Source organism: Carcharhinus amblyrhynchos, chromosome 21 (assembly GCF_965287045.1).
Source record: "Carcharhinus amblyrhynchos chromosome 21, sCarAmb.v2.hapA, whole genome shotgun sequence".
In the NCBI taxonomy this organism is placed as follows: Eukaryota; Metazoa; Chordata; class Chondrichthyes; order Carcharhiniformes; family Carcharhinidae; genus Carcharhinus; species Carcharhinus amblyrhynchos.
In genome coordinates this window covers 33,646,413-33,790,591 of record NC_137344.1, presented here as the reverse complement: position 1 = coordinate 33,790,591, position 144,179 = coordinate 33,646,413, and the positions used below count along the sequence as shown (strand labels likewise).

Below are 144,179 nucleotides of genomic sequence, written 5' to 3'. Positions count from 1 at the left end.
TCAGATTCTTTAGGCTTTATGAAGGATTTCATTCAAATTGAAAAGGAAATATGCCCTTGGATTTCTGGCAGACTTGAAAATGTGTTCAATGACTCAAACCCAAAGCATTGCAAAAAATATTTTTTTAAATCCAATTTTCATCCACTCTGCCTAATAAAAATAATCGCAAGAGAAAGCAAAGTCACCATGGAAATGAACTTCTCTGCTTTGCTGTAGAATTAGACTAAATCTTTATCTAACTATAATAAAAGGAGATATCAGAATCACAAACAATCCTTTGCAAAGGACATCCCTAATGACTGACAGTTATATGAACCCTTAGCTTATAACATGAGCTTCAGAGATGGGTGGACAACAGATATTAAACTTGAGGAAAGTTTAGGTGACCAAAAACCTTTTCAAATAGGTGATTTGTAAAGAGAGGGATTTGGAACAGCTGAGAACATAGGGAGGAAATTCCATAGAATGGAATGAAGTGGCTGAAGGGCTCATTGGAGTAAAGGGTTCGGGATTTTTTCTAAAGGGTCATTCCCTTTACACTGAGGCTGTGCCTTCAGATCCTAGTCTCCCCCTACTGTTGGAAACATCTTCCCCCCGTCCACTCTATCGAGGCCTTTCATTATTCTGTAAGTTTCAATGAGCTCCCCCACTCCCATTCTTCTAAATTCCATTGAGTACAGACCCAGAATCCTCAAACGTTCCTCAAAAGTCAAGATTTTCATTCCCGGGATCTTCCTTATCTTCTGGGCAGCACGGTAGCACAGTGATTAGCACTGCTGTTTCACAGCTCCGGGGATCTGGGTTTGATTCCCGGCTTGGGTTACTGTTGTGTGGAGTTTGTACATTCTCCTCCTGTCTGCATGGGTTTCCTCCGGGTGGCCCTGGTTTCCTCCCACAGTCCAAAGATGTGCGGGTTAGGTTGATTGGCCATGCTAAAATTGCTCCTTCGTGACCTGAGATATGTAGATTAGAGGCATTAGCAGGTAAATACAGGGGAATACGGGTTAAGGCCTGGATGGGATTGTGGTCAGTGCAGGCTCAATGGGCCAAATGGCCTCTTTCTGCACTATAGTGTTTTATGATTCTCTGGACCCTCTCCAGGGCCACCACATCATTCCTTAGATACGGAGCCCAAAATTGCTCACAGTATTCCAAATATGGTCTGACCAGGCTCTTATAAAGTCCATTTTATATTTCAGTCCTTTCAAACTGAATGCTAATGTTTTCAGCAATTCTTCCTCAAGTAGCCAACCCGTAGACTCTCCCAGATAACTCCAAAATATCTTCTTGCTTCTTTTATCATGGGTTTCATTTGTTCTCAGCACTCCTTTAAACTTAACGGCTGGAGTTTTACCACCTTGCCCACCCCAGAATCGCGGCAGATGATATTCAAAGAATGGCATTCTCTGTTGGCCTCGGGCGGACGAGGCAGTAAAATTCTGGCAAATATTTCCAAAATATAAAAATATTTCACGCTTTCCTTTGGCCTCCATTTTCATGTTGAATAAAATTTAATAACCTTCCATTGTTTACTCATGAAGCCTTTCTCAGCTGCAAAAGGCTTTTTCTTCCTTTTGAAAGTTAACAGCTGAAACCAACAGATCCTTAGGTATCTCCTAAAGCAAATTTCTAAACTTACCTTCTTTACTTATAAGCTACGTGACGAGGATAGTCTCATTACAAATGCGTGCATCATTATTCATTTTCCCTCAACTCTTCCAGACAAAAGATCTCCATTAATGTTAAATGGTTTAAAATTAAAATTTAAATTAAATTAAATCATTCACATATATACACACACCACACATGGATGGTGGTAGAAGCGTTACCTTGGTGACGGGATCTCAGGAGCTTGAAGCTTAATTCAGGGGCAAGACTGGAGAACACTGGATTTAGCCCAAGGAGTAAGAGGGGATAAATATTGTTTGCTCAGATATAAACAGAATGATTTCAGAATAAAAATTCCAATCATTAATAAATTCAATGTTTAGTTGCAAACATTATCTCAGACTGCGCAACATCCCTTTTCCCAGAGAAAATGATTTCAAAACAAAACCAACAGTTAGGAAAATAATCGGGTCAAAACTTCTGTACAGAATCAGGAACGTCTAGATATACGGCAGCGGAGAGTTCAGATATGCTGCATTTCTGTAGCATGCCAAGATTGTGAAACCTGCTATTCTTCAATTGTGTGTGGCTTTATATTAAATCTTCCATATAATCTTTCCTGCTGCCAGACTTTTGAATGGGCCTACCGTAGGTTTTCCTACACCCTAGCTACGACTGTAACATTACATTCTGCACGCTCTCCTTTCCTTCTCCCCTATGTACTCTATGAATAGTATGTTTTGTCTATATAACATGTAAGAAACAGTACCTTTCACTGCATCCTGATACATGTGACAATAATAAATTGAATCAGGTACTGTGATGAGATCTAACTTACCTTTTAGTGGAGAGGGGCCAAGAACTCAAGTCTTGACAGGTCTCTGGAGTTCTGCACATGTACAGACTGGGAGTAGACGGCACATGTACAATCCAGCAGATAAAGTACTTGGCTGTGATAACCCCCATGAGGTCATGGTGAATCACTGATTGATCTCCTTGTGGTTCTTGTTGAGTATGTATGCTTCTGGTAACAGGCAATGGGTTGCCTGAGCCTTTTATAAGGCAGGCTCAGGACTGGGCCTGCTGAACTGACAGAGATAGGTGAACGGAAGAGGTTCTAAAAGAAGTCCCAGTCAGGGCACATGGACAGAGGAATGGGAAGGCTTCCAGTTAAGAACGCGAGGAGAGAAAAATGTTCCAAGCAGAAAAAGAGTTGTGACTGGCAGACATTTAGCACTGAGGGCTCAGGTGAAACCTTGGTGATTGAAGGAGGCAGCAGAAGGTTGGCAAGTCCAAGCTGTGGGCTGTTGGAGAAAATGTAACCCATTTGGGGCAGTAGTGTCTGCTCAATGTGGCTGAGAGTTGTTTCCTGAGTGCATATTCAGAAAATCCAGGGCAACGGAATCCCTGGTGACAGAATCCAAACCCCGCAAGGTGAAGCATTGATAAGACTTCCTAAATTGAAGCAACATTTGGACATAATTCCCAGGCTAGATCTTTGAAGGTGAAGACTGGAATCCTTCATGAGAGATACAGAGCTTCAGGGAGATTGGTTGCTTGCGGTGTTTATTCACGCCTGAGGGGGTTGCTGAGAAATCCGTAGATTCTATCTTACTTGCATCTGTTATTTATTCTACAGTGTAGCATGTTTGACCACAGTTTGCCTGTTAATTCACATGCAATCCATATTAACTGTGAATGTTGGTGAATAGCATAGATATTATAAATTACTTAATATTTCTGACCTTTTATAGTAAAATTTATTTTTATGTGTTCCAAACCAGTGGAATCTTGAGGCACTTGAATATAAATCTTTATCTATGTTGAACAGAACATTATTGGTCCCTAACTGGATCATACTAACTACTTGGGGGGGTGTGGTTTAGAATCGTAGCAATAATTGTGAAGAAATATGCTTTCTTTATTATGATCCTTCTTTCATTAAGAAAAGAGGTTTTCCAGTTGTGGTTCCATGAATAAACCTAGGGATTTGCACATTAAAAACTGTTATGGTGATGGCATTCTCTTCATGTTGAACCACAGCTAAGTTACCATTCCTTTCCCCCATTCAAAAAAATGCTTCACTGGTTATAACCACCCCACGCCCACATCAATGAGAGTTGGGTATGAACTGCAATCAATAACACTTGGAGTGGTTGGCACTGGATGTACAAGGGCCGTTCAGAATAATGTTCATGATTCATGCCTCAACCTCTTGGAGTTTAGGGCGTACTATATTGGGAATTGCAGACTATTACCCAACATCACAAAATAGTTGTATAAAGTTGTCATCATCCTATCTTTTAAAGTTTATTTATTAGTGTCACAAGTAGGCTTGTATAAACACTGCAATGAAGCTACTGTGAAAACCCCCTAGTCGTCACATTCAGGTATACTGAGGGAGAATTTAGCATGGCAAATGCACCTAACCAGCACATCTTTCGGATTGTAGGAGGAAGCCCATGCAGACAACAAGCAGACTCCACACAGACAGTGACCTAAGCTGGGAATTGAACCCAGGTCCCTGGCACTGTGAGGCAGCAGTGCTAACCACTGGGCCATCCTTCTTCATTCCTGATTGAGAGGAGTTAGTACTTGCAGCATTTAAATTGTCTCACATATAAAGAGATAGCGTGGAAAGCCACCAGTCAGCCTCTCTGGGCTGTGATTAAATAATATAATATATTCTGGTTCCTGTTTCAGAGATTACTTGATCTCAGTCAGGGTGGCTGAGCCTAGTCACTTCCGGCTGCTGAATAGTAATCATGTGCAGCCATCCCTGTGATCTCAGGTTAGAGACCTGCTACACTCAGCATTTTGAAAGTCAGACCCATATCTCTAGGATTTAACTCTATTAATCTTCACTTCTTCTTAAAGCCAAAGCCCAAAATAGGCAAGCTGCCATTTCAGGTGCATGGAGTTATTTCCTCAACAAACATCTTTGGATTCTGTGAAGTTTTGCACCACAAACTCCAGGTTGTACTGTCAATCTCTTTTCCTATGAGTGATCCTTTAATCTTTAATAACCCAAAATAACAATCTCACATTAAATTCAATAATTCAAATGCATGCTCGAATATTCTTAAACTTCTTCTACGTGGTGGAAGCACTTTCAATAATAACTTCCAAAAAGGAACTGGATAAAAACTTGAATAAAGAAACTTATTGGACTATGGGGATAGAACAGAGAAGGGAGATTAATTGGATAGCTCTTTCAAAGAGTCAGCACAGGAAGGATGGGCCAAAAATGTCCTTGTTTCCTGCACTATTTGATTCTAGGATTCTATTTCCAAAGGGCAACTAATTATCATGCCTCTCTATGTTACTTGTCAAAGAAAACCTTACAATGGTGATCAGCATTCATGAAAGTGACAAGTGCTCTCAGGGTGAAGTGACAGCACATTCATATGGAGATATGAACGCAAGTGGTTTACCTATTATCAAGCCAAGGAATTGATGGGTGGCACGGCAGCACAGTGGTTAGCTCTGCTGCTTCATAGCTCCAGGGACCTTGGTTCAAATCCGGGCTCAGATCACTGTCTGCATGGAGTTTGCACGTTCTCCCTGTGTCTGCATGGGTTTCCTCTAGGTGCTCCAGTTCCCTCCTACAGTTCAAAGATGTGCAGGCTAAGTTGATTGGCCATTCTAAATTGCCCCTTAGTGTCTTGGGATGCATAGGTTAGTGGTATTAGTGGATAAAACATATGGGGATAGGGCCTTGGTGGAACTGTGGTTGGTGCAGACTCGATGGGCTGAATGGCCTCTTTCTGCACGGTATGATTCTATGATGTAGATGGCATGGTGGCATAGTGGTTAGCACTGCTGCCTCACAGTGCCAGAGATTCGGATTCAATTCCCACTTGGGATCACTGTGTGCAGTTTATACGCTCTCCCCGTGTGGGCTTTCTCTGGGTACTCCAGTTTCCTCCCAAACTCTAAAGATGTGTGGGTTAAGTTGATTGGCCATGCTAAGTTGCCCCTTAGTGGGGGGAATTAGCAGGGGAAACACATGGGGTTACAGGGATAGGGCCTGGGTGGGATTGATATTGGTGCAGGCTCTATGGGCCGAATGGCCTCCTTCTGTACTGTATGATTCTATGATGTGTGCTCGGGAATCATAGTCTAGAAGAAAATAATCAAGATCTGGATGAGGGAGAAATAATGAATATAGATATAGTGTCATCCTTTTTAGAATGAGAGAAATTGACAAATATAATGGAAATTGTCAAAAATGACTAATTTAGATTTCACTGGAATACTTTCTCAACTGATGTGTGATACATTCAGATAAATCATTACAGAAGTGTCATGGTCAAAGTTGGCAAATTGTGTACAGTGGAGACAATGCCAGCGTTTCATAGGAGAAATATTAAAACTATGTTATAAATTCACAACAGATTAAGACTAAAGGCTGACTAACAATGGAACCATTATCCTTCCTGCCATCCCGTCTGTCACACAGAACACATTTTCTTAGGCAGTTAATATGGAAAGAGACTCTGAAGTCAGTTGGTCAGATGGCCTTTCTATTTTAGTTTCAACCTTAATCCAGGGCAGGATAACTATCCAGGCTGAAATCAAACTTTAAAAGATGCCTAGGGACTGAGGTTTGTGCTTGAATGTGCTGCTAACTCTTTGCAAAGTTTTTCCGTGGCCATTTATTTTTCACCAGTCTGGAGCTTGGCAGCAGTTAGCCCCCTGAGGGGGCACAGTGTGAGCATCATCCTCCCTTTTCTTGGCATCCGTTCTCACCAGCATCGCTGGGTCTTTCCCAGTGTGGGTTTCGTGCTGGCTTCCCATTCGTTGCCAAGTTCTGGGGCTGACTGTGGCCAGAAGCACAACTTGCATCCGTTTCCAGGTGTTAAGACCCAGGCCAGAAACTCTGAGGTATTTTATAAAGTTAACCTAGATCTAAGTTTTACATTTGATTTTGGAATTGATGAGCATAAGGTGTTTCACTCCAAGTATGATTCAAGTGGTCCACTAGGAAGCTTTTATCAAACAAAGTTTAATTAAGAACACAGTTACAAGATAACAAAAAGATTTAGCGTAACTTACAAGGATTAACATGATGCAGAATAAACTTAAACGGCTATCTATGTTGCTGCAAGTCACATACCATCCCACGCACATACAGCCTTCTCCAGACTTGGCACAGAAACAAGTATACTCATGTGATACTTTTTTGCACTGGGAATTCGTCCTTTGATTATTGGGTTAAATCTCTGAGGCATCCCAGTCCTGGAACTTTAGCAAGCTGCTGCAGAGAAAGAGACAGACAGACAGACAGACCAAAACACTGCCTTCATCCACTAGTTTCTAGTAGCAACTGAGAAATGAAACTAAAATTTCGACTTTTCTGTGGAAGAAAAACTGTCTCAAGGTATATCACCTGACCTGTTAATCATCCCCAAATCAAGCTCCACTCAGCAATCCCTAAAGGACCATAAAACCCCAGAACACTGCATTAGCCCAGATTAAAAACAACATGATATCAATTATACTGCCTCAGTAACAATAAAGGACACAGGTCACAGACATCATGGTACTGACAAAATCTTGCAAAAGGAACATGATTAAAATACATTTCTTAAAAGAACAGTATCCATCACACCAGGCTCATGTGCCCGATGGGTGTAAAATTCAGGCCTTGGATTTAGTCCTTTGTCTGAAGCTGCTGTAGCATTTTTACATTAATAATAGCAGCACTATTGGCCTCACTGTTATTTTGACAGCAAATGATGGCTCTTATGCAACAGTGTTAACTCTAAATATGTGCTGGAAACAGCAGATAGTCTCAGGATCATTGGGAGGGTGTTGAGCCAAGCAACAGAACTATTTTTAAACAACATAAATAGTCTTTACCTGATCGTAAGGATCATGTTATATTTAGTTTAACCTCAAAAATAATGTATTTTAATGTGGATTATTACATCCGAGGAGTTCACAGGTCAAATTTTATATTCAAAAGCATTTGACCGGAGCTGTCTGCACAGTGTCAGACCCATCAAGAGAATGATATTAGTGAGAAATGCTGTAAATTATTGGTTGTCATGGTGTAAGTATAGAGAAGCAAAAGATCCTGACATGTCATTTTTCTTGTCATTGTCTGTATGGGAGCCTATCCATTTTCGAATAGTTGCAAGAAACTGTGGCTGGTTTTAATTCTCATCAGTCATACACAGAAACATGTCCCCAAGGAAACAGTGGGCTGCATTCAGCATTGATTCCTTTTCTATTGACCCTTCCTTTTTGCAGTTATTTATTGATATGCGGCTTTCTCAGCATTAAATCTCAGTCAGACTTAACCATGGTTTACGGATAAGATAATCAATAGAAGTCTCTAATAAGTATTTGGGAATCATTAACAAAAATGCAACACCCACATGTTTAGATAAATGCATGCAACCTTAGCGATGGGTTTTAGTGAATGTTGGTTTCCAGTGCACAGTCTGTTGAAGGGAGATATAACAAAAAGTGTTCCCAGCCACAGTCAGCCACAGAAAGTGATTTCACACCAGCTTGCCAAACAACGGACAGACAGCAGGAAACCCCGCGCTGAGAGAAGGGAGAATCTGAAATTTATTGGTGACTTAAGCTAAAGTTAATTTATTAACGTCACAAGTAGACTCACATTAACACTGCAATGGAGTTACTGTGAAAATCCCCTCTTCCCCACACTCCATTCGGGTACACTGAGGGAGAATTTAGCATGGCTGATGCACCTAATCATCAGGCCTTTCAGACTGTGGGAAGAAACTGGAGCACCCGGAGGAGAGACACAGACTCGGGGAGAACGTGCAAACTCCACACAGACAGTGACACAAGCCGGGAATCGAACCCGGGTCCCTGGTGCTGAGAGGCAGCAGTGCTAGCCACTGTGTCACTTTGTGATCAATATCTGTTATTTAATCTGTGTGAATTCAATTCTCCCTTTCAATTTTAAAGGGTCAGAAATGTGTAAGAAAGGAAGATCCTCCATGATGCTTTGTCATCTCCCAGGGATAACCCAAAGCAGTTTTTGAAAAAAATTATTTCACAGAGTGTAGGTGTCACTGGTGGGGCCAGCACTTATTGTCTGTACTAAATGGCTTGCTAGGCCATTCCACGGGGCAGTTAAGAGTCAGCCACATTGCTGTATGTCTGGATTTACATACAGGCCAGGCTGGGTAAGGATGGCAGATTTCCTTCCCCAAAGGACATAGAAACACAGAAAATAGGAGCAGGAGGAGGCCATTCAGCCTTTCGAAGCTGCTCTGCCATTTCTTATCATGGCTGATCATCCAACTCAATAGCCTGATCCCACCTTCCACCCATATCCTTTGATCCCCTTCACCCAACACCTATATCTAAGTCCTCCTTTTGGCCTCAACTGCTGTCTGTGGTAGCGAATTCTACAGGCTGATCACTCTCTGGGTGAAAGGATTTCTCCTCAACTCAGTCCTAAAATGTTTACCCCGTACCCACAGACTGTGATCCCTGGTTCAGGACAACCCCACCATCAGGAACATCCTTCATGCAGCTATCCTGTCTAGTCCTGTTAGAATTTTATAGGTTTCTATGAGGTCCACACTCATTCTTCTAAACTCCAGTGAATATAATCCTAATCGACTCAATCTCTCCTCAAACATCATTCCCGACATCCCAGGAATCAGGCTGGTATTAATGAAGTTGATGGCTTTTTACAGCAATTAATATTTTTATGGTCACCATTACAAAGACTAGCTTTCACTGAATCATAGAGTTCCTACAGTGCAGAGGAAGGCCATTCAGCCCATCAGGTCTGCACCGACTCTTTGGTGGAGAAGCGGGGAGATGGGGGTTGGTGGGTGGTAAGAGAAAGATTTGGAACCTAAAGGATTAACATGGGACTGATTAAAATGAGACCATCTCCATAACTTTATCTTCTACTGGACATACATAAAAAGTTCCACAATGTTAATAAAGACTTCTTTGTGACTTCTACATGACTGCTTCATGGTGCCCAAGCAGCACAGATCACGGATAATGAGAGCAAAACAGATCATCACCTCCCTCTGACTCGCCATCCTAACCCTCCCACCATATTTCCCGAGTTATCTTTACCAAGACTTATCGTTGGTGTGCCTGTACGTGTAGGAGAGAATGACTTGGCAAAGAAAGACAGGATAAAAGACAAATGCATTTGCAATCACTCACTCTGTGGAGCCTACTAACTGAATCAGAGAAATGTGATGTGGAAGGAGCAAACACAGAGAGAATATTAGTGAAATGATTGTTAGATGACGTAATAGTTTCTATTTAATAAAAGCATTCAATCAATGATACAGCAGCTATCTATCACAGATTGAGGAAATATACTGTGCCAGTGGGTTCTGAGGTCTCTCCCAGTCACTGCAGCAATGTGCTGGAGGGGCTGGACTTCCTGTCAGGTCTGGTGGAGTTCTGCCAGCTGCCAGTCAAAGCTCATTGGAGCATGAAAAGACAGCAGGCCTGTCGGGATGGGCGGGATTGCGTTCCCCACTGACTCTCCGAATGATGAGAGCCGAGTGCTTGCCATGCTGAAAATCCAGGCCCATAGGCTTTTTGTAGAATCATAGATTCCATACAGTGCAGGAAGAGGCCATTCGGCCCATAGAGCCCACCCTGACAACAGTCCCACCCAGGCCCTATCCCTGTAACACCTCCTATTTACCCTGTTAATTCCCCTGTCACTAAGGGGCACTTTTTGCATGGCCAATCAACCTAATTCACACATCTTTAGAAGATTAGAGTTCTTTGCCCAGGTATACATCCATTCCAGTTCTGGTAGGATTATCTGCAAAGCAGTTCTACAGGTAAATGTTCAGAACGGCTTTTTATATTAACTGATAGAGGCAGGAGGAAACTTCCCTCAGAACATTAATACTTCTCAATACAACATTTGGCCAATTAGTGGCCAGAAAGAACACTCACCATCCAACTGAGGATGGCCGGAGGGCGCTTGAGGTCAGAGGTCACCATTTTCGCACATCACCTTTGGCTGTCTTGCCATTTGAGATGGAATTTGCTAATGTCCACAGAGGAAAGAGAGGAGAAAGAGAGAACTTCACAATGGAGATGTCCTCTGAGGAACAGGTTAAAAAGAAAATGAATTTGAAAAAGGCCACTGCTGCCTAGCTTTAATCATGGAGGGGGCACTGACTTCACTGGGCAACCTGAAGTCACAGTTGTGGCACAATAACCATGGCGAGTGCGGGTAGGGGGGGCTTCATATGAGGCATCATGGAGCTGAAACATTACCTCTGTTTCTCTGCACAGATGCTGGCTAATATGGATTATTTCCAGCAGTTTCCGTTTCTATTTAAGATTTTCAGCATCTGTATTATTTTGTTTGTCTAACCTGTAGTTTCCTCTCTAATGAAACAAATCAATATTTAATTTTTCCGAGCTAGGACATGGGGGTGTACAGAAATTTATTGTTAATATTACAAAATTAAATAAAGACATTTAGTAATTCAGAACTTGAACCTTGCTAACCAGACGGAGGGTGAATTTCTTCATCTTTACTCATCAAAAATTACTACATTCCATCCAGTCACAACAATTCATACTACTGGAGAAAAGGGTGCTGATTCTCTTGCAGTATAAATTGTTGTGAAAGTTTGAAATTCGGCATTCTTGCATTTGTCCTGATGAGTGCAAGATGGAAATCTTCAGCAACATATCTTCTTCTCATCAGTATTCAAGTTAATTTACAAATGAATTTTTAAGGTAGCTGCTTACATCTACTCCTTTGTATTTGCTAATAAATTACAGAGACACATCTGCAATTTAGAAGGGGAGGCAATGACCTAGTGGTATAATCGCTAGACTATTAATCTAGAAACTCAGCTAATGTTCTAGGGACCTGGATTCAAAACCCGTCACAGCAGATGCTGGAGTCTGAATTCAATAAAAAATAACTGGAATTAAGAATCTTATGATAACCATGAAACCATTGTCGATCAGGGAAGGAAATCTGCCATCCTTACCTGGTCTGGCCTACATGTGGCTCCAGAGCCATAGCAATGTGGTTGACTCTCAACTGCCCTTGGCAACTAGGGATGGGCAGCAAATGCTGGCTAGCTAGTGATGCCCATGTCCCACAAATTGATAAAGAAAGTATCTTTTGAAATTGCATCACTTTTATATCAGCAGTCATTTAAGGAATATAGTCATGTGGAACAAGATCCAGGCTTGTACATACGAGTTAACTGTGCTCTGGCAATACCAATTAATCACTACCTATTGATAAGGGGATTTGTTACCCAGGATCTTTGCTCAAATTAGTAGGTGGTAGATTTGCCCTACCTGGCCTATCTTGCTGCACCAAACTTGGACTGTCCCCATGGCAAATGGCTGGATTGCAAATTCCCCACAAATCTTGTCAACTCTTAACAATCTGATTTCTGGAGGACAAGCCTCAAATGGCGACAAGAAATTGGAAAGAAAATCTCTTTCAAAAGATAGATCGTATTTGGAACAGGCTCCTATCAATGACACTGAGGCTGAGAAGATTCATTCCTTCAAAAAGAACTTAAATTACTATCTGAATAGGATTGAAATTATTGACAATAAGCCTGAGCTGAAATGCTCTTAAGCTTTGAATCTATGCACTGAGTCAGAAAGGCTGAGTATTGTCAGAAGGACAGAAAACTGATGTTCAATAATGACAATAATTTAGTATTTTATCTAGAATATTACTGATTTAGGGAACAGAAATTACACAATTTCCCTTTAATAAATAGGATAGGATGGATCACAGCATCCCATCTTAGACAAACTGGATTACATTATATCATAGTAGACAGGAAATAGAGTGTAGGGATTAATTTATCATAGAATCATCGAAACCCTACCATGCAGAAGGAGACCATTTGGCCCATCAAGCCTGCAGTGACCACAATCCCACCCAGGCCCTATTCCCGCAGCCCCACATATTTACTTTGCTAATCCCCCTGACACTAGGGCCAATTTTAGCACGGCCAATTAACCTAACCCGAATATCTTTGGACCGTGGGAGGAAACCAGAGCACCTGGAGGAAATCCCCGCAGACACGGGGAGAATGTGTAGACTCCACACAGACAGTGACCCAAGGCTGGAATTGAACCTGGGTCCCTGGCACTGTGCGGCAGCAGTGCTAACCACTGTGCCACCGTACTGCCCATGAGGCATTTTTAAGTTGGCAGGATGTGACGAGTGGAATGCCACATAGATCACTGTTTGGAGCTCAGCTATTCACAATCTATATTCATTATTTAGACAAGAAGAGTGATGTCTTGACAACAAGGTCACAGCACAACTGTGGGGGGAAGAGATGGGGCTTACATGGGACAAGGCACAAGCCACATCACCAGACAGGGCCTGTTGGAGGAACATTGTTGTGGCCTTATATCCCAGCTTAGGAGGATGAGAGAGAGAGTGAGAGAATGTATCCATGTTTGTTGATGATACAAAGCTAGGTGGGAATTTAATCTGTGAGGAGGATACAAAGAGCCTGCAAAGAGATACCAGAAGATTAAATAAACTGACAATATGGTGGCAGATGGCATATAATATGGGGAAATGTGAGATTATTCGCTTTGGTTGCAAGAATAGAAAAGCAGAATATTTCTTACAAGGGGTGAAATTTCTAAATGTTGATGATCTGGAAGATTTGGGTGAGCTTGTACAAAACACATCAAAAAATAACATGCAAGTACATAAGAACATAAGAACATAAGAAATAGGAGCAGGAGTAGGCCATCTAGCCCTTCGAGCCTGCCCCGCCATTCAATAAGATCATGGCTGATCTGTCGTGGCTCAGTTCCACTTTCCCGCCCTCTCCCCATAACCCTTAATCCCCTCTCTTATCAAAAACCCATCAACCCGCGTCTTAAAAATATTTAGCGAGGCAGCCTCCACCACTTCAACGGGCAGAGAATTCCAGAGATTCACCACCCTTTGAGTGAAGAAGTTCCTCCTCAACTCCGTTCTAAACCGCCCCCCCCTTTATCTTGAGGCTGTGCCCCCTAGTCCTACTGTCTTTTTTGAGCGGGAAGAGTCTCTCCACCTCTATCCTATCCATCCCATTCATCATCTTATACGTCTCAATGAGATCTCCCCTCATTCTTCTAAACTCCAACGAGTACAAGCCTAGTTTATTCAGCCTCTCCTCATAGCTCAACCCCCTCAACTCCAGCATCAGCCTAGTAAACCTCCTCTGCACTCCCTCCAAGGCCAAAATATCTTTGCGCAGGTGCGGCGCCCAAAACTGCACACAGTACTCCAGCTGTGGCCTCACCAATACAGCTATACAGCCCTATACAGCTGCAGCAAGACCTCCCTACTTTTATGTTCAATCCCCCTCGCTATGAAGGCCAGCATCCCATTCGCCTTCCTGACCACCTGCTGCACCTGCAAGCTGGGTTTTTGCGACTCATGCACAAGGACCCCGAGGTCCCTCTGCACCGTCGCCTGCTGCAGTTTTTCGCCACGTAAGTAATAGTCCTTCCTACCATTATTCCTACCAAAGTGGACCACCTCGCACTTGCCAACATTAAATTCCATTTGCCATTTCCTGGCCCATTCGCCCAGCCTATCTAGATCCTTCTGCAGACTCTCCACACCCTCCGCACAATTTGCCGTTCCCCCAATCTTGGTGTCATCAGCAAATTTCGACACCCTACACTCGGTTCCCTCCTCCAGATCATCTATATAAACTGTAAATAGCTGAGGCCCCAGCACCGACCCCTGGGGCACTCCACTAGTCACCATCCGCCAATCCGAATAGCACCCGTTGACCCCCACTCTCTGCCTCCTGTTTGACAACCAATCCTCTATCCACGCTAACACCCTACCCCCAACTCCATGTCCCTCGACCTTCTGCAATAACCTCTTGTGAGGTACTTTGTCAAACGCCTTCTGAAAATCCAGAAAGACCACATCCACCGGCTCTCCTCTATCCACCGCCCTAGACACATCCTCATAGAACTCCAGTAAATTTGTCAGACACGACTTCCCTTTAATGAAACCGTGCTGCGTCTGCTCTATCAAGCAATTCCCTTCAAGATGCCTCGCAATTTCCTCCTTAATGACAGATTCTAACATTTTACCTACCACAGACGTTAAACTAACCGGCCTATAATTCCCCGCCTTTTGCCTGGCACCCTTCTTAAACAACGGCGTAACATTAGCCGTTTTCCAATCTTCCGGCACTTCCCCGGAATCCAGCGACGTCTGGAAAATAACCACCAAGGCATCCACTATAACCTCCGCCATTTCTTTCAGAACCCTCGGATGCATTCCATCCGGTCCTGGGGACTTGTCCACAATCAGCCCCTCCAGTCTGTCGAGCACTGCCTCTCTAGTAACAGTAATGTCATTAAGACCCTCCAGTCCTACCACCTTTCCATCGCTAACACCCGGCAAATTATTCACGTCCTCCTCCGTGAAGACAAACAAAAAAGTTATTCAATACCTTAGCCATATCCCCATCCCCTACCACTAGGTCCCCTTTCTCATCCTCTAAAGGACCAACGTTCACCCTAGCCAGCCTCTTCCTTTTTATATATTTATAAAAACTCTTGCTATCCTTTTTTATATTAAGCGCTAGCCCAGCTTCATAGTTTCTCCTACCCTTCTTTATCAACTTCTTTGTCAATCTTTGTTGACATTTAAACCTCTCCCAATTCACTTCTCGCCCACTACTCTTAGCTACTCTAAACGCCTCCGCTTTTAATTTAACACTTTCCGTCACCTCCTTCGTTATCCACGGCTTATTACCTCCCCTCCTACAGTCCTTTTTGACCATCGGAATAAATTTCCGCTGAGCACCAAGAAAGATCTCCTTAAAGATCCTCCAGTGTTCCTCAGCAGACCCTCCCTCCAACGCGCTCCCCCAGTCCACATTCGCCAATTCTTCTCTCATCCTACCGTACTCCCCTCTATTCAAACAAAGTACGCGTGTCCGGGAACCCACTTTCTCCTCCTCCATCTGCACCAGAAACTCCACCATACAATGATCACTCTCCCCAAGAGGATCCTTCACCGCAAGGTCCCTAATTTTACCCGCCTCATTACATAGCACCAGATCCAAGACAGCTTGCTCCCTCGTCGGCTCCAACACACACTGTTCCAGGAAACTATCCCGGCAGCGTTCCAAGAACTTCTCCTCGAGCCCACCGCGTCCAACATGGGTCGGCCAATCAATATGCAGATTGAAATCCCCCGTAACTACGGCCGTCCCATTCCTGCACACTGCACTTATTTGCGCGTTAACAGCCCGCCCCACCTCCAGATCATTATTCGGGGGCCTATAGACGACACCCACCAGCGTCTTCCTCCCTTTGCTGTTCCTAACCTCCACCCACAACGATTCCACGTTCTGCTCCTTGGCTCCAATATCATCCCTTGCTACCACCTTGATGCTATCCTTAATCAGCAGAGCTACGCCCCCCGCTTTTCCCTCCTGCCTATCCTTCCTAAACACTTGATAGCCCTGTACATTCAGCTCCCAGTTCCTGTCACCTTGCAGCCACGTCTCTGTAATGGCCACCAGATCGTATCCATTTGTGTTGATCTGCGCCACCAGCTCATCCACTTTATTCCGAATGCTTCGTGCATTCAGATAAAGTGCTTTCATCCCAGCCTTCACCTGGACCCTATTTGCCGTAACGCCACCAACCATACTCACGCCCCCTACTCCCTCTATTATTGGGACATCCTCGGCCTCTTCCCTTACCTGTACCCTATCCTTAACTTTAGACCTCGTAACGTCACCTACCCTCGCACCCTCCCCCCGCCTAATTAGTTTAAAGCCCTGTCTACAGTCCTCTTGGCATGTTGGCCTTTATTACAAAGGGATTGGGGCACAGGAATAAGGGAGTATTGCTACAATTATACAGGGTGTTGGTGAGATCACATCCGGAGTACTGTGTGCAGTTTTTGTCTCCATCTTTAAGGAAAGATGTACTTGTGTTGGCAGCAAAGCGGAGGCTCACTGGATTGGTTCCTGGGATGAGAGGGATGTCCTAGGACGAACAACTGAGTAAATTGGGCCAATCCTTTTTGGAATTTAGAAGAATGAGTGGTGATCCCACTGAAGGGACTTGGCAGGTACTTACTGAGAGATTGTTGAATATTCCCCAGCCAGGAGAAACAATGACCTGTATTTATGTCGCACCCATTACTTAGGAAAAAAATCCCAAGATACTTTATGGAGGCTGAACCAAAGGTGCTGATCTCAAGAAAGAGATATTAGGAGGAGAATCCCAAAAAAAAATCAAGGAGTGTTTCTTGAACAGGAGTTTAGAGGAGGAGAGGGATGGAGAACTGCAGAAGAATTTAGGGAAAGAAATGTAAAGCATAGAATCTCAGAGGCTAAAGGCATAACTACCAATGGTATGGAAGGCACAAGAAACCAGAGTATTTGGAATGGAAAGATCAGCATTTGTAGGGCTGGAGATGATCACAGTGATAAGCAAGGACAAGGCCCTGAACTAATTTTAAATGTAACAAATAGACTTTAAACATGCCGTGCTGGAGTACAGGGGCAAGGTACAAGTCAGAGAAATAATTCTTCAATAGAGGGTGAAAAATGGATTTCATTATATTATAATGCAGACCAATTTAAATAAGTTTTTTTCCATACCATCCATCAGAATATTAATGAGAGCAATTGATTTATAGTATTGTCCTTCCTAAATAGTCTTGTGAACATTACTAATAGATTTAAAACAATATCAAACCAGCAACATGGAATATTCTCTATTTATAATACATAGGATTTCTGTAAAATTCTCCATTTTCGAATTATCTGAAGATTATTTTTCTACAAGGACAGGCAGCCGTGTCAGAATGAATTATACACTTTATAAAATGTTTCAAAATTGTGCAGACTTTGATTTAATGCCACATTAAACGTGGCGCAGATAGCTTTAAAACTATTACTGAAAAGTTAAGTAATTGAGTAATACAGCTAGGTGTTTGGTGGAGACAAAACATCCCAGTGAATATAAATCAAAGGGAGCTCAACTCCACTAAGAACTGCCATTCAGATCCTTGGTCTAAGTAGGAGAGACATGGCAGGTATTACGAATAATGTAGGAAAATGCCAAGAATGAAAACTGATTTAGCATACATGAAGTTTCAATGATAAAGGTTAGAAGTCTTGTGCACTTCTTAGAAGATTATTTCCAACCTTATGCTGAAGATTATTTCAGCATTGAAGCAGTTGAAAGCATGGGCTGATAATAAACAGCGGCTTTGACTAATCCCACAAGAGACAGAGAGATATCAAACTGCAAATTCTAGAAATTTCCCTGACATTAAATAAAAATAAAAGCCAAATGGCTTTTTATTAATTCCTGGGTATCGCTGGCTGGGCCAGTATTTATTGCCCACCCCTAATTGCCCTTGAACTGAATGCCATTTCATCTGGCAGTTTAGAGTCAATCTCATCGCTGGGTTTGGAATCATATCTAAGCCAGACCAGGGGAGGAGGGCAGATTTCCTTCACCAAAGGACATTAATGGAGAAGCTTGGATTTTATGACAATTGCCAATAGGTTCCTAGTCATCATTAGACTTTTTAAAGTCTAGATTAGTATTGAATTCAAATTTTGCTGTGATGGGATTCTAACCTGTGTGCCCAGAACTATTAGCTTGGGTTGCTGGATTAGTAGTCCAGTGGTAGCACCACTGTGCCATTGTTGTGTGGTCTTAACAATTATTGGGATAACATGACAATATTCCATCTTTTTTTTAAGTTAAGGTATGAATGCAGGGGATGTTATTTTATCCATTTCGCACAGAGTGAGTTAATACCCTTTTTTCTAAACTCAAACAGATGTGAGAGCTGAGACATCAGCTGCAGGCTGTTATGTGATGCTCAATTTCATCAGTAAAAGCGTCTGGGAAGTGGTTATTCATGGCGTATCTGTAGTAACCTAATCTCACATTCTGAAAGCAGTCAAACTGGCATTTCATCACTACAATGTTCAAAAATCCATTGAATCCAGCTGTGATGCACACACAGCACTTTGATTTTGGTCCTGTATGGATATTTTTAAAGCCCTAGAGGCCCTAGTTGTAATGTATCGCTAAAATATTCAACATGTTATATCCGTCTACATCTTCTGTCAACTTTGATCTTATTTATAATTAATTTATATGCAAGTTTGTCTGCTGTAATTGCACGATCTTGCCAGTGGGGGTGCTGCCGTCCTAACAATAGAAAAATTGGGATAGAATGCATTAAATTAAAATTGGGTCCAAGTTTCATCTGCACAGGTACATTTATACACAGTGATTCCTTATCTCCACCTTGCTGGTGTATTAATGCCCTTCGAATCCCATTTCATTTGGTCTTCGTGTACAACGTCAGAGGAAAATAATGTAATTGATTTGATAAAGCTTGTTTGTGTCACAAGTAGACTTACGGCAATGAAGTTACTGTGAAAATCCTCTAGTTGTCACACTCTGGTGCCTATTCAGATACAGAGGGAGAATTTAGCATAGCCAATGCACCTAACCAGCACCCAAAGGAAACCCACAGGGGGGTGTAAAAACTCCACATAGACAATGACCCAACTGGGAATCAAACCCTAGTCCTATGAGGCAGCAATGCTGACCACTCTGCCACCGTGCCACTTGGTGATATAGAGCAGAGCACAACTAAGAGGTGCAAAGCAAATGGGAAGATGCAATGTATTTTGTTCAAGGAAACAACGTTCTCTATTAGATAATAAAATGAAAATACAATTGAAATACAGCGACGAGTGACAGGAAGTAGATGTGGAAAAGAAGGATGTGTATGGGAATGTGATTAATGATAATCATTGACTTTCACTCATAAAAGGAATAATTTTCATCGTGCCAATTAGGCAGGCTATATTTATGTAGCTCTGATTTTTAATGACAGATGCAACTCATAACTGTGCATTATAAAAGGACAAGTCATGGTGCCAATTGCACAGGAGTATTAAGTGTTTTCAACTCAGTTGAATGTGAAGCCTAATAGAGTTAGTTGGGCATTTTTAGTACCACTTCTATTTCTATTATCTATATGATAATAGTTGGGTGCTGGAATCTGTTGACTAATATTCACATTACGCTAAAATTGGCAGAGGTTTACATCGTCTAGGAGTTGACAGAATTTATGGCATGCCATGGTTTGAAAGAAATAAAAAGACTTACATTTATGTAACGCCTTTCATGATCTCAGGATGTTCTAAAGCATGAGAAGTAAATTAATACTCTCAACTCTGAATCAGAAAGTTCTGGGTTCAGTCCAAAAAGGAAATAGACTTGTTCTCCCTAGCTGAGGGGCCAATTAACAGGGAGCACAGGTTTAGGGTGCTTAGCAGAAGGATTAGAGGTGACATGAGTAAAAACCTTTTCTCCCAGAGGGCGGCAAATGCCTGGAATTCAATGCCTAAGTTACGATTAAGATTGAAACACTCAACTCATTTAAAAGGTATCTGGATCTACATCTAAAGTGCTGTAATTGGCAAAGTTCCGGACCAGATGTTGGAAAATTAGTTTAATGTGAGCATCTAGTTTCTTTTTCCTCTTTTTAGGCCGGCACAGAAATGATGGGCTGAATGGCCACTTTCCACACTGTAACTTTTCTAATGGTTCTATTTGAGCACAGGCTGGTACAGTGCCGCATTGTCAGGGATGCCATTTTTCTGATGACTTATTAAGTCAAGGTCAACGTCTGTTCTCAGGCACAGATAAATGATCCAATATACTATGTGAAGCAGAACAGGGGAATTCTTCCCAATGCCCTGTTTAATATTTAATCACAGTAAGAAGTCTGACAACACCAGGTTTAAGTCCAACCAATTTATTTGATACTATCAAAACCTTGTGTTGTGAGACTTCTTACTGTGTTTACCCTAGTCCGACGCCAGCATCTCCACATCATAATATTTAATCAACCAACATAGAGAACCTACTGTGCAGAAGAGACCATTCAGTCTACTGAATTTGCACTGACTCTGATACAGTATCTTACATAGGCCCTCTCCCCCACCCTATCCCTGTCAGCTCATACATTTCCCATGGCCAATCCATCAAACCTACTCATCTTGGGACACTAAGGGGCAATGTAGCATGGCCAGCCCACCTAATCTGCACATCTTTGGAGAGTAGGGCGGAGTACCCAAAGGAAACAGACACCGTGGAGAATGTGCAAACTCCACACAGACAATCACCCGAGGCCTGAATTGAACCCTTGTTCCTGGCACTGTCAGGCAGCAGTGCTAACCACTGTGCCACCATGTCATGCCCCAGTGAAGGCTATGAAATGCATGAGAAACAGCTGTGAGGAGCAGTTATAAAAGGTGGATGAAGAGATTGTGACACGAGGTGAAGAAGTTTGGGAGGAACGGTAGAACAGAAACCTCTCTGTGACACAGAAGAAACTGAAAAAAAAATCCTGAACCTGAAAAATCACCGTCAGGGGAACAGTGCTACCTGAGAAATTAAAGCAAAGTGTTTCATTGATTATCTAATCAAGTTAAGTGCTAATTAAGGAATCAGATCTCAGGGGATAAAATTGAAGTGAACTAAATAGAAGATATCAACATTAAGGCTTTCAAATTTTGTTAAATTATAGGAGTTCAGAAAATAATAAAACAAAGAAGTTAATAAGGAAAAAAGCAAGCACAATTTTGTCTTTGGGCTTTTGTGTAACTTGCCCACTCTGCTGCCAGGGAACCCACCACGAGTGGTCAACTTTAATGGGACCAGAGGATCCACCTGGTGGTGGTGGTGGTGGTGGTGTGTGTGTGTGTGTGTGTGTGTGTGTGTGTGTGTGTGTGTGTGTGTGTGTGTGTGTGTGTGTGTGTGTGTGTGTGTGTGTGTGTGTGTGAGATTGGGAAATTCCATCCAGCATTAATGCTTTGGCTTGAGACCTTGTATGTTAGGCAGGATTGGGAAATGGTCATTAACTGACCAATTCATTGGTTGAATTGGCCACCCGCCTTCATTCAGTGGACAGCTATGCTACTGATATCCTCACCAATGAGAATAGTCCATTGCGGCAGGAAGACTTTGAGCTCCCCTCTAACCACCCCATCTGCCACCATTTATGAGGCTTCCCGTTCCCTGGCCTGTGTCCAGAGAGCTAATAGAATTTAGCCCTAAGTGTCCAAATGGGATAGACAGAGAGAACTAGCTGGGGATACAGATACATTGCAGGGCATCATTATTGGCACAGGCTTGGAGGGCCAAAGGGCCTGTTCCTGTGCGGAACTTTCTTTTGTTCTTTGTATAAATCATTAAACATTCTGATGCAGGTTAATAAAACAATTAAAAAAACAAAGGACTGATGTAGGTTAACAAGGTCATTACAAAAAACAAAACACTTTGAAAGGAATAGAACTGAAAAGCAGGGAAGTTGAGTTAAACTTGTACCAATCTTGGTTCGAAAACATTTGGATTATTGTCAACTCTTCGTATTGTAAAAGGAACATTGAGGCACTGAAAAGGTGCAAAACAGTTAGTAGGATTAAATCAGAACTGTGAGGTTATACCTATCATAAAAGAATGCTTGGTGTTTTTCTTCAGAAGAGAAGACTGAGATGTGAGCGGATAGAGGTCTTTACAGTTGTAAAGGGACAGAAGAGAGTATTGCAGACCATAAATGGGATAGCCACTGTTAAATTCAACTGGGAATTTAGGAGAAATCTGTTTGTACAGGGATGGTTAAAATGTGTGAAGCTTGCTACCACAAGGAGTAGAAGTGACTAGTACAAGCTAAGGAGAAGCTAGATAAATATATGGGAAAGAAAGGAATAGACAGAAGGGCAGTAACATACCAGCATCCTGAATGCTCAGTAATACTGGATGCTACAATCTCTATCACTGCCCACTCCATGATGCAGAACACCATGGAGTTCAGGGGATGAAGTCCTGCACACTCCCAATTCTCTGCTACTTGATTGCGTATTGTGCTCTTGTCCTGCAACAGAGAGGGCAAAGTACTGGTGAGTGTGTAGTTCTGTGTTTGGCTGATGTGCCTGCCTTGGTGGGTGAGCAACGTTGGAAGACAAGTGGGGGGGGTGAGTGGAGAATCTGAATGTTAGGCCTGAGTCTTGGTTACGAGGGAACACTGATTGTGCGAGAGTTGAATGCTATGGTTCAGTCAGTAGCATGAGAGGTTGGCGATGCATTGGTTACGAGATGTTTTATGAAAATACATTTTGAGCTTGATCATTGAACTTCTTTTGGCGTGGCCTCCAGGTCCTTGGAATCAGCCTGCAAGCTCATCTCCCGGGCCACCTGGAGCCTCTTGGAAACATGGCATGTCTCTTTCTGTTAGTATTGGTCAGCACTGCTGCCTCATAGTGCCAGGGAGCTGGGTTCAATTTCAACCTCGAGTCACTGTCTGCATGGAGTTTGCACTTTCTTCCCATGTCTGCACAGGTTTCCTCCCACAGTCCAAAAATATGGGGGTTAGGTTGATTGGTCATGCTAAGTTGACCTTAGTGTCAGGGGGACCAGCAGGGTAATGTCTAGGGCGGTGGATAGAGGAGAGCCGGTGGATGTGGTCTTTCTGGATTTTCAGAAGGCGTTTGACAAGGTACCTCACAAGAGGTTATTGCAGAAGGTCAGGGGACATGGAGTTGGGGGTAGGGTGTTAGCGTGGATAGAGGATTGGCTGTCAAATAGGAGGCAGAGAGTGGGGGTCAACGGGTGCTATTCGGATTGGCGGATGGTGACTAGTGGAGTGCCCCAGGGGTCGGTGCTGGGGCCTCAGCTATTTACCGTTTATATAGATGATCTGGAGGAGGGAACCAAGTGTAGGGTGTCGAAATTTGCTGATGACACCAAGATTGGTGGAACGGCAAATTGTGCGGAGGGTGTGGAGAGTCTACAGAAGGATCTAGATAGGCTGGGCGAATGGGCCAGGAAATGGCAAATGGAATTTAATGTTGGCAAGTGCGAGGTGGTCCACTTTGGTAGGAATAATGGTAGGAAGGATTATTACTTACGTGGCGAATAACTGCAGCAGGCAACGGTGCAGAGGGACCTCGGGGTCCTTGTGCATGAGTCGCAAAAACCCAGCTTGCAGGTGCAGCAGGTGGTCAGGAAGGCGAATGGGATGCTGGCCTTCATAGCGAGGGGGATTGAATATAGAAGTAGGGAGGTCTTGCTGCGGCTGTATAGGGCATTGGTGAGGCCGCAGCTGGAGTACTGTGTGCAGTTTTGGGCGCCGTACTTACGCAAGGATATTTTGGCCTTGGAGGGAGTGCAGAGGAGGTTTACTAGGCTGATGCTGGAGTTGAGGGGGTTGAGCTATGAGGAGAGGCTGAATAAACTAGGCTTGTACTCGTTAGAGTTTAGAAGAATGAGGGGAGATCTCATTGAGACGTATAAGATGATGAATGGGATGGATAGGATAGAGGTGGAGAGACTCTTCCCACTCAGAAAGGATAGTAGGACTAGGGGGCACAGCCTCAAGATAAAGGGGGGGCGGTTTAGAACGGAGTTGAGGAAGAACTTCTTCACTCAAAGGGTGGTGAATCTCTGGAATTCTCTGCCCATTGAAGTGGTGGAGGCTACCTCGCTAAATATTTTTAAGACGTGGGTTGATGGGTTTTTGATAAGAGAGGGGATTAAGGGTTATGGGGAGTGTTCTTATGTGGGGTTACAGCAATAGGCTCTGACTGGGGTTGCAGTCAGTACAGACTCAATTAACCAAATGACCTTCTTCTGTACTGTAGGGATTCTATGATTCACCTCCATGACTAAGGCTTCTAGTGTTACACTGCTGAATCGGGGTGTCTGTTGTCTGTCCAAGTGCTCCATTTCCATTTCAATTTCCACCAATTAAAGTTAGCAGCAACCTCTTTTGATTCAATGCAGTTTTCCTTTAAAAGGGATAGATCGTAATTAAGAGCTGGAGATTAACTACAACATGTACTAATCATGCATGCTGTTGACCACGTAGCCAGCCAGCAATGCAGGTCACAGTAGCCTCCATGCAGGCATCGCAGAGAGAAAGGGCGGAATTAAAGTTAGAATCATTGAATCATAGAATAGAATAGAATCCCTAAGTACAGAAGGAGGTCATTTGGCCCATTGAGCCTGAACCACCAACAACCTCACCCAGGGTCCTATCCCCGTAACCCCATGCATTTGCCCCTGTTAATCCCCCTGACACTAAGGAGCGATTTAGCATGGCCAATCAACCTAATCCACACATATTTGGAATGTTGGAGGAAAGTGGAGCACCCGGAGGAAACTCACACAAACAGTGACTCGAGGCCAGAATCAAAACGCAGGTTCCTGGCGCTGTGAGGCAGCTGCCTTAATGGAAATGTACACGAACAGATTGTGAATTGTAACAGCTTCGCCTGTAAAAGGGCTTAATGAACTTCTCCCCCACAGTATACTTAACCCTTTTAGTTTGCAGTCGGCAAGGTAAGAATAGAGGACAGATTAATAAAGGCATTATTGACACTGATAACATTAATTTATATCGATCTTTAGCTAAATTGCAAATTATTACAGGCAGCAAAAAAGGGAGGTTTATGTTTTAATTTACACTAATACTGAAAAATCGTTAACACGGAACATCCATGATTCAGAATATACATCATGATTTAATTATTGGTCAGTCCAATTTATGGATCAGGAGGAAGAGAGAGAGAGAGAGAGAGAGAGAGAGACACCTGTTAATACAAAGCCAGACCATTGTTCCTGGCAGCTGCTAGTGGGCTGTTCATCTCCCATCAACTTGAAATGCTCAGTCTTTAATGGAATGTCTAATGGAAGCTGTAATCCTGTTTAATTACTGACTGGTATCTTCCAGTATCTGTGCAAATATCATCCCAGTAAGAATGACTAATTTAGTCATTTGCAGGATTTATATGTAGAACATGGAATAACGGCAAACATGCAACTTAATCAACATGTACAGATGATTTTATGATTTGCTAAATCTCTCTTCGTGTCCTAATCACATCATTGGACTGACACTTTCTCGTCTGCATTTAACATATATAGATTCATTCACATACACATGAATGTGAATGGTGCATTATTCTTTTTTTCCCAGCTGTATGCACTGCCCCACAGTCTGTGCAGTAGAAATCCTTGCTAAGTGATGAAGCTGACACTTTACCTGAAAATATTTATAGTCTTTGGCAAGATTGCCTGAGGTATATCATGAAATTACCTGCAGTTGGCTCTCAGAGAAATCGACATTCCATTTCTTTCAATTATTAGTACAGTGTATTTTGTAACTAACAAAATGACAGATGTGGTGCTGTAGCATTTCTTCAACCTGAACACTCCCCATCAGGAATGGAAGAGTCAAGCGTCTCATCTGTGAGCATCAGTGAATAGAGTAATATCTGGTGAAACACTGTTCAGTACAGAGCAGCGTGTTTGTGAGATTATTTTCCCCTTTAATGTGTTGTCCTCTTCAAATCATTACATTTTCTAACCACAGCAACAATAAACCTACACCACTGATACAGAATTTCACCGTTATCCATAGAACCCTACAGTGCAGAAAGAGGCCTTTCGGCCCATCGAGTCTGCACCAACCACAATCCCACCCAGGCCCTACTCCCAAATCCCTACTTATTTTGCGTGCTAATCCCTCTAGCCTAAGCATCCTAGTACACTACGGGGCAATTTTTTAGCATGGCCAATCAACCTAACCTGTGTATCTTTGGACTGTGGGAGGAAACCCACGCAGACACGAGGAGAATGTGCAAACTCCACACAGACAGTGACCTGAGCTGGGAATCCAACACAGGTCCCTGGAGCTGTGAAGCAACAGTGCTAGCCACTCTGCTACCCTAACGTAACTCAGTAACACATAACTCAGCTAAGGAATTGATGTATGCAGCACAGTGGTTAGCATGGCTGCCTCACAGCCCCAGGTTCGACAGTAGCCTTGTGTAGAGTTTGCACATTCTCCCCATGTCTGCATGGGTTTTCTCCCACAGCCCAAAGATTTGCTGAGTAGGTGGTTTGGCCATAGTAAAATTGCCCTTTGGTGTCCCAAGGTGTGGTCTAATCTTTTGATTAGCCATGGTAAGTATGTGGGATTATGGGGATAAGGTGGGGGAGAGGGCCTGGGTGGGATGCTCTCTCAGAGAGTTGCTGCAGACTCAATGAGCCAAATCACCACCTTCTGCACTGTCAGGATTCTATGATTCTACATCCAGTGAATATAGTTAACCAGCTATATCCTCTGCATACTGGTCTAATTATGTTTAATTAGTGACGGGTGCCTACATGGTGACACCATCCAAACATCCACACCTGCTGTTATTGCTTGCGGTTATCAGAGTCTCACTCTCTGTCCCTTGTTTGTGCTGCCCATCTGAAAGGGTGAGAAATGCACTGAAACAGCAGCTTCCCAGTGAACTGTGCTGTATTTAATTCACAGGGGAACTCGATTGCATCCAATGATTTTAACCCCTTCAACCACCTTTGAGTATTTCACCATCTCTTCCCTCCCAGGAGGGTCTTTAGCGTATACTGGACCTTCTGCCTGCAAGATGGATGGTGTCCACGCCAGGCCCAAATTCACCTTAAAGGCTTATTAGCATTCTGAGGGTAGGTACCCACACTCTTCCTGCAAACATTACAGTGCCCACCTCAGTGAGGTGGTGTTATTTCACAGTAGGAAGTGTAAGAGGTACAGTAATGCCATCCAAAGCCCTTTCAAAAATTCATAATTACTAGGTTTGAAATTGGTCACTTTCCCATTGAGAATTAGTTTCTCTTATATTTTGGAATCGACTTGAACCCGACCGAATGCTGAAATTGGAAAAAAAGATTAATTTTTACTCAATGTTGGAATCAGCCCTTTTTTAATGACCACACTGTTATTTAGCCAAAGGTATGCAGCTAAAAATGTAAATTGATTTACAAAAATAACGTTAACCTTATGCATGCTCAGTTGGAATTCTATTCAATTAAGTTTTCTCTGGGCGTACAGCTATCTGGAATTTGAAATGCTGCTCCTTTCTCGCAGCTTCCTTTCTTGTAATGAATCTTCCCTTCTGAGATTTTTAAGGCTCTGGTTCCGATAACTGCACTGCCCGCAACATTAAAGTAAATCCCCAAGTAAACCCCTTCCACCTCTTTCACACAAGGTTTGCTAATGTTCCTTGTCCAAGTACTGCTGCTGCTGTCAACAGATGGATTTTAATCAGTTCTGTGACTGCTGGCTTGTTACACTCCATGGGGTTCACGGCCTAGACCGGCTTGCCAGGTCAACACAGCCCAACCCCAGCGTTCCCCAAGCACAACTGTGTTATTGTTTTGCCCAACCTAATTCAAATGCCTCCTTCCCCAATCTCACCTCAAATGTTTCCCAGTCAAACCAGCTCAATTTCCAGCCCGATCTTTCAGCTCTTTTGACCCCCTCACTTAATACCCCTCTCCCAGCTCCAACGCGATCTTACTATTTCACCTTCCCAGCTGATTGGCCAGGGTGAGCCGGTAAGATCACGAGAGCGCCAGGAAATTGGGTTCGCACTAGATAGCTTGCCTCTTGCAATCTTACTGGCACCAGACATGCGGTGAGATCAGCAAAGGACATTATCAACCTCACAGGTGAAGGATCTCTCTGGAGAGGATCACGTATGATCTCCATCAATGGGGACCAGATATGATGCACTTGCCAGGAGGGCCAGAGGCCATTGAGGCTCCACAGGAAGTGAGGGGCAGAGGGGCTGTTCCCTAGCACTGCCAGCCTGGCAGCTTGACACTGTCCACTGGGCACCATGGCATACATGCTAACAGTGCCTACTGATGCCAAGGAAGTGGGGCATAAGGTGGGTGGGGATATGCTGCGCACTCTGCAACAACGATTGGGGGTGGGGTAACACACCGCATGCTTTGCGACTGGCAATTGGCCGGTCTATGTGTGATGGGGGTGGGGACGCTCGGCTGCACTTAAGCTCATGAAGAACAGGTTGAAAACGGGTTGTCAGAGAGGGGAATGTCTGTCTCTGTGAAGTCCGTAAAGATAGGCTCCAGTTCTATCCTTCGTTGCCTGATGCAAAAGCACGGGGAGGGGGGAGGTGGGGGGCTGTGTAGGGGTGGAGGATCAGACGGCCCATGTTGGTGATCAGTCCGGGGTGGTGAAATCTGCTGCAGAGGCTTTGTTGTGGTGAGGGGGTGCAGGGGGTGGGGTGGGGTGGTGATGGAGTGGCAATCAGCCGCAAAGGCCAGCTGTGTCTGGAGGGGGCGGTGGGGGGGAGGTGGGGGAAGGCAGTGAATGACAGATCTCTGTGTTTGTCTCCCCCTGCTGGCAAGAACCAGATTTAGCTTCTTTTTTTCACAGAGAGAGGTTAATTGTTAACCATTGTTAACTCACCCAATAAAACAGAACAAATCTCTCCTGTTTTCACACTCATTTGGCACTCAAAATCTTTTGGTAATATCACCCTCCCCCCCTAAATTTTCCATTCATTTATGTCAACTTGCAGTATTCTGGCTCTGCTTTGAGCTTGCGTGAATCGTTGTAGTAAATCTTACACCGAATGCATTTTCCTGCCAATGTCAATATTGCTAAGCTGTCCACATACCTGGCAATGGTAAATGCCCAGTGGAGCAAAACCTAAACAACCATTCCTCCTAGCACTTGCTTGTTTCAGAATACTAACTGCAATATTACCACAAAAAAAACACTGCCTTTATGGGATGCTAACAGATTTATATTGCTTTGTTGTGGTGACAGAACCAATATGAAAATAAAATCACGCGTGTTCTAACTACAATGGTCAGGCAATGAAAGATAGAACTGGAGCCTATCTTTATGTACCTTACAGGGACAGACAGTCCCCTCTCCCAACAACCCATTTTCAGCCTGTTCTGTATGAATTTGAGTGAATCCCTGGTTAACACTCAGTAGCTGGCCGCAATTAAACTCCCAACCAATAAACAATCTATAGGTTCGGATTGCAAAAAATGTTAACTAGAACGGAATAATTCCTTAAAAGTTACCTAACCCAGCAGACAAATATTAGATAAATACCACTGTCTGGATTATACCGAGACTTTCTTGTTCCTGTTCTAAAGGTACAACTTGTATCTTTATGCTTCAATGAATTGGAATTGACCATAAGACCTAAGAAGGAACTGTATAAATGCTTGTGGGTCCTGGGTGAATCCTTGGAAACACTTCTTATAAATGACAAATTTATGACTTTAGCAAAGATAGTTGTTAAAAGCACACACATACCCTATACACTATAAAGGCACAAACATTATTTTGTGTTAGATTTTTCACTTAACAAGCTATCTTTACAGCAAATTGGGAGATCAGTATTTCTAACATCCAAATCACACGGCAGTGATCAAGACGAACTCCAATCTATTCAAATTGTCCCTTAGGGCAAGAAATGTTTGCATAAAATAGCTTACTTTAGTATAAAATAAAAATCTTACAATTAAATTTAATTGTCTATGCAACGGATTATCCCAATGAATGGAAGTATTCCTGTGGGGAATAATGTAACTGAGATGTTTTCTATGGGTCTAGCTATGTGAAGAATACTTTTATATCACACTTAATCGTCTCATCTTAACATTCCAAAGTGACTACCAACTAATAATTACATTTGAAGTCAGTCATTTTGTGATGTCGGGTAACACAGCAGGTAAACCGTCCACAATAAGATTGTATAAATAGGAAATAAATCATTGACCAGAAAGGCTGCTTTTTGAGGAACACTGGGAAAACTCCCTGTACGTTATAGGATCTTGTACACCTGAACAGGTAGATGGAGTTTCAGTTTACTGTATGTCTCATCTGAAAGATGGTACCTCCCAATAATTCATTATTGCTTTGGATTAAACCGAAATGTAAAACCAGACCATTCAAGCTCATTCTGGGACAAAAGCAGCACTTCAGAGACAGGAGAGACTTCTAACCAAACCAAGCTGGTAATATCAAATATTCCTCAACAATTTACAAAGTATACATTATACAATGAATCCTCCAAAAAGATTCTACCATCAACAACTTGTTATCAAATAGGCTGTTTCCTGAGCATCACATTAGATCCACAGTACATCCACAGGGCTAGCCATGTCTCCTGCCTGATCATGGTATCACCCCTGCCAGTATTCTGAGATAGTACCACAGGAAGAACCTTAACCAACTCTCTTACCTTCCCTCCACCACCTACAAAATAAAGAACCCAGAAGGAAAAAAAGCAATCAAACAGGGAAATGAAAACTGTTTTTTCCTTCTGGGAATGTTCTGCATCGCAGAAACGGACCCTGCCAGGAGAGGATGTGTGGGAAATCGTAATGTGCAAATGGTGGAAGAGAGCTTTAAACAACTGTCTCTCTCTGGAAAGATCCACAATCTAGTAACTCATTTAGAAGTGTCAGGAAAGTTTGGAATTCAGCAAGGACATAAAGCTGCCTGATGTGGAGTCCCCTTACTACAATATACTGCAACATCAATGTGCATTTAGTTATTGATATCCCAAACTGCAGGTCAAGCCTGCACCAGGCAACAGCTGCATCATACAATCCTACAGTGCAGAAGGAGGCCATTTGGGCCATCGAGTCTGCACTGACCACAATCCCATCCAGGCCCTATCCCCATAACCCAATGCATTTACCCTAACTAGCCCCCCCCGACAATACGGGACAATTTAGCATGGCCAATTCACCTAACCCACACACCTTCGGAGCTGTATTCTTAGTGTTTGGTAAACGTTGGTGAAGGATAATTTGTAATCAAAGGTAGACTAGAGTGTTGGATCCTCAGAGGGCAATGTAACCTCCTGCACTCCTGCCCAATGGTACATGGACACCAGCCACTGACAGAAGCAAGGTGCAGATACTGGGACTGTTGGAGAGGTTATGTCTTGAAACTAAGAGGGCCACAACTCTCCAATCACATCTACTGGATCCAAATGAATTTTCACCCATCCACATTCCAAAGTTGTCTTTTACACAAAGGTCGAGACAGCAGGAATATAACTCTTGGAAAATACAGGCTTCGGTAATAGCATAGAGGCAAATTTAAAATGTATCACAAATAAAAATACTTCATTCACAAAAACGCCGCAAAAATCACCAGCTATTATCCAACTGTCACCTTTAAGGGAATCTCAATGGCAGGTCAGGGCTGTTTAATATGTGCAAGAAACACAGCAGGTGCAAGAACTCCAAAAGGTGCACTCACCCCAAAGGTGGAAAATCCTGTCCGAGGTCAACGGACTTTGGTACAGTCCGTGTCCCGTTCACCACAATTCCTGGCACAGGAAAATTCTGCTTCAGCATGGGACCTAGTTACCATAATTAGTATATTAGAATAAGAGCAAATAATGCCCTTCACTGAGCTCTGCTTCTTCCTATTAAAACTCTGCCTCAGAAAATCAGATGTGACATGAAGCAGGTATGTGGGCTCACTGGCCCTGTTTCCCCAGCCTCACTCACTGCCATCCGAATGGGGCTGAATGATCCATTCTAACCCGGCCTGACAACAGCGGCACAATAAATAGATTTAACCATGATTTCGGTGTCAGCTTTGGCTCAGATACAGCACTCATACCCTCTGAGTCAGAAAGTTTTGGATTCAAGAATTATGAGACTATAGTTTATTTATTAGTCACAAGACCTACATTAACGCTGCAACGAAGTGACTGTGAAATTCCCCTAGTCACCGCACTCCAGCACTTGGTTGGGTCAATCACCTAATCAGTGTGTCTTTTAGATTGTGGGAGGAAATCAGAGCAGCTGGAGGAAACCCACACAGACATGGGGAGAATGTGCAAACTCTACACAGACAGTGACCCAAGCCAGGAATCGAACCTGGGACCCTGGTGCTGTGAGGCAGTGTTAACCACCGTGCCAGGTGCATGATCTAGAACTCATAACACTGTGGAAAGATTGCCGCTTCTCAGAGGAGATGTTAAGCTGTTAACCCAGTCCTGCTTGCTCAGATGGGTGTAAAAGACTGGATGAGATAATTGGAGGAAGAGCAGGGATATCCTGCTATCCTGCCGTTCGTCAACTACCATCACTAGCTGCAGATTTTATCTTATTGCTCTTTGGGGAATCTTGCTGTGCACAAATTGTGTTTACCTAAATTCTCAGAAAATGACCTCATGGTCTCTGATGCACTTTGGGACCAATGTCAATCAAAGTTATTCCTTAATCTATGGTGCTTATCAAACAAATGAGTCAGAAGGAAACAAGGTTTTGTTTATATGGCTGATTTCATAATAATCAGGTTCCAAAGGTACCATACCATTGGGAGAAGCTTTCTCTGCAAGGTGCCTGTATTTACCATACAAACTTGCTCTAACATTGGGCAATTCTCCATACTGGGTCATGAGAGTGCCAATTAATATGACATATTCAAATATTTACCACGGTGCTGATATTACTAAATAACAGTATAATGTTCACAACACAGCCTAGAGCTCAAGAGAACGTTAGTCTGAAGAATGATTGATATCTCTTCCAGCTCATGGCTATCCCCAGAACATTGATTTTACACAGGATAAATTAACAGTCAGAAAATAATTGTCAATCTAATTTGTCTGAATGGCAATAACTATAGTAAGTGTTTGATTTCTATCTATAATTACAAAAATAAACTCAAGTAAGCAGCTTTAGTGATTCTTTTAATAAGCCATCTGCAAATCATATCTTCAGGGGATTTGTAAATTGTTCAATTTGGAATAAATAAGAGGATTATAATAATTAATGTAATTACATTGGGGTATTTAGCAATAAAGTCCTGACACTTGGGGACTTGGAGCAGTTTGAAAATGTCAATACACCCACCCAATATTAACAACATTACAAATGGTCAGGTTTGCTTTAAGGCCAACACCAGAGCACGTGGGCAAGGTTGGTTTTGGGGTTTGTGCTGGTTCCCTCTTTCACAATGGTCAACCTTCATAAGGATAATTTTAAGATGCTGAAGGATGTGGACGAACAGAGAGACAAGCCAGTTCAAAAATATAGAAATCTATAAACGGCTGACATATTTTGGTGATCAGTTTTTCAAACTAAGTAATATTGATCTGAAGAAAAGTACCATATTCAAATTAAATCTTGATGCCAGTGTTGGACTGGGGTGGGCACCGTAAGAAGTCTCACAACAACAGGTTAAAGTCCAACAGGTTTATTTGGAATCACGAGCCTTCGGAGCACTGCTCCTTCATCAGCAAGTAAACACTCACCTGATGAAGGAGCAGAGTTCCAAAAGTTCATGATTCCAAATAAACCTTTGGACTTTAATCTGATGGTGTGAAATTAAATCCTGCTATAGCCATTTCAATTTCACCTGACACAATGAAAATAAGATCATAGGCATGGAAATAGAAGAAGTTGAATCTTAGCTGAGCAGCCTTAGTGCAAACACTTGGCTTTGTCAATAGGCTACCTCTGTTAAAAGGTCGAGAGTGGATTTGTTTGTTGATCATTCCAGTGTTTAGCTCCACTCATGTGCTGCCCAATCATGAAACCACAGGTTCAAGCCTTGTAAATTACTACCACCTTCCCAAGGGCAATTAGGGTTGGGCAACAAATGCCCATCTCAGACAGGAGACAATCCAGTTACCTTCCCCTTAACCCTCATTGCTGAGTCCTTGGCTTCTTTATCTTGAGAGGTCACCAATAGCCGCAAGATGCCTGGACTGATCATAATAATATTATGTCTACAAGAGCAGGAGAGAGAGGCTGCGCACACTTTGATCAGATGCTTAATTCATGGTTTCCCAAAGCTTTTCTGTTATTTATAAGGATCAAGTCAAGAGGTGATGAAATATTCACTACTTATCTGGGGTGAGTGCTGCTGCAACACATTCAAATGCTCGACACTATCAAGAAGAGGTGAATTCACATGATCAGAGCCCCCACCCCACCCCCTCTGAATCCAGTTCCATCCCCTCCATCACTGGGACACCATGGCTGCAGCAATTACAAATTCTTGAGTATTTGACTCAACACTGAAGAAAGTGAGAAAGTTTGTGTTGGGGAGATGGGATTGACTCCTATTGAGCAAAACAGATAGTTTGCCATCCTGCCCTTTGGAAACATGTCTGTTCAATTGCTGCCCTTCAAGCAAGCTGTCACCTGTCCAGAATGTGGCCAAAATGCCAAGTAATTATACAAATAAGCTGACCTGGCTCTGTGTGGCAAGTTTACCTTGTTTGTGCCTGTGTCAATTACTGATGCTGATCAGAAATACTGGATGGACTGGGGATTGAGATAATGGGTGGGGAGGGGAGCAGAGATCTAGAAGAGGTGGCATTAGAGCTGCCTGCAAAACACCACAATCAACAGATGATTATGGGAAGCAGTAAATTACGAGTAAGTATTTTTTTTAAAGAAAAAAGGAGAATTTCAAGTAATACAAGGAGTTAAGCTGCACTTAAAATTTTATCAAAATCTGGTATCCAAATCGTTTCAACTGGACAGGTTACACTTCATTGTGAAGAATATAATCCAGGCTAACAAAATTTAGAAACTAACATTGCTCAAGATTTCACCTTCTTTAAATCAAACAAAAACTATAACTGCACACCTACCTCTGATGCATGCAGTGAATACAATACCAAACCTCACTTTGTATTATATAGCCAGCAAGGACAGTGATCTGTCCTTCAAGATCTTTTAATGGATTATCATTGTTCGGAATGAAAAGATTTTCACATCACTTTGCCATCAGCATTCTGACTTGCATTACTCTCAAAAATAATGTTGCTTTCCCCCCCCACCCCGCTCCCATACACCTGCTTCAGTGAAGCAATCTATTCCCCTGGGAGCTTAAAGCTTCACTCCTCAAAGCAGTCGTTTTGTTTCTGAGGAGACTGCATCATTCTCCAATTATACTCACACACAATATGGCTAATCACCAGTTATGTAACATGATTATCTCTGCAGCTGAAGCAAGATTATTGTTGCTTTCAAAACTGAAAATAATGGTTCCAGCCTGTCCTTTGTACATGACATTCTGAATCATGTACAAGCCTATCTTGTTCAAAATTTCTGTGCAGCAGGGCTTGTTATGTGAGATTGGAATCTTCCTCAGGGATTCTGCAAGCCTTTTGATCACATCAAGTCATCTGGGAACTGCAACAAATGGCCAAGTTACTTTGAAACCTCGAATTTTTTCTAACTTTTGGGGCTAAGTTAGAATCAACAGCGAATGTGTAAATCTTGCATTTACAGGGCAGATAGTTGTTACAGTAATTACGTTGTGAAAAGAAGATGGATATTTTCTATTGAGTGTCCCACACCAGGAGTGTCCTCTCCCACTCTTACCTCCTGCCATTGGCCTGTTGGAAGGACTTGCAGTTTGATATTCCGTCTGTTGGTCACATTATGAACGTACCTTTCTTGGCCAACAAGTCCAGGGTAGGACACGGATCCAGAGCTTCTGGCTCAGAGGCAAGGATACTACCTACTGCGTCACAAAGCCAACACACACAGGAAAGCTTCCTCATAACTTTTGATCTTATCCAACTGAATTACATGCAGTTGCAGTTGACTCCCAGGAATGAATCCCCACATATATAAACGAAAGAAAAATCACTTTATAGCAGATAATTGTTAGAAGAGGGAACATTCCTCCATTGGGAATAAGTGATGCAGACATTGTTACGGGGAAATTGGATAAACCTTTGTGAGAAGGACAGTGGGACTAGTTTTGGATTGCTAGAGCAATGAATCAGCGCAAACTTGATGGGACGAATGGCCTTCTTCTGTGATGGTTCAGCAACTGAAAACTGCAAATACATTTCATTCACTTTTTATTGGTTAGCCCAGCAAAGGCATATGCCACCAAAACCCCAAGAGAATTACAGCATCCCTACGGTGAAGATGGAGGCCATTCACCCCATCGAGTCTCACCAACTCGTACCCAGGCTTATCCCACAACACCAAGTATTTATCCCCCTAACTTATATTTTTTGGGACATCAAGGGGCGGTTTAGCATGGCTAATCCACCTAACTTGCACATCTTCCTGTGTGGGAGGAAACTGGAGCACCCAGAGGAAATGTAGGGGTGGCACACTGGCACATAGTTAGCAATGCTGCCTCAAACGCCAGGGACCTGGATTCAATTCCGGCCTTGGATCACTGCCCGTGTGGAGTTTTCACATTCTCCCCATGTCTGTGTGGGTTTCCTGTGCGGGTTAGGTTGATTAGCCCTGCTAAATTGACCCTAGTGTCAGGAGGATTAGCAGGTAAATGTGTGGGGTTATGGCAATAGGGATCTGGATGCGACCATGGTCGGTGCACACTCAATGGGCCAAATGGCCTCCTTTTGCACTGTAAGGATTCTATGAAACCCATACAGACATGGAGAGAATGTGCAAACTCCACACAGACTGGAATTGAACCCAGGTCCCTGGCGCTGCGAGGAAGCAGTGCTAGCCATCATGGACAAATCTAATTTACTGAGAATGTATGAGTTAGCTTGCACTGTCTTGTTCTGGATTACACACTCAATCTGTGCAGATACTCACCACTTACCCAAAGCCAGAGAACGGAGATGGAGATTGTAAGATCTCCAGATCCTCAATGACCTGGAGTTTAACTGGTTAAAACTAGGGAGCACAAACAATTCATACATTTGGCATTGGCATATCACCCCATCGAGGGCAAAGAACTGGAATGTCAGGTCAGATAGAAGCAACCCTCCAGTAACAGACCAAAACAATTTCCAGGAATAAAACAGATTGATTGATGTAAAGAACCAACAAAACCCCACAGAGCTGCTGAAATCTCAGATTGCCTAATCTGCCACACAGGATCTGATTGGTTCCAGTCTGCACTCAGTATCATGTCATCCCCTACCCCTCCCCCACCATGCGCCCCCCCCCCCCCCACCCCCACCCCCACCCCAGTGCAGTTTGTGTTTCAGAGTGGCAGCAATGCTGTTTTTCTACAGATTCTTATTAAAATGAGATTTAAGTTCAAATCAATTTTCTGACTGCACATTCCCAGTCTTGCCCCCAGAGGGTACAACATAGAAAAATTCTCTCGGATTCTGACGCAATCCAACCCAACTCTTTCACACACAAAAAGAGTTATGTTCTATCCCCAAAAAATCTGAAATATCCTCAACTCACCTCAGAGGGCACACGTAGCTTGGCAAAGGTACAAAATCATCATCACATCTGCTGGACTGGATTCACAAGCAAGTTGCAGAAATAATTGGACATTATTTTAAATAAACATTGAGAAGGCAAGGACAAAGAAACTTCACCAAAGCACTTTTAGTTCAAAACTATTTATTACTCATTAATACCAGTAAGAATTATCAACATCACAGAACTGTTTTTACATTGCCACTGTAGACATCACCAAGGCAAACGAGCAGGAAGCTGACATTCCAGTGCATTTTTGGGGATGAGTGGCTTAATTCCCCAGGAATGAGGCGTTGAGGAAAGGCAGAGGCTCCTGGTACTGGCTTCTCACCCTTTCTGTTGTCCTGGGAGTTGTACCAAGCCGGAGTGGGATGCTGCACTTATAACTAGGGCACGGCAAAAATCATTGGCTGGGATTTTCCGGTCACTTCGGCAGATCGCACTAAACCGGGAAAATTGCGTACAGACCTAAAAACGGATTTTTCAAATCGTCCAGGTCTATGGCTGCTGGCACGAACCAGATCTCGCCCAGAAAAGGTGCAAGGCCAATTAGCATATTTGAAGTAGTATTTAAATATATTTAGCCTGTTCAATGCCGGGTTCTCCCAGCCCCGGGGATTTTTCAACCCTCAGGAGCAGCTTATTTCAAGAGAAATCCAGAAGAAATGTGCTTTAGACCCAAACTCCACCGAGTCAGAGGGGAAAAAGCTATAACAGAACCAGAGATAATCATCTCTTCTCTTCCAGGGACACGGATTTCAGATCGAAGCCGCTCACTGCATTTTGGATAATCTTTGATGACAGTGACCACGCCCAATGGTGCAGGCCAGAAAGGCCACAATCAGCTCAGAATTTGATTCCCAGTTTCCAGGCGTGAGACTATGTTGGAGGCAAAGGACAGAATTTTCCCAAAAAGTGGTTGAGTGCCATAAAAACAAGAAAACCAGATCAATCTGCATCAGTCAGTCCGGCGACAGCAAACGTCCCACATTTTTGGGAGAGTGGCGAGTTTTGTGCCAGTTCTGGGAGGGGCAGAGCCTGAACGTGCCAGTGAGCCCAGTTGCATTTGGGCACCCTTTTGAAAGGTGCCCTGATCTCAGTGAACTGGAAGAACCCCACCTTTTCCCCATGGACATTGGGAGCCCACACCATCAGTGGACAGCAGCATTGGGGTCCTCCCATTGAGTGTCCCTTCATAACTGTGTCAATAGTCTCCCCTCCATGTCCCACCAATTCATACTCCACTGTCAAGCCCCTTCATGACCCACACACAAGCTCCATCCCCACAGCATTGTCCCTGGCACATTGGTAGTGCCCAACTGGCCCTGCCAGATGACCTCCGAGCCCATCCCAGCATGGTTTTCACGCCTGATTTCCACTGGTGGAGACCAATAGTGATTCTAACTGCGCCTGAGGGTCGGAAGATCCGAGGAGCTGGGAAAATCTGGCGTTGTATGGGCCAAGCATACTTACACGTGCTTTAAATATGCTGATTGACCCTGTGCCCTTTCTGGGCGAGATCCCATTTGCACCAACAGCAAGGGACCAGGGTGATTGTAAACTGTTTGGCGACAGGCACAAAACCCATTCTTAGGCCCACACACAATTTTCCCAGATTAGCACAATCTGCGCCAGGCGGGAAAATTGCAGGAATGTCTCTGAGGGGAATGGCAGAAAATACAGGCAAATTCAGGTCAGTGCAGACGGAACATTCTTCCAATATGTTCAACAATATCCTCAGCACCCGGGGAAAAGGAGAACAGGAAAATCAGATTTTCTTCTCAGGAGATGTGTAACGGATGGTTAAGAGAGGAATTTATCTGATGTGAGACAATTTTACCATTTTGAGCATGCCGTTACAAACACAAAGATATCTGATCCCAGTCATAAAATGAAACTGAATTCACGCTGATCATTTTTGCTCTTTCTTCTCATTCTCAAATCCTGGGGATTTGTACAGATGGAGATTCCTCCCTTTGGAATTCACTCTCTGAATCAATCACAAGTTTGCATTTCGTTGTTCCTGCAATCTGACTTCCTGCGAGATTTTGCATCTTTTGTCTCATCATCACCCCCAAGGTGTCTGTGGTGTAGAAACAGCATCACCAGCAGATGTGGTGACAGTAGCAGCAGGGAAAGGGAGAAAAAGACAAAGTCCAAGCAGTAGAAAATATTCTGGATAGGGTGGAGCACGCACAGGCCCCCAATAATTTCTGCAAATGCAGCATTCCTTTCCTGGATAAAAGCAGTCTGTGCCTTTCAAATGAATCCACTGACAAACTCCTGCAAGATCAAGGCACTATCACGTTATCACACTCTGGACCGATTTTGACAATGTCCATTGCTTCGCACACTTAGCAACACATCTACACACGAACACCATTTGAATTGACAAGCTAGGTATTCTGGACACAGTTAAAATACGACTTTGAAACAAGACTCAGCCGCATGGCAGGCAGAATACTGCAACGTTTTACAATGTGCTGAATATTTCAAACACTTCCAAATACAAAACACACTTGCAAGGGAATGCAATTATGTCAGTCTGATTTTGAGTTGGTTTGGCTGAATGTCACCTTGACTTGCATGTAAGAGAAGGATACAGCGCGTAGCTAGCACAAATGAACAATAAAAGATGCACAAGCAATATCTCAGGAAGCTGGGAGGAAATGATAGATACATTAATCCTGAAATAAGTACACTGATCGCATTATTATAAATATAGAAACAAAAATGTCTTTTTGTACAATTTAATACCATTTAGACCACACCGTGACACAAGGAACCCAGAGAAATCTTTGCGATGGTGAATGAATCATACAAAAATGCAGGAGGTACCATGTCATCAAATGCCCAAATTCAAACTTTAATTTCAGATATACACAAAAGGCAACAAATTTTATTTGATGTTATGCATTTTGGGCTTTGAACTGGATGGAGCAAGCTTTAAAATATACCACTGTCAATAATATACAGTCACAGGATTTGCATTTCACAGATAATCAGCAGATATTCCCCATTGTATACAATACTAACCCGAGGTCAAAGATTTGTTCAAATGTGTAACCTCCCATTCGGTGAAACATCTGTTCCTCATAATAGCTATTAGTTGTGCATTTTTCATAATAAATTAAGTGGATATTTCACTATCGATTTTTCAAATGAGTGATCAATGAGCTATAATAGAAATAAATTGTTTCAATGCTTCCATCTGTTGATAAAGTGTTTGTAACTCTGTGCAGTGGGGTTTATTCTACATCTTGTCATGAAGGTGTGTTAAATAGAATTAAGTTAACATCTCAGACAAAAATACTGCAGTTGCTGGAATCTGAAATTTAATATCCCATTGGCTAGACTCACATATTCAACTTTTTAAAAAGGAACATTTCACTGGAACGCAAAAAACACTGACTTAAAATTGCTGCCAGTTTGCATCGGTGTAGCTATATCTTTTTCATGGAGATGTGGGATCCAACTGACAACAACCTTCCTGGAGGAGTGAAAAGCTTCCCTCCGATCTCATCCAAATGGAAGAGTGAAGCATTCAATAATTAATTGCTGGGACATTAAAAAATAATCACCTCAGCTATCACGATGGCTAAGAGGGACCGTGACAGACATGAGGCAATTTGCTTCCTTTTAGAATATACAACTGACACAGGGAGGGGTCATATGATACAACCTTTTGTGTGGATGCTCGAATTTGGGAATTGGCAGAGATATTCATGCTGCGGGAAAGTGCAGCTGCCATTCTCTCTGCAGTATTCCATCCAAACTTCGAACCCTGTTCTGCTGAGTTAAAAAGAATGTCTATATTCTTACAGCAGACTTTGAATATTATTGGATTTCTACAACAGTGTTTCCTGAAGAAAAGGGACATACCAGCCTGACTGCCTCAGCTGAAGAATCATGCCTCTGATTACAATTAATGAATCTTTAGTGATTTACCTTTTTATAAATCAGCACTTTAAACTTGGCCAAGTTTAACCTCCAATACTCTGTGAAGTTGTTTCTATTGTCTGTTTGCTTGGGAATTGAATCTGCGTTTGTGCACATTAGTGGGAAGTCAGGCATATTTGTATATTTTTAACACTTTTAGTTTTTTTTACGTTGGGGGGGTTTTAGTACAATAAGACTAATCCCATGCGTGTTTAGCTCAAGAATACCTCTCCAAATTAACCCTTACAAACTGCACACCATCCAGTCCATACTGAATCGGCAATGCAGCGTCCGTTGTAAAATTCAAAACCAATGCTATAACCAAATAGTGAGTGGGGAAAGAGGAATCCAATCTGTCCCTCCCCACCTGCTCAAAGCACTCTTATTGAACATGGATTAGAGTAATTTACCCAAAAACATATTGAACAATCCTACAAAAAAAAATGAGGGGGGACACTGTCAAACATTTGATGCAGTCTGAGACATGATAGTGTACAATTACCTGGTTTATCAAATTAAACAACTTACCCATTCAACATCATGATTTTAACACCTAAAAAACAGTGGTAATTCCATTAGTTTTTCCTGTATTAGATAATCATTGCTTGTAAAAATGATACACTTGTAACCATAATGAACAACATTCATCTTGAAGTTGATTATGTTGTTGTATCGTGGGTTATAGAGTCATAGAGATTTACAGCATGGAAACAGGCCCTTCGGCCCAACTTGTCCATGGCACCCTTTTTTTTAAATGACCAAGCTAGTCGCAGTTGCCTGCATTTGGCCCATATCCATTTATACCCATCTTACCCATGTAACTGTCTAAACGCTTTTTAAAAGACAAAATTGTACCTGCCTCTCCTACTACCTCTGGCATTTTGTTTCAGACACTCACCACCCTCTACGTGAAAAAAATGCCCCTCTGGACACTTTTGTATCTCTCCTCTCTCACCTTAACTATGCCCTCTAGTCTTAGACTCTTCTATCTTTGGGAAAAGATATTGACTATCTAGCTGATCTATGTTCCTCATTATTTTATCGACTTCTATAAGATCACCCCCAAGCCACCTGCGCTCCAGAGAAAAAGTCTCAGTCTATCCAGCCTCTCCTTAAAACTCAAACCATCAAGTCCTGGTAGCATTAAGTAAATCTTTTCTGCATTCTTTCTAGTTTAATAATATCCTTTCTATAATAGGGTGACCAGAACTGTACACAGTATTCCAAGTGTGGCCTTACCAATATCTTGTACGACTTCAACAAGATGTCCCAACTCCTGTATTCAATGTTCTGACCAATGAAACCAAGCATGCTGAATGCCTTCTTCACTACTCTGTCCACCTGTGACTTCACATTCAATGAGCTATGCACATGTACCCCTAGATCTCTTTGTTCTATAACTCTCCCCAGCGCCCAGAGGATTGGGATATCTACCTAGAGGATTGGGAAATCATTAAAGGTCAGCAGAAAGCCATAAGAAAAGCTATAAAGAAAGGAAAGATCGATTATGAGTGTAAACTAGCTCAGAAGATAAAAACAGATAGCAAAAGTTTTTAAGAATATATAAAATGAAAAAGAGTGGCAAAAGTAAACATTGGTCCTTTAGAGGATGAGAAGGGGGATGTAATAACTGGAAATGAGAAAATAGCTGAGGCATTGAACAGGTATTTTGTGTCGGTCTTCACGGTGGAAGACACAAATAAAATGCTAAAAATTGAATTCAGGAAGGCAATGGCAGGTGAGAACCTAGAAACTATTATCAGGAAAGAGTTAGTGTTGAGCAAGTTAATGGGGCTAAAGGTAGACAAGTCTCCTGGTCCTGATGGAATGCACCCCAGGGTACTAAAAGATGGTGGGAGAAATAACAAATGCACTAGTGGTAATTTACCAAAATTCGCTGGACTCTTGGGTGGTTCCCGCAGATTGGAAAACAGCAAATATGATGCCACTGTTTAAAAAAGGAGGTGGACAAAAGACAGGTAACTATAGCCCTGTTTGCTTAACTTCTGTAGTTGAGAAAATGCTTGAATCTATCGAGGAAGAAATAGCAAGACATCTGGATATAAACTGTCCCATTGGTAGGATACAGCATGGATTCACGAAGGGCAGGTCACGTTTGACTAATTTGGTGGAAATCTTTGAGAACATTACATGTGCAGTGGACAATGTGGATGTGGGTATACCTGGATTTCCAGAAGGCATTTGACAAGGTGCTGCACCAAAGACTGCTACATAAGATAAAGGTGCACACTATTACAGGTAATGTATTAGCATGGATAGAGATTAATTAACTACCAGAAAGCAAAGAGTGGGGGTAAATGGGTGTTTTTCTGGTTGGCGATCAGTGACTAGTGGTGTGCCTCAGGGATCAGTGTTGGGACTGCAATTGTTTACAATTTACATATACGATTTGGAGTTGGGGACCAAGTGTAGTGTGTCAAAATTCACAGATAACACTAAGATGGGTGGCAGAGCAAAGTGTGCAGAGGACTAGAAGTCTGCAAGGGGATATAAATAATCTAAGTGATATAAGTAATCTAGGTGAGGGTCTGGCAGAAGGAGTACAATGTTGGTAAGTGTGAGGTCATTCATTCTGGTACGAACAACAGCAAAATGGGCTATAATTTAAATGGTTAAAAAATTGCAGCATGCTGCTGTGCAGAGGGACCTGGGTGTCCTTGTACAGGAATCTCAAGGAGTTGGATTGCTGGTGCAGCAGGTAATTAAGGCGGCAAATGGAATTTTGTCCTTCATTGCTAGAAGGATGGAGTTTAAAAACAGCGAGATTATGTTGTTGCTGTATAAGGTGATGGTGAGGCCACACCTGGAGTACTGTGTATAGTTTTGGTCTCTATACTTGAGAAAGGATATACTGGCACTGGGAGGGATGCAGAGGTGATTCACAGGTTGATTCCAGAGTTGAGAGGGTTGGCTCATGAGGAAAGACTGAGTAGACTGGGGCTATACTCATTGAAATTCAGAAGAATGAGGGGAGATCTTATAGAAATATAGAAGATTATGAAGGAAATAGATAAGATAGAAGCAGGGAAGTTGTTTCCACTAGCAGGTAAAACTAGAACTAGGGGGCATAGCCTCAAAATAAGGGGAAACAGATTTAGGACTCAGTTGAGAAGGAACTTCTTCACACAAAGGGTTGTGAATCTGTGGAATTCGCTGCCCAGTGAAGCAGTTGAGGCTACCTCATTGAACATTTTTAAGGCAAGGATAGATAAGTTTTTGAACAGTAAAGAAATTAAGGGCTGTGGTGAGTGGGCGGGTAAGTTGAGCTGAGTCCACAAAAAGGTCAACCATGATCTTATTGAATGGCAGAGCAGGCCCGAGGGGCCAAATGGCCTACTCCTGCTCCTAGTTTTTATGTTCTTATTAACTGAGTAATTCTGCCCTAGTTTGATCTACCAAAATGCATCAGCTCGCATTTATCTAAATTAAACTTCATCATGCTACACTTGTCTCAGTTGGAGTTCATGGGCAATGCAGCAACTGCAGAACCTGAGGCAAAAAAGATTGAGGCAGAAGAGTTCTAAAGAATTAACTTCTTTATAGGCTTCAACTAAGGACAAAGTCTAAAAGGTAGGTGCTTGGGAGTCCAAGAAAGATGGACATGACTAGTAGCCCCTCTACCTCCATCAGCCGTTCATGTCACTATCCTAGGAACTCCTCTCCATCCTTCTTCTGAGGGTGACAGGGATCAACAATTGGTTAGGAGCTCGGCGTGGGATAGCAAAGATAAATGGAATATATTCTGATTAGTGGAATGTGACAAGTGATGTACTGTACTGGAGTCGCACCTTTTCACCAAATATATCAAAGATATTAATGAAGGAATAGAGCTGTATACTCAGGTTATAGAAGCAGGAGGCTCAGGAGGTTGTGTAGCTGGGAGCAGTAAGTCACAAAAGGACATAAATTGAGCAAGTGGACAAAAATGTCACAGATGAAACTTAATGAGACTGGGAACTACAGAGGAGAAAAGGGTTCCTAGGTATAGAATTCACTAAAAGGTAGTCCAGGGGTATGACAAAATGATCAGAAAGGTGAAACGTTAATCTTTATCGTGAAGACTTTGGAGGGAGTTCTGCTTCTGTGGTGCAGAGTCATGTCTGACATTATCTGGAGTGCTGCATTCATGCTAAAGTACCATGCTGGGATTAGCCAGGATGATACCAGGATTTCAAGGGTTAGAATCGAGGGACAGATTGCATAGCTTGGTTTTTATTCCTCTGACTTTAGAAGGTTAAGGAGGCATCCTAATCAAAAGTATGTTAATGAGAAATGATAGGTCAGATTAGTTCCGCTGATGGGAGAATCCAAACAAATGAGACCCATATTAACATTGTCAGCGTGGCCATTTCAGAAGGACATAAGGAAACATTGCTTTACACAAAAGGACAATACAAATCTAAAATTTCCTTCACCAAACAATATTGGGTCATTTGAAATTTCCAGGAGTGAGATCAACAGACTTTTATTAGGTATGGATGTTGAGGAAGATGGATTAAAGGCAGTAAATGGAGTGGAGATACAGACCAGCCAAGACCTAATAGAATGGCAGGATACACTTCAAGGTTTGAATGGAGTACTCCGGTTCTTCGGTCAATGATTGCTAATCCCATAAATACATTACATTGCTGCATGAGAATAGGATGCAGCTTGAAGCAAACATTTTAAATTCACCTGTGACAGAATGATATTTCACTGAAATATTTATAATCCAACGCACCACCAATGTAGACATTCCTGCAAAATAACACTCAGGATTTGTTTTTGGGCCTTTGATTTTACATGATGGAGCAGGTGAATCCACAACATTCCTTCAGTAGCGTCAGCCCAGTCTTTGCCATGAAAGGTGTCGATGTCTGCTGCGCCCTCGATGTCATCTTCCTTTCCTTTACAGCATCTGAGATGGGATAATAACACACTTGGTGATCTGTCGGAACAGAGCATTTTGCTGCAATGCTCATACACAAGATGATTGAACGTCCCTTTTCTCCCACAAATGTAAAATGGATTCCATTTGTAATAATGAGTGAAGTTACAATCAAATCCAAGCACCAAATATAACTTTACAATCAAAACCATGATAGCAGAAGATTTGAGGAGTTTTCTCTTCCCTCCCTGAAATACACTTTCACAGCCAATGGAGTGGAGATGTTGGCGTTGGACGGGGGTGGGCACAGTCAGAAATCTCACAATACCAGGTTAAAGTCCAACAGGTTTATTTGGTATCACGAGCTTTCGGAGCACTGCTCCTTCGTCCCACTCACCTGATGAAAGAACAGTGCTCCAAAATCTTGTGATTCCAAATAAACCTGTTGGGCTTTATCTGGTCTTATGAGACTTCTTACCATAACCAATAAAGTCTAATAAAATAAGATCCACAGAATATCCATAGAATCCATGCAGTTCAGAGGGAGACCATTCAGCCCATTGAGTTTGCATGACCCTCCAAAAGAGCACTCTACCTAGGCCCATTCCCCCACCCTTTCCCCAAAACTTGCACAGTTAACTAACCCCCACATCTTTGGTAGGAAACCAGAGCATCCGGAAGTAATCCACACAGACACAAGAAGACTGTGCAAACTCCACACAGTCGCCCAAGGCTAATTACAATAGATGCAAGCTATTATGAAACTTTATTTAGGTTCAGATGCTGGATGTCTGCAATACCGGATCATTAATAAAAAACTAAAACCCATTGAGACAAGTTCTAAAATTAAATCTCAAACAATCCCTGGTAAAACAATTTGCTTTGTTCCGCATCAATTTTGTCAAATAAAAGTTTTGCTACACGCTAGAGGTTTGATTTGGATATTATTATTATTAAAGCAGGAGAAATGTAACTTTATCTGCTCACTTTAATGTTCCTCTGCACATTAAGTTTGAAGATGTTCTATTACATAATTACAGTTCAAAAGTGTGAGATTAAATGTCCTTCGTGTAATTTCCAATGAATTTCTTGTTTAAGACTCAATTATTTTCTTAGCAGGTTTAAACGACATTGGTTAAACGTGGAATGACAGACACTCATTGTTAATCACCTATAGCCAGTGATAGATTGATGAGAAGGTGAGTGACCACCAGGACCAGCAGCTTCTGATTCCTGACATAACATAAAAGGGCAGGAACCTCAAATACAGAACACGGTTGAACTTTGTACAAATTCCTCAAATGTAAATTTTCAGCCAACCTCTGAAAGGAACAATCATTTCCAGCACATCATATTCCTCCTTCACTATTCAGCTCTCCACATTTTTAAAAAAAGGCAGAATAAATAGATACTGTAGCGCGCTTATCCATGTAATGCAGAGGGAGACTGTAGAAAAGGGGCTCATTTGGTTTCACACCCTCAACAGGACAGGGAGATAACCAAGAATACTGCTTTCCTCTGCCCACTCAGAACACTAGGACATTCTCGCTCTCTAAAAAAACACACTGAACAACTCTTCAAAAGGCTGACTTATCTTGAATTATGTGCATCAAATCCACACACAACACTTGCGTACAGACAATCCCAAAACAATGTTCTCCACTTTAACAGCCTCGTGCCCTCACATTTCTTATCTCATCTCTCCTGGGTCACTTGGAACACTCTCTTCATTTAGGAAAGATTGGTGTGCAATGCCTGCCACGTACAAGCACTGGAGAAGGGAAGCCCACCTTTTAAAATCTTCACCCCAGGTTATCACCTTCGTGACCCTGTGAAGCTCTTTCTCATCTTTCTCCCTCTCTCTCTCACTCAATCACAAAGAGGGCAATTCTTACCCATGTTTAGCTTCTATCCCCTTCTGCAGATTCAATGGAGCATCAGGAAGAAGAGGACATCGGTAGTGAAAAGGATATTTGATGCCATCTCTCAAGACAACATTTGGCAGCCCTATGTGGGATCAGACACAATAAACAGCACTTTGATAAGCACGAGAACTACCTCAATCCCATTAGCCTCTCACAGAACAGAGCAGCCAATCACCTGCTGCAATCCTATCCCTTGAGTCACACATTCAAACAGCACCAGGATTACATACCTGGCCCTGACAAACTGCCAGTGGATCCAACTCTCTGAAAATCAGTGCAAAGCAACAACAGATATTTGCAGACAGAGTGGCAAAAGTGTTCCTTATGTATAATTGAAAAAACATCACTTACCTGCAAAAAATCTGAAATAAAAGATCTTCAGGATCTTGCATTTTATTCTCACCTTGGCTGAAAGCTACCATGTCTCATTGAACTTGCCTAACTTACTCTGAGGCCAATTCATAGGATCATGAATTCCCTAAGTACAGAAGGAGGCCATTTGGCCCATTGAGTCTGTACCGACCACAAACCCACCCAGGCCCTATTCCCATAACCCTCATTGACCCTACTAATCTCCCTGACACCAGGGGAATTTAGCATGGCTAATCAACTTAACCCGCACATTTTTGGACTGTGGGAGGAAACCAGAGCACCCGGAGGAAACCCATGCAGACACGGGGAGAATGTGCAAACTCCACACAGATGGTGACCCGAGGCTGGAATTGAACCCGAGACTCTGGCACTGTGAAGAAACAGTGCTAACCACTGTGCCACCGTGCTGGTCCAACAGTTGGAAATTCAAAGGCCCTTCTCTACTGTCTCTCAGAGTTTGTACCAAGTAGCCTGAGGGAGGTGAGTCAAGCGCAATTCTGAATTAGCACAAGATGTGTTTCATCTTGTGTTCAGGGTCTAGGCGGGGTTATTTAGGGTGTGGCTGTTTCCCTAAGAAAGCTACTTTAGACTGTAGTTTGTAAAATCATTATTTATTTTCAGTTATGCATCTCAGTAAGTACATGAATCGGACCTCTCCTTCCCTCTCGATTGTTGTTACTTTTGGTCATGTGACATTGCTTCATAGTCACATCAGCATTAGGTGCTTCTGAATGTTAACCCTTCACTTTACGAGAAGTGGGCATTCACTTATTCGCCTGAAGCTAAGAACTGGAACTGAGAATTAGATTATTAAACCAAAGCTGAAGGAGAGGCTGAATTAAGAGGTGGTCACAGTTTTGATCTTAGTTTAAAGTATTCATAAGCAAACATTAATAGGTTGAGCACTATTCACAGATTGAGCAGTATGTGGGAGAAAGGAATATCCAGAAGGGATTGTCTGTAGAGATTAATTCTAAAGAGGTTCTTATAAGTAGGGAGAGATGCGGTAATGATAGTGGGCTAGGGTTACGGAGAGTCAGAGAGAGCCCGTGTGCAAGAGACTGAGGATGACTTCATGACTTGGTTGGTGCAGGTTACTCAGAGTATTCCAAAGGCCAGTGTGACGTATGCGTTCTGTCCAGTGTTTAAACCTGATCTAGAGTTAAGGAGCTGAATATTATGGTCCTGTTACAGAGAGAGTGGGCATTGTCTCAATTGAACAAATTGAGCCTTACATCACACACTATAAAAAGATTAAAATGCCACCAAGCATCATTGAGAAATCTTTCAACTTCACCAACAAAAAGGTTAGCTTCAAACTAAAATCAGAGATACAAGCGTGAGAATTACTGTCAGTAACTTATTAGCCCATTCGATGTTCCTGAAGATTTCACAGGTCCAGGCTCCAGGCTGGTTCGAATCAAATTGAGGGTCAAGTGAGGGCGAAATGTTGGGTGGATTTTTCTGCTGGTGGGATTTTGAAAGGCTTGCATCATCTTCCATCCTCACTCTCTCTGTGACAGGGCCATAATATTCAGCCCCTTAACTCTAGATCAGGTTTAAACACTGGACAGAACACACACATCACACAGGCCTTTGGAATACGCTGAACAACCTGCACCAACCAAGCCAAGAAGTCATCCTCAGTCTCTTGCACACAGCGGTTCTCTCTGACTCTCCGTAATCCTAGCCCACTATCATTACTGCATCTCTCCCTACTTTTAAGAGACTCTTTAGAACTAATGTCTGCAGACAATCCCTTCTGGATATTCCACTCTCCCACATACTGCTCAATCTGTGAATAGTGCTCCATACATGCAAATTATTCGGTTTGATATGCTGCAGGAGGGAACTGATTCATGGAAAGGGAGAAATCAACTCCTGCGGCTTTTGTTCAAAAAAATACATTTTGTTCCAAAGAACCAATTATCTCATTGACAAATTGATCATTTACACAAATTCCATCAGTGATGATAATGCTGTAACATTTTCAGACAATGTTAAAATGTTCAAAAGAAAAGTTGGAACACTTGGCTAATTTTTAAAAATGCATTGTTTTAAAAATATGATGCTGCTGTGTTTGGATTTGAAATTGCCAAATAGCTACTTAATAGTTTCTAGTTCAAGCATTTTAACTCAGGCAGGGGTACAACTCCATAATCAGTCCCTTGTCATATAAGGCACAGAATCTACAGCGACATCAGGAGGGAATTAGATTCAGCCATATTCTCAACTTGGTATCCATTCATCTTGATTTGCTTAAAAGCAACTTTCACAAATTCTTTACCTGACAGTTCTGGAACTGTTGGTAGCACAGAGGTTAGCACTCCTGCCTCACAGTGCCAGAGACCCAGGTCCAAGTGCAGCTACAGAAGTCTTCTCTCCCTGTCTGTGTGAGTTTCCTCCAGGTGCTCCCAGAGTCCAAAAATGTACAGGTTAGGTGGATTGGCCACACTAAATTGTCCCTTAGTGTCCCAAGATATACAGATTAGTGGGATGAGCAAAGTAAATATGAGAGGTTCCAGGGATAGGGTCAGGGTAAGATGCTTTATCGGAGAGCCATTACAGATTCAATGGGCCAAATGGCCTCCTTCTGTACTGTAGGGGATTCTATGATTCCATGAACAGCAACCATGGTTGTGAATTCACTAATTAACATTCACTGTGTTTGGAAAAGAGGGAGGTGGGAAACTGAATAGATTATACTTTAACATTGTGAAAACCTTGGTTATGAATTTTAATGTGCAGATATAGACTTGGCAGATTCCTGCTTGAACATGTCCATACTTCTGCCAACTTAAAGCAAAATGATGACTCGGAGCAAAGTCCATGACCCAAGGCTGGTCAGATTTCACAGCTCTGCTGGGAGGATTGATTAGACAATTTAAACACAAACGCAGCTCATCAATCTCCAACTGTTAACTGTCCTGGCATACGAGAAGTGTATAAATGAAGATATTTTGCACTGTGGCACAGCTGCCAACTTTCTAGTTGTTGATCCTGCTAAGGCACTAACAAAGGTACATTCTTTGTTGCTCACTGGGATGGGACTTCTACCTGAGGTACCATTAGGAATCTGGGTGCAAATCATGCATCTCCAATGATCCCCAATCCCTATCCCCCATCTACAAGGCACAAGTTAGGAGTGTGTTGGAATACTCTCCCCTTGCCTGGATGAGTGCAGCTCCAAAAGCTTCACGCCATCCAAGACAAAGCAGGCTGCTTGTTCATCCACCACCTTAACCGTTCACTTCCTCCACTAACTTGCCCACAGTGTGGACCATCCATGAGACACACATTGCCAAGGCTTCTTCAATAATACGTCCTGTCACCACAACTACCTAGAATGACAAGTGCAGCAGGCACATGTGGCTTGAGGATGGTATTGGTCACACATCTGGCAGCTCAGGTAGGAGGAAAGTCTACTGGAGGAGGCAGAGGCCGACAATGTGGAGTGAGGTCAAGCGTGTGTAAGCAGTCCCAACTAGAGGTGAAGGGAGAGGGCCTGTGCTTCAGAAGGCAGCTTATGCCTTGTAAGATGGCTTAATGGGAAGCCATGACACCCCATCAATGTTTCTTCCAACTTTAAACCCTCAACCCCACTCTTAGGCCATTCTCAAGCAGTGACCAACTTTCCTCAGGCTGACAGCAGTGCAGTCCTGATCTGCTCAAAGAATAACTCTGTGCCACAATAGTTCCTGGGCATCTGATTCCAGCAGACTGTGGTGTTGAAAGACTGGAGTGAGGTAGGGGATGTACCTGCCTTACCAATGAGACTGGTCAGAAGACAACATGGGACAGTGAGTCAGGAAAGCCTGAAATGTAGCTTACTGTAAATGAGGCAGCATCTGGTGATGGGGCAGAAGGAGAGGACGTGAGTTCCATAGCCTCTATCCAGCACACAGTGAATAGCCTTGCTGGTTTGATCTCAGTATCTGCTTCACAATCTGCACAACACTAGACAAGGAACAGTGACAGTGCAAATGTCCATTCAGCAGTTGACTCATGAGTTGTCTTGAGGCATCTGGAATGGAGACATTGAATTAAATACCAGAATTCCCCAAGTGAGGATCAGGCCTTCAGTGACAGGCATTATAAGAGAGACTTTCCATCCATCATGGCTGCCATTATTCCACCCATCACAGTGGGTTGGTGAGGTTGTGGACAAGATCCACACTGCCAGATTGGTTTGTAGGATCCATGTGGCTGATGCTTCCACTTCTCTGTGAACTCCAGCTTTTAAGGGACAGTCGTTATTAGTTGTTTACAGCAGGCTGCAGGGGTAAGATCATGTCCTCAATCCTGGGTGCATACAAACATCTCAGCTCCAGATTATAAGAGTCAGTGAGTCTCAGCTTCACAGTATAGGCGACATAATGGCACAGCAGTTAGCACTGCTGCCTCCTAGCGCCAGGGACCCGAGTTCAGTTCCCGGCTTGGATCACTATCTGTGCACAGTCTGCATGCTCTCTCCATGTCTGCGTGGGTTTCCCCCAGGTGCTCCAGTTTCCTCCCACAATCCAAAAGACGTACTGGTTAGGTGCATTGGCCGGGCTAAATTCTGTTCAGTGTATCCCAACAAGCTTCGGACAGTGGCGACTAGGGGATTTTCACAGTAACTCCATTGCAGTGTTAGTATAAGCCTAATTGTGACAATAATAAAATAAACTTTAAACAGTTCATCCACACTGTGGGGTAGTCACACCACAGGGGTCAGCAGCTCGAGCGCTTGGTGTCTAGAAGGTGTAGGAGGATCTTAATTTTCGCTTCCACCACTGCCTCCTCCTTACTGTCCAGAGGAGGAGTTAACCAAACGATGAATGTACTTTTGCTAATTATTTGTTCAGACTTTTTCAAAAGTTTGACAATATTTTGCACTTCTCAAAAATAAAAAAATCTGTAAATGTCTTAATAAACATTCCCACACTTGTTTATGAGAGTATTCATTAAGACCCTCCTCCCATCTCCTGTTAACAAACCATCTTATCCCATCTGATTGATGTGGTTATTAACCAATAATCTCCCATCTGAGATAAAATTCAACCTGACAATGGGCCCAAATCACCATTATATTGGCATGTTCCTACCAATCATCAGCAGGACAATTCACCTTTGATTAGCAGAGCGATGTGACAAATCAGTTAGCCATTATCTATAGTTTAAAATAAACCCTTGTTATATCAAAACTATCAAAAACCCAACTCAAATTAAGGAAGAGAAACATAGAAAATAGGAGGAGGCCGCCATTCAGCCCTTTAAGCCTGCTTCACCATTCATCATAATCAACATAACGATCCAACTCAACAGCCTGATCCCACCTTTCCTCCCCCCCCCGCCAATATCCTTTGATCTCTTCACCTCGAGTCCAAATCTAACTGCTTCTAAAAACATTCAAGGTTTTGATCTCAAGTGCTTTCTATGGTAGCAGATTCCACACACTGACCACTCTCTGGATGAAAAGATTTCCCAGACTGTGACCCCTGGTTTTGGGCACCCCCACTATCAGGAACATCATCCTGCATCTATCCTGCCTAGTCCTGTTAGAATTTTATAGGTTTCTATGAGGCCAGCCCCCTTTCATTCTTCTCAGCTCCAGTGAACACAATACTTAATTTTTGTCACAATTCCACATGGGGAGCTTTTTATTCAGGAGGGCGTTCTAATTGCTGTGTAAGTGATCTCATTTCTACACAGCTGTCGTCCATAGAGATTACCTCACAACAAGATCCGTTTCCCTATCACCCTTGTACTCACTAACCCACACTGGCACCCAATAAAACAAAGAAAGAAGTCTCACAACACCAGGTGGAAGTCCAACAGGTTTATTTGGCAGCACTAGCTTTCAGAGCCTCAAGCTCCTTCCTCAGGTGAGTGAGGACTCGTGTTCACAAACAGGGCATATAGAGACACAAACTCAATTTACCCAGTAAAGTAGCATCTTCATTTTCAATTCTCTCCATGGTCTTGCCCGTCCCTAACTCTGGAATGTCCTCCAGCCCCCACAATCCTCAGATATCTACACTCCTCTCATTCTTTTGGTTTATCAATTATAATGGCTCTGCCGTTGGTGTACTTGCCTTCAGCTACCTGGGCCCCACATTTTGGAATGCCCTCCTACACTTCTCTGACTCACTTTCCTAATTTAAGAGACTCCTTAAAACTTACCTCTTTGACCAATCTTTAACATGTTAATATGCATGTTTGTAAGTTTGTAACGTCACTTCTTCTGCCTTAGTGTTGTGTTTAGTTTTAAAATGCTCCTGTGAAGCACCTTAAAGTTTTACTAGATTAAAGCTGCCACATAAATGAGTTTCATTTCAAATGTTTTGATGCTGCAGATTGCGACTGAAAGCATTGTAATATTTTACCCTCTAACTTTGATGTACTTCAGGGTGAATCACAGAATCGTCTCAATTGCAACATAGATACAGTTCACTAATTAAATGTAATAGTGGTCAGTTCTTCTGACTAGTTTTGTTCCAAACACTGAGTCATAGCTGATTGAAGTCAGATGCACTGACCTCAGATTTCTCCTCCATAGACCTTCATTTCAAAGTCCCAGCTTCACACAGAACCAGCTGTATGGCCTCCTGTGTAACTGGAGCTGGACGTTGAGAAAGTTCGATTTTAACTATTACAGGACTGGTTTGCAGAATATGATGGTGATTCTGAAGTTAGGTTGCCTGTGCCAGACATTCTCCCTTTTGCAGCTTCCCTAAACTATCAGGCAGCTTGGAACCAACCCCAAGCTTTAACAAGGTAGATGCAGGAGTGGGAGAAGAAGACACCAGTAGCCAACATTATTCATGCAGACAGAAAATAAAACAGAAAATGCTGGAAAATCTTAACAGGTCTGACAGCATCTGTGGAGAGAGAAAAGAGTTGATGTTTCGAGTCTGGATGACCCTTCATCAGGGCTAAAGACAAAGAAAACAGGACAAGATTTATATTATGAGGTGGAAGGGGGCTGTGGTTGGACAAAGGTGATATTAATGGTGAAGATAAAGGCTGAGAAAGGCACTAAGAGTGTCCATTAAGGGATCGGAATAGGTGAATTGCAAAACAAAGGTGCAGATTGTCAGAGGACAACCAGAGGAATGTGCTGGAAGACAAGACGAAGGGCAAGATTTCAGAAGTGGAAAAATGAAAATTTCATATCTGGATGATCCTACTCGAAACATTGGCTGTATTCTCTCTCCACAGATGTTGTCAGGCCTGCTGGGATTTGCCAGCATTTTCTGTTTTTTGAAAATGAATTTTCAGTATGCTGTTTGATTTGCTGTTTACTCTGCTAAAATGGGTAGCTGGGGTCTCAAGTGTGATTGACTCAAAGGTAGATGTTAAGACAGCTGAATTCTTGAAATAGACAGGCATTCCAGCTAATTAGAATGGAGATAGCTGACTGGAATCGGGGACAGGTGGTATGTTTTCCCTTGCGATATTCAGCATTCTCTTTCTGCATGACAAAACTATCAACATTTCCATCCTTTATTCACTCAACTTCAGTTCTGGTTCAGTGTGGTCCTTCCAATTGCTTTCCATTAATCCTATGCAAATTGTTTGTATCTTGTGTCTTGTAAATCACAGATCTGTCTAAGGTTATGCGGGGTGGAAGCAGGCAAGTGGGGTTAGCATCAACTATGATCTTATTGAATGATGGAGCTTGTTTGTGGGGTCAAATGGCCCACTCCTGTTTCTTGTTTGCCTTTATTATCTTCCTAATGCCAACCAATGAATTGCTTCATGATTACTTTGGAGTACATATTACATGGCACATTGAAAAATCAGAATCACTGGGTGGGATTTTCCACCTGGGATCTTCTGGTCCCACAGTTGTCAATGGGATTTACCATTGAATGGGCCCCTCACTGCCAAGGGTGCACCATTGGCGAAACCAGAAGATCCTGCCAACATGAAAGGCCAGAAAATTCCAGCCACTGTTTTGAGCCCCTATGGCAATTATTCTTTTCCAATTTCCAGTGAATTATGCATTCTGTAAAGCCTTAGTGTCCAGCTGAACTTACAGCTCAGATAAACCCCACATCCCATCCAATACTGCTCACTTTGATACCTTCACCTGTACCATGTGATAACCCTAAGCTCCTAATACACATTCTCCCTACTAAATTCCTTATTCAGGTTTTCGTTGGTCAATTTTTTCCCAGAGTGTTCCTTATTGACTTCCAATCCTTTGTTAGATGTTGAACCAAGATCAAATTTGCCAGCTCAGGTGGATGTAAGAGATCCATAGCACTTTTTTGAAGGAGAGATGGGGAGTTACCCTACTGCCTTGGCCAATATCTATCCCTCATTCATCACCATTAAAAATGATCTGGACATTACCACATTGTAGTTTGAGAGAGCTAACTTTGCACAAATTGGCAACCTACATTACAACAAGTATTTCATTTGTGTAAAGCTCTTTGAAACACCTGGTGGTCATGAAAAGGGCTATATAAATGCAAGATTTTCTTCCTCTCTTTCTAAAAACTCAAATTTGCCCAAAACTCAGCAGCCTATATCTGATCCCACACGAGATCTTGTTTACTTTTACCCTTATCTCCGATTACCCATGTTAGTTCCCTGCATCCCTCCCAGTGAATTGCTGGAACAATCCTCATCTCCATCTTTAATATCTCTGTGGATTCACTCCATGTTCTCTCAGCAACCTTCTTCAACCCTATATCTAGACTGCTTTTAACTCTGGCCATTGGTGAACCTCTGGCTCCCATCACCCTCGCCATTTCTGATAGATGTTTTCAGCCACTTCAGACTTGTTCTCCAGAATTCTGTCAGAAAACCCCCTCCACTTTGCTCTCACTGTGGGGTCTCTTCTCAAAACCCAGTGTTTATTGGGAAGTTACCCCTGAAACTATGTCTTGGGCACTCATTTTGGGATGTGAATTTACACCCAAGTTTCCCTGCTAATGACAACAGCCTATGGCAGAACATAAAAAAATGCCACAAACAAGTGGAAACCAGTACAACAACCTGAGGAACTTGGGCCGAATGTCCCTTCTTCACAAGTTTCAGTTTCAAATTAGTTTGCCACCTTTCATATACATTTGGCACAGCATTGTTCAAAACATTTAATTACGGAAGAATTTCAACTTTTAATATGATTCATACAAAACCGCACAGAAGGAAACAGAAATTACACTGCAGGTTCTAAACAGGATGTATACGAACACCTTTACAAATTAGTATAAAGTTTGCCTGTACAGCTAGGTTGGGGTGGAGCCATTAGGATGAGCCAAGATGTATGTGGAGGTCGTGATCACTTTATACAGGTTCAGTATTAGATGCAACAAACTTTTCCCAAGTGAACTAGGACCAGAAATAAGGATTGGATGGTGGGACCAGAGGGTGGGGGTTGGTGGTGGTGGTGATGAGTAACAAAGGAGAAATTGGAGACGTGCAGAGAACATTTCATCTATCCATAGAGGCAGAAATGTCCAGGGTTTATGAGCAGGAAAATAAGCAGCTTATATGACAATCAAACACCTACTTGTTTTTTTGGAGCTGGCCTTTGATAATTTTGCCTGCAGGAAATCAGCCATTTCTTTGTCTTCCTCCCTTTCTCTGTAGTAAAAGCAATGAGATTCAATATCGCTACTTATCAAACATGACCTAGCCGATTTATTCAGAGCAACTGCAAATTTATCAAAATAGAATACTGCAGATGCTGGAAATCTGAAATCGATCCATACGCGTTCAAGTTTTCCCAGAAAATTTCAAAGTGTCATAACAGTGGGAATAACAGGATGATCCATGCCGGTCTCTCAGGCATGCCCCGCATCGCAATCCTCCTACACTCAGTCGCTTTTTTGAAGAGTTGGGAATTTTGTACTGCTACTGAGGGCAGTGGAGCTTAAACGCGCCAGTGTCCCACTTCAGAGCACTCAAGTGCCATTTCACAAGGGCACCCTGACCTCAGAGTGCACTGGGAGACCCCCTCCCTCATCCCATGGACATTGGGACCTCCCCCAACTTCATCAGCAACATGTTCGTCCATCTCCTCCCTGACATGGGTCACTGGCATCAGGACCCTCCTGACGGGTGCACCGGCCCAACTCCCGACATGCCTCCCCATCAAGACTGCCTTCACAATCCATCCCTGCAAGAACCACCCTCCCCCGAAAGAGACCACCCCCCCCCCCCCCCGATATAACACCCACTCAGGCCCAAACCCCTGATGGTACACAACTGGCACACAGGCAGTGTCCAACTGACACTGCCAGGGCGTTTGGGGGCTTTAATGGCCTCTGAGCCCTCCGGCGTGACCATCACGCTAGGTCTCTGCTGGTGGAGAACAATAGCAATTCTTGCCTTTGCCGCGCTGTGCCTGAACGCTGGTGAATTCTGTGCACTGGGATTTGAGTAGGCTATACATATTTAAATACGTTAATCAGCCTCACACCCATCCAGTTAACGCCATTAGGAAGGAGCCAGGAGACTCGCAAACTGTTTGGCGTTGGGCATGAAATGGACGTTTAGGCCCGCAGGCTATTCTCCAGAATTGACATGCCCTTCGCCAAGCATGGCAGGGTGGAAGAATTGCCCCCACCATCGCTTTCTCTCTCCACAGATGCTACCAGATCTGCTGAGATTTTCCAACATTTTTACTGCAACTTTATTTTCTCATTCAAGTCTCATAACCTTTATCCTGTGTCAAAATTCATTTGAAAGGCTTGTCTGGATGAAGCTGTTGTACCTCAAACGTTCAAATTCGACATCATCCACAAGAAAATCTCTCGTCTCCACCAGCTTGTGGATCTGTTGCAATAATTCTTCTTCCTTCTGTTTATCCTCATTTGATTTGTCCTTATCTGGATTTATAAACAAGAATGGTTGTTAGGTCAGTATTTACAGAGGAAAGTTACATCTACTGATGACTGAGAGCTCTTCCAGAAGTAGCTGACACACACAGAACAGTAACGGCTCAATCCTTGGTCTGCAGATAATTAAATGGAGCTGCGGTGACAATGGAAGTGCTACCATTAACACCACCTTACCTTAGGACCTTACCTTCCAACTATGGCTTAGGTGGAAAGCTCTTGCCTCGGAACCAGAGGGTTGTTGGTTCAAATCCCACTCCAGAGACTCAAGCCGACAAAATTTAAGCCGACACATAATGCAGCACTGAGGGGTGGCTGCATCGTCAGAGGTGCTGCCTTGTGTTTAGGGTGAGATGTTAAACCAAGTTTCGTGCAGATGGATGTCAAAGATCCCACCGAACCATTCTGTAGAGGATCAGGGGAATTACCCTCAAATGTCCTGAGTAGATTTAATCCTTCCATCAACATCTCAAAAACAGATTACAAGCAATCACTTGCTAGTACAGAGCTTGAGCGTTGCTGAAGCTTTTCAGTTGCACTCATCAGGGCAAATGCAAGAATGCCAAAATTCTAAAGATCACATTAATTTGATACTACAGGAGAAAAGGGTGCTGAGTGGGTGGCAGGTCAACTCTGGTTGGTCAAGCCATGTAGGGCGGATGCGTTACAATGCAGGGTACATGGATTACAATTGATTAAAGGGGCATGAGTTGGCGTGGATGGGGCAAGGGGATGGGGGGGACCATGGGTGTGAGTGCTGTCTTTTGTGTTATCAGTATTTTTCAAGTTTTGACAGCCCTTCCAGCCAGCCTGCCTCTGCACTCATCCCAGGGTCAGCAGACCTGATTCCATTACAAGCTGCACCCCTTCCCTTTGCCTCCCCACTCCCTACCCCTTCCCTAAGCCACTCTATTTCTCACTCCTATACCAACCCTCCGCACCTATCCCCTTACCCCCTCTAACCCTGCCTGCTACCCCACTGCAGCCCCCACCCCACTTCACACCCTAGCCCCTCTAGCCCAAACCCCCCCCCGAACAAAAATTCAGAGCAACAGATCTAGAAATGTCCTGAATCTGCACTCCTAAACTGTGAGTGAAAATTCAAGTCTAAGCTGGAGAAACGACAGGCTACTCCAGCTTTGTGCATCTTGCTATTTGATGTACGACCAACATCATTTCGAATTCTATTACCAGGAAACTAAAAACAACCAAAACCTGAGGCACGCTCTCCACTTTTTCCAACACACAATACAAGAGTAAATTATGACTAATGTCAGCATTAAGTCAATACAAGTTGCTGGTTTTTCCATTTAGGTTTGATGTATCACTTCAGTTGACTTCCATAGATTAACTATATGAGCAATGAGAGAATATCTCAATCACTGTATTTGAGCTGTTAAGGGAACTGGTTCTCGATTTCCACTTAACTCATGGTTGGTTGGTTTCCATACCAAACTAGGCAAGATTTAGGCAGATTCAGATACCTACCTGGTATCGACACCAGTTTCTGCAGCTCTTTCTTGAGCCGGGTTATTTCCTTACACAGTTGTATATCATCCATCCTGCAAATAAATGTCACAAAACACAGTAACAATGTGTTAACCTGCAGAAATGCATTAAAAAGGTATTTTCTTAATTGTGTTAACTTCCCAATGATTGTACAGTACTGGATCTCTGAAACTGAGACAATTAAACACATGGGGAACTAATTAATATTAAGTAATTAGTATTAAGTAATTAGTATTAGCATTTTCACAGTAATTTCACTGCAGTGTTAATGTAAGCCTACTTGCGACATGAATAAATAAACTTAAAGGCAACTAGAACTGCAGGCAACATCTATAGAAATGTAAACAACCTTTACCTCACCAATATTTACCTTTTGTATATCCTAACAGTGAATGAACATAAATATTATTTGGTTTTACATGACATAATGTAACTTCAAAGCTCTGGGGTGTTGTATTTGGTGGCGTACCCCAAAGAAGCATTTGGAAACCCCCTCCCACCCCACCCCAAAGAAGCGCCTGGAAACCTTCCCAACCCCAAAGTTCCTAGTTTGGTTTGCACTGCAAATGTCTGGGAAGTACAAACCTAGGAAATTTCCCTGCATTTGGAACCATCTCAACTATGTTACATCAATAGTCACCCAGAAAAGACTAGAAGGAATTAACCACTTCTAACTTCTGGATAACTATTGCAGAACCCTCCCTAAGACTCCCACCCATCCCTGACTACCCCTGTCCAACTCTCCCTTCCCTCGAGGCCCAATCTCACATCAGGGCCAACACAATTCCTTGACCATATCCCTCACTGCCCTCCCTCATCCCACCCCGAGGCCAATTCAATTCCACCCACCCAAGACACAACCTGAGCCAACACCCCTCCCGACCACTGAGGCGTGACCACCCAACAACCCCCCAAAATCCCCCCTCACTAAATACCACCTCCCACTCCCATCCCTCATATCCTATTCTCTTACTGTAAACACTCATCTTGTCCATGATCTTTCATGACTGTATCTTTAACCTACCTAGTTTACAACAGTTAGTGCTGTCAAGAAGGGGGTGTGGCTTTCTTATATCTGACCCTTTCCCCCTCAACACTTGACCCCCCCGGGATGTGCTGCATTGTATAGATCTTGCTCGGCCTGTATTTTATGAGGTTTTTCAAGATGGGATCAAAAGGAATTTCAGGGTTAAAAAGTATGAGAGGAGGGATGATCCCACTCTGATTAATACTCTGCAAAATTCAAGCCCAACCATTTCCAAAGAAGCAATCCAGAGGTTTGGACTTATCACCTTGGTAACAGGAATTCAACTAGGGAATGCCAATTTGGTTAAGAGATACATCTGGAATAAAAATCTAGTTTAATTACTGGTGACCATTCAACCCTGTGGTAAAAGCCAATCTTATTCACCAATGCTCTTTAGCACAGGAAATCAGCTGTTGTTACCCTGTCTGACCAACATGTGACTCTAGAACACAATCCTTAACTCCCATGAATGAATAAAGAACTATATACCAGAAATTATTTTTAAAGTTATTGCTATAATAACCTCATGTTTTCTAACTAATATACAATGGGATGGCATGGTGGCACAGTGGTTAGCACTGCTGCCTCACAGCGCCAGGGGCCCAGATTCGATTCCCAGTTGTGAGTGTGTCTGCATGGGTTTCCTCCGGGTGCTCCAGTTTCCTCCCACAGTCCAAAAATGAGCTGATTAGGTGCATTGGCTATGCTAAGTTCTCTCTGTGTACCTGAACCGGTGCTAGAATGTGGCAACTAGGGGATTTTCACAGTAACTTCATTAATGTAAGTCTACTTGTGACACTAATAAACTTTAAATGTCGACTGACAAAGGAAATAAAATTATAACTTTAATAACTAGTGAATAGCTTTTAAAAATTCCCAAAGTTCAAATATTCCATCTGAAGAGATTAATCTAATAATAGATTAATTTGCACATGCACTTTATTGCCTAAAATCAGTAGCATAGAATCGTAGAATCCTTGTAGTGCAGAAAGAGGCCTTTCGGCCCATCGAGCCTGCATCAACAACAATCCCACTCAGGCCCTATTCCTGTAACCCCACGTATTTACCCTGTTAACCTCTCTGACATTAAGAGGCAATTTAGCATGGCCAATCAACCTAACCCACACATCATCGGAATGTGGGAGGAAACCTGGGCACCCAGAGGAAATGCAAGCAGACAGGTTCTAAAAGATAAACTTGGTCTCATTATAATGGCAAAATCTTTTGTATTTTCGGATATTTTCAAGCTTAAAGAAATCTATAGTTAAAAGGACTTGAAAAATTTAACGTGCCATCCTTCAGACATGCGACTGACTTGCCAATGCGCTGCACGTGCACCATTCTCCTTCTCTGGAGGGCAAACGATGCAATGAGCACAATCATCATTTAATTTCTCTCGTGGGTAAAGAAAAGCATAAACCGAGTGTTTGAAAGGACTCCCAGCTTCTGCCTCAATTAAAGAGTCTCAGCTTCAGTAATGATGCACAGTGGGGGAAGAAACCAATCCCAATCATAGCAGAAGGGCCTCCAAGAGGTGTTCAATTATAATTGTTGGAAATGATTACATAGCAGTAATCTAGCCAGGTGCTGATATCTGTTTTATATTGTTTCAATTTCACCCTTGTGGTTCTTTGTCATCTCAAGGCCTCTATTAGAATAATATCTTGTAATTAAATGCAACAAGAAAAAGTACTCTGATCTGAGTGTGGACTCACAGGAGCGATTCAATTCAATGTTGTAAAATAGATTAGTAGAGAAGACAAAAAGCTTAGGGACTTTGGCTAACGTTCAATAAACACTGGAGTTGAGTTTGATTTATTTTCTTTGTCAGGCCAAGCATTTGTCGCCTTGTGTTGTGTATATAAGATACAAAGGAGAAGCAAACCAGCCTCCATTATCATTTCAGAATAAGAATAAGATTTTTCTCCTTGTCAATAAGAACAGACATACAAACATTCGACTCCTCAAGCCTACTTCTCCCTTTAATATCATGGCTGATCTGTTTGTGTTTCAAGTTCTACGTTTCCACCTACCCCCAACAATCACTGATTCCCTTGCCAAATATAAATCTACCTACCTCCACCTTAAAAATATTCGATGACCACGCCTCCATTGCCTTGAGGCAGTGAGTTCCAGAGAAGCACAGCCCTCATAGAAAGAAATTCTCTGCATTGCTGTCCTAAAAGGGCAACCCCTAATTTTAAAGCAGTGGCCCCGAGTTCAGGACTCATCTACAAGAGGAAACATCCTTTCCAAGAACATTCAGCATCTTGTATATTTCAATCAAGTGACTCTTCACACTTCTAAACTCCAGTGGAAACAAGCAATCCGTCTGACCTTTACTCATAAGACAACCCATTCATTCCAGGTACCAATTTCAACTAAAATAAAGTGCTATTTGGAATTAATCATGTTTGATGGTACTGTGCCTTTAATAAATATATTTTAATCATGTTTCTCTGCACGGTGTTTCTGCAATCCTTGACACCGTATTGTCTGTAGTTGATGTCCTTTATTGTTGCTGAGGCAGTATAATTAATATGTTGATTATAATCTGGAATTACGCAGGGCTCTGAGGTTTTAATGTGTGCCCTGGGATTGCTGAGTAGAGCTTGGTTGGTGTGATTGACAGTTCATGTCATGTGGCTAGGGACTTCTGTTTCACAGAAAAGTTCAGTTTTAGTTTTGGTTCAGTTGCTGCCAGACTCTGGTGGAAGAAGGCAGTGTCTCTGTCTCTCTCTCTCTCTGTGTCTCTCCACAGAGGCTTTTTGAAAGGTACAAGATCGGGGAGCTTTGGAAATTTGATCCAATGTTCAAAGGATCAATTTGCATAGATGCTGAAACCTACAAATCCAGCCTCGCATGAGAATATTTGCTTTACTGCTAACTTAGTCTGAAGAAGGGTGAATGCTGATGGGGTTGCTTTACACTGGAACAACATAGATAGCTAGCTAGCTAGATGTTAAGATTATACTGTGTCATGTTTAAGTCTTGTAATTGATAGAAGTTATATTAATTCTTTTTGTTATACTCCGTGTTCTTAAATAAATGTTGCTTGATAAAAGTTTCCTAGTGGATCACTCGAATCATACCTGGAGTGAAACACCTTATGCTCACCCTAATGCCAAAATCAAATGTAAAAGTTAGGGTCTGGGCTAACTTCACAAAACACCTTGGAGTTTCTGACCTGTGTCTTAACACATGGAATATTACAGAATGGGAATGTTTAAATATGAAAGATCTTTTTCTGTAATGTATCAAAGTAGGAAATTCCCCAGGATCTGGATAGAGACTCCAGCCATAAACAGTTAATTGAAAATACAATTTATCTGGTTCTACATCACTGTCTGAACTGGATTCCTTTACTTTGCAGTTTGCTAGTAGGTTTCACCATTTCAGTCATTAGGCTAGAAGAAATGTCTGTTTTAACAAACATGGACAATCACTTGTTCCTCTTCACAACTGAAGATCTACAAATTAAATTGATAATTTTATTTTCATAAAATCTTACTACACAGAAGGAAGCCATTTAGTCCATTAAACTGTGCTGGCTCTCATCAAAACCCTCTGAATCTTGTACCCATCTATTAAGTGTTCTTAACCTCCTCTACTCCAACAACACATCAAAGTCTCTCACCTCTCTTTGTAATAAAGTCCCTCACCCCTTTTCAAAAGAAGTATTCTGCAATTCTTCCCCGGTTTCAGAAGAATTTGAGGCTGTAAATTACTGTTTATTACTAAATTACTAAGATATGCATAAAAATCCTATTCATTGCCCAATTTATTCACGCACCCAAACTTAATCGAAGGTAATATGAGCATTTTGTTGCAGTAACAAATATTTTGGTAGCTGAGGGTGATTTGCCCATGGCTATGAAAGTTAACAATTCCAATTCCAATTTCTGAATGGAGGGCTGTGACAAGTGCTGCTCCTCAGGGATTATATGTGTTTTGTTGCAGTAACAAATATTTGGGTAACTGACAGTGATGTGCCCACAGCTATTAAAGTTAACAATTCCAAATCATCCACTCATTGTGTCTTCTATCAACTTGCCATCTGCGAGTCATTCCCTATGAAACACATTCCCACCCCTGTGCTATTTTTCATTACATGGAGATGCTGGCACTGCACTGGGGCAAACACAGTAAGAAGTCTCACAACATCAGGTTAAAGTCCAACAGGTTTATCTGGTAGCAAGCGCCACTAGCTTTCGGGGCTTTGCCCCTTCGTCAGGTGAGTGGGAGTTCTGATCACAAACAAGGCATATAAAAGGCACACACTCAATTTACAGAATACAGATTAGAATGCGAGTCTTTACAACTAACTACAGGTGCAGACAATGTGAGTGGAGATAGCATTAAGCACAGGTTAAAAAGATGTGTATTGTCTCCAGACAGGACAGTAAGTGAGATGTTGCAAGCCCAGGCAAGTCATGGGGGTTACAGATAGTACGACATGAACCCAAGATCCCGGTTGAGACCGTCCTCATGTGAGCAGAACTTGGCTATCAGTTTCTGCTCAGCGACTCTGCGCTGTTGTACGTCGTGAAGGCCGCCTTGGAGAACATTTACCCGAAGATCAGAGGCTGAATGCCCGTGACTGCTGAAGTAAATGCAAAAAATGCATTAATGGGCATAAGGTTTTCAGGAAGTGAAAGCACATGGGGTGAGTTCTCTCTTCTGATACGCCACTACTTTCCAAATACAGACATACACATCTGTATGCAGTTGTTACAACAACTATCTAGCCGAGAAAACAAGGTACAAACTCTGTGGCTGGAAATTTCCAGCTGTTCAGGATCTTCTGGTTCCACCATTGACTACGGGTTTCCTGGCAGCGATGGGGGACATTCAACAGGATGCAATGGCAGGACCAGAAAATCCCGCTGCAAGCCCATTGTGAGCCACCCCTGCAGCAGCGAAACAGGTGGTGGATTGAGCAGAAAATCCCACTCATGTGTTCCTATGTCACACACTAAAGTAAAAGTAAAATTTATCAGTCACAAGTAAAGCTTACATTAGCACCGCAATGCAGTTACTGTGAAATTCCCCTAGTTACCACATTCTGGGACCTGTTTGGGCCAATACACCTGACCAGCACGTCTTTCAGAATGTGGGAGCAAATCGGACCACTCAGGAGGAAACCCACACACACAGACATGGGGAGAACATGCAAACTCCACACAGACAGTGAGCCAAGCCGGGGATCGAACCCAGGTCCGTGGCACTGTGAAGCAGCAGTGCTAACCCACTGTGCTACCGTGCCGCCCCCATCTTCTCAACCTTGCCCAATGCCTGAGGTATGATGACCCACAGGTTAATGTCCTTTAGGGGAGGAATCTGTAGTCTTTATCTGATGTGACCTATATGACTCCAGATCCACAGAAATGTGGTTGAGTCTTAAATGCCCTCAACAAAGGGCAATAAATGCAGGCAAAACCCACATCCCATAAATACATTTTTAAAAATCACCACCAGTAAGCTCTCTCTCACTCTCTCAAAAGGGGAGAGCAGCTTATGGTCTTCTGGGGCTATGGTGGACTTACATTCATTTCATCAATCAGCAGAAATGTGTTGAGTCAGATAGATAGATTGAAAACAAGACAGAGTAAAATACTCCAGCTGCTCCCTTATGAAGCAATTTCATTTTCATCTGTGTTTTTCTCTAAGCTGGTGTTGTTTCCCAGTGGAAGTGAAATTCAGAGTCACTGGAGTTTAATGACAGTTCCTCTATTTATTTTATACAACTGTAGAAAGGTACACAATCCCTTTACCCTTGTCATCTCGAATCATCCTCCCCATGTAAATCTTGCTTGGCAATGTATCTCATTTAGGCAGGCAGAAAGGCAACCTGGTTCTGGGACTCAGCGAATCCTGTTCACCACAAACCACTAAGATATGTGACCAAGGGACAACATGGAGCGCAGAAACAAGACTCCAGTATGCATCATCTTCCTATCACCAAAATTGCAAAATCAGTGCAATAGAAAGGTTGAACCTGTGTCTCTTCACATTATACCCTAGAAATATGTTTCATTATGGAAAACTACAGCTCAGCCTTCAACACCATTATTCCTATGAAACTCATCTCCAAACTCCATAACTTGGGACTCGGCTCTTCCTTCCGCAACTGGATCCTAGATTTCCTAAACCACAGACCACAATCAGTAAGGACAGGCAACAACAACACCTCCTCCACAATCATCCTCAACACACAGCCCCACAGGTCTGTGTCCCAAGCCCCTTACTATAGTCCTTATACGCCCATGACTGCGTGGCCAATGCTGTTTGCTGATAACACCACCATAGCGGGTCAGATTTCAAACAATGATGAGACGGAGAACAGGAAAGAGATAGAGAATCTAGTGAACTGGTCCGATGACAACCTCTCCTCAACGTCAAAACAAAAGAGATAGTCATCAACTTAAGGAAGCATAGTGAGGGATATGCCCTGTCTAGATCAACAAGGACAAAGTGGAAATGGTCGAGAGCTTCATTTTTCTAGGTGTCCAGATCACCAGCAATCTGTTATGGTTCCTCCATGCAGATGCCATTATTAAGAAAACGCACCAATACCTCTACTTTCTCAGGAGGCGAAGAAAATTTAGCATGCCCACTACAACTCTCACCACCTTTTACAGATGCACCATAGAAAGCATTCTTCCTGGTTGTATCACAGCTTGGTATGGCTCCTGCTCTGCCCACGATGGCAAGGAACTACAAAAGGTCTTGAACGAAGCCCAGTCCATCAAGCAAATCAGCCTCCCATCCATTGTCTACATTTCCTGCTGCCTCGGAAAAGCAGCCAACATAAGTAAGGACTCCACGCACACCAGACATACTGTCTTCCACCGTCTTCTGTCAGAAAAAAATACAAAAGTCTGAGATCATACAAAAGTCTTTCCTGCTGCCATCCAACTTCTGAATGGACCTATCTCATATTAAGTTGATCTTTCCCTACACCCTAGCTATGAGTATAAAAACTACATTCTGCACCCTTTCCTTTCCTATGTACAGTATGGTTTGTCTGTATAGCGAGCAAGAAATAAAACTTTTCACTGATACTAATACGTGTGACAATAATAAGTCAAATCAAGGTCAACAGCTTAGATTTTGCAGTTGTAGTGATGGCGAAACTATGAATGGGAATCCAGATGTCGTCGTCAGTGATTCCATGTCTCCATGGGTTGCCCCATAGAAATCATTAGAATTAATATATCAACGTCATCTTTTGCACTCTAATTTTGTTATAAAAGCATCTAAAATAATACCTTGCTTTATGAGGTATTACTAGGTTTTTAATGGAATACAAAGCTGTAATTACTACTGAACATCTCTGACCTGGAAAAATGATTCTATATTTATGGAAAATCCTTTATGGTTAAAGTAACATAACTTTTCAAATAACAATTTTTGAAAAAGGTTTAGATTTCAGCTTTGGTCATAATCTTGTGTTTATCCAACCTTTATTTTGTTCGCTGATTGAAAGATGAAGGATTGCCAATGCATTTTACTTGTTGCTTCGCTGACTGTGAGAATTCTTCAATGTGATTGGCTGCTTAGCTTGATCAATGACATAATTGTGATTGGATGCCAGAGCCCTCCTGTAGTTGGTGCTAGAATTAGGTCAACGTTGGAAATGGTGAAATTCACACCAAAAAGAAACGATAAGATCTTTGCAGCAAGCTTTCTTCAAGGTCAATGGTAAGCATATCACTTTGTGCTGATTGTAGATCCAGGCCAATTAGTTTAAAAAACACTTGGATTTTCTTTTATGTTTGACTGAAGTAAAGAGGGCAACAAAAACAGGAGATGATACTCCAGTAATGGGAGGAGTGTTTCTCTTGCTGTCAAATATTCTTGCTAATGGAGTGTTGGCCTTTAGCCAATACTTCACACAAGTGAGGAAGTGATTCTTCCATTACAGAGCCTTGATTTGACATCATCTGGAGTTACTGTGCTTGCTTTGGCCACCAAACTACAGGAAAGATGCACTGGCCTTGGAAAGGATACAGCACATTTTAAACAGAATGATAAATAGGCTTACAGGATTAGATTAGGAGGACAGATTGAATTAGATTGTTTTACATTCCCTTGACTTTAGAAGGCAGAGGAAGTATCTAATCAAGGTGCTTAAAATGTAGAAAGGATTTAATAAGGTGGATACGGAAGAGTAATTTTCACTATGGGGAACTCCAAAACAAGGAGGCTTCAACTTAAAATTAGAGCGATCCCAAGTCGGAATGAAATCAGAGTGCATTTTTTCATACAAAGTGAAGTGAAAATCTGAAACTCATTTCCCCAAAAGACTTGCGACACTGGGTCAATTGAAATTTCTAAATGGACATTAACAGCTCTTTGCTATGTAGGAGCATCAAGGGATAGGGACCAAAGGTCATTGGATAAAAAGCACTGAAGTACAAATCAGATACGATAGACTGGCAAAAATAGCTCAGAAGGCTGAATATCTCACACTTCTGTTCCTATGTTCCAATATTCCTATGTTTCTCTTTATTGATACATTAGGACTTAGGTATCCAAAAATTCTTTGACTAATTCCTTATCATCTAGTCATATTGTATGTGATACCTGGGCTGTACAGATGGGTACAAACGGATTTGTGGTCAGTTTCTTTATTCTTGGATTTGCCCTTTATAAAGCTAACAAGAGCATTACAATTAAATGTAATATTCTACATTGCATTAACATTTCAAAGCATTGACCTTTTCCAATGTTAATTTCATACTTTCATGCCATTAGTATGGTTGCATGTAATTTTTGCAGTAACTTTAGGAAAGGTCATTAATGATTTTCTTTTCCTGATTCAAGAACAATAGGTAATTGTACACATTAACCACTCTGGACTATATGAACACAATTTTCTTTTCAAATCAGAAAACAAGCTTGTTTCAAAAAAATGACGTACATACTTCCCGCTTACATTTTCTAAAAGTAGTGTAAATCTTTTCCAGCAACACATTATAAATAAAATCCAATAGCATTAAACCTCACAGCAGATATAACTAACATTGGAGTATAAACCATTATGAGGAAATGCTGGACAAGCAAGGCATGTATTCGTTGGAGTTCAGAAGAGTGAGAGGTGATTTGATTGAAACATAAAGCTCCTGAAGAGTTTAGACAGAGTGGATTTAGAAAAGACATTACCTCGTGTGGGAGAATCTCGAATCATCGAATGATAAAGTCATTAGTGCTGAAGGGCCATTCAGCCCATCAAGCCTGCACCAACATTCCCATTCAGGCCACATCCCCATAACTCCAAGTACTTTCCCTGGTAATCCCATTGACAGCAAGGGTCAATTTAGCATGGCCAATCAACCTAACCCACTCATCTTTGGAATGTGGGAGGAAACCCACACAGACACAAAGGGAATGTGCAAACTCCACACAGACAGTGACCTGAGGCCAGAACTGAACCTGGGACCTTGGCACTGTGAGGCTGCTGTGCTAATCAGTGTGCCACCCTAACAACTGAGTGTTGTTTATGTGCTATGCATGGCATGCCCAGATTAAATAGTTAGCCTTTAATCAAAGGATATTAATCATGGAAAGATCATACAAACTCTAACTAAATCCTTCTAAAAATCAGGAAATAGTACTCAATAAATAATGGGTAGACTTCAAAGCCTTCTAAGTTGGATGTAATTTCAGGTTTCATACACTGAAGCTAAATAGTATCGCGATATTTTGAAAAAGCACAAAACTAATAAAATTAAAATAATTTATTGAATTGCTATATCCCATCTGGGCTGTTTTTCTTCAAGAAACAAAGGCTGAGAGGAGACTTGACATATGCTCAAGATCCTGGAGGGCATTGACAGGGAAAATAGTGAGAAACTGTTCCCATTCAAGGGAGCATCAAGAACTAGAGAGACGGATTCAGAATAATTGACAAAAGGAGTAAATGTAACATGGGGGAGAAAAAGATCTTCACCCAGTGGATGGAGTTTGAAACCAGCTTCCTGAGGGAATGGTGGAGGTCGATTCAATAGAGGTATTCAGAAGAAGATTGGATTGCTATCTGAAAAGTGGATAAAGCAAGGAAGTTGGATTATTTAGAATGCGCTTTTAGAGGGCCAGTATAAACTGAGTGGGCTGAATGGCCTCCTTTTGCACTGTAAAGATTCTGTGATTCTGAAGGAAATTTCTCACATCTGAGGAAAGCAAACTCAAGTATACCCAGGTTGCCACTGGCTAAACCATCTGTCAGATCTGCCTTGACCATATTAAGTACCGACAACAACCGACTATTCCAGGATCATTCTGAAGGGTGAGAATATGTTGAATTCCCATTTTATTTTGAACATTTATTACCACTCACTTAACTGTAAATAGCAGATTATGTTTGTCACTATCTGTGCACGTACCTTGGCTGCTGCCTCAACTAGTTCATATTCTAGAATTCCAGCCTTCTCAGAGCATGTGGTACTCCAGATCTGAACCTCCTCCTCTCCAGTTTTGCTCTGACCTCATTCCTCTTTGCCTAGCCAAGAAACACACCTGTTTCCTCACTTCCTTTACTACTGCACTCTGATTCAAAGATGTGCGGGTTAGATGGATTGGCTATGCTAAATTACCCCTTAGTGCCAGGGGGACTAGCAGGTAAATATGTGGGGTTACAGTAATAAGGCCTGGGTGGGATTGTTATCGATGCAGACCCAATGGGTCAAATGGTCACTTTCTGCACTGTAGGAATTCTATGGCTCTATGACTCTGATGCCAAGCTAACAAGATGTTGTGGATGAATCTCTCTCTTCAGGTTTTGCCTTTCTCCACTTCACAGCCAATGCCATTATCCATTCTCAAATGAAAATCATCCCTTGGCTGTCAAGTTCTTACCAACTACCACCCCTTTCCCAACCTCACATTTCTTTCTAAAGCTCATTTCTCCTCTAACTAGATCCAACATGGTGCCTATCTCTCCTGTAGCTAAATTCAAGTTCTTTCATTCTGCCTTCAGCCCTTGCAACACTGAAACAATCCTAAACAAATTTCACAATTCATCCTCTGTGCCCAAGATAATACAAACCTTTGTCATTCTTGTGACCTCCTTAGCATTTAATGACGTAGACTACATCATTGCTTTCCACCTCCATTTCTAACTCTGTGAAACTGTGTTTGCAGAACTCCATTCTGATCATTGTCAGGGTAAGTGCAGTGATTATTTTTCTGTCCTCCATCACACTTGCACACCACCCCCCCCCCCCCAAGCCCCCACCCATTCCCCCGCTGAGTCCCCAAATTATCCTAGTCACCTCTTCATTATCTACAAGCGGTTTCTCAATGATATCATTCACAGTCACATTCGTAGCAATAAGCTTTCTCTCCTCGCGTTCAAGCATCACCATAGCAGGATCCCACCTTGTCTGCATAATCCCTCTAGCCTTTTAACCACAAATACTCTGTGCATTTCACTCATTCCTTTAGTGCATTCTCCTGACCCCCTATTTCAACATCTGGGACCCTCCCCTAAACTCATCCACGCTTCTCCTCTCTCTATCTTTAAAACATTTTCAAGAGCTTTATCTTATTGTCTAAACGGTCATGGCTGCCAAACTCTTGCTTCATAGTTTCACATTCATCTGTGAAGGATTGTGGGGCATTTTTTTGTTTAATTGCTATAGACATGCAAATTGCATTTTGTTGACAGGCCTTTTGAATGAAAGAATGTCTTTTGTCTTATCGTTTGTGGACAAGGGGATTTTCACAGTGACTTCAGTGCAATGTTAATGTAAGCCTGTGACACTAATAAATAAACTATTGTATCGTAAACTGAACTATAAGAACCTTGGTTCACAGACACTAGTCAGAAATCTCACCAGAATTACAGTTGAACAACCAAGCCGCGAGTCATGTCATTATAGGTTTTTCATGTTTTTGACATCTAGATTAAAATTTTTGTCTGATTCAGACCTGCGAGGCAAGGCATTAAATGTTAATTCCTGTTATCCTTCATTTGGCATCGCATTAAAAGTTCCCCCATAATTTCCCTTAGAAATTCAGCAGAGAGATTACAGTTGTCAGTTGCATCAAGTAATTTGCATTTCAAATAGGCTGTTGTTGATTTTTTTGATGGTTTTCAAACAGAACTATTGAAACAAAGAAATTTCACTTAAGGAGTTATCCTGGAATATCGCACCAAGGTCGTAATGTCCTGCTCCAGAAAATTAGTTCATTCAGACACAGTGAGCTGAAATCAGTTCCTAAACTTTAGGAATGCTAGGAACACCTTATTGTCTGGCATTGCATAGAATACAATATAAAAAAAATACACAGAACATACAGAACCCCTATAGAAGCCATTCAGCCCATTTAGGCTGCACTGACTCTCTGACAGAATATTTTACCCAGGCCGTCTCCCCCACCCTATCCCCGTAGCCCCACACGTACCCACACATCTGGGACACTAAGGAGAAATTTAGCATAGCCAATTCACCCAACCTGCACATCTTTGGGCTGTGGGAGGAAATCAAAGCACTCAGAGGAAAGACACAGAGACAGCATGCAAACTCCACACAGGCAGGCTTCACACCCAAGTCCCTGGGGCTGTGAGGCAGCAGTGCTAACTACTGTGTCAGCGTGCAGTTCTATGAAATCTTACCTGAGAGAAAATAAAATTTCAGGCCTTTTTATTTTTGAATCAGCGTAGTCACTTAATAATCCCAGAGCTGCTAATTATGAAGAAAGAGGCGTTTTTAAAAAAATGCCATTATTAGAGAAATCCGTTTAATCAGAACATTGAATAAGAAGATTGGCCCCATGCTATGAATTGCCAGTAGGAGACACAGAAATTAGGAATTACAGGCAACACAAAAAAATAGAACAGCAATAGCTTTGGACAGTGAATTCTAAAAGACATAAAGCTGCATGGCCAATCCAGAGTTCATGTGCAGGTCAAGTGCAACTTGGCCTCTCTAAATTACCATGTGTCCACAGTCAGCCAAAAAGAATGCAAAGGGCCTACGCACTTAAATATTCAAAAAAAAAGTTAAGGAAGGTTGGTGAGGGTTCAGAGTGGTATTTGTAGTGGACCTTGTGGCGCAGTGGGTAGTGTCTCTGTCTCTGAGCCAGAAGCTCCAGGTTCGAGGCCCAACTCAGGGCTTGATTGCCAAGGAAGATGTGTTCATAATGCAGCCAGACTGAGAATCAACCTGCAAATCCTCCCAATCGCTACTAAAAGTTCAAGACAGGAATAGTTTAGGTTATTCTTGAGAAAATCCCAAAGTTATTCCCATTCAGGGGCATCCAAGAATCGAGAAATTGTAGCCTCCCTCCATTAAACTGTGGAGAGTTGGAATTACAGTCAGAATACTTCAGAATAAATCCAATTGCTATACGTCAATTATAATTAATTAATTCTTGGCCTTTTGGCCAAGGTCAAGCTCGAGATCAGCTGCGATGCCCGATTTTGTCAGCTTGGATCTAGTGGCCGGAACTCTACAACCTCACCTGCCACAGAATTGGTGCAGGCGAGGGTCCGACAACGGAAATCTCTGTTGACCTCAACGGGAATTTCCAGTCTTGCCCAAGTGAGGTCATAAAATCCCACCCAGTATGTCTCTTATGTGGGGGCGATGAATTGGATTTAATTTGAATTTGAATTTTTCTTTTGGAGCAGGCAAAGAGATGGATCAGGGGCTTGCCCCATCCACTCCGAGCAATGGCTTTGTAATATAATAAAATTTTTAAAATAATACAAATTGCCATGTATAATGATTGTTAGAAACATATGCTGTCAGATTAGTAAAGACAGTGTGACATAGTTATTGGGCTCACATAGAACCCTACAGTGCAGAAAGAGGCCCTTCGGCCCATCAGGTCTGCACCAAACACAATCCCAACCAGGCCCTACCCCCATATACCTAAATATTATACCCACTAATCCCTTCAACCTATGCATCCCTGGACACTTAAGGGGCAGTTTCTTAGCATGGCCAATCAACCTAACCTGTATATCTTTGGACTTGTGGGAGGAAACTGGAGTACCCAGAGGAAACCCACGCAGACACAAGGAGAATGCGCAAACTCCACACAGAGTGACCCGAGCCAGGAATTGAACCCAGGACCCTGGAGCTGTGAACCACTGTGCTACCGTGCTGCCCATGTTGTCTAATATCCAATGAATCTATCTGCCAGCTGGATGGACATTTAGGTAAATGATTTATTAGATTTGTGACTATTCCACCAACCAGTCAAACGTATTAGAAAATCTTGCAATTTCAGGTCTCACTACCTCAGGTAGAAGGGTGGAATCTGTCCCACTTTTATTAAGAATACCTGTTTTTAGCCCAATAAGATTGAACACTATGCTGTATCACAATGTAACTTATGTTATTTAGCACTATTGAAATAAAAAGGAATAGTTGTAATTTGAATCCTGTAATAAAACTACAAAGAGTATTCTTTTACATTGTACAAATATTTATCAAATTAAATCACACCTTAGTATCAGGGATACAGTTAGTCTGAGTAAAAGTTTTGTATTAAAATAATGGACTGGAGCATTCAGCAATTTCAAGTCAATCAGCTGGAGATGGAGAGAGAACTATAAATAAACTCAATGCTTGTTCAGATAAGGAGATTGGCGTTGTGAACACCATACACTACACACAGTGAGTAGGTTATTATGAAAACTATACTTGCCTCGATGACACCACAGATCGGGAACTTCAACTCCCAACTGATCTCGTAGATTTCACACATGCACAAACTGGCATTTTTACATTCCTTGGGACTGTGCCATATGAAAAATGACATGAAAACCAGCATAATCTGACTAGAGGGTGGGGCAGCATAGAAAGCAAGAGTACCAGGCAGGAGGCAATGACAGGAAAAGATCCCAGTTCAGTAAAGTAAAAGGAGTGAATTTGGCATCAAACAGGAAAAGGGCTGTAGGGAGCACTTTAAGTGAAGAAGACAGCCAAACAGTGTGACTGGATGGGCCAAAGGGCCTATTCTGCACTGTATGATTCTATTATACTATGACTCTATATTGCAGGCCCTTGGGGTAAAAAGTATCACTTTGGAACAGCAATGTTCTGCTCATCATGGCCAAAGATCTGAAGTTTTGCTTGTGAATATACCTAGGAATCTGGAAGAATGGAATCTCAGGATACAAGAGTGAAGCCCTGTGAGGGCAGGGGGTCGATGATGCCATCCAAGCTGGAGCATCTTTTGAAGAGAATTCTCAGGTTAGATCTTTGAAGATGAAGATTGGAATTTCTTGAGAGAGAGTTTTATAATTAGACAATCTGACTTGTTGTTTACTGACGTCTGGGTGAGTTAAGAAATCCATGCAGTCTGTCTTGGTTGCATCTGCCGTTTCTTGTGTAGTGTATTATGTTCAATCACAGTTGGCTTCTTAATTCACATATACCTCATTTGTCCTGAATATTAGAGTATAGATAATATATTGTAAATTGTTTCACCTTTCTTACCTTGTATAATAATGTTTATTTTTGTTTGTTCAAAATCCATGGAACCTTGTGGCTTTATTCCCTTGGTAAGTGTCTTGAATCTCAAACCTCAATCACTTTAAACAAAATGTTATTGGCCTCTAAACAAATCTCATCAGAAATCTGGGCATCTGACCCAGAATCATAACAGGGTGCATCTTATTATTTACTTTATGAAATAAAATACAGATATCTAATATTATTCAAAAATACATTTGTGCACCAGCAACAAAATCTTACTATACTACAGGATTTCATAAAATCTGACTTCACGATGTTGTATTATTTCAGCCACATGAGTGATGGCAGGAACTATATAAAACAATGACAGAATTATATGGCAATTGTATTCCCAGGCATTGAGATATGGATAGTAAAACACGAAATGGACAGCATGGTAGCACAATGGTTAGCACTGCTGCTTCACAGCTACAGGGACCTGGGTGTGATTCCTGACTCGGGTCACTGTCTGTGTGGAGTTTGCGTATTTTCCTTGTGTTTGCATGGGTTTCCTCTGGGTACTCCAGTTTCCACCCATAGTCCAAAGATGTCCCATAGTCCAAAGGGTTAGGTTTGGTTGGCCATACTAAATTGCCCCTTAGCGTCCTGAGATGCATAGGTTAGAGGGATTAGTGGGTAAAATATGTCGGGATATGGGGAACGGGCCTGGGTGGGATTGTGATCGGTGCATACTTGATGGGCTGAATGGCCTCTTTCTGTACTGTGGGGTTCCTATGATTCCAAATATAGCAGCCCACCCTCTCAGCTTCTTAATTAGAGGGAGAGGAAACAGCTTGTTTGTATGCTGAGACTTAGCGCTGCAACTTGAACTCAGCATTTGCACTACTTAACCACCAACCCCCAGCAATACTCCCACAATCCACTCCCCTCCATCCCACCGCTGACCCCATCCCCACGGACATCCCTACTAAGCCAGATCACAGTGAAGCTGTGAATACAACAGTTGTCAGAAAAAGAAACTATAATTATTCCCACCTTCCTTTTGCCAATTCCCATCTTCCACCCCATCGTTAATCTTTGATACAAAAATGATATTTGCAGATTTTAGAAAAAATACCTTTTTCGTGCATGAAATAATGAAATATGGAGTGGGACAGCAGCCAAAAAGTTGGAAGTTGCATTAAGGTTCACGATTCTTTTGAAATCAAACCAGAGGGCAATATATGAATGATGAAACAAATGATTTTCCATCGTGGTTAAACATCATAATCCAATTTTAGGAACATAGGGCGTAGGGGCAGGAAGAGGCCATTTGGCCCTTTGAGTCTGTACCAACATCTAATAAGATCATTGCTGAGCTGGTTGTATCTCAACTCAACTTTTTGGTCTGCCTCCCAAAACCCTCAATTCCCCTCTCAATCAAAACTTGAAAGTAAGCGCACAGATACAGAATGTAGTAGTGGCAGCAAATGATATGCTGGGTTTCATAGCAAAAGGGATTGAATATAGGGATAGGGATGGTTTGCTGTATTGTGTAGGGCATTGGTGAGGGCACATCTGGAGTATTGTGTGCAGTTTTGGTGTCCTTATTGAGGAAGGATATCCTTGCTATAGAGGGAGTACAACAAAGGTTTACCAGGCTGATTCCTGGGATGGCAGATCTGTCTAATGAGGAGAGACTAAGTTGATTCGGATTACATTCACTAAAGTTTAGAAGAGTGAGAGGAGATCTCACAGAAACTTATAAAGTTCTAACAGAGTTAGACAGCGTAGGTTCAGAAAGAACTTTCCCAACAGAACTAGGCGTCATTAAGGATAAACCTTTTAGAACTGAGGTGAGGAGAAATTTCTTCATCCAGAGGGTGGTGAATGTGAGGAATTCGTTACAGAATGTTAAGGCCAAAACGTTGTTTATTTTCAAGAAGAAATTAGGTATAGCTCTTGAGGCTAAAGGGATCAAGGAATATGGGAGGAAGTGGGGGGGGAAGGTGGGGACCAGAATATTGAATTTGATGATCAGCCATGATCAAAATGAATGGCAGAGCAGGCTCAAAAGGCTGAATGGCCTTCTCCTGCTTCTAGTTTCTATGTTTCTAAAAATCTGTCTGACTCTGTCTTGGACAAATTCATTGATCCAGCCTCCACTGCCCTCTGGGGAACAGAATTCCACAAACTGATTACCTCGAGAGAAATAATTCCTCTGCTGTCTTAAAAAGGGGATCGCTTATTTTTAAACTGTGTCCCCTAGTTCTAATCTCTCCCACGAGATGGGACCCACCCTATCAAGTCCTGTTAGGATTTTAGATGTTTCAATAAAATCACTTCTTCCTTCTGAACTAGAATGATTGTGGACCCAACATGTTCAGCCTTTCTTCCTAAGATAAGCCCTTCATCTCAGGAATAAATGAAGTGAACCTTCTCTGAACCACTTCTAATGCAATTAAATAATTTATCAAGTCAGACCAAAAAACCGTACAGTATTCCAGACATGATCTCACCAAGGTCCCGTGCAGCTGTAGTAAAAGGCGCTGATTTTTATATTCCATTTCCCTTGCAAAAAACACCAACATTCCATTTGCTTTCCTAATCACTTGCTGTACTTGCATGCTGATGTTTTGCAATGTCATAACTGCAGAGGTTGAGAATTCTGCAGAGAGTAACTCACCTCCTGACTCCCTAACGTCTGCCCACCGCCTACGTAATGTAACTTCTTGATAATGTACGTAGGAAAAGCAATGGGTGATTAACCCATGCCAGTAGATTACTAGGTAAGCAGCATGCCAACCTGACCTTATGGGTTAATTTCAATGATTCCAGCCATCATTCCATGATCACAGCCACCAACTCAGATACTCACACTATAGGTTAGTGCAGAGGCAGGATTTGTATGTGGTGATTTTCATGGACATTCTGGGCTTATCCTTTCTTCCCGCTCCACAGCTGCTTACTGAATTGATGGTGCCAAGGGTTGTCCCCTCAATGTCATGGTATTGAAGCATGCAGCAGACTGCAAGCCCTTTCAGAGCAGTCCTGGCACAACAGGCATTTCAATCTGTCAGTGGTCTGCTCTATTACATTGTATGGGATAGTATGACTTTCATTGTTTGCACACATGGGTCAGTTACTACTGGAGTCATTAACCATGTATCAATGGTTAGCCCTTAGTCCTCAGTAGCCGTCCTTTCATTTGTTTCTCTGATTCATATACAACTATCACAAAATGAAGGCATCATGACTGTTGCTGGGACAATTCATTACCTATGTCGAACAGAAGCTGGACACAGAGCTCAGAATCACTGCAAAGCAATGTGTGGGCCATCAATGATACCTTGAGCTTTGGGGAAGCCTGTATCCCAAGCACAGTAAAATGCTTACCCCACCTGCTTCTTCCTGGAAGAGAGAATAAAATGTAATTCTCTCTCAGTGACTTCCTTTATACAATAGTCAAGAGTAAATAACACCAGCCCTAGCCTAGAAAGAGCAAGACACATAACAGAGCATTGCCATAGCCACTGCCAAAACCACTGGCAATGTGGTTCTTTCCCCACTCTGAGGTTGCAGTTTCGTCTACAACATGTGGTAGATCTCAGTGTGGATGATCTTCCTAAAGGATGTATATCTCATGCATTGTCCCTTGCTGAAGTCCAACTACAAGTGCTCTGTGAACACCCAGGGTAAATTATGACCTCCTGCCGAAAGAAATTTCCTCTTCTCCACCTCCCTCTTCTAGCAGCTTGTTGTGCTCTGTAAAACCTCTGCTCATTCTCCAAATCATGCCCAGAACTGGCCATAATACTCCAGTTGGGGCTGAATTGGTGTTTTAGAAATGTTTGGCATAACTTCTTATTTTTGTACTGTGTGCCACTATTTATAAAGTCTAAAGGATCCAGGATTAATAACTTGTCTTGTCACGTGTGTGCACCCCTCCAGTACTCTCTGCTCTTTCACCACCTTTTAAAGGTTTTATTTATATATCCTTATTGTTCCCTCCAAAATGAATCACTTTACACTTCACTGCATTAAATTTCATCTGCCATGTGCCTGCTCATTTTTTTTATCATTCTATGGTGTCCCGAATTTCATTATCAGCCTCTTCACTGTTTGGTACATTTGAGTTTCTTATCATCTGCAAACTTTAAAATTATGCCTTATATACTTGAGCCCAGCTTGTTAACATATAGCCAAGTGGTCATTGCAAAAATGTTATCCTGGTGTCTAAAATGACAGATGCAGGCATGCTTACAATCTCTCATTTCATTCCAGTTATCTGTTGGAAAACTAACAACTTGCACATCCCAAGAAGCTTCACAGGGGCATTATCAGACAAACATCATTGACACTGACCCAAAGAAAGCATTATTAGGATAGGTGACCTTAAAGTTGTTCAAAGAGGTTAGTTTTAAGGAGTATCTTGAACAGGACAGAGAGCTGGAGAGGCTGAAATGTTTAGGGGAGGGAATCCCAGAGACGTGAATGTGACATTCAGGTTATATGCAGGAGAATCAGAGTGATTGATCTGATAATGAAGTATATGATAGGATGGGAAAATCAGTACCTGCCAGATCTATCTGACTGATACAATAGATTAAAAATTACATACTTGCCTATCATGGAAAGGCCTCAGGCTTACTGAAAGAAATTTGCTCCATAAAGAAAAGTAAATATAAAAACCTCTGGCAACAGATATAGCTAAACTGGAGGTCTAGGTGTTCCAGTTCATTTGTTATGACACTTGTCGAAGTTACTGCAATTAGACAGAAGCATGGAGCTTGTATGTTGCAGATTTGGAAGACATTAATTAAGAACATAAGAACATAAGAAATAGGAGCAGGAGTAGGCCATCTAGCCCTTCGAGCCTGCCCCGCCATTCAATAAGATCATGGCTGATCTGTTGTAGCTCAGTTCCACTTTCCCGCCCTCTCCCCATAACCCTTAATCCCCTCTCTTATCAAGAACCCATCAACCCGCTTCTTAAAAATATTTAGCGAGGCAGCCTCCACCACTTCAACGGGCAGAGAATTCCAGAGATTCACCACCCTAAGCACTCTAGAAAAAGATTACCGATTTACTATTTTAGTCTCAGGAAGCACTTTTCTTACCAGTGACATTGAAGCACTGTATTGCTATTTTACTTGCTTTGAGTCAAAGAGCACAGAACTCTTCTGGTTTAACGAGCAGCGATTTCTTGTAAAGCTCATTTCTTCCCATTTATTTTGCTGTTATCTGGTACTGCTTTAATTAGGAGTGATGAGGTGGGACATTGCTATTTATGTACATGATGGTCAGGAATATAAAAATAAGCAACTGGAAGGGCCATAGGAAATATATTTCAAGTTTGATTGATTGAAGTACAAAACTTTTAATGATCACAAGGCTTCAAGGTATAGAGAATTCAACGGGAACTCAAAAAATGGCAAATTGAATTTAAATTTTACAAGATGTTGTGAAACACTGTACACAGATTCGCTGTATGTGTTCCAATTGAAAAATATTCAGATTATCCAACTATTAGCAGCAACATTACATTTGATTATCTGTTGAAAGGAACTGTGTTTAGCAAAGGAATACCTTGGTTAATAAATCTGAGAGCACGCTTTCGCCCTTCATATATGTTTGTTATCTTTCTGTAATAACTTAATCTAATGGCAAAAACACTTGTACGAGTGTGCACACAGATATAAGATAACAAAGATGTATAAAAGGTGAAAGTGCCAACAAACCGAGACTTGGAGAAATGAATAAAATGTTAAGAACCAATCAATGCTCAAAACTACAATTAGGTTTAGTTTATATATTGTATCAATGCATTAACAGGACAGAGGCCTCGATCGTGAAGGTGTTTTTTACAAGATGAGTGCACATTTATAGTTCTTTGGGGTTTGCTTCATTTGTGAGGGTTTCAGAAGAGCCTTTGACCTTTCACCCTTTGGTGTTTGGAATTCAACCACGGTTATTGTTTTCCTTCTGGTTGGGGCTTGATTGCCTATCTAAACAAAACAAAGATACACAGAAACATAGAATGTAGAAGCAGGAGTAGGACATTTGGCCTTCGAGCCTGCTCCTCCACTCATTTTGATCATGGCTGATCATCAAATTCAATGTCCTGATTCTCCCCTCCCGCCCATATCCCTTCATCCCTTATGTCCCCATATCTAATTTCTTTTTGAAATCTGACAACGTTTTAGCCTCAACTACATTCTATGGTAGTGAATTCCACACATTCACCATCCTGTGGGTGAAGAAATTTCTCCTCACCTCAGTTCTAAAGCTTCACCCCTTCTCATCAAACTATGACCCCCTAATTCTGGATTCCCCCACTATTGGGAACATTTTTTCTGAATCTACTCTGTCTAACCCTATTAGAATTTTAAGTTTCTGTGAGATTCCCTCTCACTCTTCTAAACTACAGTGAATATAATCCTAACCAACTTAGTCTCTCCTCATATGACAGACTTGCCCTCCCAGGAATCAGCCTGGTAAACCATCGCTGTACTCGCTCTATAACAAGGACATCCTTCCGATAAAGTCACCAAAACTGTACACAATGCTTCAAGAGTGGCTTCGCTGACGATCTATATAATTGCAGTAAGACATTCCTATTCCTATACTCAAATTCTCTTGCTGTGAAGGTCAAATACCATTTCCTTCCTTACTGCCTGCTGTATCTACACATTTACTTCAAGTGGCCTTCAAGAACATTGCTGCATGAAATTTCACAAGATGTTCCAGGAAGGAACAAAACCTAGCACACCTGAAAATCCTCACAGGAAAACCATTACTTACACTACTGTGACAATGGAATGGTGCTGTTCCATATATCAGCACATCCATAACATCCACATATTCCTGTTGTGGATGTGCACACTTTCCTCACCAGGTGTGACGGGGCAGTTGGGAACTGCACCACGTTGAAGAACGCCCTCAGGATTTGAACCAGGAAAAGGCAGGTCATGGTGACCTTTAAGAAGGCTGCCAAGAGAGCCATTTTTCACAGTCCTCCCAGCTGCACTTTGAGAAGAGACGGGGCTACTTAGTTACACTGGTCAGCCCAGTGGTTGTTGTACTTGTGATGAACTTTATAGCCAACTGGAGCACCTTTAATTTGCAAGAACAACAAGCGGAAGCTGATGGACAAAGAACTGCAAGCAAAGTGAAGTGGAAAAGGCCACCTTTACAACAACTGGTCAAAACACAGTTTCAGTTATGCACTGATATTGAAAATTCAGTGGACATAAGTAGACAGAATGCTAAACGTGGTTACCATGAGGGAGACCTGCAGCCATCCACTCAGCAAACATTGAACAAAGATGAACACAGGGTGGGACATGGAGGTGGTAACAGGTATGAAAGCTAATTGTCAAACATCAACACATTACCCCCAAACTACCTACCCTTCGGTGACCAAACCATTGGAGGAGCAGCCAGCAGAGAGATAATGGGCTTTGTGGCAGCTGGTGATAGTGGCTAAGGAGACGACAACAACAGGAAGGGACCAGGAGATGACTGTCATCTGCAATAGACAACAGCAGCCTCTGCACTTTAGATGAGGAGGAATGAGGATGACAACAGGAGCAGAAGTCAAAAATCACTGAGGAACTGGAGGCGGAGAAACCCAAGCTCTAAAGTGGAGTGTACAGTGAAGAGGGCAACCTGCCCAACTTCAAGAACATAGACATAGAACATTACAGCGCAGTACAGGCCCTTCGGCCCTTGATGTTGCGCCAACCAGTGGAACCAATCTATTGGCCCTCTAACCTAAACTATTCCAATGTTATCCATATGCCTATCCAATGACCCTTTGAATGCCTTTCAAAGTGAAGATTTCAATGCATCCAACCACAAAATGAAGAAGCCAGTACAGCCCAGCTTCAGGGAGCCAGAAACAACTGATTACAGAAGCATTGTATTTTCAATAAACATCCCTACAAAACATTCCCTACCAGTGCCAAACCAATCCTTACACTATTGCTCCAAATACCCCATCTAAACAGTATAACCTAACAATAGTTCTGCTACAGCATAATGTTTTCATGATGCTTTGGTGGACCACAATGGAGGTCTATAATGGAGGAAACAGGTAGCATTGCATCTGATATATTACCTGACTGGCCAAAGTTTACCACAGAAAATTCTATTTAATCCATTCCAGAGATATGGATTAACAGGAGCCCCCAGAGCATGGAATGGTCCATCAAGTGTAGATATAGAAAGAAGTATTTTCAGTTACAACTTCAATTCAATCAAGGCATCTTTTTTATGCAACAACTCCTGGTATTGGGACAAATAGCCAGGGCTTTAACTTTCATACTGATAAATCTCAGCAGCTGGCAAATGTGCAACACTGAAGGACACTGACTTGATGTCTGTTAGGAGAGGAGGGGGGGATTGTTGAACAGCCATGTGTATTCTTCATGCATGACATACGTTAATATTATATTGAGGCTGGATTGTAATTTTTGACTAATAATACAGTAATAAAGCAATGAACTCTTACATAGATTTATAACAGCAATATCAGTGTTTGCTTCAACCTCATCACATGTACTTCATTTTCTGTAAAGCAGTTTGAGGCGCCCAGTAGTTGTAAAAAGTGCCATAAGAGGCAACTTTTATGCTCATGAGCCAAAACTTTTCGAACAACTGCTCTGAGACCAGTTCCTGAGAACTGTTTGCAACCCAACTATTAAACTCAGGGTTAAATGTCTTTTTTTTTGCCTTTTTCAGTTGGAAACAAATTGATTTAAAATTTTCCATTAGTTTCCAATTCCTTGTGCTGTGAGCTTCATTGAGTCTTGTATGGGATGGAACCTCCACTCTAATCAAAATCAGTTATGTTGGACCATTGATGCCAGTGGGCATCAGGCCTTGGCAGATGACAGTCGTACACCTGGAGATACCTGGGTATGAATCACGGCCGGGACCCCTGAACAACCGAAAGCAACTAAATTCCTGCCACAGTCCCTTATAAAGTAAAGCGTAGGGGAGAAATAGCTCTGATCTTTCTGAGGCATACACAACACAATGCCCAAGTCCAGTGGCACTGATTGGATTTTACATTGGCTCATGTGCCCAGCTGTGCCTTTGGTGATGTTGGTGTGATGCTATGGTGCCTTTAAGAAAGGTATCATAAACATATTCTCTGCAGTTTTAAGCAACACCATTTTTCTTTCACTTTGGCACTGAGATGTCTAAGCAGGTGTCCTTTGATTGCTGCTACTGCCATATAAATGATACTTTTTTGTTTATTTTTAACTTGGGCCTAATGCAATATGAGTTTTTTGGGTTTTACAACCTTTTTGAATTGTTGAGGGAAGACTGATTGACAAGTCATGGTCAGGCGATTCCATCACAGAGGTATCTCAGGATTCACTTTCAGTTTGGCTAACAGAAACTGTTTGGAATCCAGATCAAAAATATTATTTCTGTCTCTCTTCCTGGGATTGGAAATGTAGGTCTTAGTGGCTGGCTAGTTAGTAACTAAAAGCAAGGGGTGCCTCTGTCTCTTGAAGTGGTTTACTGGCTAAAGACTAGAGGCCAGCAGTGGCTCTCTCTCTACCTTGAGGTGTGCTAGGATATTCGAGGGGAAATCAGAGTTTCAATTCTCCATCCAAAGGACCAAGTCACAGCAGGTGTTGCAAATCTGCAAGATCCAAAATCCTGTGGGCATATTTACTTTCTGTGTTAAGCCTGGAACAGAAATGTTTGTTTGTAGAAGTGCTTGTGTTAGAACAGTATTCATGGCTGGTAATGTTTATATACAGTAGCACAGTGGTTAGCACTGCTGCTTCACAGTGCCAGGGACCCAGGTTCAATTCCCGGCTTGGGTCACTGTCTGTGTAAGTTTGCACGTTCTCCTCTTGTCTGCATCGGTTTCCTCCAGGTGCCTCGGTTTCCTCCAACATTCTGAAAGATGTGCTGGTTAGGTGCATTGACCCAACTGTGGTCACTAGGGGATTTTCACAGTAACTTCATTGCAGTGTTAGTGTAAGCTTTACTTGCGATTAGTAAATAAACTTTACTTTAATAACATGGTGGCTTTTTTTTGTTTTCTTGTTTGTAATTGGTGAAATTTATTGCTAATTATATTATGTTATATTATATTATGTGTTAACTGTATTCTTAATTAAACTTTGTCTGTTAAAAAGACTCCAAGGTTCTATCTGAAGTCATTAGTTTTTGAACCAAGCCGATAATAGTCAAATGTTTCAAAAACTGATTGAAATGAATGCTGTGTCTACTGCAAAAATGTTTTGTAGAGGATATTTCCAAAGTTTTATTAATCAGATATAATGTATTCCCTAAAATACACACAACATCCTCAAAATGCACTTTGCAAATATGCATGGCTTTGCGAACCTCAAAATAAACTAACAAAATTTGCAATGGTAGGGTGAGCAATTAGGGTATTCAATTCAAAGCATATCTTGTTTTCCCTCCAAAACTCCCATCATTACCCACACGCCCATTTGCTCTCACACACTGTTCCTTAGCTCTACTATCCCTCTGCCTGAATTGAACTGGCATCCAGAAGGTGGGTGAAACCAGGTCTTAGTTGATTAGAAGGTGCATGAGGTGCTTGTTTGCATACTTTACACTTCTTTTATATACTTAAGCAGTGGATGGGGTCAAAGTTTCTTTTTGTAGGTCAGCTACATGGTTTGGTAGGACAGAACCAGCCCCACAGGTACAAAGTTTTATGCAGTGTATTTGTGAGATTTTGTTCAGAAAAAGTCATGGATAGAAAGGAAATTACTCCAAATAATGTGGATAAAATACATCAATATCTTGGCAGAATTACAATCAAAGATGAAGGAAACCTTGCATCCTTCCACAGCTTATCAGATCACCAGTGGTGAACAATCAGGGCTGTTAATGTTTAAGAAAAACTCATACTTACATATATCGGAGTTCAGATTCTCTTCTAACCAGTATGTCTCTTATCCGTTCAATTTTAAAAAGTTCATCTTCAATGTCATCCACTGTTATGGTAGAATCAGCCATTGATACAATATCTGTATCTGCAATGCAAATGAAGGTAATAGCAGAGAATGATTTTCACATTTTAATTACAGTGTCTTTTAGAAATAACTACAGTTACTTTTTAATTCAGATTTTTGAGGAAAAGTTATTGTATAACACAAACAAGATAGAAAATACTTTTCTAATTCACTGGGAGGAGGGAAAAAGTTAGGCAGAATGAAAACTATTTGTTTTCTATGTATTTTCCTCTCAATATTCTTTAATAATAAGTGTGTAATCATTCTAAATATTTACCTGAACTTTCCACCACTAAAATGAAAAGCACAAATGATATAATTCAAAAGAAATCAATCCAGTATTTCAAACTACAAACTCCAAGATGTCAAGAACTAACTTTCACCAATATTGATGACACTTGGAACATTTTCAAAAAGCTAAATATTCAGTACAGCCACATAAAATGAGAAGTTGCATATTATTTATATTAGGTTCATGCTTCTAAATGACCTGTACAGTGGATAACACAATAAAATAATTATATGACCATCGTAAAGAGGTCAAACTTTAAGTTGCGGGATTAGCATTAAATCAAATACATGATTCAGTGGTCCAACAAATGTTTTAATCATTTACTTTGACAATTTATAAAGGATTGATGATGGACATATACCACAGTGTTCTGGGACTGTTCATTGTTGTGGTATACGTCAAGACTTTGGAACGTAGGTCTAGTGGGAGTGATGTCTGAATTTACAGATTCACCTCAACCCACTTCTGTAAGTTGCCGTGTTTTCCACAACACAACTGTGACTACACTTCGAAAGGACTTCTTTAGCTGCAACATGTTTTTAGACATTGTCTTTGTGAAACAAGTGCAGCTTCTTTCACTTATTTCCTTAAACATCAATGAACTGCACCCAAAAAAAAAATCAGTCTCAAAAGATTCTGTTTCCTAATATCTAATTTCTTTATGTCCTATAATCATGTTGTAGACACAAGTCTAACAGTGTGGATACAATGTCATGCGCTAAGATGTTGTAACATGTGGGGATATCACTTATGACTTAATGTGTGGCACTTAGCTTGAACTTGTCCATTTCATCAAGGCGCATCTGATTGACAAGGCATGATCCAGTAGACTATTAGGAAAGTGGCAATCTGAGTTTGGTGTACTGTTAAGTGACTAGTCTTATTGTAACACATTCACAATTAGTTATATCACAAATTAACTAGGATATATCTTTTGAGAAGCTTAGCAGCACCTATGTGATACAATTTAGAGAACTTCTAATTGAAGAATTTAGACCTTTCCAAAAGGCTACCACAATGTAATTGATGATGAGCTAGATACAGATATCATGTTTTCTCTTGTTTCTTAGGAGCAGCACATTGGCTTAGCGATTTGGTTAGCACTGCTGCCTCAGTACCAGGGAGCTGGGTTCGATTCCCAGCTTAGGTCACTGTCTGTGTGGAGTCTGCATGTTCTCCCGTGTCTGCGTGGTTTTCCTTCAGGTGTTCCAGTTTCCTGCCACAAACCAAAAGATGTGCTGGTTAGGTACATTGGCCATGCTAAATACTCCCTCAGTGTTCCTGAACAGGCACCAGTGTGTGGTGACTAGGGGATTTTTACAGTAACAACATTGCAGTGTAAGCCTACTTTGACACTAATAAATAAATTTAAAGTCTGCAATCTCCTCCAGACCCTCAACTGCCACCCCACTAGCACCTGAACTCTCCTTTCTTTTAGACTTTGCCTTCTTTGCAATCCCCTCTCCCTTTTCCTCATCATTGGTAGATGTACTTTTGCTTATCTCAACCTCCGAAATTCCCTTCCTACATCCTTCAATTTCTCCACTACTCTTATCCTATATAAGGCACTCCCAAAAATCCTTGTCTTTGATCAAGCTTTTCCTCAACACTTTCAATACCTACTACTACAGCTCAGCATCCATTCTCACCGCCCTGAATCATCAGAGGATATTTGCCTTCATTCAAATTCAAATTCATGTTACTGATATTTCTGTGTTGACACTAAATACCTACATTGATTGGCTCGACTATTTCCAGGTATAATTTCTTTATAGAAAGGTAGTTCGGCCTTGAAATCACTTTTACATTTACCATCACAACAAAACAATATCCCTGACATCTAGAACAGATAATAACAGCTATTCCAGGTTCTGACATTACTGTTAAACTCCTCAACACTGAGCACGGCTGGCTGACTGAATCAATGTTTGATAAACATTAACCTGCAGAGTCACAGTAAGACACTGAAATAAATTACACTGTCATTCTCTTCATAAGCAGCAATGCCTACAGTACTTATGATGAAGAATGTTCTGTAGCTTGAGGATCAGATAGTCTTTAAAACTGAACACTATAAATGTTAGCGGGTTTTTTTATATTTAGTTCTGGAATACTGTGATTAAAAGTGATGTATAAATGACTGTTCATATTATTCACTCTTGTAAGCTATTAAACAATTTGACATTCTAATTATTCTTCACCAATCTAAATTTATTTTTTCCTCCACTTATGTTTCTACTAGGAGTGCATTGATGAATGTTACTTCTATTCCAAGAGGCAAGAGAGATCGTGCTAGCTGTACCTAGCTCATCATCTATTGCATAGTGGTACCCTTTTGGAAAGGTCCACTTACAGTCCAAATTCTTCAATTAGAAATTCTCTAAATTGAAATCACATAAGTGCTGCTAAGGTCCTTAAAAGATATATCCCAATTAATTTATGATTAACTAATTGAGAATGTGTTACAATTAGACCAGTCATTTAAACAGTACACCAAAGTCAGATTGCCACTTTCCTAATAGTCTACTGGAACATGCCTTGCAGATCAGACACTGTTTAATGAAATTGACAAGTTCAAGCTATGTGCCACACAGTAAGTCGTGAGTGATATCCCCACGTGCTATATCTTAGCACATGGCATTATTTCCATGCTGTTACTCTTATGTCACCACAATGCGATGATAGGATATAAAGGAATTAGATATCAGGAATCAGAATCTTTGATTTTGGGGTGCAGTTCATTTATGTTTCAGAAAATAATAGAAGTTGCACTTATATAGCACATTTCACAAAGACAGAATGTTCAAAAACATGCTGCAGCTAAAGGAGTCCTTTTGAAGTGTAGTCACAGTTGTATTGTGGAAAACATGGCAACTTACAGTAATGAAACAGAGAGCAATCTGTTCAATAGCACCCTCATGATAACAATAAAATTATCACAAAAATCTTCCCCATTTCCCTTTGTACTGGGAGATAAATACCATTTAGTGCAGGAAATTTAAGCCCTTTTAACCTGTCCACAGTTTCTATTCTTCATTACACCATTCACCCTAAGCTTTGGCTTTTTATGAACAGCACATTGTCTTCTCGGGGAGCAGAATGTTGCCTGTGGATAATGAACTTTTGAAAGTTTGTCTGCAGCTTTTATCTTCCTTGTAAGATTTAACATGTTAGGCAGAGTCTACAATAGGGAGAAGTGTACACGATCCATCTGAAGCATTTAGATTGTTTTCACAAAGTCCAACAGCATCAGCCACAAGGAAAGAAATAAACAAAAGCTGTCTGGAGAGAATTCTGTGATGTATTAATTGCAAACTTCAAATAAAAAAATCAAAGCCGCTTTTAAACATGCATAAAGCAGTTTTAAAAATTAAACTAAAATGCAGGAAAAAGAATGTCCATCACAGATAGGGAAAGGGAGGGGGAAGGGGAGACAGAGAATAGGTAGACAGCAAGTGAAAAGATGGGGGTTGGAGAAAAGAGAAAAATCAATGGTAAAAAAGTAAAATAATTTTTAAAAATGACTTCTCAAAAGCACATTTTTAATCCTACAATTTTTATTTGGCAAATTTTGAGCCATTAATTTTCTTGAAGTAAGTATCAGTAAATAATTTTCTATTGCAAGAGCATGCTATCTTAAACATATTTCACATTTTGAGATGAAGAGGTTAATGTGTTTTGTAACATGGATTACTGAGCTACAGGTGTCAACTTAAAACTGAAAACTAGGATGTAATGCCTTAAGGTACTTCCTGCGACCTTGGAATAAAGGGAAAATAGTCTGCACCCACTAACTCCCAACACACTGCACCCCACCCCAACACACTGTGCCCACTCATACCCACTCCCAATGCACTGCATCCCAACACACTGCACCCACTCACACCAACCCCGACGCACTGCACCCACTCACACAGATGAAGCACTGCACCCATCTCCCAACATACTGCACCCACTCATGCCCGGTGCACTGCACCCACCCCCGATACACGCTACCACTCTTTCACCCACCCCTGACACACTGCACCCACTCTTACACACCCGACATGTTGCACTACCCTCAAACACCTGACATACCAGCATTGAAGTACAAATTCTGGCAGTGGTTGTTCACCTAATTATTTGGCGGTAAATGCCTGGGGTACATAATATACGACTCAGTGCACAAAGCAACTCTTCAGACAGTGCATTCTAGATCAGAAGTCGCTGATGTAGTCACTGCTCACTTTTGCCATTTCTTTTACATCATCTGCTTGCTCTGCCGACCATCCATTCTGCCACTGGAAATAATTTATTTGTATTTACTCTATCAGGGTATTTGTACACACCAAAGGTCCGCAACATCAGATATCAGTCTTCAGACAATTTGATTCACTCCACATGATATCAAGAAATGGCTGAAGGCACTGAATTCTGCAATAGCTATGGACCCTGACAATATTCCGGCAATAAAGACCTGTGCTCCAAAACTTGCCGTGCCGTGAGTCAAGCTGTTCCAGTATAGCTGCAACACTGACATCTGTCCGACAATGTGGAAAATTGTGTGGATATGTCCTGCACACAAAAATAGGACAAATCCAACGCACTCAATTACTGCCCCATCAGTCTACTCTCGATCATCAGCAAAGTGATGGAAGGAGTCATCAGCGGTGCTATCAAGCAGCACCTGCTCAGCAATAGCCTGCTCACTGATATACAGGTTGGATTCTATCAGAATCCCTCAGCCCCTGACCTCACGACAGCCTTGGTTCAAAAGGATAAAAAGAGCTGCAGTCAGAGGTGACATGATGAGAGTGACTGCCCTTGACATCAAGGCAGCATTTGACCAAGTTTGGCATTGATGAGCCTAGTAAAACTGAAGACAATGGAGTCTGGGGGAAACTCTCCACTGGTTGGAGGGGTCATACCTGGCACAAAGGAAGATGGTTGTAATTGTTGGAGGTAAATCATCTCAGTTCCAGCATTGCAGGAGTTCCTCAGGGTATTATTGTAGGCCCAACCATCTTCATTTCATCATCAATGACCTTCCTTCCAACATAAGGTCAGAAGTAGGCATGTTCGCTGATGATCGCTCAATGTTCTGCACTATTCATGACTCTTGTGATATTGAAGCAGTCCCTTTCAATATGCAACCAGACCTGGACAGTATCCAGATTTGGGCTGGCAAGCCTCAAATTATATTTGAGCCACAAAACTGCTAGGCAATGACCCCTTCCAACAAGTGAGAATCCAACCATTGCCCTTTGACATTCAATGGTATTACCAACACTGAAATCCCCACTGTCAACATCCTGGAGTTACCAATGGCCAGAAACTGAACTGTTCTAGCTACATAAACATTGTGGCTCTAGGAGAAGGTCAGAGGCTAGGGATCCTGTCACAAGCAACTCAGCTCATGACTCCCAAAAGCCTGTTACCATCTACAAAGGTACAACTCAGGACTGTGATGGAACACTCTCCACTTGCCTGGATGAGTGTGGCTCCAACATCACTCAAGAAGCTTGAAACCATCTTCAACAAAACAGCCCCCTTGATTAGCATCCCATCCACTAACATTCACTCCCTCCACCACCAACGCACAGTGATAGTGTGTACCATCTGTAAAGTGCATCAAGTCTTCTTAGATAACATTTTCCAAATCCATGAACAACACCATCTAGAAGGACAAGGGCAGCAGACACATAGGAACACCCGCACTCGCAAGTTCCTCTCCAAGCCACTCACCATATGGACTTGGAAACATATCACCATTCCTTCACTATTTCTGGGTCAAAGTCCTGGAGCACCCTCCCTAACAGTACTCTGAGTGTATATACATCACATGGGAGTGGTGGTTCAAGAAGTTGGCTAACCACTACCTTCTCTAGGGCAGTTAAGCATTGGCAATAAATTCTGGCCTAGTTAGTGAAGCCCACATTGCAAGAATGAAAAATAAAGTTAATTTCTATCCATACAATGACTATCCCTTTAACTCTAGAGACTTTCTCCATTTCCTTTTCCATTGGCTCTATGCTTTGGCATAGAGAGAGGCCCAATCCCCTCTCTCTAGACTCTATCCATACAGAAAACACAGAAGAATTTTGAGCATTGCCCCAGGTAACCATGTATACAGCAAAAATAAACTGCTGGCACCTTTGAAAATGCAGAAGTATAATGTATACATCAACATATTTATAGAGCAGGTTTACCGTAATTATATCTCCCAAGATGCTTCCAGCAGCATTGTAAAATGAAGTATGACACCAAGACACCTTAGGAAATATAAAGTCTGATGACCAAAAGCTTGATCAAAGAGATAGGTTTTAAGAAGTGTCTTTAAGGAGGAAAGCAAAATACAGAAACAAAGGATGTAGAAAGGAAATTCCAGAGATTGCAGCCTTGGCAACTGAAGCAATTATGATTGGAGATGCTCAAGAGACTAGAGTTAGAGGATTACAGATACATCAGAGGGTTGTGAAGTCAGACAAGATTACAGAGACAGGCAAAAGGAGAGTTTTGAAAACAAGGATGAGAATTTTAAATTCAAGGTGCTGTTTGATCAGGAACCAGGTCAGCAAGCGCTAGGTGATAGGGGAATGGGACCTGATGCAATTCAAGACATGAGCAGCAGGGTTTTGGCTGATGTCAGGTTTACAGAGAGCTGAATGTGAGCGAGCAGCCAGGAATGCGGAGAAATAGTCAAGTCTACAGCCAACAAAGGAAATGAGGATTTCAGCTTATGTAATAAATAACACCTATCCAGATGTTGAAAACGCAAATCTTACCAAATACCCAATACCCTGTGGACTAGTATTATAAATCATTTATAATTAAAGCTGCCAAATTGTTATAAAAACTGTCCAGTTCATTGGTGTCTTCAAAGAAGGTGTAAAAACAACTGTTTCGTAAAAAAAAAATCACCATCACCTTGTCGGGCAACAAGGGACTGGCAATAAATGAAGCCTTGCCAATGCCACCCACACTGAGAACAAACAAAATTTAATGAGTGGATGTTCCCGTGGCCGATGTGGAAGTGTCTTTTGTACAATATCAGGAATTATGCTGTATTTTTCTCTCCCAAAATAATTTGCAAAATCAAGTCATTCTGTTCTGTACCCAACACGTTTTGAAATGTTAGGTGACTTACGATTTTCTTTCAGCAAGTTGAACAACTCAGTTGGTATTTGAAGGCCAAGTGGCAGGCTGAACTCCCACTGAGATCAGATGCTATTCACTACATACAGATCAAAGGTTACATTCTGTTCGTCTTTGGAATGATGGATTTGCATAGCAAAATGGAATACCACCACACTCTCAATTTTAACAAGCTAGTCAAAGCTCACTTAGTAAATATTCACTTTTAAAGAAATTAATTCTGAAATACTTTTCCTATTCAAAGCAGTATTTTTGTTGGAGAACCTAATTCATAGCTAACTCAGATGGTGGTGGGGCACAAAAAGCCATACAGGAAAGACAGAGTGTTTAGATGACACATTGCTGCAAAGGAGGATTGATTTTAATATTTTGTGGCATCGGTCACTAATATAACATAACTGTCTATCCTATGGTGAGGTCCAATGACCATTGTTTCAGTAAAGGTCAGACGTTAAGCATAATGGTATAGCTACCATTTGTGTATGCTTTAGAAAACTTACAATGAATATAAGCAGCTTATTGGTGTCCAGATCACCAATCTGTCTTGGTCCCTCTATGCCAACATGATAGTTAAGAAAGTCCACCAACACGTCTACTTTTTCAGAAGACTAAGGAAATTTGGCATGTCAGCTACAACTCTCACTAACCTTTACAGATGCACTATAGAAAGCATCCTTTCTGGTTATATCAAAGCTTGATACGACTTCTGCTCTGCCCAAGACCACAAGGAACTACAAAAGATTGTGAATGTAGCCCAATCCATCACGCAAACCAGCCTCCCATCCATTGACTGTCTACATTTCCCACTACCTCAGCAAAACAGCCAGCATTATTAAGGACCCCGGACATTCTCTCTTCCACCTTCTTCCGTCAGGAAAAAGATACAGAAGTCTGAGGTCACGTATCAACCAACTCAAGAACCATTTCTTCCCTGCTGCCCTCAGACTTTTAAATTGATCTACCTTGCATTAAATTGATCTTTCTGTACACCATAGCCATGACTGTGACACTACATTTTGCACTCTCTATGAGCGCACAAGAAACAATACTTTTCACTGTATACTAATACATGTAACAATAGTAAATCAAATCAAATATAAAAGTTGCATTTGAAAAATAACAACCGTTGTGAAAGCTGATTTCATTTTGAATATATAGATTTTATTCAACTTTACTTCTGAGAAATTTGTGAATTAGAATCTGTCTGACTCATTGCAGCAGCCTTCTGTCCCATAAAGTGATGGTTCGCACCATGGTGGTCAACTGTACATTAAGCATCACCTAGAGTGCCTCAGGAGGCTCACTCTGGCATGGCAGTCTCTGCTGCAATGGCTGCAGAGGAAGGCAGCGGGCTGAGAAGGTCCACAATTCACTGGCCCCTTTTCTCTGGGCCTTCCTCTCATCCAGTTGATCTTTTTATTTCTGCTTGCCTCTTCCAATACCGCCTCAAACAAACAGTCAGTCTTCAGAAGTGAAAGCCATCAGCAGCTGTCTCCCAGTTATCAGTGTGAATGAGTTTACGAGCAAGTTAATGTCAGGTTGCTTACTCAATGACCAATTAGACATAAAATAGAATGCTTCCAGTGTGTGGTCCAATAGTTTTGCACATTAAGGCATTATTTCATCATATTGGCCCAGATTTGGCAGTCGTAATGGATGACAAAACCGTTAACTTTTGCCAGTATACAGTGAAAGTGTGACAGCACATTCCAGCAAATTAAAGACAGAAATTGTTCTCAGTGATTCCATACTCTGCTACACAGTGTGCCGTTAAAGTCCTGGCCACTGGAAATTTTAGAAATCACTTGACTTGATGCAAACATTCACTTTTTATGTTATTAGTTTCACTGGTAACACCCTTGAAAAAAGTTATGCCGTGTTGAATGAAGTGCAACTAGGCTTCTAAATTGTGTACTAAGTCTTAATTTTCTTTAAAATAAAAGAGTGAATGATAAAAGGTGCTTGTTACTTCCTGCTTTGCTGTTTGTAGGAATACTGCAACATGATTTGTTGCCTAACAATATCACTGCTGCTGGACTTCAAATGTCACCAACATTTGGGACCAGAAATATATCAACATTGGTAAAGGTGTTTGACTAGATCTTTAAAGATAGCAGCAAGCACAGTCACTTCACCATTGACTACAAAATTCAGGCTATAATGGAATCTTCTGATCCCAAAACAAGAAAGCCATAAGCAGTACAAAAACAACTTTTAATGTACTCTTGTGGAATCAGATATAATAGTGCTACAATTGAGTAAAGAAAACTATAAGGCCATGAAGGAGATGCTGGCCAGATTTGATTAGAAAGGGAGCCTAGCAGGAAAGACTGTGGAACAACGTTAGCAGGAGTTTTTGGGGATAATTCAGGAGGCACAATATAAATTTATTCCAAGGAAGAGGAAGCATGTTAAGGGGAGAATGAAGCAACCATGGCTGACAAAGGAAGCCAGAGATAACATAAAAGCGAAGAAAAGGGCATACCAAGAGGCGAAGAATAGTGGGAAGTCAGAGAATTGGGAAGACTTCAAAAACAAGCAGAGGACACTAATAAAACAATAAGGGTGGAAAGATGAAATAGGAGGGTAAGCTAGCTAGTAATATAAAAGAAGATTGCAAGAGTTTTTTTAGATATATAAAAGGTGAGAGAGGGGCAAGAATGGACATTGGGCCACTAGAAAATGGAGAAGTAATGATGGGGAAAAAGAAATGGCAGAGAAACTGAATGGGTACTCTATATTAGTATTCACAGTGGAAGACACCAGTAACATGTTAGAACTTCAAGAGAGTCAGGGGGCAGAGAGGTAAATGTACTGGCCACTATTAAGGAGAAAGTGCCAGGGAAGCTGAAAGGTCTGAAGGTGATTAAATCACCTGGACCAAACAGACTACACCCCAAGATTCTGAAGAAGAAAGCTGAACAGATTGTGGAGGCATTGGTGGTGATCTTTCAGGAATCACTGGAGTTAGAGAAGTCCCTGAGGGCTGGAAAAAGGCCTCCCCTGTTTTAGGAGGAAGGAAGACATAAGAACATAAGAAATAGGAGCACGAGTAGGCCATCCAGCCCTTCGAGCCTGCCCCGCCATTCAATAAGATCATGGCTGATCTGAAATGGCTCAGTTCCACTTTCCCGCTTTCTCCCCATAACCCTTAATTCCCTTGCCTACCAAAAACCTATCTACCCGTGTCTTAAATATATTTAGCGAGGTAGCCTCCACCACTTCAACGGACAGAGAATTCCAGAGATTCACCACCCTTTGAGTGAAGAAGTTCCTCCTCAACTCCATTCTAAACTGCCCCCCCCTTATCTTGAGGACAGAAGATGGGAAATTGTAGCCCAGTTAGCCTGACCTTTATTGTGGGTAAGATCTTGAAGTCCATTATTAAGGATGAAATTGCAGAATTCTTGGAAATGTAAGTTAAAATAGGGCTGATCAGTACAGCTTTGTTAGACATCTAACATATCTGTTAGAATTCTTTGAGGAGATAACAAAGAAATCAGACAAAGGAGAGTCAATGTACGTGATTTATTTGGATTTCCAGAAAGCCTTTGACAAGACGCCTTACAAGAGGCTGTTAAATAAGCTAAGAGCCAATGGTGTTAGAGGCAAGGTACTGGCATGGATAGAAGATTGGCTGACAGACAGAAGGCAGAGAGTGGAGATAAGGGAGTCCTTTTCAAGATGGCAACTGGTGACTAGTGGTGTTCCACAGCGGTCAGTGTTGGGACTACAGCTTTTCACTATATACATTAATGATCTGGAAGATGGAACTGAGGGCATGGTTGCTAAATTTACAGAGATATGTAGAGGGACATGTAGTGTTGAGGAAGTGGGAGGCTGCAGAATGACTTGGACAGGTTAGGAGAATGGGCTAAGTGGCAGATGGAATACAATGTGGGAAGTGTGAGGATATGCACTTTGATAGGAAGAATAGAGGCGTAGACTATTTCCTAAATGTGGAAAAGCTTCAGAAATCTGAAGCAGAAAGCGACTTGAGAGTCCTGGTTCAGGAATCAAGGTTAACATGCAGGATCAGTTGGTAGTTAGGAGACAAATTCAATGTTAGCATTCATTTCGAACATTGTTATATTCTAGCATCTAGAATACAAGAGCAGGGATGTACTGCTGAGGTTTATAAGGCTCTGTCATACCCCATTTGGAATATTGTGACCAGTTTTGGGCCCTATACCTAAGGAAGGATGTGCTGGCCTTGGAGGGTGTCCAGAGGAGGTTCACAAGAATGATCTCAGGAATGAAGGTTTTGTCATATGAGGAGCGGTTGTGGAGTCTGGGTCCATACTTGGAGTGTAGAAGGATGAAGGGGGATCTAAATGAAACTTACAGAATACTGAGAGGCCTAGATAGAGTGAACATGAAGATGATGTCCCCACTAGTGGGAGAGACTAGAACTTGAGGGCACAACCTCAGAGTGAAGGGGTGTGCCTTTGAAACTGAGATGAGGAGGAATTTCTTCAGCCAGAGATTGGTAAATCTGTGGAATTCTTTGCCACAGAAGGCTGTAGAGGCCAGGTCATTGAGTGTCTTTCAGACATAGATAGATAGGTTCTTGATTAATAAGGGGATCAAGGGTTACAGGGAGAAAGCAGGAGAATGAGCATGAGAATATCAACCATGATTGAATGGCAGATCAGACTTGATGGATTGAATGGCCTAATTCTGCTCTGATATTTTATGGTCTTATGGTGTGAAGATGAGCTCACTAAATGGAATTCAGATGATTGGTTTTCGAAAGTCTAACTCCACTGAGGAAATAGCTTTTGATTGTGTCAATTGTTCTGAACAGGAGGCAGCTGACTGCTCTATGAGTGCAGAAATAGGTAGTAACAAAAATCAATCAAGAACATTCCAGAGCAATCTAAAACTATTTTTCTGCATTTTGACTGTATTTCTGTTAGAGTTAATGATATAATAGATTTACTATGTGGACTATTTTGTACCATGTATAAATACAGTATAACATATTTGATCAAATTAGTTCTAAATTAATTGTATTTTCTGTGCTCACTGAGGTAAATAATGAAACTGCTGTGACCAGAAGCATAAACTGATCTTAAAGAAAACCAATATCAAGAATTCCAACGTTAGTTTCCGGCACACAAAGATGATGCTGGAAAATCTCAGTAGGTCTGACAGCATCTATGGAGAGAGAATAGAGCCGACTTCGAGTCTGGATGACCCTTCATCAGACCTGTTCTGCAGATACCCCATACTACAGAATCCAGCATCTACTGTGTTTTGCCTTTAGCTTAGTTTCTGGAACATCAGTTATAAATCTTCAGTCCTCTGTTTCACCCTTCAAAGAGCAGATCCTAACAGTCATCTGAAAGTGAGGTGGCCAACTTAACAGCAGAGCTGTTTGGTGGGTCCCAAACCAGGAAGCATTGAGCAGATTCATGTCACAATGAAAACAAATCTCAGCTTTGACAAAGGATGATTTAGACTCGAAACATCAGCTCTTTTCTCTCCTTACAGATGCTGTCAGACCTGCTGAGATTTTCCAGCATTTTCTCTTTTGGTTTCAGGTTCCAGCATCTACAGTAATTTGTTTTTACCTCTCCTCTGGGGCTGGTGGTGTGCACATTTTGTATTCTGTATACCTCTATGTAAAGTTTCACATTGTTGAATAGAGAATGATGGATGGACAAGTTTGATCCAAACATTACCATTGAACGTATGATGAAATTAATTGTGTTTATCCTATTCGAGATTTTGATGAAACGGACAGTTATTTTGGGCTGAGTTTAAAGAGCCAACTCTTAATACAGCAGGTTTGTGATGTTTGTCCCTCTGCCCTATAACATCCAGGGACCTGTGTAGATGTGAGTTTTGAATGGGTTGCCACCATCTGTGTTGCTTTTCGTCCTCGCACACATTTTAACTTGCAGTCTTTATAGTAAAGGGAGGGGGAGGGAACGTCATGTCAAACATCAGGAAAGAAAGGACTCTATATTGTAAAAAGAGCAAACTTTTTGGATTTGAAGTGATTTATTTTTTAAACTGACGCAACTTGCGAGATTCCTGACAATTCCTCAAACACAAAACATATCAGCAGCCGGTAAAGCGGTGTTTAGGATTGACTCGTGTCCCCAGCCAGGAGACCATTCAAGGTATTTTAAGACATCCATCTACAAAAAGCATTCAAATAGAATCCATTGATACGTGGCAATGGCGAGTGCAAGGCAACTCAAAGATCATTTTAACTTTGTGAGGAAAGCAAACGAAGCAGTTATATACCAGACAGTGACATGGATAAGACAGGGTTTTAACACAGGCTTTCACTGATCAATGTTTCTTTTCATTCTGTGTGGAAGAAAGGTTAATAAAAGAAACACCGTGTTAGGATGACATCTTATTTTACCTTTTACATTATCTGCATTCCACGTTGTTGATTCAAGAGATCCATAATGTTTTGCGCATGCCTTTTCGTTCTCCATGATATTTAATTTCAACAAGAAGGTACAGGTACTTTTTCTTTATTCCCAGCTCCTTTGGTCACTGATGTTAAACAACATTCATTATTTGGAGGTGTTCAACACTGGAGTGACATTAGCTGGAGAGAGCAGCAGCATTGAGGACGCAAGCGATGTGCTTCTGATGTTTTGCTCGGTTCATTCAGATGCGAGACTGAGCAGGATGAGGGGGAGAGAGTTTTCCAGAGACATCTGCTGGCTTCAATCGCAACTGTCGCCTCCGGGAGCTCCTTTTGTTTCTCGGCAACAAATCTTCCGCTCGATCCAATAAAAAAAATATTTTATGAAACAGCCTTTACTATAAATGTGCAAAGTGGAAAAATAAAATTGCACGTTACACCTTATTTTCCAGAATTATAATAGAACTTTCTCAACATAACAATTTAGTTTGATCTTCATTTGCTAAATTTACAAAACGAGTTCTCGAATAATGTGTTCCCTTATAGAATCTATTGTAAGTTTGTATTTACCTGTAATGGGATTATATTTATCTATAATAGGTTTACATTTCTTTACAGCGGATTTATATTTATCTATAGTGGGTCTACATTCATTTATAGGAGATTGATAACCATCCATAGTGGGTTTATATTAACATATTCATATTATTTTCTCGTAGGTTTATATTTCCTTACTGTAGGTTTATATTAATCTATATACGATTTATATTAATCTATTGTGGATCTATATTCATCTATAGGAGATTTATATTCATCTATAGTACGTTTATATTAACATATTAAGCTTCATTCGACTTGTATTCATCTATAGGAGGTTTATATATCTGCAGTAGGTTTATATTTCTTTACAGTAGGTTTATATATGGGTAGTAGGTGTATATTTCTTTACAGCAGATTTATATTAATCTGTTGTGGGTTTTAATCTTAAGTAGGTATATATTTATGTATACTAAATTCATATTTAACTTTCAAATCTGTGCACCTCATATGGATGAAACTTTAACTCTGTTTTCTCTCCCCAGGTGCTGCCAGACAAGCTGAGATTTTCTGGCATTTTCTTCTTTTCACCTCAGTTTTCCAGCATCTGCAGTATTTTACTATTATAATATTTATCCCTGCCTGGCAGATACATGGGTTCGTGCAATGTCAAGTATAGTATGAGAATATTCAGAGTAAGAAAAGGCCTTTCAGTCCATTATGGCCATTGCACCTGCAGTAGATATGTAATTATTTGTATTGTTTAAATCTTTATAATCTTTCAATTGATACCAATTGAACAATCCCCTTAAAAAGGTTTCAGGGCCCCCAAGTCAACCACTTTCTGAAAATCTATTCCTAGGTCCGCTATCTGTTAATATCTATCTTGTGAATGTTGTGCTGTGTACTGAGTGTTTCTTCCCACTTTGGCACCGTGTTGTATGCCTGCATGTGTGTCGTGTCAATCAAACTTTTAATCTCGTATTGCATACAGAGATGATTCACTCCACATCTCATTTTTTCCCCCCAAACAACATAAGGTATATTTATATTTTTCCTCATACTGCCAGTGAGTTGACAATATTTGTGTAACTACTATCAGCTCTGCATGCTACAGCAGCAACTCATATTTATTTTATGCCTATTCTGTAGTTAAATATCTCAATAAACACTTTAAAAAGTGGAGTGGAAGGAGGAGCAGGACACCGAGCAAGACAGCAGATGGGAAAGGATGGTGGAAGTAGATGCTGAAGTAGTTTTGGAGGAAAGGAAAGGTGTGAAGGCAATATAATCCTGGAAGAGAATGCTGAAAAGCAAAGATAGGACAACTGAGGAATTGTACCCTGTTTGGCAGTGGAGTCGGAAGATGCAGTCTAGGTAGTGTAACCAGAACAAATTAACTTGGTATCATGAGTTTTCAGAGCCCTGCTCCTTCATTAGGTGAGTAGAGTGACTCCAATCACCTGATGGAGTGGCGCTCTGAATGCTCACCTGTTGGACTTTAAGCTGGTGTCGAGAGACTTTTTAACTGTGCCTCCCACCCCCGCCAAACACTGGCATCTCCACATCAGAACAAGTTAAGTCAGTGAAATGATTTGACAATGAGGTCAAGATTTGAGGGTCAGCTGGCAGCTCAAGAGTGTGAAGCATAATAGAAGTGTGGGAGAAATCAGGCTGCGGATTTCTGGATTAATGGGTGTTTGTTGGGAGGGCAAGAGGTGGGGGTTGGAGGTGAAGCCAGTAAAGGGCAGAGTGTGACATCTGAAATTGCATCACTTGCAGTTAATGTTTGCATTCCCATGAACTGATGTTACTCCCAGCAACTGTAAACTATAGGTGTGACCAATACATTAGGACTGCCCTCCAAGCAACTGTTGAAAAGGACACACCATAAAACACTTGACTAGTGAGAGGTAAGGTTATGATTTCTAATACCCTTAGTAATCCATTTATACATGGCACCACTGACATCTAGTGACCAAATAAACAAATCAATGCTGCAACTGATACAGCATTATTAAATTAGGATTTGTTTTAATTAATCAAATGATAGATTAACTTTGTGTCCCGTGCTTTTATTCATATGTATCTATATAAAATGGATACTTTAGTACCACTTGGAAAAGATTGTTTACTCTGCACCAGCTGTCCTATTACATCTCTGAGGTTTTGTATTTGATCATAATGTTCCAATACTTCACTTACAGCTCTGAGGCACACTCACAAATCTGTCTCAGCAGATTTATCACATAAGGCAAGTTATATTGGCAGCAGGAACTATATCTGTGAAATTGCCAAACCATTGACATTTCTTACCTGCTGAATATGCATATGTAGGTTATGTCAAATAAATCTATGCATTAAACACCTGAGTATTTTCCAGATATGGAATCCAGCTGTGACCAGTGTTAAGACCAGTGAAGCACAGGAAATACCATTGCTACAAACACACTGTGAATGAAGCATGAAAGAAACAGGAGAAAAAGGTAACATGTACAGACAATGTCGATAGAGCTACCCCTGATTTACTAAAAAAAACATAATATGATTTTAGAAAGTATAGGTCAAGTGTAGTTTGAATAGTTGTTAATTAACCTTAAGATATTGCAAACAGTTAAAATGACCAATTACAATAGATTAGTTAATACGTTTAATGGTGAGAATGGAGATTTTACACAAATAAAATTTTGTTTTACCAATTTATACTTACATTAACAGTTGCCTTTATTAACAGAGGCAGTAAGCGTGGGTCTAAATTAAATGGATCAAAGTAGACAATTATGGTGTAATTATACGTAATATTATTTGGTTCCCTATTCACACTGTCATATTTTAATATGTGACCATTAACTATATAATTCAAATGACCAGACAGATCCTCTAACATTCCTAAATCATTCTAATTCAGTTCATTATAAAAGCATTTTATCTGTGTTACCATGACAACAGCATTCCTGTATGCCGAGAACAATGTCTATTCGCGAAGCCAGAATATTGCATAAATCTTCCAGCCCAGTTACACTTGCCACCCAAATCCCTTTTTTTAAAAGGAATACATTTTCTATGAATTTCAAAACATATAGAAGTTAATTAAGGCTTAAACGTGACTATTTTGTGGCTGAATATGATATCTAATAATTAAGTAGCTTCAACTGATCTCTGGCTCCATAACACAAATTGTTTAGCTCAATATGCTTCTAAGAATTTGATAGGACAGTGAACCTCTTCCTCTGGTGGAAGAGTCCCCAACAAATGCCCACAACCTTAAAGCTAGAACTAGGCCATTCAGGACGTCAGGATATATTTCTTCACACAAGGTGGAAATCTGGAACACTCCCTCAAAAAGCAGTTGAGGCCAAGTATTTGAAAATTCCAATTATTTTTGCTAGACGAGGGCGTTAAGGGATATAAAATCAAGCAGGTTAATGAGGTTAAGACAGAGGTCAGCCATGATCCAATTAAATTGGCAGAATAGACTCAAAAGGCCTAAACAAGGTATTTCTGTTGCTATGTTGCTAAGTCCTAGGTAGGGCTTGCCAAACAAACACAAACACAGAAACTGTAAAATATCTGTCTCCAGATTTAGCCTTGGCTGGATATTTACAAGCATTTCAGCGTAACTTCACCCAGTCTCATGCTCCCAAAACAGATTTAACTGGACTTTTTTATCATTGCAAATCAAGGGCAGTACTACTCTCAATCAGGAAACACGAATCGGGTTTTTCATGTATTGCCAAATATTTCCACCCCACTTTCAGATAGACAGCCTGTTCGATAAAGTCCCATTACAATTTGAAATTATTCCTTTTCATAGAATTTCTACAGTGCAGAAGGAGCCCGTTCGTCACATTAAGCCTGCACCAACATCCATGCCCTGTCTCCTTAACTCCAAGTATTTACCCTGCTAATCCCTGGACACTCGGGCAATTTAGCATGGCTAATCCACTTAACCCGCACATCTTTGAAGTGTGGGAGGAAACCGGAGCACCAGGAGGAAACCCACACAGACACAGGGAGAATGTGCAAACTCCACACAGACAGTCACTCAAGGCTGGATTTGAACACAGTCCCTAGCACAGAGGCAGTAGTGTGAATCACTGTGCCACCCCAACAACATTTGCTCAACTTTCCCCGATTGTCCTCTTGCTTAACTTGAGCGGGGCAAACTTAAAAATATCATAGTTTGATTAAATAGGAAAAGAATAAAATCTGTTGTGCAAGAGATGAAGTTGAAGATAATAGGGCCAAGGATTTGACCAGAAATCTTGTCTTTCAATCAGCTGGCCAATCTGCGACATTTGAATACAAATCAAACTGCAATGTGTTCTGGTCAGATTGCATCTCTGGTATTGTATCCAATTTTGGGTGCCAAGAAACAAGGAAAATTTTCAAGCTGTGGAGGCAGTGCCAAGGTAGCCATAGCACTCATTCCCAAACTTGGTTGTCAGAGTTACAAGCAAAGACTTGAAAAGCTTGAGCTTTTCAACCTGCAGTGGGCTGAGATGTGATCTTAGAGAGATATACAAAGCTGAGTGAAAGATCAATCCACAACATTAAAATAAATGTCATAGTGGCATGTTTCAGACTGTTTGGGGATTTTCAAACAAAGCTAATCAATGGAATGCACTTCCCAAGAGAGCAAAGGAAACAGAAGTCCTGGAATTATTGAATGCTGCAAATGGAGGCTGAGAGACAGAAGGTTAGGGTGGAAGTGGGGGCGGGGGGGTGGTGGCTGGTACAGGCAGTAGTTGTTGGGTGCTCTTAGATAGATAAATGAACCAGATCTAAATGGATTTCTTCACCTGTAAATTTTCTTGCCGTTGTGACCTACTGTTGTTATTAAAAGGATTAGATTCTATACTGGATAATTCATCATTCCTTTCATCTGTATATGTAGTTTATCAGCTCCATGGTTTCTGCTTTGTTCAAGGTGAGCAAAGGTGATGGTGTCCTTTAATGCCTCTATTGACTTTAATGGACTCAGTCACTTATTCTGCCTGGGGTCTGTTCTAGAAGCATGTGTCAGATCAAATCATTGGCTGTATTATCAACTGACAACATTTAAAAAGAGTGTAGATTAAAGTGAAAACAAATGCACCAGGTTTAATTCATCTTTCAGTACTCTCTGATCGAAGCTGCTATAACACAATCACCCTTTTGTGTTCTGTAGTATTTGACTTATTCATGTTAATGAAATACAGCTTGTCCTTTCCTTACTACTTGATAGACCTCCAATGAAAACATTGTTACAGATTACCACAGCTTTGCTGCACTTAATTTATTAAAAACATGCCATACTCCTGAAAGTAGAGAGCTAAATATTATGCATTGCTACCCTTCGGATGTTAGTGTAGCAATGTAATTTCTGCAATACTTTGAAATAGAATTTTCTTCTCCAATTTTCCAACTTCCCTATCTTGCTAGCAACAGATTTCTGAAAGATGACAGCCACAGTTATACCTCACTCACATAAACATTAACGTTCCAGAGACGCACAATGTAGATAAGGCAGTTTTCACTGCACAGCATCAGATTAAAAGATTCAGAAAACATAAAACAATACAAGGTTAGTACATAAAGCTTACCATTAAGAAAATGTATGTGTTTTGCTTATATATACTGTCAAGAAAGTGCCAGCAGGTAGAAGTCACCAAAAGGTATTTCACAGGATGTGAATCCCAATAACAAGATTAGCAATTGTAGACAGTCCAATTGATGGCATAGTGGTTAGCATTGTTACCTTATAGCACCAGGGACCCAGGTTCAATTCCGGCCTTGCGTGACTGTGTGTGGAGTTTGTACATTTACTCCACGTCTGCATAGGTTTTCACCAAATGCAGGTTAGGTTGATTGGCCGTGCTAAATTGCCCCTCAGCGTCAGGGGAATTAGCAGGGTAAATACATGGGGTTACTGGGATAGAGACTGGATGGGATTGTTGTCAGTGCAGGCTCAATGAACCGAATGTTCCCTCTCTGCAATGTTGGAAGCCTAAAACAAATATCCCATCCTGCTAATGGGAAACATTTTGGGGTAGACAAAGGCACCATTCAAGGAAGAGATACTCATGTTAATGTTAGAACTAATAGAAGCTGAGGGGACAGACAGCCAAATATACAGATCATCTTCAAAAGGAAAACAGTGATATAATTAGAACTTCTTTGTGGACGCGGAGAGCATTATCCATCTAGCAGCCTGAGGCACAGACTCCAGCTAGCAGCCTTAAGCTGGTGCTAGTTAGCAGACCATAGGCAACTGTGCAGAGCATCTTCATGGAGGCAGTTAAAACCCATATCTCCGCTGAGCCAAGAGGAGATGCTGTCCAGAATACTCAATTGTGTACCATGTGGTTACTATAAGCTGGCCTTTACTTATCAATTTATTGAATTGGATGTTGTTTGGGAAGAAATCAGTCCTTAAAGAGTTCAGATCTTGTAAATGTATTTTGGATCAGAAGGGTAATTCCTACTTAAGCTGTGGGTGTGTTTAGAAATCATGTACGTAACTGTCTAGTACTGCTTGTGTGCTTCTTTTCGTTATTGTAATAGTCGTCTTTAATAAGTATTATACTATGACTGGGCTGATTAATGTTTGTATTGGGTATCACACATATCCCCTTATACCATTCCTGCAGAGAAAACCACCGTAAACTGATGTTTCCAAGTTGGGACACTCAAAGTTATCAGTTGGGTTCGTGACAATACTGAAATACTGGACACCGTGTCAGAATGTTCAACTCTAAAGTAATGGAAATGAGTGACTACAATCATAAAATCTTACAGTGCAGATGCAGGCCATTCAGCACATCAAGACTGCATTGATAACAATTCTACCTGGGCCCAATCCTTTTGACCACCCTCCCCCTGTTTTTACCCTCCTTGACATTAAGGGGCAATTTTTTAGCATGATCAATTAACCTAATTCCCACATCTTGGACTGTGGGAGGAAACTGGAACTCCCAGTAGAAACCCATACAGACACAAGGAGAATGTGCAAATGCCACACAGTCACTCAAGATCAGAACCAAACCCAGGTCCCTGGCACTAAGGCAGCAATACTAGCCACTGCCATCCAGTCCCAATCAGGAATACTTTGGGACAAAATGTGGTCCTCAGAATAAGGCAGGTTTGTTCATTGCTAACCTTGAAGTTGCCCATTAAGATTTAATAACGTGTTATGGAAGTCATCTTGGTTACCATATGCCCCTTTATCAAAATATGATTTTTCCACCTAACTGCTCGGAACTTCTGCAATTTGAACTGCTTAAAAATGTAAGGTCACTTTTTATGTTCAAGTAGAGAAATTAGCAAAACCCCCTCAGGGGAGTGAGAAGAGAAAGACATTTCATTTTATCCAGACATCCATCTTAACTGTCTCAGACATTAGAAGTGCAGAGTACAGGACGTTGGAACAATGGCTGCCACAGGTGGATACCCAAACCCTTGGAAATGCACAATGGGTGAAGTATTTCAAGGCAAGGTTTCCAGCCACCATAGAGAGATTGCAAAATAACAGGTTGCACCAGAAAGCTTTTCAATGAGGAAACAGATTGAGGATTCTCGCTGTACTGGCATAAACTCTACCAGAAACCTACTAGCAAATCAAGATCTCTTAATAACTGCAACAGCTTTTTGATCTGACCACATTCAAGAAACCAACTAATGTAAATTAGCTACAATATTTAAAATCTATGCCTCACCTACAAAGTATATTTAACTGCATATTACTTTACTTTTACTGAACTCTATCTCCCCTTATTTCTAATACTTGAGTGTGTGAACATTTGAGCCTGAATGACTGCATGAGGGCCAAATGCTTGACCTCCAGTTATTATTTGCTGAGTCAAGGAAACCTTGTTTTATTTAGTGCTCAAAACTTAGAGTTAAAAATATATTCATATTTGGAAAAGACATACACTTGTGAAAAATTTAAATATTTGTGACTAACTGAGGAGGTTGAACAGATTAGTTCCTCCTTTCTCACCCAATCATAACACCTTTCCCAATATTAGTTTGGCTCTGGCACCAAGTCACGGAGTTCACCAGGCATCCAACAGTGATGTCACAGGCAGTCTATGCTTGATAGGCTTCTAACCGATGGAATGGTTTTCCCAACTCCCATTGATTTCAATTTTGATGTCACACTCAGTCAGATATGTTTCCTCGATGTCAAGGACAGTCACTCTCGCGTCACAAACTAAATTCTGTTGTCCATATTTGGACAAAGTCTGTAAGGCAATCTGGAGCCAAGTGGCCCTTACAAAACTCAAACTGAGCATCAGTGAGCAGGGTATTACTGAGTAAGTGCAGCTTTACAGAAGTCCAAGAGCTTCCATCACTTTGCCAATGATTGAGGGGGCAGTAATTGGCCTGATTGTCTTTTCTCTGCTTTATGTGGAGAGGGTATACTTGGCCAACTTTCCAGGGGATACTTAGAAACTTTCCACATTTTTGGACAGATTCATAGTCACTTTGCTGAGTGACTATCTAGTGGTGTGGTTAGTCCTGGAGCATAAATCTTCAGAACTATTGCTGGGATATTCTCAGGGCCCATACATTTTTGCCACGATGGAACACCTACATAGTGTTGCTGGCTGAATGTGGTTGCAAATGCATCAGCCTTCCATTTGCAATGAAATGCTGTGCTCTCCCATCATTAAGGATAGGGATGGTTTGTGGAGCCTCCTCCTCTAGATAATTTGTATAATTGTCCACCACCAGTTACAGCTGAGATATGACAGGACAGTAGAGCTTTGATCTAGTTTGCTTTGCTGCATTGCATGATTCCTGGGTTGTAGCTTCAACAGGTTGGCCACTTGGTATGCCTGGTGCTGCTCCAAGCATGTTCTCCTGCATTCTTTGCTCAACCAGGATAGATCACCTGACTTGAGGGTTATACTGGGCCATGAGGTTGCAAACTGTGGTTAATTATGATGTTACTGCTGCTGATTTTCCAGAGTGTCTCATGGATGCCCGGTTGAGAATCACTACGTCTATAATTAATCAATCCAACAATGGTAGTGCCACACACATGGAGGGTATCCTCAGTGAAAACAGGACTTTGGTTTCACAACAACTGTGGGGAGTTCACTCCTGTCAATACTGTCAGATGCTTCTGTGACAGAGATTGATGAGAGTGAGGTCAAGTAGGTTCTTCCCTTTTGATGGTTCTCTCAACACCTGCAGCAGACTACATCTGACAGATATATCCTTCAGGATTCGGCTATTTCAGTCACTAGTGAAGTTCATGGCAAACCACTCGGTGGTGGACATTGAAGTCCTCATCCTCATTTCCTTGACACACTTGATGCTTCTTCCAAGTGACGTTCAAGATAGAGGAGTCACTGATCCATCACTGAGAGGGGATAATAGTTGGTCATAGAACACTACAGCACAAACAGGCCCTTCGGCCCATAAGTTGCGCCGATCATATCCATACCTACCAGGCCTATCTGTAACTCTCAATCCCATTAAATCCCATGTACTCATCCAGAAGTCTCTTAAAAGACCCCAGCAAGTTCACCTCTACCACCACCGACGGCAGCCAATTCCACTCACTCACCACCCTCTGAGTGAAAAACTTACCCCTGACATCTCCTCTGTACCTGCTCCCCAGCACCTCGAACCTGCAAGTTCTCTTAGCGACCATTTCAGCCCTGGGAAATAGCCTCCAAGAATCCACCCTATCTATACCTCTCAACATCTTATAAACCTCTATCAAGTCGCCTCTCAACCTTCATCTCTCCAGGGAGAAGAGACCTAGCTCCCTTAACCTATCCTCATAAGGCATGCCTCCCAATCCAGGCAACACCCTTGTACATCTCCTCTGCACCCTTTCAATAGCTTTCACATCCTTCCTGTAGCGAGGCGACCAGAACTGCGCACAGTACTCCAAGTGGGGTCTGACAAGGGTCTTATAAAGTTGCAGCATTACCTCCCAACTCCTAAACTCAATCCCTCTATTAATGAAGGCCAGCACACCATACACCTTCTTGACCACATCCTCCATCTGCGAGGCTGATTTAAGAGTCCTGTGGACCTGGACCCCAAGGTCCTTCTGCTCCTCAACATTGCTAAGAGTCCTACCCTTGATATTGTACTCCTTCATCCCACTGGACCTGCCAAAATGGACCACTACACATTTATCTGCGTTGAAGTCCATCTGCCACTTCTCTGCCCAGTCTTGCATCAGTAAGAAATTTCTTTGTCCACATTCCACTTGATGTTATGAGAATTCATGGGGTTTGGATTCAAAATTGAGTGCTAGTCTCACCTGACTGTGCAGCACTATGACGCTATCTCTGGTCTTGTTAGTTGGATTGGACATACCCAAGGATGGTAACGGGGATGTAGAATATTGGCTGTAAAATATGGCTCAGTGAAATTGACTAATCCTTGAGGAAAGTTCTCCCAGTTTTGGCACAAATCTCCAGGTGTTAGTGAGGATTTTGCAAAATCAACTGAACAGGGTATGCCAGCGTTGCTTCCAATCCTAGATCGATGCCAGGTGATTTATCCAGTTTTATTCTTATTTGACATTCCTGTAACATTTTAATTCAACTGAGTGGCTTACTAGATCATTACAGAGAGTGATTAAGAGTCAATCACATGCTGTGGATCTGGAGTCACATAGGCTACAACTGGTAAGGACAGCAGATTTCCTTCCCTCAAGGACATTAAACTGCAGCACCTGTTATACACATTGTCAGCCCTTTTACAATGACTTCCAAAAAACAGTAGAATAAGTAATCATACTATGCATTAGGCTACAAACTATAGAACAGGTTTAATGAAAGAAGTGACCAAATATTGGAAAATGTAATACAGCAGCTTGCACTGTTTTACAGAACAATCTATTCCTCAAATACAGAAAACAAATGTAACTCCTACTTAAAATTTTGGATTGCTAGTTATAGAAACCAGGCAGTTGCATCTGTATCAGCAATATATTATAAATGCAAAGTCTCAGTTTAACATATTTAATTAGAGGGAACGATACGGAAAACACAGGACAATCGAAAGGTTAATAGAAACCGCTCATTACAATTGCCAATTTTGGTTCAAGGAAGGGTAAACTCCCAAATGTTTCCTTATTTCCTTACAATGGTTTCATTGTTAAACTTAACAGAAAGGCCATTAACATTAACTTTGCCATGAACTTCACTGTTGGTTTTATAACTCAGCATTTCAATGAGTTGAGCTGATCAAAAACTGGCCTTTTCAGCATACAGAAATAAAAATTAAAAATTTATTAGACACAAGTAAGGCTTACATTAACACTGCAATGAAGTTACTGTGAAATTTTCCTAGTCGCCACAATCCAGCACCTGTTTGGGTCAATGCACCTAACCAGCATGTCTTTCGGAATGTGGGAGGAAATCAGAGCAGCCACAGGAAACCCATGCAGACATGGGGAGAACATGCAACCTCCACACAGTGACCCGAGCCAGGATTTAAACCCAGATCTCTGGCGCTGTGAGGCAGCAGTGATAACCACAGTGCCACCACTCAAACAATCTAACAAATATGTACATATTTGAAAACTAGACTTACACAAGGCTACTGTATATGACAGGAGATATTGACTTGCAGATTTGGTCTTGGTGATTTGAGCTTTCTTACCGCAGTAGCCTGATATCACCTGTTTCAGATTATGCAAACTTTTCATAGAACGCCAACAGTGCAGAAGGAGGTCATTCAGCCCATTGAGTCTGTACTGACCCTCCAACAGATTATCTTACCCAGGTCCTATCCCCACAACCACATGTATTTTACCCTGCTAACCCCTCTAACTTACACATCCTTGGACACTAAGGGGCAATTTAGCATGGCCAATCCACCTAATCTGCACATCTTTGGAGTGTGGGAGGAAACCAGATCACCTGGAGGAAACATACACAGAGAGGGAGAATGTGCAAACTCCACACAGTCACCTGAGGCTGGAATTGAACCTGGGTTCCTGGCACTGAGGCAGCAGTGCTGTCCACTATGCCACCATGCTGCCTGATGTTTTTTAATCACAGAGTGCTGAATATAAATTGGATTCTTTAATAAAACTTTCTGGCTGGCATGCCGACTAGCATTTAAATAGGTGATTTTAAAAATTAGATTTTAAACTCAAAGTTACCAGATTTATGATGCAGTGGATGTCTACAAATAAACATCAGAAGCAAATCTGTTATCATATTACAGTGTATCCCTTTAGTGAAACCACATCAGGCAGATATCAGGTGGCAACACCTTTAGTGAGCTGACAATCGCTGAACTACCTTCTTAGAGTAACAACCATTTGACAAAAGGCCAATAGGGTACAGTAACTGAATCATATCGGTCTGGCAAAGAAATTGCTTGAAGGGTTAAATATCATACTACTTTCTCCTGGTTATGTAATGAACGTTGTAAGCCTGTCACTCGATTGGTGTAGGACACAAGTGCCGGATTATTTCTGGCTGTGGAAGATAGAGTCTCATTGGATAGCTACTGCTCGCCTCAACTTTGGCAGCTCCCAGTCAGTTAGGTGCTGTCCCACAAAAAGCAGTTTGCTTCAGTGGGTGCTTGGAGCTTAGAGAATCATCTCCCAATAAGCAGGTTTGCTAACCTATGCAATAGGCAAGACAAACTCAACAAAGACGACACCAGTCTTTTCCATTGTAAACTGGAACACAAGGACAGCGTGTCCTGGCCTTACATACTGCCTTCTGGACACAACACAGCTGTGATTGACAAATAACTTAAAGCTCAATGTGGACATAACTGAGCTGCAAGAAACTAGATTCACTCAAAGTGGATCCCTTAAACTGAAGCACCATTCGTTCTTCTGGCAGGGGAAAGAGACATGTTGTTGTCATGATGATGGAGGAAAATCCCTGAATAACATATGGACATACTGTGCCTTTAAATAAGACTGACTGAGGGGTAATAAAATCACACTGTCTCCAGACAAGGATACATCAAAAGCATGGAAGCCATACGGAAACAAACTGTCATCGCTTGTGGAGATAATGGGGGCATATCTCAGCAGAAATGATAGCTGAGAGAAATGTTTCTCAACGATTTATGGATTTTTGTCTTCCAGGTATTTACAAAGGCTCAAAAACCAGCTGCAAAATTTTTAGTGTCAATAAGTCTTGCGTGTGTCAGCACATGACACAGGAGGAAAGGCAGCAGCAGCAGGTCACTACAAATTTTGCAGGCAAGACACTAATTACATAAACAGGCCAAGTCAGCAAAGTCACTGCTGAAAAGGAAACAGGGCAGCTTCTCAGCTAAGCTGCAAAATATTGTAACCTTGCAGCTGACAATTTGTCCACTGAAGTCATGTGACTGAAATCCTAAATTGCAACAGCTGCAACATTCCACTATCTACTCTTCACAGTTAAGGCAAAGACTGATTTGTATATATTTTTAGATCTTACTTACGGACTCAATTCTAACCAGTATAAATATATATGCAGGTACATTATCATTTTTCTCACATTTAGTAGCTAATAAACCCACCCTTCAACTCAAGCAAGCCTGGTTCAGTTGGCTCCACAAAGGAAGGAATCCCTTTTAAATTAATCTTGAGACCAACCAAGGCATTGATCAAAGAAAGGGAGCCAGTTCACCCCTCTTCACTGGCAAAACAGAATCCCTACAGTGCAGAAAGAGGCCCCTTTGGGCCTGCACCAACTCTCCAAAAGAGCATCTCACACAAGCCCTCCCCTCTGCCCTATCCTGGTAAATTTGAAGCAGTTTACCTGGGGATCAGTCATAACAATGTGAGCATGGAGTGGTTTTCACATTAAATGAAAATTGCACTCACGATGATTGAACCCCCACACTCCATAGAAGAACTTCTTTGCTTGTCAATAAGCAAAGGCCCAGTTAACCTCATTTCCATCTATGCCCCAGTCACCTTCATCCCAGGTATCAAGGATCAATTGAGGAAAGGACAGAGGAGTTCCTCAATAAAACTCTTTCAGACAATAACACTCAAAGCCAGAGTGTTGTGCCAAAGTGGGATCTTCTGAACAATACCTTCTATAACTCTGCTCTCGCTTTATGTGGGAAAAGGCAGAGATATGCTGATCAGTTTGAGGCTTAATAGACTGAAATGGAGCCAGCTACTGTAATTGACAGTCCTCGTGAATGACAAGCAAGTGCCCAACAAAATCTGGATGCTCTCAGCTACCAGATTCAAGTCTCAGCAGTTTGGCACTGCATCAGTCAATACTGGTTCACATTATGCAAAGGTATAAAATCTACTGCTGAAACCAGAGTTGCTAGAGGAATGAATGAAGGAATCAAAAAGAAAAACAACAGGCCCACCAGCCATCAAAGTAGCTCATCTGAAGACAAAGGCAGGGATGATCATCATTAAACATAGCAAGCTGATGGAAAGGCGAATGGAGAACTAGCTTGAACTTTATACTAATGGAGACTTGTGCCTGAAGCAGCTCTTGGCACCATTCCATGTTTTCCTGTCCTGGAGGAGCTGGACAGCAAGCCCACTTTGGTAGAGCTCGATTAGGCCTTTGGCTATCTTGCCAGTGGAAAAGCCTCAGGAAACTATGGCATTCCACCTGAATTAACACTAGAAAACCAGCACTACTGCAGCATCTCCATAAACTTCTCTTGAGAGTTGTGCCTCAAGATATGCAGGAATAGTCACTGTGTACATAAAGGGGATTGCAGTAACTGTGATAATTATAGAGAAAGTCTTTGATCTGCCAAGCTGACTAGATTGCAGAACCTGGCATCAGAAATTGACCGAGCCTCAGAGTTGGCAGATTGACAACTAACATCACTTTGGCAATTACAGAAATGCCACAGACAGCATTGACCTCACAATGGCCTTTGACATTGTGAGCAGAGATAGGCTCTGCTGTGGAAAATAGGCTGCTAACCTAGACTCTAGTCTAGGGTGATCAGAACATGCCCAGTTGTCAGTTACCATGGAACATCGTCAGAGGCTCAGGATCAGCAACAGGGTAAAAGCTGCACTGCACCCTGGCACTAATTAATGACGAAGTTGACCTGTGTGCCAGAGCTAATGGCAAGCTGTTCAACATTATAAGACCATAAGATGTAAGAGCAGGAAGTAGGCCATTCAGCTCATCGATTCTGCTCTGCCATTCCACGACATCAAGACTAATCTGATAATCCTCAGCTCCACTTTCCCGCCTTAATCACTATCACCCTCAATTCCCCTACTAACAATGCAAGATTGCAAACAGCATAACATCCTAGTGTGAGTGCTGTTTTCTGATTACCCTGCAATATCCCAAAACGAAGCTCACTTGTGGCTGCTTGTGGACCTGCACAGAGTCAGGAAGATCAAAGTTATGGTCGAAACGTAGAGATTGCATCTTCTATCAACATTGCCCACCAGAGTGAAGTTGCCATCAACAGTTTCATATACCTTGCATCAATAATCACCATTAACCTGTCCATCAATGCCAAAACCAGCACCAGGATTGCCAAGGTCACAGCTGTCATGCCAAAGTTGGGAGGTTGAGTGTAGACCAACAGCAAACTAATTGAAAATACCGAGCTCCACATGTACAAGACTTATGCTCTCAGCATCCTCCTTTTCAGTAGTGAGGCATGGATAAAAGGTAAACCAAGAAAAGTGGTTGGGGAGCTTCCCTCTGCTTCAGACAAGCATTGGGTGACCACTTTTTAAGTTTATTAGTGTCACAAGTAGGTTTACATTAATACTGCAATGAAGTTACTGTGAAAAATCCCCTAATCACCATGCTCCAGTGCCTGTTCAGGTACACAGAGGGAAAATTTGGCATGGCCAATGCATCTAAACCAACACATCTTTTGGGCTGTGGGAGGAAACCAGAGCACCTGGAGGAAACCCATGCAGACACACGCACAGACAGTGACCCAAGCCAGGAATTGAACCCGGGTCCCAGACACAGAGGCAGCAGTGCTAACCACTATGCCACCCTCAGGGTGGGCCATGTGAGCTGAATGGTTGACAGTCACAGCCCAAAGACATGCTTAATGACAAACTTGTGATCAACACGAGGCCAACAAATCTGCCACATGTGCGATACAAGAATGTCTGCAAGCGAGACTTCAAGTTAACTGGGATTAGAGTCAATGCAAGGGAAATCCTTGGTGCCTGGAGATAAGCAGTCAGGAAGAGCTTGGAAAAGCAGAGAACAAGTGAAATGACCAGGTGATGAAAGAGATCACACTGGAAGGAAAAAACATCAACCTTGGGTCAATGCTAATTATCTGCGCCAGCTTTGGAGGGAACTGTCACTTCTACAATCACAACAATGTTCGATCCAAAAAAAATGGAGTACCCCCCAATAGATAGATACCAATACTGTAAATCAGTGTTAAAGGCAGCACCACATAAGACAATTCCATTTTTTCTAGCCCTCAAAACAAAACATGCTTTTGCATATGGTCTGTGAGAGTTGACTCCACTATTTTAGCCATGATATGCAGTACATGCATTAATAGACTTCATCCAGATGTATGCTTCACTTACCGGTACCTTTTAACAAACATACGAACATGTACCATATAACTGGAGGCAATAAATAAGTCAATACAGGCTGTGTTGCAAAGATGCACGGAATTTGTAAGCCACACCCATGCTGTGCCAGATGTTGATGACATTTCAAAAATTGTGATCACCAACACTGTTGGTTCACTTTTGTATCTGACATATTCAAAAGATCAATTTATATGCCAACAACTACAATGTTGGAAACAAAAATAACAAGCTCCCTAATTGGTGGATACACAATGTTGTTAATTCAATTTTAGTGCAAATTAATTGGTTTCAACTGTGGTAAAATAATTTACATTCATAATTTCAAATGACTGAAGTGTAAAAAAAACAGGAATAGTTGTAATTAATGTCTTCTCTTAAAGTTTGTTTATTATTGATGTAAATAAGTTTACATCAACACTAATGAAGTTGTGTGAAAATCCCCAAGTTGCCACACTCCAGTGCCTGTTCGGGTACACTGAGGGAGAATTTAGCATGACCAATGCACTTAACCAGCACGTCTTTCGGATTGTGGGAGGAAACCCACGCAGATACGGAGAGAACATGCAGACTCTGCACGATGATCCAAACTGGGAATCGAACCTGGGTCCCTGGCGCTGTGAGGCAACAGTGCTAACCACTGTGCCACTATTCCAACATAGATAGTATAAACCAAATTGTGTTTTGGATCAATGAGTTTAACAAAGAAACTGATAAACTAGGCAAAAATGACAGAATTGATCAAATTTCAATAAAATCATCCATTTAAAATCAATATATCCAGTCACCAGTCCAATGAATAATTTACAAGAACATTTACTAACAGAGATATTCAATATGTTTTGATATTTACAGAGCTTTGGTATACAACCAAATACACAATCATACGATAATGGATACCAATTAAAAAAGTGCAGTTTCAAGTACTCACTGCACAATTTGCAATATTATATGGAAGACAGAAACATAGCACCCCTCCCTAAACAAGGCACTTTCTATTTTATTCTATAAGTGCAAGGATGTCTTCAAATCAATGTTTAAGCACAAAGAATATTTGTTTGTAACCTTTCCTGTTTCACCCCATACAATAAAAAAGTAAACCTCAAACAAAATGATATTTTAAACAGATTTTTTTTACACATCTAAAAAAAGTGGTTATTCCTCTTATTACCAATAAATGTAACAATGAAACAAAGCCTGACCAGATTCAAAAATATGGAGAATCCTAAAAAAAAGTGCCACGTTTTTAAAAAATAATTTTTATTCCAGAAAATGAAAAAAGATGAAGCCAGGATAGCATCTAGTTCTACTAGTTAACTTCAATAAAAGAAGCAAATTAGCTCCAGGAATTAGGATGTTTCTTCAAGAAAACATCAACATTTGTTTAACCTTCATTGTTTTCTTTTCCCAAAGGGAACATTTTATATTAGAACAAAGTCATTTCAAAAATGTGAAACTTACCAACCCACCCCCAAAAGTAAACAGTGCATTCAGCATTGATTTAATAATGAAACACCACCATGATGATCTGTATGACAGACATGTAGTAGAGTTCTGGAGTAATATATCGTTCAGGTATTATACATTCATAGTGCTGTGTTTCTAAATACAATGACAATGGTACATACACTTCAATGTACTTAGGCTGGAATGTTAATTCCTTAAGTGTGAATTAAATTCTTCACTCCTCCAAACATGCAATTACTTTGCATCCCAATAGGCAGAGGCACAGAATACTTCTGCAAAGATTCTTTTTCAAATTGCATCCAAAACCCCTCTAAACAAATCCTGTATATTTAATTTTGTAAGTCAAGAAAACTCCCTCCTCCAGGCTTCCTTAAGCAGCTATCAAACAGCTTCATTGTGCAGCTACATTTGACTTCACAAACAGTTGAGAGTGTAGTTGACATGTTTCATTAGTGCACTAATATAAAGTACTGCAGTATGGAGTGTTCAGAGCTGGAATTCATGGAATGAAGCACCCTGCAACTGATTTAGAAGTGATATTGGCCCTTGAAGCCAATCAATTCATTGCCTGAACTTCCAGCGGAGAAACAGTTCTGTTCTATTGCATTGGTGTGATGTGAGGTGTTTTTTTCCCCTCCCAAATGAAAATGTACAGCATGAAAAAAATATAAAATGGTTCCTTGCTTCAAACTTGAATTGCAAAAGAACCTAGAAGGAAAATAGAAAATGTTCAGAAGAGCAAGCTAATTAGATAGCTCACAAATGGCCATCACATGCATAACGGAATGAATGGCTTTATTTTGTGCTGAGATTCTGCATCTGTAACTATTTTAGGCAAAAATTTCCAACCTTTCAAGGTGTGTTGTGCAAGTCTTCAGAGAATGTGCTTTTACTGAATTTTTCATTAATTCCCTTCCTATCTGGAAATTAATGATTCCTGTTGGGTACTGTACAGAGGGTAATGGTCTCCCTCTGGAACCTCGGTAAAGTAGCCATTCTTCACGTCTCAATATTCAATATTATGGAGAGGGGTTTGAGTGCGAGCGGAGCATGGGAAGATGGCTTCATATAGCCTGGGCCATCCAATCCTCAAACACTCACTCGCATGCATCATTTAAGCAGGGTTGCATTGAATCACAGTCAAGAACTGAAATGTTGAGTAGGGTTCCCTGATCAACTAACTCAGCAAAGACCAGATATTAAACATAGGAACATCTTTTTTGAATGGCTGCTATACATTAGTTTTATAAAGTGAGTCACCAACAAACCTGTTATGCAGGTATTTTGCAAGAATAAGTTGTCTATTTTAAACTAATCTACAAATGCCAAATACAAATTGACCTGTTGATTGACTGACTGACTCTGGCACAACAGAAAAAACACCTGGCACAGCATATTAATGCTTAATTGATTCAATTACACTGGAAAATCATTAGCACTTTTTAATCACTTACTAGTTTATGTGCAAGAAACTAATAGCTGCCTGTTTGTAACTGTAATTAGCACATCTGTTCTCAACATTTACACGTTTTTCCTCATGCTCTATTGCTTTATCAGTGCTATCAATTTTAACAATCATTTGCACTTAAAACACCTTGTTTTCAAATGCCATTGTATCCCAGCATGTTCCATTTTTATTTCAGATCTAACCCTGAGTTTAATTGCTATTGATCAGTAGTTTTAATGAGAAAATCTAGCAAAAGGAGCATGCAATACTGTAAACTCTCCAAGATTTCCAAATTTTCTACAGTGTAAGATTTCTTAAAATACAAAGTTAAAGAATGTGAATTATGGAATAATTGCTCATACGTTTTTTTAAATAAAGAACTTATCTCAAAAACCCTTTATGTTCCTCCATGCTATACCCACCAAAAAAGAATAAATGGAGAACTTGATGGAAACTCCTGCCAATGGTGCTAAACAGGAGGAAGTATGTGAATATGGCTTTGAATAGTGTTCACTAAAGCTGGGCAGTGGAGCTAAAGAAAAAAGATAGGAGTACAAAGACAATAACATATGTAATTTGTTGGATAGGGGACATTTTTGGACTGTGAAGAGAGCATGACTGTAAGATAATGAGGATGGTGCAGGAAGAGTTACTAGAGACATGGCTGCACGATAGGAGGCCGTAACATATGAAATTTCATTAACGCCCCCATTAAGGCTATGACGATAGTGAATGAATGAATGAATGAAAGCATGATAAGGCAGAGATGTTGCATAAATCTATTATTTTTGTATATTAAGTACAGAAGTGCGCCATCTGCAATGCTTCCCTTTCTCATTAAAGCAATAGAAAAGTAAATGAGAAAACAGTTAATGCAGGATATTTCCAGCCCTTTTAGCGTTCATTGTATTTCTATAAATGGGTAAAGTAGTATATCATAAAACAACTTTACATCAGATGCAGACAACACTACACTCGTTGCCAGAATAAAGGAAGAGCTACAGACCGTGTCTGGCCTGGGTCAAAATACAGTAAAAAGTCTGACAACACCAGGTTTTAGTCCAACCGATTTACTTGATAGTAAACTCACAAGCTTTCGAGGGGACTCCCTCTTCGTCAGGTGAATGGAGAGCTCTGGCCTCGGACAGAGCATATAAAGCAGACAGTTTAGAGATTACTGATTAGTAATCTCTAAATTAATTAATTACTAATTACTAAATTAATTACTAATCAGTAATCTCCATTCACCTGACGAAGAGGGAGTCCCTTCGAAAGCTTGTGAGTTTACTATCAAGTAAATCGGTTGGACTAAAACCTGGTGTTGTCAGACTTTTTAACTGTGTTTACCCCAGTCCAACGCCGGCACAGCCACATCATGACTGGGTCAAAATACACTGAATCTTCTGCATTGAACATAACTGAGACAAAGACTAAGTTCTGGCTCTAGATTGAATATCTACGTAAGATTAGCGATGGCAGATGTGACTAGTGACTTAAATAATATCTGAAACTGGAAGTCCAAAAACTTCAGCATGAGTCCAGTGGGGGGTGTTACATTCCATGGATGCAGCAGGAGGAGAGGAGAGGAAGATATCCTTTTTTTGCCCACAACGTGGGTATGGTGGAGGATACTCAAATCAGCTGGCTGAACAGAAAAAGAGTGGGCTAGATCGAAAGTAGAAGTTCAATAGTCAGAAGAATCATTCAGTACAGTTAAAAAGATAGTTAAGCACAAGCATTGGAAACATAAATCCAACAACCTAACCGGAGCTAATAAAAACAGAAGGGGAAAAAAAATGGATGAGTAGAGAACATTGACATGCGAACTAAGGGAGGATTAAAAAAATGATAATTCCAACATCCCTTGTAAGGCTATGATGACATTAATGAATGAGAAAATAGGATATAGGTATTGCATAAATCTATTAAAGTAATTTTTATATATTAAGTATAAAAGTGGGCCCTCTGTAGCACTTCCCTTTCTCATTAAAAACAACGGAACAGTGAATGAGAAAACTATTAATGCGGAACATTCTGGCCCTCCTAGTGTTCACTGTATTGTAATAAGTAGATGCAGAAGTGTATCATAAAACAGCTTTACATTAGATAAAGTGAAGACACCACACAAAAGCAACAATATCCAGTCATCGTAGTTACTAACTGCTGAAGGAGCATTTCCACTTGAAAAGAAATACCCTATTTTATTCAAAAATTGCCAATTTCCATAATTTGCCTTTTCAAAGAAAAAAAGCTCAATCCTTCAATTATGTAGCTAAAAGAAAAACACACTGAAGTAGAGCTGGTATACAGCATTTAACAGCACAGGCCATTTAATCCTATCTAGATTACTGAATTGTCATCTTAAAAATTACCTTCCAGAATGGTTATGTACTTTAGCTTGAATTTTAAAGCAAGAACCAGTGCATATGTGCCAAATATCAGGATGTCTTATGTATTAAACAGGGAAGACCCTAGAGAGATAAACTTTAGTAAACTATTTCTGTAAAAAGTCTTCATTTTTCAGAGCTGTAACAAGCCAATCTTTATCTTGCTCATCATCCGAATCACTCATATCACTGGTGTCAGCTGCTAACAGTCGTGAGTAGTTTAACCTCTTCTGCCGAGGAATTTTAGATTGTGCAATGAGGAACACCACTGCCCAAAGCATAGCAGTAGCAGAACATGCTTGGTAAAGCCTTTCTATGCCAAAACTATTCACAATGAAGCCACTGCAAAAACTGCCAAAACTCGCACCTAGACCAAAGGATAACCCATGGTAGATTTTATGCAGTGTTCTTTCAATACCAGGGGTAGCTAGATCATTACATTGACTCCAAACAGCCCACCACAAGGCACCATTGCTAAAAGCATTCAAGACTTGAATAGGCAACGCTGCCCAAGAGGACCAGAGGAATGAATAGTAGAGCAGCTGAGCCGCAAGGCAAATTAATCCAAATACCACTGTGCCAGAGAGCGTAAGGATCCTTAACACTCTGTCCTTGAAAAGAAAAAGTACAGCTTCAACTATAAAGCCAATTGCAATTGCAGTGCCCATAAAAGCCTCACTGCTCCCTTTGTTCTGCATTTGCCAGAAGAGGAAGTTGTTTATTGTAGATCCAATAGCTCCTGTAACGAAGACAGTGATTACGTACAAGATAGCCCGTCCATCACTTCCCAACAGGTGCAATCCTTTGATAGCATGGTTTACCATGTCAGTTTTTTTAGCTGTATGAATTGGATAGAACACACTAACAAGAAGCGTCAACGTTATCAGCGCCGCATAGCTATAAAAGTGTACGGCAATTCTAGAAGTATGTGCATTGAGGAAACAATTCAGCCTGTCCACGAGGATGCCTATACTAAAAGCTGCTCCAGCTCTGCCTATGTAACCCCAAATCCACTGTTTGCCATAACGATCAACAGAGTCAACAAAGTCCAAGTAGTCATACAGCCCATCATCTGCAACCCAATCCAGAGCTGATGCTAAAACCTCCCATAAAGATATAGCTAGTAAAATAAGCACAAATGTCTGGTGCTGGTTATCCAGAATTTTGAAACTGTGATTAGGCTCAGTTTTGATATGCTGCTTTTCCTTTCTGTCATCAGAGCCAGTCTCCAAAGCAATATTCCTTTTCATGACATGACTCTTTACTGTACTTGGGTAAACAGCTGACCTTTTGTTTCTCTCTACAGGAAGATGCTTGGCAACTTTACCCGAAGTTCTTGCCTGGGCAGAGTCTTTAATCAGCGGAAGTAGATGCCGCTTTGAATGACTGTCATTGGCATTGTGTGTGCTACCCACATCTTCTGATAAAGTTGAGACTTTGGAATTTGCAGTAGTACTTGGCTCAGTCTTGTTTGGAGGTTTGGTTGCAATAGATGGCTCAGTAGTGGTCAAAAACTGGAGGTTCTCTTTCATTTTAGTATGGAGTGTTGAACTAGGATGGCTTGTTGAAATGCCATTCACTACTTTTGGAGGAACTGTATGTGCAATTTTATTCACCTGAAAATCAACAACATGGTCTTTGTCTTCAGGTCTGATATTTTGATTCCAACTGTTTTTTGCATACATACTATCATTACAGAATTTGTATTCTATTTCCTTATCAACAGCTGGAATGAGTGTGAGTAAAAGGCCTGCTCCTATTGATGACAACAGGGCACCAAGTACAAGAATTCTTCTTTTGTTATGGCGTCCAGCACAGTAAGACCAAAATGGAGTACAAAGCAGTGAAATAAAATATTTTGCCCCCATGACAATGCCGACAAATGGCGCAGTTAATCCAAGCTGTCTGAAGTATATGGTAAGGAATGGAATTACACAGGCTGTTGCTGCACAGTGAAGGAAGTGGTAGAGACTGGCAAGAGCCAGTGCTTTGCTGACATTCCACTGTTTATTTCTCTTCATGGTTTTTGGGTTCACCTTCCAGCAAACATTCCCAGTCAGCAATCTGAAAAACAAACAAACTTTCATTAGACAACAAAGTGCATTTACTACAAGGTTTGTGTGAAGAATATAACTTTCAGATTACACAAGTAATATTGAAGTGTGAAAAGCCTGTCTTACAAAGATGTTAAAGCCTTCTTGGCACACTATATTTGGATAGCATCAACTCCCAGTTTCTTTTTTCCACAACTAGTTGTACCCTTGAACCTTTCACCCCGCATCCTCTATTGCCAAATGAGAGTAGATTATTAGCACTGTTGCGAGCCCAGCTGATGTTACTAGTCAAGTAACATTGAGGAACACAGCTTGATGAATCCTAATTTTTATTTTGTGTTTAGAAACATGGAGGGTGGTTACACAACAGAGTCACAGAAATCAGCTGATGATCATTTATCAAAAGAACACATTTATTAAAGAAAAGATGAATTATAATACATTATTCCTTTACAGATATACACAGATTCCTAAGGATAACACAAATCACAACATCTATCATATACTCTACACACAATCCATGTAAATGAACAGGTAGTCTGTGGTCAGACACACCAAGCTCTGAAACCAAGTGACAGATGTCACCCAAAACAAATTCTAAAGATATCCATCAGCTTCCCCAGATGCATCTTGCACTGTGAGCCAACTGGTCTCACTGAAATTCAAAATTTCACACAAAGATTTCCAATCTCTGCTCTCAAACATGTATAATTATATAACAGCATGTAATTATATAGAACAGCATAATTAAGGATTCCATGCACCCCAGACATTCTCTCTTCCACGTTCTTCCATCAGGAAAAAGATACGAAAGTCTAAGGTCACATACCAACCGACTCAAGAACAGCTTCTTCCCTGCTGCCATCAGACTTTTGAATAGACTTACTTCACATTAAGTTGATCTTTCTCTACACCTTCACTATGACTGAAGCAATACATTCTGCATTCTCTCGTTTTCTCCTCCATGAACAGTATGTTTTGTCAGTATAGCACGCAAGAAACAATACTTTTCGTTGTATATCAATACATGTGACAATAATAAATCAAATCAAAATGTCATGGAATCTCTGGTCAAACAATGCTTTCTTGTTGGGTGTCCTCTTTCAAGGATCCACCTTCAGGGATTCAGCCTCTGCTTCCAGTGTTCATCTCCCGAGTGCCATGCACATTGAAACCCTGCCTTCCACACAATCTCTCTGATACTCGGCTATGCCAACAGAACACCACTGCCCCACAGGCCCATAATAAGATCATCTCCTCAGATGATCTAGCTTTTCACAAGCCATATTATTCCAGGTCTGCACCCTGCAGCCTTGTCTTTTAACTTGAAGCTTCGGCTACTCAACTTCACTGAACAGGATCTTTTTCCAAATTACTGTTCTTTTCTTTGGACTAGAAGGTCCTACTGGGACTTCCTTCTATCTCCCCCTGGTTTTGGGGCATCTTTCTGTCCCTTTTTATTTATCCAGCAGTATCTGTGGAATTCTGGTTCCAATTGAACTGATCTGCTTTTGCTGTCTCTTTGGGCCCCTGGTTGCCAGGTTCACTACTTTAAGGGTTATAAATCTTCATTAAAATCAAACTAAAACTCACATTTCCTTAATACATAACTGCAGAAATATAAATTAAGCTTAAATTTAAAGCTGAACCTTAAAACAATAGCTTATGCCCAACAAATACAAGTCACCTAAAACTATATCTATTTCCTAACATCCACAAATATAATGTTTTAAAATTATTTCTATTTCCTAAAGTACTATGACCAAGACCATTTATTCAATTGTTTTCCATGTTCTTCTCAAAGCAAAACCTCCTCCAGACTCCCCTGACCTAGACTACTGGTTTCTCCAATTCCTTTCCACTATGTTAATGCAGCCTTCACAAGCTCGTCTGAAAGATTACTACATTTCACTTGACCCCCTCCCATTCTCAATTTAAAATATCATCCCTTTCCTCAAAAAAGGCCAGCATGTACTATTCTGTCCTTACAAGATCACCCCCAGCTTCTCCCACGTGTTCACTGGGATCTTGTCAATCAGTTTTCTGCCTCTATCACAGCACTACAATGGGCTTCAATAAAGTAATCTATGATTGGTGATAGACAAAACACCAATATTCATTACAAGCCCACCAACTCCCATAGCTATCTCAGCTACTGCTTCTCATACACTGCTTCCTGTAAGGATTCCATCCCCTTCTCCAGTTTCATTGCACCTGTGCAGATGATGCCGCCTTTGAAAATGCCTCTTCTGACAAATCTGCCTTTCTCCTTAATCACTCAGCAAGCCTGACACCAACCTTCCTGGCACTTGCCATTTTAACTCAGCTTCCTTGCTCTCATTCCCATATGTCCTTCCTTGGCCTGCTGCAATGTTCCAGTGAAGCCCAATGTCGACTGGAGGAAGAACACCTCATCTTCTGATTAAGCACTTAAAGTTTATTTTATTAGTGACACAAGTAGGCTTACATTAACACTGCAATGACATTACTGTGAAAATCCCCTACAGTCACCACACTCCAGCACCTGTTCAGATACACAGAAAATTTAGCATGGCCAAGGTAGCACCCAAACACGGAGGACGTGCAGACTCTGCACAGGCAGTGACTCAAGGCGAGAATCAAACCCAGCTCTGCATGCTGTGAAACAGCAGTGCTTACTACTGTGCCATCACGCTACCATGTTTACAATCTTCTGGACTCAACACTGAGTTCAACAATTTTAGACTGTGACCTTTCTCCTTCGTCTTGACATCTTTTTAAAATCCAAAAGTTTTTGTCACAACTTCCTCCTCACTCCATCTGTCACTTGTTTTGTTTTATTGTGTTTTCAGAGTACAGGCTTTTGTTCTCCCATTGAAACATTCTGCCATCTTTCTTTTGCCACTACCAGCACCTTGATTAATCCTTCACACTGCCAGTAATGCTTTCGCTTGTCTCATGCCCTACACATCTTTGTTGCAATCTCTCCGAGCTCTCACCTGTCACTGACCTCTGTTCCAGCTACTCCATCCCCTTATCCATTGTATCATCCATCACATTCCTCCCGCTCCTTAGATTTGAAGAGTCCTACAGACTCAAAATGTTAACTGTTTTTCTCTCTCCACAGATGCTGCCAGACCCACTAAGCATTTCCTGTTTAATTTCAAATTTCCAGCTTCCACCATATATGGCTTTTATTAATGCGACTGTGCTGTTATCATACCGTCTCAACCAACCTGCACCATTTATCAAAGTTGACCATAGCTTTGTCATTCAATGCACATGCCCACCATATTTCCTGCATCTTCCAACTCCATATTCCTCTCCATCTATTATTTGTGGCAAAAAACTGCAGCAGGCGACGGTGCAGAGGGACCTCGGGGTCCTTGTGCATGAGTCGCAAAAACCCAGCCTGCAGGTGCAGCAGGTGGTCAGGAAGGCTAATGGGATGCTGCCTTCATAACAAGGGGGATTGAATATAAAATAGGGAGGTCTTGCTGCAGCTGTATAGGGCATTGGTGAGGCCGCAGCTGGAGTACTGTGTGCAGTTTTGGTCGCCGCACTTACGCAAGGATATTTTGGCCTTGGAGGGAGTGCAGAGGAGGTTTACTAGGCTGATTCCAGAGTTGAGGGGGTTGAGCTATGAGGAGAGGCTGAATAAACTAAGCTTGTACTCGTTAGAGTTTAGAAGAATGAGGGGAGATCTCATTGAGACGTATAAGATGATGAATGGGATAGCTAGGATAGAGGTGGAGAGACTCTTCCCGCTCAGAAAGGACAGTAGGACTAGGGGGCACAGCCTCAAGATGGGGGGGGGGGGGGGGGGTTTAGAACGGAGTTGAGGAGGAACTTCTTCACTCAAAGGGTGGTGAATCTCTGGAATTCTCTGCCCGTTGAAGTGGTGGAGGCTGCCTCACTAAATATTTTTAAGACGCGGGTTGATGGGTTTTTGATAAGCGAGGGGATTAAGGGTTATGGGGAGAGGGCGGGAATGTGGAACTGAGCCACGACAGATCAGCCATGATTTTACTGAATGGCGGGGTAGGCTCGAAGGGCTACATGGCCTACTCCTGCTCCTATTTCTTATGTTCTTATGTTAAGTTCTTATCTCCACGTCACAGCATCAGCCAACCCCATTTGTCACTGAAATCCTCATTTAAATTTCAGCACCTCCAGTCTAAACTAATCCAATGTTTCCCTGGTTAATCTTTTGATTTATTATTGTTACGTGTATTGATATAAAGTTAAAAGTATTGTTTCTTGCACGCTCTACAGACAAAACATATCATTCCTAGAGAAGGAAAAAGTGCAGATCCTTTCTGTACGGCTCAGCTCAGCCAGAACTTTACTGCCCTTATCCCACCCTGCACCTTCCTTCTCAGTCCGTTTACGCTGGCTCACCCTCACGATTTCATCCCTCCCCATCTTTGTAACTTCCACCAAAGCACTCGTCCCTCCTCTTGCCCAACAACCTGTGGCCCTGCCCTTGGCCTCTCCTGTTTCTCAGGCCCTCCTTTCAAACCAAACTCTCGGTCAGCACTCTGTCAATAGCTCCTTTGGCTTCTTGACACCGATCTCTGGGATGGTCCAGGCGCGACACAAATGCAGCTTCGTTGTTGGGGTATTGAGGGTCACCTACCGAGCTAGCGTTTGAAATGTGGACTCTCAGAAAAGCCAGTGAACAAATTGTTAATCCCCGTCACTCGGCTTCAGCTGAGAAAACATTCCCACCATCAAGCTTCATCCCCGATCCACTCCGCTGCCACACCGGGGCCTAGCTCAGCCTCACCAAACCGGCCAAGTGCACTCGCTACTGGGCCAGGGGAACCGGGCGCCGCCACACGGAAACTGTCAGAGGCCTAGGGCCCGTCAATCACGCCAACTGCCCAATCAGTCAGCGCCTCTCCGGGCACGTGATTCACAGCCCCCCCCCCCGGCTGCCCACCTGACACATCCAGCTCCACCCCTTTGGCGACACAGGTGAGCCGAAACTGGCTGCGTCGCCATTCACGTGATCCGATCCCCGGCCTTTTGTGGCTGACCTCAGCTGACACTGCCCCACATGCCTACCACGTGACCCTTCCAACACTCTCAAGGTTTTGGTTTATCTTTGGGAGAATGGCTAACGGTCCTTGTTGCTGGTGTCCGGCGAAGCCCGCTGCTCATAGGCTGGGAGGACCGGCGGCTGAGAGGGGAATAAAACCTCCCTGAGCAGCACCATCTGCTGCCTCCCAGTACAATAGCACCTTCCAGCTGTGGTCTATCAGCTCAGCTGTTCGGTGGCGATTGAGGTTAGAGTTTGCCCTGTTGACAATTCTGACAGTAAGAAGTCTCACAACACCAGGTTAAAGTCCAACAGGTTTATTTGGTAGCAAACGCCACAAGCTTTCGGGGCTTTGCCCCGAAATTACAACAGTGCTCCTCAAAATCCAGCATGGTGCGGTGATAATACTGACACCAGTTCTAGGATGAGATGAACTGTTATTGTCAGGTAGATTGTAATCACCACACCATGCTGGATTTTGAGGAGCACTGTTGTAATTTCAGGGCAAAGCCCCGAAAGCTTGTGGCATTTGCTACCAAATAAACCTGTTGGACTTTAACCTGGTGTTGTGAGATTTCTTACCGTCGATTTCCCACTCAGCACAGTGGTAGTCATATCACCATGAAGTATTGCAGATTGTGATGAAGTTTCATGGGCATCCAAATGTCTGGAACACAATCTACACAGGCTTGTGATTTATGACATGCTGTGGTCAGGTTGATGAATACAATGAAGTGTTCCTGAGTATTGTTCTCAACATCTTCTTTAAATCTGTCTAGAAACGAGCTGAAAGTCAAAATTCCTGAAAAATCTAGTACAATGGATTGGATACAGTGTCTGGATGGCCAACAAAAGTCTTCCCTGCCAGGTCCTGTTCTCTCAGGTGGCTAGGAATTCAGGAGAGATCAAAGAAAATGATTCAAAGACATTCTGAAGCTCAAATTGAAGTGTAGCAACATTGGCATGAACGAATGGGAAGAACTCGCTACCAATAATTCGGAATAGCGATAAAAGGAATCAGATGCTGTATTCGGATACCACTACCTTGTAGGACAACCTGCACCATGTCCCGAAAGATCTGCAGTCAAGAGATGGCTTGTTCAGTCACTTGAAGACCCATGGTTGCAACTGGCAGTCCCAAGTGGACATCATCTTCAAATCGAGAGACAGCGACGAGGATTGAGGAAAGGTCACTGAGCCGAAACATTCACTCAGCCTTTCTCTCCCTAAACATGCTGCTGAATAGTTCTATAATTTTTGTTTTTTAGGTGATTAAGCAAAGATGTGCTAGCAACTCCAACTTGAACATAACTTGTATTTATAGAGTAGCTTCAATACAATCCAAAGAAGTGTCACAGGAGCATTATGATAAAAAATTTGATCCTAAACTTCATTAGGCAATGTTAAGGTCATAGATCAAAAGCTTAGTTAAAGAGATAGGTTTTAAGGAGAAAAAAGAGGGAGAGCTATTTAGGGAGAGATATTTAGGGAGGGAATTCCAGAGCTGAAGGCCTTGGCAGTTGAGGGCAAGTGACTAATGCTGGATTGGTTTACAATCGGGGATGCTCAAAAGACCAGAATTGGAGGAGCAGTTATGTTGGAGGGTGGAGGGGTAGCAGAAGCTAACAGAGATGAGGAGTGATGTTATGGAAGAATCAGAAATCAAGTATCAGCATTTCCCTAATTAATAGCATTGTCGTCTCTATGGTAGACAGGGGTGCAACAAAGACCAGTTCTACAGACCGACCACAAAAATCAAGCAGGAATTCCAGTGGAGCACCGATAGACTGTGGAGATGCTTTTTTGCATACAAGACATTAAATTGAGATGCCATCTGTTTATCATTTCTCACTGTGATAACACAGGCTGACACCCTCGCTTTCATTAATAACCCAGTCTAACCCTCTCTCCCTTTGTAAGAACAGTGCGATAAATTCCTCTTTAATTACCCTGTCATTTCACTGTATTTTACTACATGAGACAATAAATCAATCAAAACCCAACCCCCCCATCACTATGCCACTCTGATCCACCCTCTCATCCACCCTCTCTCCAACAGCCCCCCTCTCATCCACCCTCTCTTCTCCAATAGTCCCCTCTCATCCCTTTCCAATAACACCGTCTAACCCCTCCCTCTCTAATAGCCACATCTTACCCTCTCCCTAATAGTCTTGTCTAACCCCTCATTCTCTCTCACTAATAATCCAGTCTGACTCCCCCCTTCTCTCTAATAACACAGTCCAACCCCCTCATTTTCACTCACTGTATCTAATAAATAAGTCTAACTCCCCCTTTTCCCCTGATAACCCACACAAATTCCCACCTAATAACCCAGTCTGGCACCCTCATACTCTCCTAATAACCAAGACTACTCTCTTTCTCGCTAATAATCCAGTTTAAAACCCATTCTCTCTCTGATAACTCAGTCTAACCCCATCCCCCCTTTAATTCTCCCTAATAACCCAGCCGCCCCGCCGCCCCTCCCCCACCACTTCGCCCCGCCCCCCGCCAACCAGCCGCCCCTCCCCCACCACTTCGCCCCGCCCCGCCACCACTTCGCCCCGCCCCCCGCCAACCAGCCGCCCCGCCGCCCCTCCCCCACCACTTCGCCCCGCCCCGCCACCACTTCGCCCCGCCTACCAGCCGCCCCAGCCCCGCCCCACCCCCCCCCCCGCCACCCCAGCCCCGCCCGGCCCACCTAACCTGCTCCCCCAAGCCGGCCCCCTTCAATCTGCCCCCCGCTTGGCCTCCCTGCCCCTCCCCCCACATCTATTAGTTCTCTCTCAGCCCCTCCCCTATCTATTAGTTCTCTCTCAGCCTTTTACCCAGCCTGGTCGCCATAGAGACAGCGGAGCTGCAGGCGCGTTGCCTTGGAGACGGGCCTTACTCTGTTGTATCAGCCTCAGGTTTCAGTCGGGAAGATGGGGACTCGGACTCCCTCTAAGAGCTCCCGGAGGGACGGCGGCTTGAAGACCCCGCCTGGTAAGAGCGAGCGGGAATCCGGCGCCCGGGGGACTGGGGTGGCCCGGGACAGAGATCTCCCCCTGGCCGGTGAGTACACAGATGGAACCAGGACAGCGGAACTGGAATCCGCCCAACGCCCCCAGGGGTTAGGGCTTCCTTTGGACAGGGATCTGTCCCCAGGAATGGGGATAGAGATTGGTCTTGGTCAGGCATTTCCCCTCGGGGACATTGGATAGGGGTTGCCACAGGGCAGGGATCTCCCTTTGGGGGTGGCTGGGGTTAGGGGTCGCTCCAGGACAAGAATTCATCCCAGCTGACAAGGAAGGCGTAAAGTTCCATCTATCCATCAGACAACACCGTACAGATCACCTTTAATAAACATCACAGAAGCCTCTCACATGAACTTCATCCAACAATCTTGGACACTGAGCCAGAAAAGGAGACATCGGGTTAGAACTGTCGTAAGTCAGGACACCAGCTGGGTTTTGGACGACCAGCCCATCAAGTCTGCTGAGCCATTTAATATGATCATGGCTGATCGGAAACTTCAATGCCTCTTACACACACTACCCCCATAACCTATTATGTTATGAACTAGTCTGGTGAACCTTTGTTGCACACCCTCTATGTCAATAATGCCCTTTCTGTGAGCTAAGGGGACCAAAACTACACACTACAAATGCGATCTAACCAAGCTCCTATATAATTGAAGCAAAACCTCTCTACTCTTGTGGTCAAATCATCTTGTGATAAAGGCTAACATTTCATTAGCCTGCCCAGTAGCTTGCTAGCCTGTTAGCCTTCAGTGACTTGTGGACAAGGACACCCAGGTCCCTTTGTACATCTACACGTTTGAATGTCTTATCTTTCAGGAGAAAGTCTACACATCAGTTCCTTCTACCAAGGTGGAATACCTCACATTTTTCCTCATTATATTCCTTCTGTCATGTTCTTGCTCACTGTTTGTCCAAATCCTCCTGTAGTCATTTGACATCTTCCTCAGAATCTACACACTCCCACCTAGTCTTGTATCTATCATCCATAACCTTGGAAATATTACATTTGATCCCCACATCCAAATCAGTGAGGTGAGATTGGCAGGTTTGGGCAATGTGGAAATAGGCGATCTTGCTGATGATGATAATATGAGATTGGAAGTTCACCTCAAGATCAAATGCCAAGGGGGTTGCGACAAACTGACTTAATCTCAAACTATTGCCAGGCGGAGTGATGGAGTTAGCAGCTGGTGCAGAGAGTTTGGAGTGGGGACTGAAAAAAGCAGCTTTTGCCTTCCCAATGTGAAAACTAATGCTACACCTTTGACTAATGCTACCAAGGGGGTGTATATGGATGAGACAAAGGGGCTAAGAATAGGGCCTGTGAGACATCAAAGGCAGAAGTATGGGAGCAGGAAGAGAAACCATTGCAAGTGATTCTTCCAGCTATGATTAGATAGATAAGAATGGAATCAAATGAGAGCAGTTCCATCCAGCTGGACAAGGTCTTGGGGACGGATAGTGTCATCAACTGTATCAAAGTCTGCAGACAGGTCAAAAAGGATGAGGAGGGCAAGTTTTTACCTTTATCACAGCTAGAGGAGATCATTTGTCACTTTGGTAAGAGCTGTTTCATTAGAGTCAGTGGAGGGATTCAAACATGGAGTTCTGGGAAAGATGGGTTGGATTTAGGAGGCAACAACATGTTCAAGGAGGGGCGGCACTGCTGCATCACAGCGCCAGGGACCCAGGTTCAATTCCCAGCTTGGTCACTGTCTGTGTGGTGTTTGCATATTCTTTCTGTGTCTGTGCAGGTTTCCTCCGGTTGCTGTGGTTTTCTCCGCAGTCCAAAGATGTGCGGGTTTGGTGGATTGGCATGTTAAATTATCCCTTAGTTTCAGGCAGTCTAGCTAGGGTAAATGCATGGGGTTCTGGGTATAGGGACTGGGTGGGTTGTGGTTAGTGCAGACTCAATGGGCTGAATAGCCACCTTCTGCATTGTAGGATTCTATGATTCTATGAATTTGAAGAGGAATGGGAGGTTAGAGATGATGTGGTACTTTGCAAGGATGGTGGGATGAATTTTTTTTTCGAGGAAAAAGAATGATGATGGCAAATTGGAGGGAATAGAAGCATAGTGATAATTTCAGTGGATTAATAACACACAGGATCAAACTAATGCTCCAAAGGCAAGACATCAAATCCAATTACAGCAGCTGAGGAAATTTAAGTTTGGAAATTTAGAATTAAATATTGACCTCAGTAATAATAATAAAATTACTGGATTGTTGTTAAAAACTCATCTGGTTCATTAACGTCTTTTAAGGAAGGAAATCTGCTGTCTTATCTCACTCAACAGATGGACTCAGTGTATCAACCTCCATCTCAACCCATGATGCTCAGCCCAGGTTAATATTGTTGGAAACAAGTTCAAATTCTCTCACAGCAGCTAGTCGAATTTAAATCCAATTAATAATTAAATCTGGAATTATACTCAATAATGGTGATTGTCAATCAAGTTGATTATCGTAAAAACCCATCTGGTTCACTCATATCCTTTAGTGAGGGGAATCTTCCATTCTTACCTGGTGTACCATACATGTAGCTCCAGACAGCAATGAGGTTGGCTCTTAATTACCTTTGAAATTACATAGGAAGCCATTCAATTTTATGAAAACGCTACATTAAAACAATAATAAAGTCTGGCATTGACTTAGGCACTGGAGATGACAAAGGCACATCTTGCTCAGTTGACCTTGCAATGCCCTCATCACTAGCATCTGGAGAGTTGTACCAAATTGGGAGAGTTTCACCACAGACTAGTCAAGCATCAGCCTGACATTGTCATACTCACTGAGTCATATCATAGAGCCAATGTCCCAGACTCTTCCATCCTATCTCACAGGGAGGGCAAACTGAGGAGAGGTAGTGACGCAATTCAAAGGGAGTGACCTGGGGAATTCACTACATTGACTTTGGGGCCCATGAAGTTTCGTGACATCTTGTTAAATAGAGTTGTAATGGCACAGAAGGAGCTCATTCAGCCAATGAATCAAGGTCAGGTATTTAGAGCAATCTAGTCAGTTCCATTCCCCACCTTTAACCCCACAGTTCTCTCCTCTTCAGTGCTCACTCAAACTTCTTTTGAAATCATTGATCTCTGCTGCCAGCATTTTCCAAGGCAGTGGTTTCAGGTTATTATCACTCACTGCATCAAGAAGTTCTTCCTGACATTCACCGCCGCATCACTTACCCAAAACATTAAATCTGTATCTTCAATCCATGTCTCATCAGCTACTGGGACCCAAAACATTTCTTTTCTACCTTATCTAAACCAACTATAAACTTGCACATTTTTATCAAATCTCACCTAATTTCCTTTGCTCCAAATAGAACAACCCAAGTCTCTCCAAAGTAATTGTGCTGCTAAAATCCCCCATCCTTGGCCAAGATTTTCTTGCCTTGCCATGGTGTGTACCGCTGACATGCCAGCCAAAAGTCCATTGACTTCAGTAGCATGGGTAAATCCTGTGGGTGGGCTGGACAAGAGCCCACTTCTTGTTTTTAAATCCTTTCATGCTCTTTCCTACTTTTGTAATTATTCCAACTGCACAACTCTCCAAGATACCTCTGCTGCTTTAATTCTGATGTGGAGTTGCCAGTGTTGGACTGGGGTAAGCACAGTAAGAAGTCTCACAACACCAGGTTAAAGTCCAACAGGTTTATTTGATAGCACAGGCCACAAGCTTTCAGAGCATTGCCCCTTCATCAGGTGAGTGGGAATTGTGTTCACAAACAGGGCATATACAGACACAAACTCAATTTACAAGATAATGGTTGGAATGTGAGTCTTTACAAGTAACCAAGTCTTGAAGGTACAGACAATGTGAGTGGAGATAGGGTCAAGCACAGGTTAGAAAGATGTGTATTGTCTCCAGACAGGACAGTTAGTGAGATTTTGCAAGCCCAGGTAAGTCGTGAAAGTTACAAATAGTGTGACATGAACACACAATCCTGGTCCTCATGTGTGCGGAACTTGGCTAACAGTTTCTGCTCAGCAATTCTGCATTGTCATGTGTCATTAATGCCGCTTTGGAGAATGCTTACCTGAAGATCAGAGGCTGAATGCCCATGACTGCTGAAGTGTTCCCCAACAGGAAGAGAACATTCCTGCCTAGTGATTGTTGAGTGGTGTTCATTCATTCGTTGTTGTAGCTTCTGCATAGTCTCCCCAATGTACCATGCCTCAGGACATCCTTTCCTGCAGCGTATCAGGTAGACAATGTTGGCTGAGTTGCAAGAGTATGTACTGTGTACCTGGTGGATGATGTTCTCATGTGAGATGATGGCATCCGTGTCGATGATCTGGCACATCTTGCAAAGGTTGCTGTGGTAGGGTTGTGTGGTGTCGTGGTCGCTGTTCTCCTGAAGGCTGGGTAGTTTGCTGTGGACAGTGGTCTGTTTGAGGTTGTCCCTTTGTTTGAAGGCAAGAAGTGGATGTGTGGGGATGGTCTTGACGAGATGTTCATCTTCATCGATGACGTGTTAAAGGCTTCAGAGAAGATGTCATCGCTTCTCAGCTCCAGGGAACTACTGGATGACAAAGGGTACTCTGCCATGTCCCGTGTTTGTCTTCTGAGGAGGTCGGTGTGGTTTTTCGCCCTGGCGCTTCAGAACTGTTGATCAATGAATCGAGTGCCATATCCTGCTCTTATGAAGCCATCTTTCAGTGTCTGGAGGTGTCTGTTGCAATCCTCCTCATCTAAGCAGATCCTGTGTATATGGAGGGCTTCTCCATAGGAGTTGGCTTCTTTAACGTGTTTAGGATGGAAACTGGAGAAGTGGAGCATCGTGAGATTATCCGTGAGCTTGCGGTACAGTGAAGTGCTGAGGTGGCCGTCCTTGATGGAGGAGCGTATGTCCAAGAATTCCAGAGAGTAGTCCGTGGTGAGTCTGATGGTGAGTTGGAACTTGCTGATGTTATCATATAGTTGTTTCAGTGATTATTTGCCATGAATCCATAATTCTGGCCCCTTGTTCATCTATAATTTTAATTGTTCCTCTATTGGCATACATGTCTTCAGTTCCCAAGCCCCAGTCTCTGGATTTTCTTCCCTATACTTATTTTCCTCTGTACCTCACATTCCACCTTTAAGATACTTGTCTCTTTTTGTTCAATATCTGATCCAATGAGCAGGATTTTACAAGCTTCTCTCGTCCCAAAACCATAAAATCCCACTTGAGGTCAACGGACCTTCCCATTGTCCGCTCCTTGTCCGCTCCTTGCCCGCTCCCATTCCAGTAGTGGCGGGCAGTAGAATTCTGGCAAATATCTCCTTATGTAGATCATTTTTTTAATCAATGTCCCTGTGGAGCACCTTGGGATAATTCATTTTGCTATATAACGGTGCATTCTATAAATATTGTTCTTGTTGTGTTTTGATTTCCTCTGCACAGCTGTAATAAAAGCACATTTAAAATATTTTTTAATCAATCTTTGTGATGGAATGACCTGTGGGATGATTGTTGTGTTTGGTAGAAAAGAAGAAAGAAAATAAAAAGGAAATTGAGGAGATTATCCCAATTAAGGAGGAACCACAGGAGGAAGTTATTTTGAAGGGAGAAGACATAATGGCCCTAGCAATAAAAGCAGAAGACCTGGATCAGGTAAGGAGAGACGTTTTATTTGTACCATTTTAGTGGTGTATCTTTGAAAAGCAACTTCGGGTTTTCCTGTGAAAGTCAGTTTTATGGAGATACCCAGATGGAAGGCCTTGGGATCTGAACATGACTCCACCAGAGTTACGTATCAGCTGACACTGACCTTTGTTACTGCATGATTTGGCTCCATAGTGCCCTTTTTTTTGGTGTGCTGTTTTGATTCCAAAATGGTAGCTGTGACATCCACGCTCAGATTTGGTACATGCTGTACAGAATATCGTTTTGATGAAAGCATTAGCTTCTTCAGGGAGTGTAAACCAGAATATAGATAAGTTGTGACATTAATCTCAGCGGAACACTGATTTGTTGCAAGCCTTGGCATTTTGCCATGTTCGGTACCATTCACACTCGCTCAGATAATGAAGCAACTCAAACCTACAGAAAGCAAGAATTGGGAAGCATTTAGGCTTATGGTGATAGATACCACATGAGTGCCGGGCAATTATCATACCTAACAAGATTCTAACCTGCAACGGTATTACCGTTGCTGAATCTCCCACTATTAAAATCGTGGAGGTTACCCATTGACCAGAAACTGAACTGGACCAGTCACATAAACATTTTGGTTACAAGATCTGGTTAGTGACTTCACACGCTGAAACCTGTCCACCATCTCCAAAGCACAAGTCAATTCTTGCCTGGACAAGTGCAGCTCCAACAATACAAGAACTTGGCACCATCCAGTGCAAAACAGCTTGCTTGAAGAGCACCCAATATGCTACCTTAAACATTCACTCCATCACTGACACAGTGACAGCAGCGTGTTCCATCTACAAGATGCAATGCAGCAACTAACCAAGGATCCTTCACCCAAACCTGCAATCTCTACTGCCTAGAATATTAAGGGCAGCAGAGGCATTAGAGCACTACCACTTGTAAGTCCTTCCCCCCAGCCCAAGCTGCACAACACTCTGTCATAGAATTAAATTGATGTTTTTCACAGTTACTGGATTAGAATCCTGGAATTTGCTCTATTAATCACTGAGAGTGTACCTTCAACACATGTTCAGCAGTAGTTTAAGTAGTTGACACACCTACCACCTTCTCAAGGGCTATTAGGAATGGACAATAAATGTTGGCTTTGCCTGCAACACCTCATTCCATAAGTGAATAAAAAAAGGGATGTACTAACATCAAAAGATATATGACTGAATAATCTGTTTCGGAGATGCTGGTTGAATGTTAAATATTGGCCAGGTAGATTGTCTCCACTGCAAATTAGGATAGACTGAGGATTATCATTAAAATAATGGAAGAGTAACTTGGAAGAAATAATTTGCATTCCCAACTATTCATCACAACATTTCCACAACAGTCTATCTCTGTGATAACACTTCAAACTTCATCTTTGCCAGTGTCCCCACTAAAACCTTTACTCTTTCTCACCCTTGTTGTTTCCTGATGTGGTCCTCATCACTACTCAATGAACTCCAAGGACACAAACTTGAATATCTGTGGTAGATTACTGACTTAGCCGTTCAACTGCCTTTCAGCTGGACCGTGAAAAGCACCGTTTAGTTCCACTACCCCCTGCCAAAACTCCTCACTCTTCTAGATCATTGTGGAATTCAAAGATTACGCACAGCATCTATTCTCTACTGTAAGCCATCTTCATAAACCCTTCTTGCCTGTTGTTCCACTCTCACCTCCAACAAATTCAAGGATGTTGTGGACTTCATTGTGACAAAGATTGAGACCATTCAGCTGTCACTGCTAATTCCCTCCCATGTTCAGAACACCCAGCAAAATTTCCACTGAGCTCTTCCCTGCCCTCAGCTTGAACTTTTCCTTAGTTCCTTTATTGCTTTTTCACATCCTCTCACCAAGCTCATCTTGTCCATTATACCCACCTGCTGTCCCCCAGGCTTGATTCCCACTGAACAGCTGATGATCCAATTCCCTTTCCTGACACACATGTTAGCTCATATTGTTAATAATTAACTTTCCTCAGATACTGTGTCCTTCCCCATCAAATCTTATCATATGTTTACTCAAATAACTCATGCTTTTCTCCTTTGTCCTTGCAAATGATCTCTCTGCCCCATCTACAAGCTTTCTTTCCTTTCCAATTTAACAAACACACTCAGCACTAAAACCTGTGCACATCTTCCCTAGAACACATGCTTTAATCCCTCGAATCAGATTTCTGCTCCTGTCATAGTATTAAAACAATCCTTACCAAACTCAGAAATGACATCCTACATGATTGTCACAAAGATAAATGTTCCCAGTTCATCCTTCTCAACCTGTTTGCAGCTTTTGAAAAAGTTGACCACAGCATCCTCTTCCAACCCTCTGCTGTATCAACCATCCAGGTAGGAGTGCACTCGTCTGGTTCAATTTTTATCTATAACATTGCAGCCAGAGAATTTCTCGCCATTGCTTTTCTTCCTGGTTAGGCCCCAAGACCTGGATAATCTCTGTTAAACCTCTGCAACTCTCTACCTCTTTCCTCCTTTACGATTCTCCTTAAATCTGCCTCATTGACCAAGTGTCAAAGGAAAGTTGTTATTATAAAAATATTCCATGCCAATCTCATCATTTCTTCCTATCTCACCCCCTGCCCTATTCCATATATTCCATACTGTTCCACCACACCCATGTCCTTTCCCACCCTCCATGCCATTCCATTGCCAAGCCATTCATCCATTTTATTCCATCTTCCTACCTCCCTCTTCTCCCTTGCTGTGCTACTATGACATACCCCACCTCCCGTGTTCTCCTCAGGCAGTTAAGTAGAAAGGGACAAAATTAGTCAGAACATCCACATTTCCAGGGAGCCTTGCTGAAGAGTGAAAGTGCATCTCATCAGTAATGGACGGGACAGAATTGAATCAAACTGCTTACTAACTCTGTTCAGATTCATAAATGAAGATATCTGTTTGGGTTAGCTTTGAGGATTAGGACAATATGATACATAACCGATGAATGTGGAGCAAAGAATAGTGAAAAAACACAAAATGTGACACTGAAGTTAGTAAAAGATTGAATTTCCAGACTACAAAAGATAAAGCTCCATCTCGTTGGCTAATTATAGCAATAAATTAATTACATTTGTTTTGCCTTTGTGCTCTGGTAGCTTCATGTTCCCCGGATGCCTTTAAAGGCAATTCCTATCACCAGTACAATGGTGATTCGAAAACCAAAACCAAAGAAAGAAGTGTCAATGAAAAGGTTTATTGCTAAACCTGCTCCACCTTTGGATGAACTGAAAACTCTGGACTATTCAGGTTAGTAATCGTTTGTGAAACAGTATGAAGATCCCCTGCTCTTTTTCGATAGAATCCCTACTTTTTCAAGAACATAGTAATCGTGAATTAATTTAGTTTGTTAGAGGTGACATATGTATCATTGTTATTGTGTTTAACTGTGTGTGTGTGTGGATGGGGCAGGGGAGCATATGTTTATCTGTGTGCATGTGTCTAAGCATCTGTATGTGGACAGTGCATGGCATTCCTGTGTGTGGGATGTTTAGACAACTGTGTGTGTGATATTTGTGAGCATATATCTGTGTGAGTGTGGGGAGGATGTGTATATTTGTTTGAATGGAAGGTCTCTGTGTGGGGAGTGTAGGGTCCAAATTAAAACTTGGAACCTCAAAGATAATCATCTCTGGATTGTTGCCTGAG

At 41.9% G+C, this 144,179-nt stretch overlaps 3 protein-coding genes across 3 annotated transcripts in view; 1 reads left to right on the top strand and 2 right to left on the bottom strand.

Moving 5' to 3' along the window:
• Window positions 1–37,873: 37,873 nt before the first annotated feature.
• Window positions 37,874–102,732, bottom strand: LOC145356350 (bMERB domain-containing protein 1). The gene is made up of 6 exons (XM_080208997.1): window positions 102,445–102,732; window positions 88,537–88,657; window positions 61,155–61,228; window positions 59,543–59,657; window positions 58,337–58,410; window positions 37,874–46,561 (listed from the first exon to the last, which is right to left on the bottom strand). The coding sequence occupies exons 1-6, from the start codon at window positions 102,518–102,520 to the stop codon at window positions 46,443–46,445; spliced, it is 579 nt and encodes a 192-aa protein (XP_080065123.1). The 5' UTR covers window positions 102,521–102,732; the 3' UTR covers window positions 37,874–46,442.
• A 21,015-nt stretch (window positions 102,733–123,747) lies between these two features.
• On the bottom strand, window positions 123,748–131,642 carry mfsd6l (major facilitator superfamily domain containing 6-like). Its single transcript, XM_080208996.1, has 2 exons — window positions 131,465–131,642; window positions 123,748–126,856 (listed from the first exon to the last, which is right to left on the bottom strand). Exon 2 carries the CDS (start codon window positions 126,811–126,813, stop codon window positions 124,900–124,902), a length of 1,914 nt encoding a protein of 637 aa, XP_080065122.1. The 5' UTR covers window positions 126,814–126,856; window positions 131,465–131,642; the 3' UTR covers window positions 123,748–124,899.
• Window positions 131,643–134,667: 3,025 nt separating this feature from the next.
• The window catches only part of mycbpap (mycbp associated protein), an 81,570-nt gene continuing 72,058 nt past the window's right edge, over window positions 134,668–144,179 (top strand). The window contains exons 1-3 of the mRNA XM_080208995.1: window positions 134,668–134,920; window positions 140,369–140,496; window positions 143,630–143,780. Of these exons, the coding sequence (XP_080065121.1) occupies window positions 134,791–134,920; window positions 140,369–140,496; window positions 143,630–143,780 (409 nt within the window). The 5' untranslated portion in view covers window positions 134,668–134,790. The remainder of the gene's footprint in view (window positions 134,921–140,368; window positions 140,497–143,629; window positions 143,781–144,179) is intronic.

Coding starts and splice junctions, on each gene's coding strand:
- mfsd6l (XM_080208996.1), bottom strand. CDS start 126,813: ATGAAGAGAAATAAACAGTGGAATGTCAGCAAAGCACTGGCTCTTGCC.
- LOC145356350 (XM_080208997.1), bottom strand. CDS start 102,520: ATGGAGAACGAAAAGGCATGCGCAAAACATTATGGATCTCTTGAATCA. Junction 59,658..61,154: donor GAAACTGGTGTCGATACCAG/GTAGGTATCTGA, acceptor TTATAAATCCAG/ATAAGGACAAATCAAATGAG. Junction 46,562..58,336: donor GGCCAGCTCCAAAAAAACAA/GTAGGTGTTTGA, acceptor ATCCCATCTCAG/ATGCTGTAAAGGAAAGGAAG.